General features: G+C 41.3%; 4 protein-coding genes and 1 long non-coding RNA gene across 6 annotated transcripts; 1 reads left to right on the top strand and 4 right to left on the bottom strand.

Moving 5' to 3' along the window:
* Nucleotides 1-1,935: 1,935 nt before the first annotated feature.
* Nucleotides 1,936-49,845, top strand: mfsd4aa (major facilitator superfamily domain containing 4Aa). The gene is made up of 10 exons (XM_084347775.1): nucleotides 1,936-2,190; nucleotides 4,810-5,008; nucleotides 5,269-5,517; nucleotides 8,147-8,276; nucleotides 8,355-8,470; nucleotides 8,572-8,745; nucleotides 45,876-46,023; nucleotides 46,938-47,008; nucleotides 47,565-47,685; nucleotides 49,090-49,845. The coding sequence occupies exons 1-10, from the start codon at nucleotides 1,958-1,960 to the stop codon at nucleotides 49,140-49,142; spliced, it is 1,494 nt and encodes a 497-aa protein (XP_084203901.1). The 5' UTR covers nucleotides 1,936-1,957; the 3' UTR covers nucleotides 49,143-49,845.
* On the bottom strand, nucleotides 49,626-73,074 carry elk4 (ETS transcription factor ELK4). The gene is made up of 6 exons (XM_084347776.1): nucleotides 72,879-73,074; nucleotides 64,654-64,868; nucleotides 60,038-60,808; nucleotides 56,880-57,119; nucleotides 53,934-54,053; nucleotides 49,626-53,856 (listed from the first exon to the last, which is right to left on the bottom strand). The coding sequence occupies exons 2-6, from the start codon at nucleotides 64,858-64,860 to the stop codon at nucleotides 53,758-53,760; spliced, it is 1,437 nt and encodes a 478-aa protein (XP_084203902.1). The 5' UTR covers nucleotides 64,861-64,868; nucleotides 72,879-73,074; the 3' UTR covers nucleotides 49,626-53,757.
* A 7,463-nt stretch (nucleotides 73,075-80,537) lies between these two features.
* Nucleotides 80,538-88,307, bottom strand: LOC311255114 (Krueppel-like factor 15). The gene is made up of 3 exons (XM_084349309.1): nucleotides 88,169-88,307; nucleotides 84,635-85,795; nucleotides 80,538-82,910 (listed from the first exon to the last, which is right to left on the bottom strand). The coding sequence occupies exons 2-3, from the start codon at nucleotides 85,726-85,728 to the stop codon at nucleotides 82,742-82,744; spliced, it is 1,263 nt and encodes a 420-aa protein (XP_084205435.1). The 5' UTR covers nucleotides 85,729-85,795; nucleotides 88,169-88,307; the 3' UTR covers nucleotides 80,538-82,741.
* A 5,154-nt stretch (nucleotides 88,308-93,461) lies between these two features.
* Nucleotides 93,462-96,774, bottom strand: LOC311254483. Its single transcript, XR_014622254.1, has 2 exons — nucleotides 96,614-96,774; nucleotides 93,462-94,122 (listed from the first exon to the last, which is right to left on the bottom strand). It is a non-coding gene; the product is annotated as an uncharacterized lncRNA (long non-coding RNA).
* Nucleotides 96,775-102,385: 5,611 nt separating this feature from the next.
* nucks1a (nuclear casein kinase and cyclin-dependent kinase substrate 1a) lies at nucleotides 102,386-118,966 on the bottom strand. 2 transcript variants are annotated; one of them, XM_084349258.1, is made up of 8 exons: nucleotides 118,670-118,966; nucleotides 111,691-111,740; nucleotides 111,456-111,546; nucleotides 108,939-108,985; nucleotides 108,700-108,846; nucleotides 106,553-106,702; nucleotides 105,686-105,838; nucleotides 102,386-105,276 (listed from the first exon to the last, which is right to left on the bottom strand). In XM_084349258.1, the coding sequence occupies exons 1-8, from the start codon at nucleotides 118,684-118,686 to the stop codon at nucleotides 105,026-105,028; spliced, it is 906 nt and encodes a 301-aa protein (XP_084205384.1). In that variant the 5' UTR covers nucleotides 118,687-118,966; the 3' UTR covers nucleotides 102,386-105,025. The 2 variants fall into 2 exon arrangements, with proteins under 2 accessions (XP_084205384.1, XP_084205383.1); XM_084349257.1 differs by having other exon boundaries at nucleotides 108,700-108,849; nucleotides 118,670-118,964.
* Between the last annotated feature and the right edge of the window lie 25,213 nt (nucleotides 118,967-144,179).

Raw genomic sequence — 144,179 nt, forward strand, 5'->3', positions numbered from 1 at the left:
CTCTGTATAGACCTCTTTACTTTGGTGAGTACTTTAGAGTTTATTAAAAAATATGACACATCGTTACAGATTGAACTCCTCCAGCTACAATATTAAAGTAGACTGACAGTGCTTATTTGCTCGTGCATCATTAATGATAATCAAAAAATCTATGTATATTACACAAGTTATTCTCCACTTTTCATACTTTATTCCTTAATTGGAGTTTTAAAGTAACTAGTCCAGTGAGGTTTTTTTGTTTGGTCTTTATTGATAGGACAGTTTCAGAGGTGACAGGAAAAAGGGTGAGAGAGAGGGGGTGTGACATGCAGCAAAGTGCCCCAGGATAGGACTCAAACCCAGGTCAGTGAGGACAAAGCCTCGGTACACAGGACACCCACTCTACCAACAGAGCTAATGGGCACCCAAGTCCAGTGGGTTTTTGGTTAATATTTGCATTCAGACTTTCTATAAATTCATTTTTGTCTTTCATCATTAAACTATCTCACATGCATGGTATTCTTTGTTTTGAACAAACTCTGCTGTAAGCCTGACTTCTCATTTTGTCAATTTAACAATATATAAAGATGCCAGAAACCTGAAATACAATTAAAAAGTTACAGGCCCCTTTAAGAGAATTACATCTCCTTTTTGATAATCACTCAAAATATGGGCCTCGAACAGTTCAAACTGATGTTGTCTGAATAGCTGTACACACAAATACAGCTGAAAAATGTATAAGGATTCGGACCATAATACAGTCTGTTCACATGTGAAGTGATTGTATCCCAACTCGTCTGTGTTCCTTTTTCATAGACAGTCTATGTATGGTAAGTTAAATCATTAAAAACATTCATAATTCACAGTTTTGAATTCTTTAATTTCTTTCAAAAACTAGAATGACACTCAGTAGAGCGCACTCCACTACTGTTTGGAGGAAAATACCGTACTTTTTACTCCACTACATTTATTTGATAACTTTAGTTACCAGTTACTTTGCAGATTGCACGCTGCATCAGAGCCAAAGCAGTGCACTTTAAAATATATTTATTTTACTTTATTATAGTTAGATGAGAGCGTACGACGGTACACAGGTTCAGGAATGGAAGGAAATTGATTAGGATTAATTACTGAGTTGTGGAGAAGGGGGAGGATTAAATAAGTGTATACTTCTTCCTACTCCTTTTCAAGCATGTCAATGATTGTTAATGGATTTTCATGTTATTATGCTTATTTGTCGAAGTAATTTAACTTTTTGTTTTGTTTTGTTTTGTTTTGTTTTGTTTTGACACGTGCCAGACCGACTGTTCAATTCCTAGAATACAGTAAAGACAAACAAGTAAATATATCCTATGTATAATACTACTACTTTTACTTTAATTTTGATACATAAGGATATATAATGCCAGATACTTTAAGACTCTAACTTCAGTACTAGGGCATATGGATGACTTTCACATTTACCAAAATATTGTTTCAACACAGTATCTTTACTTTTGGGTAGGCTATACTTTTCACAACACTGCTACAGCGTTGCTGCAGATGAGATGCTGTGTGAAAGCCCCACATCAGCACTGGTTTCCTCAGCTGGTCATCAGTAAAGTTATGTTCCTTTAACTAAACACGCTCAGACTGACTCCAGAGGCTGAGAACACATCTGGTCTTCAGAGTATTTGTACAGTGCTATACTGCTACTGATGAGAGTACTTCTTCCACCACTGACTACATGCATGACCCAAGTGTCCACGCACAATAAAAAACTGATCTGAGACAAGTGAGAAAGTGGGTTGTACCTCAGGACATCAGCCAATCAGCTGTCCGTCAGTAGGATAAGCAGCTCCTGTCACAGTGCCTGTGCTGAGTGACCGCTGAAGCTGTTCACTTTGTCCGGTAACACTGTGTCTGAGTGTGTCCAGTGTGCATGAGCCGTGTCCGCTGCGGGTCCATCAGCAGCGCTCAGCTCCTCTAAAGGTCCGACATGAAGCTGCTGGACGAGCGGATCTGGTCGCTGTTCAAGCGCCACTGGCAGCAGACTCTGACCTACTGGAGCGTGTTCTTCAGCTTCGGTCTCTGCATCGCCTTCCTGGGACCCACCATCCTGGACCTGAGGTGTCAGACCCAGTCCACCCTGCAGCAGATCACCTGGGTCTTCTTCTCCCAGCAGTTCTTCCTGTTGGTGGGCAGCAGCATGGGAGGACTCTTCAAGAGGACGTGAGTGTAGTTATCCTGCAGTTTGTTGATATGAGTTAACAGGGAGTTCAACTTCTGTGGGCCCTAACTGACCCCGGACATAATAACTCTTATATTTGCTCATCATATCATTCATGCGCAGCTCACATGACATATAAAACATGAATTATGACCTGATTCGGTGCAATAACAACACTTTATGGTCGTTTCTGTTTTGTCTCCTTCAAATGTGCAAGCACATTTCCACCTCGATACTTTTCTTCATACTGAGTTTTAATAAAGTCAGCAGTAGCAGGGTCTGTGTGACATCACACAATAAGGAATAAAGCCAACAAAACTAAAAGTTGGAGAACAGTATCATTTGATATTACATTCATAAATATGATCATAATATTGTTTATTTTTTAATTTAAATATTTATTGCGATTAATATTTGTGAAGTATATCAGAGCATGGTGCTCACTTGTCTTCAGCCTCCAGAAAGACTGGGGCCTTAACTATTTTTGGGAGCTTGAAAACCTGACTACTACAGGCAATAAAATAAAATAAATAATAGAAAAAAACCCTAACCCTGGCTGTGAAGGGAAAAAAATGAAATAAAGAGATAACATTTCAAGAGAGTTTGAGTTTGGTTGGTAGCAGTTAGGTTGTTGGGGCTCTTTGGGTAACTTGGACTCAGACCTCAGTATTTCTCAAATCGACTACAGCCCTGCCCCTGAGGCTGAATAAATAATAAGATTTAGTCGTATTTCGATGATCATATTGAGACTTTAAGCTCTGACAGTTAAGACTGTGTTCCTAATTTGACTGGCAAATCTACAACATTCAAATGACAGATGGTTGATTCAGGTCTGTGCTTTAACTCCCACATTGTACAGACAGTGAACCGTCAGCTGAAGTTATAATGTGAATGTGAGTGTGTGAAGTCATGAGAGACATGTGGGACGTCCTTCACACACAATACAGTGTTTTATACATAGGAGTGGAAATGTCCCTCCTGTGTTACATATAGACACACCAACATTGATCCATCCATCTACAAGCTCTGTGAGATAGAATAAGACTTATCATCACATTATTCTGGGCTTCAATAAAAATAAAAGGCAAGAGTCTATAGCCATGCTAATGTGAGCCTGTGCTTTGAGCTAAATGCTAATCTGTGCTAACATGCTGATGTTTAAGCTGGGGGTGGTATTGTAGAAACCAGCGAGAGCAAGCTAAGTTTTTAAAGTACTCAGCTGAAAAAATGCCACCTCCTCCCTTCAGAGCCACTTATCCAAAACACATGAGCGTGTACGGCTTGACTTCAGCTGCCCCGTATCTCTCGCTAGGTGGGAGATGTGTGTTAGTGTGCTAGTTCGCTACGTTCAACCAGCTTTTTTAGTCTAATAAATACATAAATGAACAACTCGTAAATGCTACAATCATATCATCACAAGCAAACTAGCCATCATGAACAAACAGGGGCTTTGTTCTTAGGATCAGGGGCTGTGTGCTTTGTGCTGCTGAGCAACAGGCTGTGAGCGCAGGACATGTCATCACTAAACGTATTCAGCTTCCTCAAGTCACACTCACCAGCAGGAAAACACTGAATAATAAGTCAAGCTAGCATGTTTGCGTTGGGTAATTGCTTGATTGTGTTTTGCACATTTCATGGCAGTCTATCCAATATTTGTTGAGACATTTCATTCAAAACCAAAAACTAACCTTCTGGTAGTGGTGGAAAGAGTCAGAAGACCACCAGAGTCAGTAGGATTCACCTCTGGTTAAATGAATGTCTGTACGAAATGTCATGGCAATATCTAGTTGTTGAGATATTTCATCATTCTAGACCACAGTGGTGGGCTGTCCAACTGACAGACCAACACAGAGTGATGCTGCTGGTGATGCTAAAAATCACCCAACAGCCCACACATTTTTGGAACTGAAGATTGTAGTAGCTGAACATCTTGTGGCGCACGCACACATAGTCTCTCTACTCATTCAGTCATTTCCCAGGAGTTTTGCTGGCTGATTGGAGTGCTGCTCTCTGAGTCATGTGATATTGATGGAATATCTCATACTGTTTATTTCAAAACAGAGTCGATATGTTATTCATGACATAAACTCCCAGCTCAACTTTTAGCACTGTAAGTACTTAATGGGTGCAAGTTACAGTGTGTTGGAGTTCAGTACAGCTCATGCACTAGCTTTACACTCTGCCACTGTCACTACTGATTGTGGCTACTTTCCCTAATGTTCTGTATGGATATATCACCAACACAGGGTGCAATTTCCCCTTAACAAACTCAATGCTTTCTAGGACAAGGTTAAAGGAGAGTGGAAAGTTGGCAGGAATAAAGGAGAATACAAGGTGAAGATAATATGCAGGTGTACTGCTGCTGGAGGGCAGTGATAAAGCTACAGAGTAAATAAAAGTTTGTGGTGCAGCAGACCATCAAGGTGACTTGACGTGACTGCAGCAACAAGAAGCTGGAAATCTCTGGTTTTATTTTGCCCGAGCTGCAGCGTCAGGTGGTTTAACATGCAATCATTCACATTAAATAGAATTTTCACCTCTCAATGTGACTGACTTTATTAAGTCATAAACCACCTAAACGAACGGCATGATGTTGTCTTCTTGTTCTGTGTCCTTTACAGACTCCGGTCCTCCCTGATAGCCCTGCTCTCCTGCACTCTCATCATCTCCCTCGTGTTTGCCATCATACCCCTATGTCACCACCTTGTACTGTTGTCCATTGCCATGGCGATTGCTGGCAAATCCATGGGGGTGATCGACACCATCGCCAACCTGCAGCTGGTGAAACTGTACCAGAAGGACTCCCCCATCTTCCTGCAGGTCAGAGAGGAGACGGAGGGGAAATGACAGCAGTGTGTGTGTGTGTGTGTGTGTGTGTGTGTGTGTGTGTGTGTGTGTGTGTGTGTGTGTGTGTGTGTGTGTGTGTGTGTGTGTGTGTCTGGTGTTGATGACATGACATGCAATGCCTGGACGGAATCAAACCAGGGACGCTGTACATATATGGTATGCTTATTGACCACTAGGCTACTGTATGCCCCCAATATAACTCTCAGGGAATCTGTGTTCATGTCTCGCTCTAGGCCTTGCATTTTTTCATAGGCCTGGGAGCACTGGTCAGTCCCCTGGTAGCTGATCCTTTCCTGTCAGAGGACAACTGTGTCCTTGGTGCCAACTGGACCACCAACTCATCCTCGGACCTGCAGCACCTCCGCAGCAGCATGGCTGGGCATGGTGCAGCGTTACACAACATCTCCCAGTATCCTCTGTACACTGAGGGTGTAGTCATCACCAGGGTGTCGTACGCTTTCTGGATCATGGCTTTAATCAATGTGAGTTCATGCCAATATTACACGTGTCATTCAACTGATGACACATAAATGTGTACATTGGATGCTGGTAGAGTGATCTATCTATAAAATGTTTAGTGAATGGGTAAATGACTCTCGTATCTCCCAGCTGACAGGCTAGATGAGCAACCAGGTGTATCTGTGGGATTTGAATACGAGTAAAGATTTAAGATATTCAGTATCAGGACATAAAGCCTTAAGTCTCTTCTACTGAATGATCTGATGATTCTACTAGTTGTTTGAACATATCAGTTAGGACTAAAACCGACTGACACAGTTATTCCTAAAGCAGGATTTCCATCATCAGTCTTTAATGTCTTCTGTCCTCTGATATGACCAGACACTCTCCAAGTCTTTACTTTTTTCAAGAGCAGTTCCTGAGGGGGACACCAAAGTAGTGCTGTAACCCTGCTCAAGAAAACACTCTGTCACCCTGCCAGCTAAGAAACACTATATAGCTACATTTGCTATTGCTAGCACTGATATTACTGTGCTACACTAGCAAATGTCAGCTAACTACTAGCTTACATAAAGAGTGACCTGGTGATGATTATAAATGTGTTTTATTGTATTCAGTGGGAGAAGTAAGGAAATGTCTGACATATCAGAGACGTTATAAGAGAGGAGACAAACAGCTTAAAGCTGGTTCAAATTCAGACTGGCAGGAAGTCTGGGTGGGAAACATGAAAGACCTGTTCTCCCTCCCTATTACCACCACAGAGGTGCCCTTGAGCAAGGCTCTTAACCCCAACCGCTCCAGTGGAGCTACTCAGTGGCCAACAGATCAGACTGTGGTTGTACTGGACAGCTTCCAGGTGTGTATGTGTAACTATGTGATTATGATCAGGGCGTTTCTGGAAAAGAGAGCATCGCTCTCAGTGGACCAACCCTGAATAAACAAAGGTTAGAAAAAAGAAAAAAAAAAGAAAACTAGCAAAGCTGTAATGCAAAGTCACCAAACTTTTTAGCCTTTTTTTTTTTTTTATCTATTTATCAGATTTGTCCTATGATGATTGATTTCCCCAAGGGCCAAATTAAATCAAGCATACCAGGTCAAGGGCCAAAACATCTGGGCATCTTTCTTTTCATTGGATTTGCTATTTATTGCATGTTTACTATTATTGTTCCTAGCTATTTTATTTTTGTGTAAAATTTTTACTCACTAGTTTGCTACTGTTTCTGTTCTCCAATGTCATTCCTTTGTTCCTTTTAATTGAGCTGTGTAACACTTTAAGTAGGAAAAGTACTCTGTAAAAACAGGAAAATGAAAAGTGAGAGTGACGGGATGAGGCAGTCTTTCCGATGTTGTGCCTGTGTTCTGTTTTGGCAGTCCTGAGGCACTGTCCACAAAGTGCACTGCTGTTTCTGTCCTGGCTCTTGAAAGCTTTCATAAACTTCTACACTTCTGGTTGCCATTAGCTGACAGCGCTTTAATAGCTCCACAACCGTTTTCTTCTTTTTCTCATCATGACTTAAAACTTCGCCAGCCTTATCTATTGCACACTTTTTAATCAACTCAGCATCAGGGAATGGCTTGTTAGCTTTAGCAAGAGTCCATGACACGTGTAATGATGCGCTCTCTTATGCCGATGTTAATTTATTCATAATAGAAGCGGACTGCCTGTATGATGTTAGCATGTTTGTTATTTTGTGTTTATGCTGATAGGGTAGTTGGCATTAAAACTGGCAGCATACATAGTGTTGAAGAGCCACTTTAGCTTTTCAGCATCGACTGACAGCTACACAGTCTGCAGTCATATCAAGCATTTCGGTTTAGCATCGTGGTCTGGTGAAATAAAACAATGCTGATCAGTCTAGTCAAGATTTGAACTGGACCTTGCGCTTCTTTGTGACAGCCATGTTCTTGGTTTATTGGGACCCACTAGTGATCATTTGCTCTGATGACAGGCAGCCGGCCAGCTGGTGAGTGGCTCTGTCCATCCAAGGGAGAGTCGAGGACATAGAGAGCATGCAGTACGTATGAGAACATGTGCAAAAGGGCAAGGGTCAAGCGTGCGATGTGGGATGAGGTAAAAATATAGCAGAGCCGCACACACTTTATCTCACATAATGACACGTGCATATTGTCACTGGGTCGACGTGGGCCAGAAGTTTGGCTCTCGCTAGCCGAATCTGCGTGTTATTATTACTGAAATTGCATAGTTGTGTTTACAGTGATATAATGGGGGCGACAAATCATATTCTTTCCAGGATAGGAGTCTGACAGATTAACGCCTGTGGTGGAATCCCATGCAATGCTGTATAATTTCACATGAAAATGGTCTAAAGGGAATTAAATGATAATATAAACAGTGTTACTGTTTTCAGAGCCACTCAGAATTGTATCCTTGTTTTCAGTTTTGTTCTTTTCTGAATTATTTGCATTCCTTCTGATGCCTCAATATTGCCTCTCAGATAGAGAGATAAGCTCCCACCTCAGCAGAAATACCACTGCCTTTTTGTGTTTGAACTGGATCTGTTTTCAAGCAGAGGACAAGATAACGGTCTGGGTTCTAATTTTATGAGGTCAGGATCCCAATTTGAATCGGCTGACAGGATGTGTTGACTATTAACTTGGTTAACAATAGGCTGTTTGTGTGTGACCTGGCAGCTCCCTGTGCCAGCAGCAGTGCTCACATTGATGTACCATGAGAGACTGCTGCCATGCTCCAACAACAGTCCACGTCTGCTCGATGGAAACTCTCCGTCCAACACGAGCTCCACGGGGGACGGTTGTCAAGGTACTGCACGTATGTGTGTGTTTGTGATCACTCGGTTTATATGAAAAGACAGACATCTCAGCATCACTCTCTCTCCAGGTCATGGGAGTTGGTTTGTCTGCTGTAACCCTGCCAAACTCTGGGCTCACCCTGCTACTTTCTTCATCCTCCATGCTTTGGGTGGGGCTATCCTCTTCATCACTGATGGAATTATAGTGAGACCTCATGCTAATACCACATCCCACAAATATACACAGACATTTGACACTAACTTCCTGCTCTGTGCTAAGCTCCTGCTCTGTCTCTTGCCCTGCAGGGTTCCTACGCCGGCTTTGTCTACACCTACGCGGTGTCCCCTCCCCTGCTGATGGGTCATAAGACCGCCGGCTGTCTGGACAGTATATTCTGGGCCTCCATCACAGTTGGAAGACTGGCTTTCATCTACCTGTCCTACAGATACACAGCGCCCAGGCTGCTCTCCGTCAGTCTGGTATGAAAACACACTTACAAATCCACCCAAAAGTGATTATAATTGTTGTAGTGCAGTGAAAATAGAGCTCATAAGGTAACCACCAGGGGTGAGCTTTTATTGATTTATGTCACACTGAGCGATCATTTTGAGTGAAGACAACTGAGCACATGCAAGCTGCCATATGATAGTTTAAACAAATATTTGAACTGGGTGGTGACAGGACAATGTGGTATCATTCAGAGGAGAATTAAGTAAACACAACACCACATAAAAGGTCATTGCATGTTTTAGGCACTGGAAGACAAACAGAATACTGCGATCTACTGTTTCTTTCCGCCTCTGTCTTATTTCAATCACAGAATTGTTGCCTCGAGTGTGTTTACATGCACTGGCCTAGTAATTTAGTAATTATGGCAGTGATTTAATATCAGGAACACCAGGCAAAAGGGATTGCACAGAACAAATTCCACTGAAGAAACCTGGTTACTGGGTGATGTGAGGGGAGAAAATCACAAGAATGATCCAAACTAGCCATAGAGCTTGTAGGATCTGCAGAGTTTGCTGATATTCTTAACATTTGCTTTTTACTTCTGGCGATCACATGAAGATTATCTTGCTGAACATGACCCAACATGAATAAGGCCCAACTTTCCCAAGAATTAAACATAGCCCTATGATGTTTAATCCCCCCCCCCCCAAAAAAAATAAAAAATAAAAAATCGACAGACCAGTCATCAGGCAAACTTATTTTGATAGTTGGACAGTTAACTGGTTTGACTTTTGGAAAAGATAGCAGGAGAGATAATCAGGTCTTCCTGCAGAACTACATGCATTGCGCTTGTATGCACTGGCATGTACTCTGGATTAAAAAGTGATGCTATGACATGCTAAAATGTCTTAGTGAGAGAAGGTCTACAGGGGCCAGCATTGTCTCACTAGCCAGACTGCACACCTGCTGTGACAGCGTCAACAGGATTTTGAACCGAAACCCAACATATTCAGCAGTCATCTAATGACAGCCTGCCATGACCATCTGGGTCATGTGCCTCTGGGTTGGAGGCTGTTTTTTATATTGTATTAGTAGAAATAATACTTTGATTGCAATAGTAATACAAAACACTACATTCTATAAGCTAATGAAAACATTTACAAATAAATGTAGTGGTAAAATAAAAAAATGCATTTTAGTGCCTTTTCAACTCAATAAGAGCACCAACTGTTGGAGAGCTTTGCCCTCTATTGGTCTGAGGGGTGAACAGCACTGAAGGGTACGCCCTAGACCCCTAGGGATCAATACAGTTCTCTCCACTTAGGGGTTACGGCTTTGTGTGCACTATGGATTTAGACTTAGAAAATTTTTGTTTCTGTACTTGATTGTTTGCCATTTTAAGGATCAGTTATTGATTGATCAAAGTGTATGTGTTCCTTAAATATATACTTCATGTAAACATGCAAGATTTGGAATATTTTTGCAGCACCTTTAGCATTTCACCGTTGTATGTTTACTTTATTGTACCTATATTGACATTTGTCATGAGCATGTTGTTTAAGCTCTTCCCTTCATAAACATGTTTCTGACACTCAATATAAATTCTGATGTTGACAGAGAAACAACCCCCTAATGGTGTGTGGAAAAGTGTTTTGTGATCTACTTTGTGGGCTCATTTTTCTTGACACTGTTCTGATGTTAGAGTAATTACCTCTGTATGGGGAACTTTTAAATTAAATAGCTCAGTTGGGAGAGTGCTCTGTTAAACAACCAAAGGGCCCTATTTCAAACCTGGTTATGATCAACTTCCAAGTTGTGTTTTAGGAACACATCGCCTGGATGGTTAGAGCTACTGACTCTAGGAGTCTTACTACAGGGGCTTTTGTCCATTTCTTTCTAAATGTTGTTTCCGGCTACACATCCATGCCGATCGTCTGACTCCTTCTATTGCACCTTTGTACTCTTGAATTATGAAATTAACACATGTGCTTGACTTTTGTGTCAAAACAGCTCAGTTGTGCGAGTGTAAAACTGAATATGTAAAGGTCCCCGCTTCAATACCTGCTTTTGGATGTTAGTGAGCTTTGTTTTCGGGAACACAGCACCTTGATGTTACAGCCACTGACTCAAACAGTCCTGTTTGTTGGGGCTTTTGTCCATTGCTTCCTGGTCACACAGGTTTCCTGCAACACATCCATGTTGAGGATACAACTCCCGCCATTGGACATTCGTACTCTTGGATTATTACTTAGCCATCGACGAGAACATGTTCTGATTTTCACCAACATGTCCCCACATGCAGCCGTTTTGTGCCGAAATAGCTCAGTTGGGAGAGCGTTAGACTGAAGATCTAAAGGTCCCTGGTTCGATCCCGGGTTTCGGCAGCTGGTGGCCCGTGTTTTAGGTACACATTGCCTGGGTAGAGCCACAGGAGTCTGATTAATGGGGGATTTTGTCCGTTTCCTCTAAAATGTGGTCACATAGGATGCTTAGAGCTGTTGACCTATAACAGACTGTTGGCTTTGTGTATTCAATGTCCCACATGTGTCTGCATGTCCTTTGTATTTATTGTCATATTCAACTCAACTCAATTTCCTTCATTGCCACTGTCAGCTTGACTTTTGTGCCAAAACAAGCCAGTTGGGCGAGGGTAAAATTCAATATCTAAAGGTCCCTGGTCCAATCCCAGGTGTCAGCAGTTGATGAGCTGTTTTTTGAGGCCCCATTTCCTTGATTTTAGAGCTTCTGACCCATGTGGGCCTCATCATTGGAGCTTTTGTTCATTTCATCCTGGTCACACAGGTTTCCTGTAAGACATCCATGTTGGGTAATGAAATCTTAAGGTTTCTGGTCTCACTGTGGGCTTTGGCAGCTGTCAAACTTCTTGATCTTTCATTGCCACCATGGGCTTGACTTTTGTGTCAAAACAGCTCAGTTGGGCGACTGTTAAACTGAATTTCTAAAGGTCCCCTCTTCAATACCTGCTTTTGGATGTTAGTGAGCTTGCTTTTCGGGAACACGGCACCTTGATGTTACAGCCACTGACTCAAACAGTCCTGTTTGTTGGGGCTTTTGTCCATTGCTTCCTGGTCACACAGGTTTCCTGCAACACATCCATGTTGAGGATGCAAATCCCGCCATTGGACATTCGTACTCTTGGATTATTACTTAGACATCGACGAGAACATGTTCTGATTTTCACCAACATGTCCCCACATGCAGCCGTTTTGTGCCGAAATAGCTCAGTTGGGAGAGCGTTAGACTGAAGATCTAAAGGTCCCTGGTTCGATCCCGGGTTTCGGCAGCTGGTGGCCCGTGTTTTAGGTACACATTGCCTGGGTAGAGCCACAGGAGTCTGATTAATGGGGGATTTTGTCCGTTTCCTCTAAAATGTGGTCACATAGGATGCTTAGAGCTGTTGACCTATAACAGACTGTTGGCTTTGTGTATTCAATGTCCCACATGTGTCTGCATGTCCTTTGTATTTATTGTCATATTCAACTCAACTCAATTTCCTTCATTGCCACTGTCAGCTTGACTTTTGTGCCAAAACAAGCCAGTTGGGCGAGGGTAAAACTCAATATCTAAAGGTCCCTGGTCCAATCCCAGGTGTCAGCAGTTGATGAGCTGTTTTTTGAGGCCCCATTTCCTTGATTTTAGAGCTTCTGACCCATGTGGGCCTCATCATTGGAGCTTTTGTTCATTTCATCCTGGTCACACAGGTTTCCTGTAAGACATCCATGTTGGGTAATGAAATCTTAAGGTTTCTGGTCTCACTGTGGGCTTTGGCAGCTGTCAAACTTCTTGATCTTTCATTGCCACCATGGGCTTGACTTTTGTGTCAAAACAGCTCAGTTGGGCGACTGTTAAACTGAATATCTAAAGGTCCCCGCTTCAATACCTGCTTTTGGATGTTAGTGAGCTTGCTTTTCGGGAACACAGCACCTTGATGTTATAGCCACTGACTCAAACAGTCCTGTTTGTTGGGGCTTTTGTCCATTGCTTCCTGGTCACACAGGTTTCCTGCAACACATCCATGTTGAGGATGCAACTCCCGCCATTGGACATTCGTACTCTTGGATTATTACTTAGACATCGACGAGAACATGTTCTGATTTTCACCAACATGTCCCCACATGCACCCGTTTTGTGCCGAAATAGCTCAGTTGGGAGAGCGTTAGACTGAAGATCTAACGGTCCCCTCTTCAATACCTGCTTTTGGATGTTAGTGAGCTTGCTTTTCGGGAACACAGCACCTTGATGTTATAGCCACTGACTCAAACAGTCCTGTTTGTTGGGGCTTTTGTCCATTGCTTCCTGGTCACACAGGTTTCCTGCAACACATCCATGTTGAGGATGCAACTCCCGCCATTGGACATTCGTACTCTTGGATTATTACTTAGACATCGACGAGAACATGTTGTGATTTTCACCAACATGTCCCCACATGCAGTTGTTTTGTGCCGAAATAGCTCAGTTGGGAGAGCGTTAGACTGAAGATCTAAAGGTCCCTGGTTCGATCCCGGGTTTCGGCAGCTGGTGGCCCGTGTTTTAGGTACACATTGCCTGGGTAGAGCCACAGGAGTCTGATTAATGGGGGATTTTGTCCGTTTCCTCTAAAATGTGGTCACATAGGATGCTTAGAGCTGTTGACCTATAACAGACTGTTGGCTTTGTGTATTCAATGTCCCACATGTGTCTACATGTCCTTTGTATTTATTGTCATATTCAACTCAACTCAATTTCCTTCATTGCCACTGTCAGCTTGACTTTTGTGCCAAAACAAGCCAGTTGGGCGAGGGTAAAACTCAATATCTAAAGGTCCCTGGTCCAATCCCAGGTGTCAGCAGTTGATGAGCTGTTTTTTGAGGCCCCATTTCCTTGATTTTAGAGCTTCTGACCCATGTGGGCCTCATCATTGGAGCTTTTGTTCATTTCATCCTGGTCACACAGGTTTCCTGTAAGACATCCATGTTGGGTAATGAAATCTTAAGGTTTCTGGTCTCACTGTGGGCTTTGGCAGCTGTCAAACTTCTTGATCTTTCATTGCCACCATGGGCTTGACTTTTGTGTCAAAACAGCTCAGTTGGGCGACTGTTAAACTGAATATCTAAAGGTCCCCGCTTCAATACCTGCTTTTGGATGTTAGTGAGCTTGCTTTTCGGGAACACAGCACCTTGATGTTATAGCCACTGACTCAAACAGTCCTGTTTGTTGGGGCTTTTGTCCATTGCTTCCTGGTCACACAGGTTTCCTGCAACACATCCATGTTGAGGATGCAAATCCCGCCATTGGACATTCGTACTCTTGGATTATTACTTAGACATCGACGAGAACATGTTCTGATTTTCACCAACATGTCCCCACATGCAGCCGTTTTGTGCCGAAATAGCTCAGTTGGGAGAGCGTTAGACTGAAGATCTAAAGGTCCCTGGTTCGATCCCGGGTTTCGGCAGCTGGTGGCCCGTGTTTTAGGTACACATTGCCTGGGTAGAGCCACAGGAGTCTGATTAATGGGGGATTTTGTCCGTTTCCTCTAAAATGTGGTCACATAGGATGCTTAGAGCTGTTGACCTATAACAGACTGTTGGCTTTGTGTATTCAATGTCCCACATGTGTCTGCATGTCCTTTGTATTTATTGTCATATTCAACTCAACTCAATTTCCTTCATTGCCACTGTCAGCTTGACTTTTGTGCCAAAACAAGCCAGTTGGGCGAGGGTAAAACTCAATATCTAAAGGTCCCTGGTCCAATCCCAGGTGTCAGCAGTTGATGAGCTGTTTTTTGAGGCCCCATTTCCTTGATTTTAGAGCTTCTGACCCATGTGGGCCTCATCATTGGAGCTTTTGTTCATTTCATCCTGGTCACACAGGTTTCCTGTAAGACATCCATGTTGGGTAATGAAATCTTAAGGTTTCTGGTCTCACTGTGGGCTTTGGCAGCTGTCAAACTTCTTGATCTTTCATTGCCACCATGGGCTTGACTTTTGTGTCAAAACAGCTCAGTTGGGCGACTGTTAAACTGAATATCTAAAGGTCCCCGCTTCAATACCTGCTTTTGGATGTTAGTGAGCTTGCTTTTCGGGAACACAGCACCTTGATGTTATAGCCACTGACTCAAACAGTCCTGTTTGTTGGGGCTTTTGTCCATTGCTTCCTGGTCACACAGGTTTCCTGCAACACATCCATGTTGAGGATGCAACTCCCGCCATTGGACATTCGTACTCTTGGATTATTACTTAGACATCGACGAGAACATGTTGTGATTTTCACCAACATGTCCCCACATGCAGTTGTTTTGTGCCGAAATAGCTCAGTTGGGAGAGCGTTAGACTGAAGATCTAACGGTCCCCTCTTCAATACCTGCTTTTGGATGTTAGTGAGCTTGCTTTTCGGGAACACAGCACCTTGATGTTATAGCCACTGACTCAAACAGTCCTGTTTGTTGGGGCTTTTGTCCATTGCTTCCTGGTCACACAGGTTTCCTGCAACACATCCATGTTGAGGATGCAACTCCCGCCATTGGACATTCGTACTCTTGGATTATTACTTAGACATCGACGAGAACATGTTGTGATTTTCACCAACATGTCCCCACATGCAGTTGTTTTGTGCCGAAATAGCTCAGTTGGGAGAGCGTTAGACTGAAGATCTAAAGGTCCCTGGTTTGATCCCGGGTTTCGGCAGCTGGTGGCCCGTGTTTTAGGTACACATTGCCTGGGTAGAGCCACAGGAGTCTGATTAATGGGGGATTTTGTCCGTTTCCTCTAAAATGTGGTCACATAGGATGCTTAGAGCTGTTGACCTATAACAGACTGTTGGCTTTGTGTATTCAATGTCCCACATGTGTCTGCATGTCCTTTGTATTTATTGTCATATTCAACTCAACTCAATTTCCTTCATTGCCACTGTCAGCTTGACTTTTGTGCCAAAACAAGCCAGTTGGGCGAGGGTAAAACTCAATATCTAAAGGTCCCTGGTCCAATCCCAGGTGTCAGCAGTTGATGAGCTGTTTTTTGATGCCCCATTTCCTTGATTTTAGAGCTTCTGACCCATGTGGGCCTCATCATTGGAGCTTTTGTTCATTTCATCCTGGTCACACAGGTTTCCTGTAAGACATCCATGTTGGGTAATGAAATCTTAAGGTTTCTGGTCTCACTGTGGGCTTTGGCAGCTGTCAAACTTCTTGATCTTTCATTGCCACCATGGGCTTGACTTTTGTGTCAAAACAGCTCAGTTGGGCGACTGTTAAACTGAATATCTAAAGGTCCCCGCTTCAATACCTGCTTTTGGATGTTAGTGAGCTTGCTTTTCGGGAACACAGCACCTTGATGTTATAGCCACTGACTCAAACAGTCCTGTTTGTTGGGGCTTTTGTCCATTGCTTCCTGGTCACACAGGTTTCCTGCAACACATCCATGTTGAGGATGCAAATCCCGCCATTGGACATTCGTACTCTTGGATTATTACTTAGACATCGACGAGAACATGTTCTGATTTTCACCAACATGTCCCCACATGCAGCCGTTTTGTGCCGAAATAGCTCAGTTGGGAGAGCGTTAGACTGAAGATCTAAAGGTCCCTGGTTCGATCCCGGGTTTCGGCAGCTGGTGGCCCGTGTTTTAGGTACACATTGCCTGGGTAGAGCCACAGGAGTCTGATTAATGGGGGATTTTGTCCGTTTCCTCTAAAATGTGGTCACATAGGATGCTTAGAGCTGTTGACCTATAACAGACTGTTGGCTTTGTGTATTCAATGTCCCACATTTGTCTGCATGTCCTTTGTATTTATTGTCATATTCAACTCAACTCAATTTCCTTCATTGCCACTGTCAGCTTGACTTTTGTGCCAAAACAAGCCAGTTGGGCGAGGGTAAAACTCAATATCTAAAGGTCCCTGATCCAATCCCAGGTGTCAGCAGTTGATGAGCTGTTTTTTGAGGCCCCATTTCCTTGATATTAGAGCTTCTGACCCATGTGGGCCTCATCATTGGAGCTTTTGTTCATTTCATCCTGGTCACACAGGTTTCCTGTAAGACATCCATGTTGGGTAATGAAATCTTAAGGTTTCTGGTCTCACTGTGGGCTTTGGCAGCTGTCAAACTTCTTGATCTTTCATTGCCACCATGGGCTTGACTTTTGTGTCAAAACAGCTCAGTTGGGCGACTGTTAAACTGAATATCTAAAGGTCCCCGCTTCAATACCTGCTTTTGGATGTTAGTGAGCTTGCTTTTCGGGAACACAGCACCTTGATGTTATAGCCACTGACTCAAACAGTCCTGTTTGTTGGGGCTTTTGTCCATTGCTTCCTGGTCACACAGGTTTCCTGCAACACATCCATGTTGAGGATGCAAATCCCGCCATTGGACATTCGTACTCTTGGATTATTACTTAGACATCGACGAGAACATGTTCTGATTTTCACCAACATGTCCCCACATGCACCCGTTTTGTGCCGAAATAGCTCAGTTGGGAGAGCGTTAGACTGAAGATCTAACGGTCCCCTCTTCAATACCTGCTTTTGGATGTTAGTGAGCTTGCTTTTCGGGAACACAGCACCTTGATGTTATAGCCACTGACTCAAACAGTCCTGTTTGTTGGGGCTTTTGTCCATTGCTTCCTGGTCACACAGGTTTCCTGCAACACATCCATGTTGAGGATGCAACTCCCGCCATTGGACATTCGTACTCTTGGATTATTACTTAGACATCGACGAGAACATGTTGTGATTTTCACCAACATGTCCCCACATGCAGTTGTTTTGTGCCGAAATAGCTCAGTTGGGAGAGCGTTAGACTGAAGATCTAAAGGTCCCTGGTTCGATCCCGGGTTTCGGCAGCTGGTGGCCCGTGTTTTAGGTACACATTGCCTGGGTAGAGCCACAGGAGTCTGATTAATGGGGGATTTTGTCCGTTTCCTCTAAAATGTGGTCACATAGGATGCTTAGAGCTGTTGACCTATAACAGACTGTTGGCTTTGTGTATTCAATGTCCCACATGTGTCTACATGTCCTTTGTATTTATTGTCATATTCAACTCAACTCAATTTCCTTCATTGCCACTGTCAGCTTGACTTTTGTGCCAAAACAAGCCAGTTGGGCGAGGGTAAAACTCAATATCTAAAGGTCCCTGGTCCAATCCCAGGTGTCAGCAGTTGATGAGCTGTTTTTTGAGGCCCCATTTCCTTGATTTTAGAGCTTCTGACCCATGTGGGCCTCATCATTGGAGCTTTTGTTCATTTCATCCTGGTCACACAGGTTTCCTGTAAGACATCCATGTTGGGTAATGAAATCTTAAGGTTTCTGGTCTCACTGTGGGCTTTGGCAGCTGTCAAACTTCTTGATCTTTCATTGCCACCATGGGCTTGACTTTTGTGTCAAAACAGCTCAGTTGGGCGACTGTTAAACTGAATATCTAAAGGTCCCCGCTTCAATACCTGCTTTTGGATGTTAGTGAGCTTGCTTTTCGGGAACACAGCACCTTGATGTTATAGCCACTGACTCAAACAGTCCTGTTTGTTGGGGCTTTTGTCCATTGCTTCCTGGTCACACAGGTTTCCTGCAACACATCCATGTTGAGGATGCAAATCCCGCCATTGGACATTCGTACTCTTGGATTATTACTTAGACATCGACGAGAACATGTTCTGATTTTCACCAACATGTCCCCACATGCAGCCGTTTTGTGCCGAAATAGCTCAGTTGGGAGAGCGTTAGACTGAAGATCTAAAGGTCCCTGGTTCGATCCCGGGTTTCGGCAGCTGGTGGCCCGTGTTTTAGGTACACATTGCCTGGGTAGAGCCACAGGAGTCTGATTAATGGGGGATTTTGTCCGTTTCCTCTAAAATGTGGTCACATAGGATGCTTAGAGCTGTTGACCTATAACAGACTGTTGGCTTTGTGTATTCAATGTCCCACATGTGTCTGCATGTCCTTTGTATTTATTGTCATATTCAACTCAACTCAATTTCCTTCATTGCCACTGTCAGCTTGACTTTTGTGCCAAAACAAGCCAGTTGGGCGAGGGTAAAACTCAATATCTAAAGTTCCCTGATCCAATCCCAGGTGTCAGCAGTTGATGAGCTGTTTTTTGAGGCCCCATTTCCTTGATATTAGAGCTTCTGACCCATGTGGGCCTCATCATTGGAGCTTTTGTTCATTTCATCCTGGTCACACAGGTTTCCTGTAAGACATCCATGTTGGGTAATGAAATCTTAAGGTTTCTGGTCTCACTGTGGGCTTTGGCAGCTGTCAAACTTCTTGATCATTCATTGCCACCATGTGCTTGACTTTTGTGTCAAAACAGCTCAGTTGGGCGACTGTTAAACTGAATATCTAAAGGTCCCCTCTTCAATACCTGCTTTTGGATGTTAGTGAGCTTGCTTTTCGGGAACACAGCACCTTGATGTTATAGCCACTGACTCAAACAGTCCTGTTTGTTGGGGCTTTTGTCCATTGCTTCCTGGTCACACAGGTTTCCTGCAACACATCCATGTTGAGGATGCAAATCCCGCCATTGGACATTCGTACTCTTGGATTATTACTTAGACATCGACGAGAACATGTTCTGATTTTCACCAACATGTCCCCACATGCAGTCATTTTGTGCCGAAATAGCTCAGTTGGGAAAGCGTTAGACTGAAGATCTAAAGGTTCCTGGTTCGATCCCGGGTTTCGGCAGCTGGTGGCCTGTGTTTTAGGTACACATTGCCTGGGTAGAGCCACAGGAGTCTGATTAATGGGGGATTTTGTCCGTTTCCTCTAAAATGTGGTCACATAGGATGCTTAGAGCTGTTGACCTATAACAGACTGTTGGCTTTGTGTATTCAATGTCCCACATGTGTCTGCATGTCCTTTATTGTCATATTCAACTCAACTCAATTTCCTTCATTGCCACTGTCAGCTTGACTTTTGTGCCAAAACAAGCCAGTTGGGCGAGGGTAAAACTCAATATCTAAAGGTCCCTGGTCCAATCCCAGGTGTCAGCAGTTGATGAGCTGTTTTTTGAGGCCCCATTTCCTTGATTTTAGAGCTTCTGACCCATGTGGGCCTCATCATTGGAGCTTTTGTTCATTTCATCCTGGTCACACAGGTTTCCTGTAAGACATCCATGTTGGGTAATGAAATCTTAAGGTTTCTGGTCTCACTGTGGGCTTTGGCAGCTGTCAAACTTCTTGATCTTTCATTGCCACCATGGGCTTGACTTTTGTGTCAAAACAGCTCAGTTGGGCGACTGTTAAACTGAATATCTAAAGGTCCCCGCTTCAATACCTGCTTTTGGATGTTAGTGAGCTTGCTTTTCGGGAACACAGCACCTTGATGTTATAGCCACTGACTCAAACAGTCCTGTTTGTTGGGGCTTTTGTCCATTGCTTCCTGGTCACACAGGTTTCCTGCAACACATCCATGTTGAGGATGCAAATCCCGCCATTGGACATTCGTACTCTTGGATTATTACTTAGACATCGACGAGAACATGTTCTGATTTTCACCAACATGTCCCCACATGCACCCGTTTTGTGCCGAAATAGCTCAGTTGGGAGAGCGTTAGACTGAAGATCTAAAGGTCCCTGGTTCGATCCTGGGTTTCGGCAGCTGGTGGCCCGTGTTTTAGGTACACATTGCCTGGGTAGAGCCACAGGAGTCTGATTAATGGGGGATTTTGTCCGTTTCCTCTAAAATGTGGTCACATAGGATGCTTAGAGCTGTTGACCTATAACAGACTGTTGGCTTTGTGTATTCAATGTCCCACATGTGTCTGCATGTCCTTTGTATTTATTGTCATATTCAACTCAACTCAATTTCCTTCATTGCCACTGTCAGCTTGACTTTTGTGCCAAAACAAGCCAGTTGGGCGAGGGTAAAACTCAATATCTAAAGGTCCCTGATCCAATCCCAGGTGTCAGCAGTTGATGAGCTGTTTTTTGAGGCCCCATTTCCTTGATATTAGAGCTTCTGACCCATGTGGGCCTCATCATTGGAGCTTTTGTTCATTTCATCCTGGTCACACAGGTTTCCTGTAAGACATCCATGTTGGGTAATGAAATCTTAAGGTTTCTGGTCTCACTGTGGGCTTTGGCAGCTGTCAAACTTCTTGATCTTTCATTGCCACCATGGGCTTGACTTTTGTGTCAAAACAGCTCAGTTGGGCGACTGTTAAACTGAATATCTAAAGGTCCCCGCTTCAATACCTGCTTTTGGATGTTAGTGAGCTTGCTTTTCGGGAACACAGCACCTTGATGTTATAGCCACTGACTCAAACAGTCCTGTTTGTTGGGGCTTTTGTCCATTGCTTCCTGGTCACACAGGTTTCCTGCAACACATCCATGTTGAGGATGCAAATCCCGCCATTGGACATTCGTACTCTTGGATTATTACTTAGACATCGACGAGAACATGTTCTGATTTTCACCAACATGTCCCCACATGCACCCGTTTTGTGCCGAAATAGCTCAGTTGGGAGAGCGTTAGACTGAAGATCTAACGGTCCCCTCTTCAATACCTGCTTTTGGATGTTAGTGAGCTTGCTTTTCGGGAACACAGCACCTTGATGTTATAGCCACTGACTCAAACAGTCCTGTTTGTTGGGGCTTTTGTCCATTGCTTCCTGGTCACACAGGTTTCCTGCAACACATCCATGTTGAGGATGCAACTCCCGCCATTGGACATTCGTACTCTTGGATTATTACTTAGACATCGACGAGAACATGTTGTGATTTTCACCAACATGTCCCCACATGCAGTTGTTTTGTGCCGAAATAGCTCAGTTGGGAGAGCGTTAGACTGAAGATCTAAAGGTCCCTGGTTCGATCCCGGGTTTCGGCAGCTGGTGGCCCGTGTTTTAGGTACACATTGCCTGGGTAGAGCCACAGGAGTCTGATTAATGGGGGATTTTGTCCGTTTCCTCTAAAATGTGGTCACATAGGATGCTTAGAGCTGTTGACCTATAACAGACTGTTGGCTTTGTGTATTCAATGTCCCACATGTGTCTACATGTCCTTTGTATTTATTGTCATATTCAACTCAACTCAATTTCCTTCATTGCCACTGTCAGCTTGACTTTTGTGCCAAAACAAGCCAGTTGGGCGAGGGTAAAACTCAATATCTAAAGGTCCCTGGTCCAATCCCAGGTGTCAGCAGTTGATGAGCTGTTTTTTGAGGCCCCATTTCCTTGATTTTAGAGCTTCTGACCCATGTGGGCCTCATCATTGGAGCTTTTGTTCATTTCATCCTGGTCACACAGGTTTCCTGTAAGACATCCATGTTGGGTAATGAAATCTTAAGGTTTCTGGTCTCACTGTGGGCTTTGGCAGCTGTCAAACTTCTTGATCTTTCATTGCCACCATGGGCTTGACTTTTGTGTCAAAACAGCTCAGTTGGGCGACTGTTAAACTGAATATCTAAAGGTCCCCGCTTCAATACCTGCTTTTGGATGTTAGTGAGCTTGCTTTTCGGGAACACAGCACCTTGATGTTATAGCCACTGACTCAAACAGTCCTGTTTGTTGGGGCTTTTGTCCATTGCTTCCTGGTCACACAGGTTTCCTGCAACACATCCATGTTGAGGATGCAAATCCCGCCATTGGACATTCGTACTCTTGGATTATTACTTAGACATCGACGAGAACATGTTCTGATTTTCACCAACATGTCCCCACATGCAGCCGTTTTGTGCCGAAATAGCTCAGTTGGGAGAGCGTTAGACTGAAGATCTAAAGGTCCCTGGTTCGATCCCGGGTTTCGGCAGCTGGTGGCCCGTGTTTTAGGTACACATTGCCTGGGTAGAGCCACAGGAGTCTGATTAATGGGGGATTTTGTCCGTTTCCTCTAAAATGTGGTCACATAGGATGCTTAGAGCTGTTGACCTATAACAGACTGTTGGCTTTGTGTATTCAATGTCCCACATGTGTCTGCATGTCCTTTGTATTTATTGTCATATTCAACTCAACTCAATTTCCTTCATTGCCACTGTCAGCTTGACTTTTGTGCCAAAACAAGCCAGTTGGGCGAGGGTAAAACTCAATATCTAAAGGTCCCTGGTCCAATCCCAGGTGTCAGCAGTTGATGAGCTGTTTTTTGAGGCCCCATTTCCTTGATTTTAGAGCTTCTGACCCATGTGGGCCTCATCATTGGAGCTTTTGTTCATTTCATCCTGGTCACACAGGTTTCCTGTAAGACATCCATGTTGGGTAATGAAATCTTAAGGTTTCTGGTCTCACTGTGGGCTTTGGCAGCTGTCAAACTTCTTGATCTTTCATTGCCACCATGGGCTTGACTTTTGTGTCAAAACAGCTCAGTTGGGCGACTGTTAAACTGAATATCTAAAGGTCCCCGCTTCAATACCTGCTTTTGGATGTTAGTGAGCTTGCTTTTCGGGAACACAGCACCTTGATGTTATAGCCACTGACTCAAACAGTCCTGTTTGTTGGGGCTTTTGTCCATTGCTTCCTGGTCACACAGGTTTCCTGCAACACATCCATGTTGAGGATGCAAATCCCGCCATTGGACATTCGTACTCTTGGATTATTACTTAGACATCGACGAGAACATGTTCTGATTTTCACCAACATGTCCCCACATGCACCCGTTTTGTGCCGAAATAGCTCAGTTGGGAGAGCGTTAGACTGAAGATCTAAAGGTCCCTGGTGCGATCCCGGGTTTCGGCAGCTGGTGGCCCGTGTTTTAGGTACACATTGCCTGGGTAGAGCCACAGGAGTCTGATTAATGGGGGATTTTGTCCGTTTCCTCTAAAATGTGGTCACATAGGATGCTTAGAGCTGTTGACCTATAACAGACTGTTGGCTTTGTGTATTCAATGTCCCACATGTGTCTGCATGTCCTTTGTATTTATTGTCATATTCAACTCAACTCAATTTCCTTCATTGCCACTGTCAGCTTGACTTTTGTGCCAAAACAAGCCAGTTGGGCGAGGGTAAAACTCAATATCTAAAGGTCCCTGATCCAATCCCAGGTGTCAGCAGTTGATGAGCTGTTTTTTGAGGCCCCATTTCCTTGATATTAGAGCTTCTGACCCATGTGGGCCTCATCATTGGAGCTTTTGTTCATTTCATCCTGGTCACACAGGTTTCCTGTAAGACATCCATGTTGGGTAATGAAATCTTAAGGTTTCTGGTCTCACTGTGGGCTTTGGCAGCTGTCAAACTTCTTGATCTTTCATTGCCACCATGGGCTTGACTTTTGTGTCAAAACAGCTCAGTTGGGCGACTGTTAAACTGAATATCTAAAGGTCCCCGCTTCAATACCTGCTTTTGGATGTTAGTGAGCTTGCTTTTCGGGAACACAGCACCTTGATGTTATAGCCACTGACTCAAACAGTCCTGTTTGTTGGGGCTTTTGTCCATTGCTTCCTGGTCACACAGGTTTCCTGCAACACATCCATGTTGAGGATGCAAATCCCGCCATTGGACATTCGTACTCTTGGATTATTACTTAGACATCGACGAGAACATGTTCTGATTTTCACCAACATGTCCCCACATGCAGCCGTTTTGTGCCGAAATAGCTCAGTTGGGAGAGCGTTAGACTGAAGATCTAAAGGTCCCTGGTTCGATCCCGGGTTTCGGCAGCTGGTGGCCCGTGTTTTAGGTACACATTGCCTGGGTAGAGCCACAGGAGTCTGATTAATGGGGGATTTTGTCCGTTTCCTCTAAAATGTGGTCACATAGGATGCTTAGAGCTGTTGACCTATAACAGACTGTTGGCTTTGTGTATTCAATGTCCCACATGTGTCTGCATGTCCTTTGTATTTATTGTCATATTCAACTCAACTCAATTTCCTTCATTGCCACTGTCAGCTTGACTTTTGTGCCAAAACAAGCCAGTTGGGCGAGGGTAAAACTCAATATCTAAAGGTCCCTGGTCCAATCCCAGGTGTCAGCAGTTGATGAGCTGTTTTTTGAGGCCCCATTTCCTTGATTTTAGAGCTTCTGACCCATGTGGGCCTCATCATTGGAGCTTTTGTTCATTTCATCCTGGTCACACAGGTTTCCTGTAAGACATCCATGTTGGGTAATGAAATCTTAAGGTTTCTGGTCTCACTGTGGGCTTTGGCAGCTGTCAAACTTCTTGATCTTTCATTGCCACCATGGGCTTGACTTTTGTGTCAAAACAGCTCAGTTGGGCGACTGTTAAACTGAATATCTAAAGGTCCCCGCTTCAATACCTGCTTTTGGATGTTAGTGAGCTTGCTTTTTCGGGAACACAGCACCTTGATGTTATAGCCACTGACTCAAACAGTCCTGTTTGTTGGGGCTTTTGTCCATTGCTTCCTGGTCACACAGGTTTCCTGCAACACATCCATGTTGAGGATGCAAATCCCGCCATTGGACATTCGTACTCTTGGATTATTACTTAGACATCGACGAGAACATGTTCTGATTTTCACCAACATGTCCCCACATGCACCCGTTTTGTGCCGAAATAGCTCAGTTGGGAGAGCGTTAGACTGAAGATCTAACGGTCCCCTCTTCAATACCTGCTTTTGGATGTTAGTGAGCTTGCTTTTCGGGAACACAGCACCTTGATGTTATAGCCACTGACTCAAACAGTCCTGTTTGTTGGGGCTTTTGTCCATTGCTTCCTGGTCACACAGGTTTCCTGCAACACATCCATGTTGAGGATGCAAATCCCGCCATTGGACATTCGTACTCTTGGATTATTACTTAGACATCGACGAGAACATGTTCTGATTTTCACCAACATGTCCCCACATGCAGCAGTTTTGTGCCGAAATAGCTCAGTTGGGAGAGCGTTAGACTGAAGATCTAAAGGTCCCTGGTTCGATCCCGGGTTTCGGCAGCTGGTGGCCCGTGTTTTAGGTACACATTGCCTGGGTAGAGCCACAGGAGTCTGATTAATGGGGGATTTTGTCCGTTTCCTCTAAAATGTGGTCACATAGGATGCTTAGAGCTGTTGACCTATAACAGACTGTTGGCTTTGTGTATTCAATGTCCCACATGTGTCTGCATGTCCTTTGTATTTATTGTCATATTCAACTCAACTCAATTTCCTTCATTGCCACTGTCAGCTTGACTTTTGTGCCAAAACAAGCCAGTTGGGCGAGGGTAAAACTCAATATCTAAAGGTCCCTGGTCCAATCCCAGGTGTCAGCAGTTGATGAGCTGTTTTTTGAGGCCCCATTTCCTTGATTTTAGAGCTTCTGACCCATGTGGGCCTCATCATTGGAGCTTTTGTTCATTTCATCCTGGTCACACAGGTTTCCTGTAAGACATCCATGTTGGGTAATGAAATCTTAAGGTTTCTGGTCTCACTGTGGGCTTTGGCAGCTGTCAAACTTCTTGATCTTTCATTGCCACCATGGGCTTGACTTTTGTGTCAAAACAGCTCAGTTGGGCGACTGTTAAACTGAATATCTAAAGGTCCCCGCTTCAATACCTGCTTTTGGATGTTAGTGAGCTTGCTTTTTCGGGAACACAGCACCTTGATGTTATAGCCACTGACTCAAACAGTCCTGTTTGTTGGGGCTTTTGTCCATTGCTTCCTGGTCACACAGGTTTCCTGCAACACATCCATGTTGAGGATGCAAATCCCGCCATTGGACATTCGTACTCTTGGATTATTACTTAGACATCGACGAGAACATGTTCTGATTTTCACCAACATGTCCCCACATGCACCCGTTTTGTGCCGAAATAGCTCAGTTGGGAGAGCGTTAGACTGAAGATCTAACGGTCCCCTCTTCAATACCTGCTTTTGGATGTTAGTGAGCTTGCTTTTCGGGAACACAGCACCTTGATGTTATAGCCACTGACTCAAACAGTCCTGTTTGTTGGGGCTTTTGTCCATTGCTTCCTGGTCACACAGGTTTCCTGCAACACATCCATGTTGAGGATGCAAATCCCGCCATTGGACATTCGTACTCTTGGATTATTACTTAGACATCGACGAGAACATGTTCTGATTTTCACCAACATGTCCCCACATGCAGCAGTTTTGTGCCGAAATAGCTCAGTTGGGAGAGCGTTAGACTGAAGATCTAAAGGTCCCTGGTTCGATCCCGGGTTTCGGCAGCTGGTGGCCCGTGTTTTAGGTACACATTGCCTGGGTAGAGCCACAGGAGTCTGATTAATGGGGGATTTTGTCCGTTTCCTCTAAAATGTGGTCACATAGGATGCTTAGAGCTGTTGACCTATAACAGACTGTTGGCTTTGTGTATTCAATGTCCCACATGTGTCTGCATGTCCTTTGTATTTATTGTCATATTCAACTCAACTCAATTTCCTTCATTGCCACTGTCAGCTTGACTTTTGTGCCAAAACAAGCCAGTTGGGCGAGGGTAAAACTCAATATCTAAAGGTCCCTGGTCCAATCCCAGGTGTCAGCAGTTGATGAGCTGTTTTTTGAGGCCCCATTTCCTTGATTTTAGAGCTTCTGACCCATGTGGGCCTCATCATTGGAGCTTTTGTTCATTTCATCCTGGTCACACAGGTTTCCTGTAAGACATCCATGTTGGGTAATGAAATCTTAAGGTTTCTGGTCTCACTGTGGGCTTTGGCAGCTGTCAAACTTCTTGATCTTTCATTGCCACCATGGGCTTGACTTTTGTGTCAAAACAGCTCAGTTGGGCGACTGTTAAACTGAATATCTAAAGGTCCCCGCTTCAATACCTGCTTTTGGATGTTAGTGAGCTTGCTTTTTCGGGAACACAGCACCTTGATGTTATAGCCACTGACTCAAACAGTCCTGTTTGTTGGGGCTTTTGTCCATTGCTTCCTGGTCACACAGGTTTCCTGCAACACATCCATGTTGAGGATGCAAATCCCGCCATTGGACATTCGTACTCTTGGATTATTACTTAGACATCGACGAGAACATGTTCTGATTTTCACCAACATGTCCCCACATGCACCCGTTTTGTGCCGAAATAGCTCAGTTGGGAGAGCGTTAGACTGAAGATCTAACGGTCCCCTCTTCAATACCTGCTTTTGGATGTTAGTGAGCTTGCTTTTCGGGAACACAGCACCTTGATGTTATAGCCACTGACTCAAACAGTCCTGTTTGTTGGGGCTTTTGTCCATTGCTTCCTGGTCACACAGGTTTCCTGCAACACATCCATGTTGAGGATGCAAATCCCGCCATTGGACATTCGTACTCTTGGATTATTACTTAGACATCGACGAGAACATGTTCTGATTTTCACCAACATGTCCCCACATGCAGCAGTTTTGTGCCGAAATAGCTCAGTTGGGAGAGCGTTAGACTGAAGATCTAAAGGTCCCTGGTTCGATCCCGGGTTTCGGCAGCTGGTGGCCCGTGTTTTAGGTACACATTGCCTGGGTAGAGCCACAGGAGTCTGATTAATGGGGGATTTTGTCCGTTTCCTCTAAAATGTGGTCACATAGGATGCTTAGAGCTGTTGACCTATAACAGACTGTTGGCTTTGTGTATTCAATGTCCCACATGTGTCTGCATGTCCTTTGTATTTATTGTCATATTCAACTCAACTCAATTTCCTTCATTGCCACTGTCAGCTTGACTTTTGTGCCAAAACAAGCCAGTTGGGCGAGGGTAAAACTCAATATCTAAAGGTCCCTGGTCCAATCCCAGGTGTCAGCAGTTGATGAGCTGTTTTTTGAGGCCCCATTTCCTTGATTTTAGAGCTTCTGACCCATGTGGGCCTCATCATTGGAGCTTTTGTTCATTTCATCCTGGTCACACAGGTTTCCTGTAAGACATCCATGTTGGGTAATGAAATCTTAAGGTTTCTGGTCTCACTGTGGGCTTTGGCAGCTGTCAAACTTCTTGATCTTTCATTGCCACCATGGGCTTGACTTTTGTGTCAAAACAGCTCAGTTGGGCGACTGTTAAACTGAATATCTAAAGGTCCCCGCTTCAATACCTGCTTTTGGATGTTAGTGAGCTTGCTTTTCGGGAACACAGCACCTTGATGTTATAGCCACTGACTCAAACAGTCCTGTTTGTTGGGGCTTTTGTCCATTGCTTCCTGGTCACACAGGTTTCCTGCAACACATCCATGTTGAGGATGCAAATCCCGCCATTGGACATTCGTACTCTTGGATTATTACTTAGACATCGACGAGAACATGTTCTGATTTTCACCAACATGTCCCCACATGCACCCGTTTTGTGCCGAAATAGCTCAGTTGGGAGAGCGTTAGACTGAAGATCTAACGGTCCCCTCTTCAATACCTGCTTTTGGATGTTAGTGAGCTTGCTTTTCGGGAACACAGCACCTTGATGTTATAGCCACTGACTCAAACAGTCCTGTTTGTTGGGGCTTTTGTCCATTGCTTCCTGGTCACACAGGTTTCCTGCAACACATCCATGTTGAGGATGCAACTCCCGCCATTGGACATTCGTACTCTTGGATTATTACTTAGACATCGACGAGAACATGTTGTGATTTTCACCAACATGTCCCCACATGCAGTTGTTTTGTGCCGAAATAGCTCAGTTGGGAGAGCGTTAGACTGAAGATCTAAAGGTCCCTGGTTCGATCCCGGGTTTCGGCAGCTGGTGGCCCGTGTTTTAGGTACACATTGCCTGGGTAGAGCCACAGGAGTCTGATTAATGGGGGATTTTGTCCGTTTCCTCTAAAATGTGGTCACATAGGATGCTTAGAGCTGTTGACCTATAACAGACTGTTGGCTTTGTGTATTCAATGTCCCACATGTGTCTGCATGTCCTTTGTATTTATTGTCATATTCAACTCAACTCAATTTCCTTCATTGCCACTGTCAGCTTGACTTTTGTGCCAAAACAAGCCAGTTGGGCGAGGGTAAAACTCAATATCTAAAGGTCCCTGGTCCAATCCCAGGTGTCAGCAGTTGATGAGCTGTTTTTTGATGCCCCATTTCCTTGATTTTAGAGCTTCTGACCCATGTGGGCCTCATCATTGGAGCTTTTGTTCATTTCATCCTGGTCACACAGGTTTCCTGTAAGACATCCATGTTGGGTAATGAAATCTTAAGGTTTCTGGTCTCACTGTGGGCTTTGGCAGCTGTCAAACTTCTTGATCTTTCATTGCCACCATGGGCTTGACTTTTGTGTCAAAACAGCTCAGTTGGGCGACTGTTAAACTGAATATCTAAAGGTCCCCGCTTCAATACCTGCTTTTGGATGTTAGTGAGCTTGCTTTTCGGGAACACAGCACCTTGATGTTATAGCCACTGACTCAAACAGTCCTGTTTGTTGGGGCTTTTGTCCATTGCTTCCTGGTCACACAGGTTTCCTGCAACACATCCATGTTGAGGATGCAAATCCCGCCATTGGACATTCGTACTCTTGGATTATTACTTAGACATCGACGAGAACATGTTCTGATTTTCACCAACATGTCCCCACATGCAGCCGTTTTGTGCCAAAATAGCTCAGTTGGGAGACCGTTAGACTGAAGATCTAAAGGTCCCTGGTTCGATCCCGGGTTTCGGCAGCTGGTGGCCCGTGTTTTAGGTACACATTGCCTGGGTAGAGCCACAGGAGTCTGATTAATGGGGGATTTTGTCCGTTTCCTCTAAAATGTGGTCACATAGGATGCTTAGAGCTGTTGACCTATAACAGACTGTTGGCTTTGTGTATTCAATGTCCCACATGTGTCTGCATGTCCTTTGTATTTATTGTCATATTCAACTCAACTCAATTTCCTTCATTGCCACTGTCAGCTTGACTTTTGTGCCAAAACAAGCCAGTTGGGCGAGGGTAAAACTCAATATCTAAAGGTCCCTGGTCCAATCCCAGGTGTCAGCAGTTGATGAGCTGTTTTTTGAGGCCCCATTTCCTTGATTTTAGAGCTTCTGACCCATGTGGGCCTCATCATTGGAGCTTTTGTTCATTTCATCCTGGTCACACAGGTTTCCTGTAAGACATCCATGTTGGGTAATGAAATCTTAAGGTTTCTGGTCTCACTGTGGGCTTTGGCAGCTGTCAAACTTCTTGATCTTTCATTGCCACCATGGGCTTGACTTTTGTGTCAAAACAGCTCAGTTGGGCGACTGTTAAACTGAATATCTAAAGGTCCCCGCTTCAATACCTGCTTTTGGATGTTAGTGAGCTTGCTTTTCGGGAACACAGCACCTTGATGTTATAGCCACTGACTCAAACAGTCCTGTTTGTTGGGGCTTTTGTCCATTGCTTCCTGGTCACACAGGTTTCCTGCAACACATCCATGTTGAGGATGCAAATCCCGCCATTGGACATTCGTACTCTTGGATTATTACTTAGACATCGACGAGAACATGTTCTGATTTTCACCAACATGTCCCCACATGCACCCGTTTTGTGCCGAAATAGCTCAGTTGGGAGAGCGTTAGACTGAAGATCTAACGGTCCCCTCTTCAATACCTGCTTTTGGATGTTAGTGAGCTTGCTTTTCGGGAACACAGCACCTTGATGTTATAGCCACTGACTCAAACAGTCCTGTTTGTTGGGGCTTTTGTCCATTGCTTCCTGGTCACACAGGTTTCCTGCAACAAATCCATGTTGAGGATGCAACTCCCGCCATTGGACATTCGTACTCTTGGATTATTACTTAGACATCGACGAGAACATGTTCTGATTTTCACCAACATGTCCCCACATGCAGTTGTTTTGTGCCGAAATAGCTCAGTTGGGAGAGCGTTAGACTGAAGATCTAAAGGTCCCTGGTTCGATCCCGGGTTTCGGCAGCTGGTGGCCCGTGTTTTAGGTACACATTGCCTGGGTAGAGCCACAGCAGTCTGATTAATGGGGGATTTTGTCCGTTTCCTCTAAAATGTGGTCACATAGGATGCTTAGAGCTGTTGACCTATAACAGACTGTTGGCTTTGTGTATTCAATGTCCCACATGTGTCTGCATGTCCTTTGTATTTATTGTCATATTCAACTCAACTCAATTTCCTTCATTGCCACTGTCAGCTTGACTTTTGTGCCAAAACAAGCCAGTTGGGCGAGGGTAAAACTCAATATCTAAAGGTCCCTGGTCCAATCCCAGGTGTCAGCAGTTGATGAGCTGTTTTTTGAGGCCCCATTTCCTTGATTTTAGAGCTTCTGACCCATGTGGGCCTCATCATTGGAGGTTTTGTTCATTTCATCCTGGTCACACAGGTTTCCTGTAAGACATCCATGTTGGGTAATGAAATCTTAAGGTTTCTGGTCTCACTGTGGGCTTTGGCAGCTGTCAGACTTCTTGATCTTTCATTGCCACCATGGGCTTGACTTTTGTGTCAAAACAGCTCAGTTGGGCGACTGTTAAACTGAATATCTAAAGGTCCCCGCTTCAATACCTGCTTTTGGATGTTAGTGAGCTTGCTTTTCGGGAACACAGCACCTTGATGTTATAGCCACTGACTCAAACAGTCCTGTTTGTTGGGGCTTTTGTCCATTGCTTCCTGGTCACACAGGTTTCCTGCAACACATCCATGTTGAGGATGCAAATCCCGCCATTGGACATTCGTACTCTTGGATTATTACTTAGACATCGACGAGAACATGTTCTGATTTTCACCAACATGTCCCCACATGCAGCCGTTTTGTGCCGAAATAGCTCAGTTGGGAGAGCGTTAGACTGAAGATCTAAAGGTCCCTGGTTCGATCCCGGGTTTCGGCAGCTGGTGGCCCGTGTTTTAGGTACACATTGCCTGGGTAGAGCCACAGGAGTCTGATTAATGGGGGATTTTGTCCGTTTCCTCTAAAATGTGGTCACATAGGATGCTTAGAGCTGTTGACCTATAACAGACTGTTGGCTTTGTGTATTCAATGTCCCACATGTGTCTGCATGTCCTTTGTATTTATTGTCATATTCAACTCAACTCAATTTCCTTCATTGCCACTGTCAGCTTGACTTTTGTGCCAAAACAAGCCAGTTGGGCGAGGGTAAAACTCAATATCTAAAGGTCCCTGGTCCAATCCCAGGTGTCAGCAGTTGATGAGCTGTTTTTTGAGGCCCCATTTCCTTGATTTTAGAGCTTCTGACCCATGTGGGCCTCATCATTGGAGCTTTTGTTCATTTCATCCTGGTCACACAGGTTTCCTGTAAGACATCCATGTTGGGTAATGAAATCTTAAGGTTTCTGGTCTCACTGTGGGCTTTGGCAGCTGTCAAACTTCTTGATCTTTCATTGCCACCATGGGCTTGACTTTTGTGTCAAAACAGCTCAGTTGGGCGACTGTTAAACTGAATATCTAAAGGTCCCCGCTTCAATACCTGCTTTTGGATGTTAGTGAGCTTGCTTTTCGGGAACACAGCACCTTGATGTTATAGCCACTGACTCAAACAGTCCTGTTTGTTGGGGCTTTTGTCCATTGCTTCCTGGTCACACAGGTTTCCTGCAACACATCCATGTTGAGGATGCAAATCCCGCCATTGGACATTCGTACTCTTGGATTATTACTTAGACATCGACGAGAACATGTTCTGATTTTCACCAACATGTCCCCACATGCAGCCGTTTTGTGCCGAAATAGCTCAGTTGGGAGAGCGTTAGACTGAAGATCTAAAGGTCCCTGGTTCGATCCCGGGTTTCGGCAGCTGGTGGCCCGTGTTTTAGGTACACATTGCCTGGGTAGAGCCACAGGAGTCTGATTAATGGGGGATTTTGTCCGTTTCCTCTAAAATGTGGTCACATAGGATACTTAGAGCTGTTGACCTATAACAGACTGTTGGCTTTGTGTATTCAATGTCCCACATGTGTCTGCATGTCCTTTGTATTTATTGTCATATTCAACTCAACTCAATTTCCTTCATTGCCACTGTCAGCTTGACTTTTGTGCCAAAACAAGCCAGTTGGGCGAGGGTAAAACTCAATATCTAAAGGTCCCTGGTCCAATCCCAGGTGTCAGCAGTTGATGAGCTGTTTTTTGAGGCCCCATTTCCTTGATTTTAGAGCTTCTGACCCATGTGGGCCTCATCATTGGAGCTTTTGTTCATTTCATCCTGGTCACACAGGTTTCCTGTAAGACATCCATGTTGGGTAATGAAATCTTAAGGTTTCTGGTCTCACTGTGGGCTTTGGCAGCTGTCAAACTTCTTGATCTTTCATTGCCACCATGGGCTTGACTTTTGTGTCAAAACAGCTCAGTTGGGCGACTGTTAAACTGAATATCTAAAGGTCCCCGCTTCAATACCTGCTTTTGGATGTTAGTGAGCTTGCTTTTCGGGAACACAGCACCTTGATGTTATAGCCACTGACTCAAACAGTCCTGTTTGTTGGGGCTTTTGTCCATTGCTTCCTGGTCACACAGGTTTCCTGCAACACATCCATGTTGAGGATGCAAATCCCGCCATTGGACATTCGTACTCTTGGATTATTACATAGACATCGACGAGAACATGTTCTGATTTTCACCAACATGTCCCCACATGCAGCTGTTTTGTGCCGAAATAGCTCAGTTGGGAGAGCGTTAGACTGAAGATCTAAAGGTCCCTGGTTCGATCCCGGGTTTCGGCAGCTGGTGGCCCGTGTTTTAGGTACACATTGCCTGGGTAGAGCCACAGGAGTCTGATTAATGGGGGATTTTGTCCGTTTCCTCTAAAATGTGGTCACATAGGATGCTTAGAGCTGTTGACCTATAACAGACTGTTGGCTTTGTGTATTCAATGTCCCACATGTGTCTGCATGTCCTTTGTATTTATTGTCATATTCAACTCAACTCAATTTCCTTCATTGCCACTGTCAGCTTGACTTTTGTGCCAAAACAAGCCAGTTGGGCGAGGGTAAAACTCAATATCTAAAGTTCCCTGATCCAATCCCAGGTGTCAGCAGTTGATGAGCTGTTTTTTGAGGCCCCATTTCCTTGATATTAGAGCTTCTGACCCATGTGGGCCTCATCATTGGAGCTTTTGTTCATTTCATCCTGGTCACACAGGTTTCCTGTAAGACATCCATGTTGGGTAATGAAATCTTAAGGTTTCTGGTCTCACTGTGGGCTTTGGCAGCTGTCAAACTTCTTGATCATTCATTGCCACCATGTGCTTGACTTTTGTGTCAAAACAGCTCAGTTGGGCGACTGTTAAACTGAATATCTAAAGGTCCCCTCTTCAATACCTGCTTTTGGATGTTAGTGAGCTTGCTTTTCGGGAACACAGCACCTTGATGTTATAGCCACTGACTCAAACAGTCCTGTTTGTTGGGGCTTTTGTCCATTGCTTCCTGGTCACACAGGTTTCCTGCAACACATCCATGTTGAGGATGCAAATCCCGCCATTGGACATTCGTACTCTTGGATTATTACTTAGACATCGACGAGAACATGTTCTGATTTTCACCAACATGTCCCCACATGCAGTCATTTTGTGCCGAAATAGCTCAGTTGGGAAAGCGTTAGACTGAAGATCTAAAGGTTCCTGGTTCGATCCCGGGTTTCGGCAGCTGGTGGCCTGTGTTTTAGGTACACATTGCCTGGGTAGAGCCACAGGAGTCTGATTAATGGGGGATTTTGTCCGTTTCCTCTAAAATGTGGTCACATAGGATGCTTAGAGCTGTTGACCTATAACAGACTGTTGGCTTTGTGTATTCAATGTCCCACATGTGTCTGCATGTCCTTTATTGTCATATTCAACTCAACTCAATTTCCTTCATTGCCACTGTCAGCTTGACTTTTGTGCCAAAACAAGCCAGTTGGGCGAGGGTAAAACTCAATATCTAAAGGTCCCTGGTCCAATCCCAGGTGTCAGCAGTTGATGAGCTGTTTTTTGAGGCCCCATTTCCTTGATTTTAGAGCTTCTGACCCATGTGGGCCTCATCATTGGAGCTTTTGTTCATTTCATCCTGGTCACACAGGTTTCCTGTAAGACATCCATGTTGGGTAATGAAATCTTAAGGTTTCTGGTCTCACTGTGGGCTTTGGCAGCTGTCAAACTTCTTGATCTTTCATTGCCACCATGGGCTTGACTTTTGTGTCAAAACAGCTCAGTTGGGCGACTGTTAAACTGAATATCTAAAGGTCCCCGCTTCAATACCTGCTTTTGGATGTTAGTGAGCTTGCTTTTCGGGAACACAGCACCTTGATGTTATAGCCACTGACTCAAACAGTCCTGTTTGTTGGGGCTTTTGTCCATTGCTTCCTGGTCACACAGGTTTCCTGCAACACATCCATGTTGAGGATGCAAATCCCGCCATTGGACATTCGTACTCTTGGATTATTACTTAGACATCGACGAGAACATGTTCTGATTTTCACCAACATGTCCCCACATGCACCCGTTTTGTGCCGAAATAGCTCAGTTGGGAGAGCGTTAGACTGAAGATCTAAAGGTCCCTGGTTCGATCCTGGGTTTCGGCAGCTGGTGGCCCGTGTTTTAGGTACACATTGCCTGGGTAGAGCCACAGGAGTCTGATTAATGGGGGATTTTGTCCGTTTCCTCTAAAATGTGGTCACATAGGATGCTTAGAGCTGTTGACCTATAACAGACTGTTGGCTTTGTGTATTCAATGTCCCACATGTGTCTGCATGTCCTTTGTATTTATTGTCATATTCAACTCAACTCAATTTCCTTCATTGCCACTGTCAGCTTGACTTTTGTGCCAAAACAAGCCAGTTGGGCGAGGGTAAAACTGAATATCTAAAGTTCCCTGATCCAATCCCAGGTGTCAGCAGTTGATGAGCTGTTTTTTGAGGCCCCATTTCCTTGATATTAGAGCTTCTGACCCATGTGGGCCTCATCATTGGAGCTTTTGTTCATTTCATCCTGGTCACACAGGTTTCCTGTAAGACATCCATGTTGGGTAATGAAATCTTAAGGTTTCTGGTCTCACTGTGGGCTTTGGCAGCTGTCAAACTTCTTGATCATTCATTGCCACCATGTGCTTGACTTTTGTGTCAAAACAGCTCAGTTGGGCGACTGTTAAACTGAACATCTAAAGGTCCCCTCTTCAATACCTGCTTTTGGATGTTAGTGAGCTTGCTTTTCGGGAACACAGCACCTTGATGTTATAGCCACTGACTCAAACAGTCCTGTTTGTTGGGGCTTTTGTCCATTGCTTCCTGGTCACACAGGTTTCCTGCAACACATCCATGTTGAGGATGCAACTCCCGCCATTGGACATTCGTACTCTTGGATTATTACTTAGACATCGACGAGAACATGTTCTGATTTTCACCAACATGTCCCCACATGCACCCGTTTTGTGCCGAAATAGCTCAGTTGGGAGAGCGTTAGACTGAAGATCTAAAGGTCCCTGGTTCGATCCTGGGTTTCGGCAGCTGGTGGCCCGTGTTTTAGGTACACATTGCCTGGGTAGCGCCACAGGAGTCTGATTAATGGGGGATTTTGTCCGTTTCCTCTAAAATGTGGTCACATAGGATGCTTAGAGCTGTTGACCTATCACAGACTGTTGGCTTTGTGTATTCAATGTCCCACATGTGTCTGCATGTCCTTTGTATTTATTGTCATATTCAACTCAACTCAATTTCCTTCATTGCCAGTGTCAGCTTGACTTTTGTGCCAAAACAAGCCAGTTGGGCGAGGGTAAAACTGAATATCTAAAGGTCCTCTCTTCAGTACCTGCTTTTGAATGTTAGTGAGCTCTGTTTTTGGGAACACAGCACCTTGATGTTACAGCCACTGACTCAAACAGTCCTGTTTGTTGGGGCTTTTGTCCATTGCTTCCTGGTCACACAGGTTTCCTGCAACACATCAACGTTGATGATGCAACTCCCACCATTGGACATTTGTACTCTTGGATTATTACTTAGACATCAATATGAACATGTTCTGATTTTCTCTATAATGTCCCCACATGACTACCAAATGCAACATATTAAGACTTTCTTTTCAGGGCACTTTCATCATGTAATGGAGCGGTGAAAAGTGCACATGTGTACCTTTGTGTTTGCCGAAATAGCTCAGCTGGGAGAGCGTGTAAAAATGTAATGATAGAGCTTTCAAAGCCAGCATGAAGGCCTCTCGCCTAGCAATGGAACAGCCATCTAGACGGGCTGGATGTGGCTCATTCTGGTCCCCGTTTTACAAATTGGATGCGTGTTTGACTGCTGACTATTGAACCATTTTAAAAGGTGGATGTGGCACCACACAGCAACTGGCCAAGATCATGGTTTTGAAAAAACTTGAAGTATGAAAGCGACACAACCCACACATATGTGACTTCAAAAACACTCGACTAGCTCGACTTGTGCAAGGTTTGAACACCCCCTTTCGTGCGGCAAAAGCAATTTCCCTTCTCTTTTTGGAGCAACCACAATGTGGGATCCTGGCTCCACTTGTAACATGTACTCGATAGTAAGACATGAAGCCTAATGGAAATCTTCATCAGTTAACTGTGGAACTTGCCAAAAACACCTAAGCTGTGTTGGAAGAGCCTGGATAGCTCAGACGGTAGAGCATCAGACTTTTAATCTGAGGGTCCAGGGTTCAAGTCCCTGTTCAGGCACAACAAGGATCCTTGCTATGCTTCCACCATTTAGCCTTTCACCAAGGCACAGCACACACCAATGCTCTTGCAGATTGAACCTTCAGCCCAACTGCTGAACATTCATGAACCAACATTGAGATTAGTCCCTTTTCTTGAATTGTTGACCTTCTCTATTGAGATCCATTAGAATTTAGGCTGAAACATGATTTCTGCAAGCCCTTAATCAGCCAACAATTGGCTCAAGGAATCCTGGACTTTGGCTGACACTGGACAGACTCAAAGGCTTTAAGGTAGACTACCAAATGCAACGTATTAAGACTTTCTTTTCAGGGCACTTTCATCATGTAATGGAGCGGTGAAAAGTGCACTTTTGTACCTTTGTGTTGGCTGAAATAGCTCAGTTGGGCGAGCGTTAGACCGAAAATCTAAAGGTCCCTGGTTTGATCCAGGATTCCGGCAGTTAGTGGACCGTGTTTTAGGTACAAATTGCCTGGGTAGAACTGCTAAGCCACAGGAGTCTAATTAATGGGGATTTTGTCCATTTCCTCTAAAATGTGGTCACATAGGATACTTAGAGCTGTTGACCTATCCACCTCATTCCTAGCCCCCATGATGACTTGCGTGAATTATGGGCGTGACTTCCGGTCGCATTTGTTTACATGTCAACGTTAGACGCTAATCCGGTTTTCATGAGGGTTAGAGAGGTAAAACATGTGGGAACACCAGCTGACAGAGCTTAAAGGTATAGTTGGTAATCCTGTTCAGAAACACTTTTTGTTATACTGGGTGAAATGGTCTTCCCACCCTGAGAGTAGTCCATACATAATGTGTTCAGAAAAAGGAACGAAATAAATCAGACCTCTGTGGCAGCTGCAGGCCTGTAAAAACTCTGACCAATCCCTCCCTCTCGGTCTGAGTTGAAAGAACCAATCAGATGCCTTCATGTCTCGTCCTGCCTGCACCCCCCTCTGTCCCCCCCTCCTCCCTGCGCGCACTCATCACTTGTCACCGTTGCCGGATATATTCAGCACACTGCATATGGAGTTAGCAGGAGATCCACACTCCAGGTCAGAAGGTGGCGGTAATGCACACCTAACAGTTGTTTGCCAACAGCCATAAAACAACAGAAGAAGAAGAGTTAGCACAGTTAGCAGGAGAGAACAGTGGCAGTGAAAATGCAGCTAAAGTAGCACTTCCAGGAGTGATGCAGAGGTTGCTGTCTTTCTGTTGGACAGGTAATTATTTGTTTTGCTTCGGGGGGATTTGTTATTTTCATGAAATATGTAACGTTAGCCAACTTAGCTACTTTTGTAGCTTGTATTAGCCCAATGCTAACGGCTCTCCTCTGCCCTGCTGACGGACTGTCTGATGCGCGTTCAAGTTCTTGGGGGCGGGGCTTTGGACGGAGCACTGACGGGAGGGGGAGAAGGGGATGGAGCTTAGAGAGGTGCCACTTTCAAATCTTGCTAGCTCTCCAACATTACCAACTATACCTTTAAACGAGACAACATTACAATTCCGTTGCCTACTCATATAGAGGGGTGGGAGGATGACATGAAGAAGTGGCCTAAGATAACATACAGTTGCATTTTTAGCTACTTTCTTAACTCTGTCGCTTCGGACAGGGAGGCAATGAATAATCTGAAAAACTCTGAGGCGTATCAGTGCCTGCACAGTAATAAGTAAGTATTAATAATTAATAATAATATTATATAATAATATATATAATATAATATAATATAATATATACTATAATATTATATATAATATAATATAATATAATATATACTATAATATTATATATAATATAACATAATATAATATGATATATAATATAACATAATATAATATAATATATACTATAATATTATAATATAATATATATTATAATAATTTTATAAGTAAGTAAGTAGTAATATTTTTGTCAACAAAGTGAAAAGAGGACATGTATAACGTTTTAGGTGGTCTTTTCAAGTTAAGTTTTTTCAGCCACATCCTTCTGGGTTCCTCATCCTTCGGTAGGCGGTGGAAACTGTACCGATTCTCACAACAACATTCTCTCTTAGTCCGGGGTGCAAGTTCAAAACATTGCTCTTGTAACCACAGATTTAACTTCCTGTGGTTAATAGTACAACTGCGAACAGCGCAACATGTTCCCGAGCTGCGCAAGGACATTTTTAAATGCCACCGGAGCTGATCATCGTTTAGAAAAGAAAACAGTAAGAGACAACTTTCAAATAAACCGCTCACTGCTACTTCCGGTGAGAACCGGAAGTTGCACCCATAATCGTTTCTACAGCAACGACCCCAGGAATGAGGTGGATAACAGACTGTGTGCTTTGTGTATTCAATGTCCTACATGTTTCTGCATGTCTTTTGTAGGCATTGTCATATTCAGTTCAACTGAGTTTCTTTCATTGCCACCGTGTGCTTGACTTTTGTGCCAAAACAGCTCAGTCGGGCGAGTATTAAACTGAATATCTAAAGGTCCCCTCTTCAATACCTGCTTTTGGATGCTAGTGAGCTTTGTTTTCGGGAACAAAGCACCTTGATGTTACAGCCACTGACTCAAACAGTCCTGTTTGTTGGGGCTTTTGTCCATTGCTTCCTGGTCACACAGGTTTCTTGCAACACATCCAAGTTGAGGATGCAACTCCCGCCATTGGACATTTGTACTCTTGGATTATTACTTAGACATCGATGAGAACATGTTCTGATTTTCACCAAAATGTCCCCACATGCAGCCATTTTGTGCCGAAATAGCTCAGTTGGGAGAGCGTTAGACTGAAGATCTAAAGGTCCCTGGTTCGATCCCGGGTTTCGGCAGCTGGTGGCCCGTGTTTTAGGTACACATTGCCTGGGTAGAGCCACAGGAGTCTGATTAACGGGGATTTTGTCCATTTCCTCTAAAATGTGGTCTCATAGGATGCTTAGAGCTGTTGACCTATAACAGACTGTTGGCTTTGTGTATTCAATGTCCCACATGTGTCTGCATGTGTTTTGTATTTATTGTCATATTCAACTCCACTCAATTTCCTTCATTGCCACTGTCAGCTTGACTTTTGTGCCAAAACAAGCCAGTTGGGCGAGTGTAAAACTGAATATCTATAGTCCCTTCTTCAATACCTGCTTTTGGATGTTAGTGAGCTTTGTTTTCGGGAACACAGCACCTTGATGTTACAGCCACTGACTCAAACAGTCCTGTTTGTTGGGGCTTTTGTCCATTGCTTCCTGGTCACACAGGTTTCCTGTAAGACATCCATGTTGGGTAATGACATCTTGAGGTGTCTGGTCTCACTGTGGGCTTTGGCAGCGGTCAAACTTCTTGATCTTTCATTGCCATCATGTGCTTGACTTTTGTGTCAAAACAGCTCAGTTGTGCAAGTGTAAAACTGAATATATAATGGTCCCCGCTTCAATACCTGCTTTTGGATGTTAATGAGCTTTGTTTTGGGGAACACAGCACCTTGATGTTACAGCCACTGACTCAAACTGTCCTGTTTGTTGGGGCTTTTGTCCATTTCCTCCTGGTCACACAGGTTTCCTGTAAGACATCCATGTCGGGTAATGAAATCTTAAGGTTTCTGGTCTCACTGTGGGCTTTGGCAGCTGTCAAACTTTCTTTTAGGAACATGTTCAACTATGGTAAGACTCATTGACTTTTAACTGGCTGAGTGGGTTCCTTTTTATATTGGTTGTTCTACATGTGTTGGCACGTGTTTCATAGTTATTGTCATAGGTGATGTTCTATTAAATTATCTTGTGTGCCACCTTGTGCTCAACGTTTCTTCCAAGATACCTCATTTTGGAGAGCTTACGACTCAAGGTCTTAAGGTCCCCGCTTCAATACTTGCTTTTGGAGTGACGCCGAGATCGAAAAGTGGCCAAAGGTATGTCGATTGCTGCTCAGCGGCTTATACCGATGCCTAGAGCCTTATGCCGTTCCTCGGAGAGGTGGCCAAAGGTATGTCGATTGCTGCTCAGCAGCTTATACCGATGCCTAGAGCCTTATGCCGTTCCTCGGAGAGGTGGCCAAAGTTATGTCGATTGCTGCTCAGCGGCTTATACCGATGCCTATCCTTATGCCGTTCCTCGGAAAGGTGGCCAAAGTTATGTCGATTGCTGCTCAGCGGCTTATACCGATGCCTACAGCCTTATGCCGTTCCTCGGAGAGGTGGCCAAAGTTATGTCGATTTCTGCTCAGCGGCTTATACCGATGCCTACAGCCTTATGCCGTTCCTCGGAGAGGTGGCCAAAGTTATGTCGATTGCTGCTCAGCGGCTTATACCGATGCCTAGAGCCTTATGCCGTTCCTCAGAGAGGTGGCCAAAGGTATGTCGATTGCTGCTCAGCGGCTTATACCGATGCCTAGCCTTGTGCCGTTCCTCGGAGAGGTGGCCAAAGGTATGTCGATTGCTGCTCAGCGGCTTATACCGATCCCCAGACTCTTATACCGTTCCTCGGAGTGGTGTGCCGCTGTTATGCCGCTGATATTCCACCGACACATGACGGTGTGTGTCGCTACAGACTGTTATGATTCTGAGAGACTGTTGGATGGGTACAGCCCCCTGATGGATATGCAAATATAATGCCACTGGGCTGGTTTTACGACAAGTCCTTCCGTAAATGTATACATTGTTGTAGTCTTTTTTGACAATGCTAACTTAACACATTGCCGCAAATAAAGGAACGTAGGCTATGTGTTTCTTTTGGATATTATGTTGGTGGGATGTAGGCATATATACAGTAATTACACCTGGGATTCTTGCGATATGATAGCAAAGTAATATAGCTAAATTTGGGTCTATAAACTACTTGAAGCTAATGAAAGCGATAGCCTTAGCTAACATGGCTACTGTTAACCCAGCCACTGTAGCGAGTCTGACTAATCGATAGCAGAAACTTTGAGCCAACCAACTATAGTTAAAACATATCTCAATGTACAGTGAACATGATACATAATAAATGTATAGTGAACATGATACATAATATGCCACAATGGTTAATGTTCGATGAAGTAGATTTTATACGAAGTAATGTATTCTTGTGTTCTCCTAGTAAAGGAAACCTGTCAGTAAGTATTGTTTAGTTGGCTCAAAGTTTCTGCTATCGATTAGTCAGACTGGCTACGGTGGCTGGGCTAACACAGTAGCAATGGACAGCGGCACACCACTCCGAGGAACAGCATAAGGCTCTAGGCATCGGCATAAGCCGCTGAGCAGCAATCGACATACCTTTGGCCACTTTTTGATCTCGGCGCTACTGTGCTTTTGGATGTTAGTGAGCTTTGTTTTCGGGAACACAGCACCTTGATGTTACAGCCACTGACTCAAACAGTCCTGTTTGTTGGGGCTTTTGTCCATTGCTTCCTGGTCACACAGGTTTCCTGCAACACATCCACGTTGAGGATGCAACTCCCACCATTGGACATTTGTACTCTTGGATTATTACTGAGACATCAGTGAGAACGTTCTGATTTTCACCAAAATGTCCCCACATGCATCCATTTTGTGCCGAAATAGCTCAGTTGGGAGAGCGTTAGACTGAAGATCTAAAGGTCCTTGCTTAGATCCCGGGTTTCGGCAGCTGGTGACCCGTGTTTTAGGTACACATTGCCTAGGTAGAACTGCTGAGCCACAGGAGTCTGATTAACGGGGATTTTGTCCATTTCCTCTAAAATGTGGTCACATAGGATGCTTAGAGCTGTTGACCTATAACACACCGTGGGCTTTGTGTATTCAGTGTCTGCATGTCTTTTGTATTTATTGTCATATTCAACTCAACTCAATTTCCTTCATTGCCACTGTCAACTTGACTTTTGTGCCAAAACAAGCCAGTTGGGTGAGTGTAAAACTGAATATCTGAAGGTCCCTGGTCCAATCCCAGTAAAATGTCCTTATATGCTGACATTTTGTGCCGAAACAGCTCAGTTCGGAGAACCTTAGACGAAGATCTAAAGGTGCATCTTTGTACTTCAATTGTGAAATAAACACATGCAGCTCTGATGGGAGTTTTTGCTTTTAAATTGTTCCTCCATTTTCAACAGATGCATGTTTGGATTTAAAAAATTACAAAATTAATTGCAAGCATGGTTAGTGGGAGTGTCTGTTCCTTAAATTTCTTATATGCTTTTCACTTGTTGAGCGAGATAGATAAATGGATGTATTGAAGTTTAAAAGCTATGATGGTCATGAGGTACAACACACAACAACATTTCAAATAAAATCAATGCCTTACGAAAAATACAGTTCACAATAGAGAAAAAGGTCATGTCTGCTGACTGTCTTTTTAGAGGACATCAAGCTCTACTTCTTTTGGTTCATGAAAGAATTTTGTGTTTTCTGAATGTCGTTCATCATTACCCTGTTCATCATAATTCTGATTCATGACATTATCCCGATAATCATATCGGTAGTATTCCTAAAACACCTTAAACCTTACATTTTGTGAGAAATCAAATACTTTTTTTTGCATCACGGATGGGACACAGTTTTTTTGGAAAAACAAACAAAGAATCCTAAATAACTACCATAAATCATAAGGTCCTCCTGCAGAAATACAGGATAAATAAATAGTAGTATCCATCTCCCTGTAGTTTACTTTAGTATATTTAAGCATCCGATTGAACTTGTTTCTGTGGTGGATATGATGTGTGAGCCATGCACAGGCTTAGTTAATTCAAAATGAATCAGGAAACCAATAAAGGACTGTACATCAATGAGGCAGACAGTAATCCCAAAAATGACATTTCACCACAATCAACTTATTCTGACATGTTTTATCGCCCCATCCCTAGTAGTCATTGCATTGTCTGTGTTTTGAAGATGTTGTTGCGTTCTGCACTTGATGGTCACTGTAAATGTGTAGAATAGTGTTGAAATAGCCAGTAAAGATCTGTGAAATGTGTGTTTGTTGTCCCTGTGCTCACACAATGCACATTTATTCTTCTCTAGATCACACAGTAAAGGCAGGTAGGTTTGCTGGAAATGCTTGACTTGGGATGTGTTTTTTTCTATTCTTGTTGATGGTGTCACTGAGCCATGTCCGTAGTAGTCATATAAATCCTGGATTAATGCTCAGTAATTAATGACTGGACTAAAAATGAATACTTAACTGCACTTAAACTGTGAAGCTCACTCATGCTGCATTTTTTATACAGTCTATGTCTAGATTCTTTTTTTTTTAAATGCTGCGTTTTACACCTAAGACAAGCATTAGACTGAAGATCTAAAACTTCCTGTTTCAATCCTGGGTTTCAGAAATTGATAGGCTCACTTTTAGAGGTAAGAACATCAGTCGTTAGCAGGTGGTACATTGCTTTCTTTTGGCAACTGGTGGCCATTATAGACAAAGGTGGTTTGAAATGCCAAATAGCTCACATTTCTGCTGCACATTTGTCTTGCGTGTCAGTGCTGCTGTCAATGTCAAGACGGAGTGCATTGTGCCCTTGTGGACTTGGCCTGCTTTCCCTGCTTTCACATAGGTTTCCACCCACGCCATAACAAAGGGATAGTGGAGAAGTTCAGCTTCGTTTTTTGGGTTGATACAATTAACACAGGCAGGTTTTGTGAAAGGCTATGAGTAATTGCTTTGAGATCTGGCTGGCTTTGGTTTTGTTTGAACCAGATGGCCTGAGAGTTATGCATTGGATAACAGATGTTTGTCACGTTCACTGGTTCATTCTTTAGTTTTGATTGTTACTGACTATATGCAATATGAAGTTCTGCACAGCAAGTATAAAGTCTGTTGGATGCAGCAGGACACAGACTTCTGCAAAGTCACCTCACTCTCACTGTCTGTCCATATGTCTGTCAGGTGGGGGTCATACTGGTGCAGTGTCTGTTGCTGATCTTCTACACCAGCTGTGTGTTTCTCTTCATTGGTACCTGCGTGTTGGGACTGTGCATCAGCAGTGTGTTCCCCTCTATGCTGGCCTTTACAGAGGACACACTGGAATACAAAGGTAAACTAACACACACACACACACACACACACACACACACACACACACACACAAAAACCTTCTCAACATTAACTCATCTTGGAAGTCACATATATTGAGGACCTAAAATGACTTGTTCATCAATAAATAAACATGTGCATTTAAAAATAAATGCTTATAAAACACACATAAAAATATTTTCTCAAATATGAATAAATAAGACGATAAATAAAAGCTGAAATGAAAATATGAATAAATAATTGAATTAATAGATAAAAACATGTTGGAAATTAATTCTTGAAATAAATCAAATACTGTAAATGTTAATTTCTACAAATGTATACGTATTCAATTCTAAATTTCTACATTTCAACTTTTATTTATTTATGTATTTCGGTGTCTGTGTCAGCTAGCTAACATCAGTAGCACGTGTACCAGTTATCTTATGTTTATACACCACTAGCACATTAACTGAGCAGAATTATTCCTGTGATCAGGCTTTACAGTGAAGTTATAACCAACTTCCTCATGAACACACAGACACCTACATGACTAAATGTAGAAATAAAGAAAAACAACACATGTAGATGTATAGAAAAGTAAAGATACTTTACAAATGATTAACAATGCTTATTTATTTTGAATAAAATAAATGAATACATTTTAAAAAATACAATTCAATCTTACAATTTATTGGTCAAATAATTCTTTATTTATTTGATTATATTTTTATGCAGTCGTTACAGTGGTTACTTGATCATTCTGCATTATTTATATGTTTTTATTTCTGTATTAATTTGCACTTTATGTATCAGTTCCTCTGTGCAATAGTCTTGTGATTGTGGTGTTTATAAAGTACTTATTTATTGATATATTAGCTACAGTTTTTCCTCCGTAACTATAGAAAGTTTCTGTTTATCTCTTTTGTGTTAAAGGTTGTGCCACAACTGTCCTGGTGACCAGTGCCAGCACAGGAGAGATGATGCTGCAGCTGCTCGTTGGATCTGTAAGGAGTTTCCCTTTTTCTTAAATGTCTTTTTTTTTTTTTTTGCAATGATGATTCAATTTAAACCAAATAAAATGCAAACCAAATTCAGAGTTTTTAGGTTATTCTTTTCTGTTTTTTTTCTGCATATTGCAAGTTGCTTTTGTTACATAGATATTTGCTGCACTGAACTCTATATCCAGTTTATTAATTATTGTGGAACAGGCGTTTATAATAATAAAACAAAAATACATGGAATCCCTGCTGTGGACGTTGACTTCGGCCTCAGTTTAAAAGTGTTTCAGGATTGTCGGGAACTTGCCTGCAGCGGGGCATTATTGTCCACAAGGATTAGTGTGACGGCTGCAGCCCACTGTGTCTGAATGAATGGAGCTGAAAACCCTGTCGTTATAAACCTGCTCTGAGGCTACATCGCTTTCCAGCTTTGCGAGGCAGTTTTGTTTGAGATCAGAAACCCACTGTGTGTGTGTGTGTGTGTGTGTGTGTGTGTGTGTGTGTGTGTGTGTGTGTGTGTGTGTGTGTGTGTGTGTGTGCGTGCGTGTATCTCTTCTTGCAGGTGATCCACAGTGAGGGCAGTTACTCTTTTCTGTTGTGCTGTACAATAGCATCATTCATCGGCTTCTGCCTGTTCCTGCTGTTCCTCTATGTCCAGCACATCCACAAGAACTGCCACACAGGTAAACACACATCAGGTACACACATGTGGAGAGAGTGGATGAAGTTACAATAACACTCTGGACTTTGGGAATCAAAATTTGCACAAGTAGTTCTGCGAGAAACACTGCGTCACACAACAACAGGAGATGGAAACATGCAATGTGACTTAATCCGACTTAGAAGAGCGGAAACCTAAGCAGGTGGAAGCTGACAGCAGCAGCAGCAACACAAGAAAGATATCTGTGTTATAGACTGAATAAAGCTGTGAGAACTGATGTACAGAGATTAGTGACAAGTGCAGTGAGATGTGTTGAGGCATGAGTTAACTGCCATGCCACTATTGATATATATGGACAGTACATATATAATGCATGAAGGACTCACTGTCAGAATTATCCAGAGAGGGCATGCAATTAAGAAACTTATTTTTCTGTACAACCACCAAACCCCTATTATCTCACCAGGCTCTGCTCTCTGCCTTTGTATGGCAGTACAGAGTAAAACATAAAGTTAATCTGATATTGTGGTAATGGTGTTGTTCCCAGAACATCATAATTAATGTTACTCCAGGACAATAATTTCAATTTATGAAAAAGTGACACACATGTCTATACTTGGAGTAAGTTGTTGTGGCTAAAAGGCTTGCTTACCTTTACATTTTTAAGAAAAGTAGATTTTTGAGTTTCACTCCCAACTCGTCAAATAATGACTCTTTGGGAGTAAGGATGGGTCAGCCGCCATCTCAAAGTTGGGACTGAGACTCAAAAATCAACTTCTTACAAATAGCACCTAGCACAGGACTTTCACCCAAGAGGCTAGGGTTCATATCCTGCTGGGACATGTTGTTATACTGTACTTACTACTTATTATTTTTAATTTAAGTTCACTTATTATTATCCATTTTCTTTCACAGACTGGTTTAGGTTTAGGCAATAAAAAATACTTGGTCAGGTTTGAGTGACAGGTAGCCACGAGCTCTCTGCTAGGCTTCACCTCAGCTGATTGCAACTGGTGAACTTTCTGGCGTATTTGTGGTGTTGGTGCCTTGTGGAGGATTTTAATTCAGATATCGGACACATATGTCTTTCTGTGCGGTTAATTGGACTAAAAGACCAGTGAGGAGGGACTGAGGCCAGTGTTTCGGATTAATGAGCAACTCTGTTAGCGTTAACCAGCAGACAACAGCTGGAGTTGGCAAGCTCTGGAGACGGCCAGAGCGCTTAGCTAATGGAGGAAAACTCAGAGAGTTGAGGAGAGCACAAATTTCTGTTTTAAACAATCCCACCACACTTTATGTTACTTGAATATATCCATGCCTTGTGAGATTTATTTGAGATTAGTTAGAAAAAAGACTACCGTAGTTGAACACACTGGGTTTATCTCTGCATTGTAACTCGAACTAATGAATACTGTTTAATTTTCAGATTCATCTAAAAACACAGAAATGCAAGAGAAGCCACACTCAGGAGGCTCCTGATCTGAGGTTTCTGACAGGCTGACCTGAGGACACAAATGACCACGTGGCTCTGCTGCGGTCACTGTCAAGACCCATTTCTGAGGTCACAGCAACGTACCCCAATGTCTGAATTGGAGATTTTTTCTGGCCTCCTCCAACTGAACATTTTTCTGGACATAAAGAGAAGTCTACTCTCAAGCCTGATGATCAACATGCAGCTCTAAGGATGATCGGTGCGCGACTTGATTTACTGTTGGGCACAATCATCTCTTGCAGCACATTATAGCCAGATTCAAAAGACATTTCAATGATTAAATATTGCCTTTTTATGTGAAACTGAATAGACTGCGGTGGTTGTATGAGGTCTGCTCTGTAACACCTGCAACATATTTGGTTGCTGCTGTTAAAAAGATCTCATATCAATCTATGTAAACATCTGTGATTTTCTGATGGTTGCATGGGCATTACTGTGTTAACACATGATGTAATGACAGAATACAGACGTTGTTAGTTAGAGATCTTTAATTATTGGTCTCACCTATCTCTTCCATTATAAACACATCCTCTACACCTCTCACACATCAATACGCCACTTAAGACAAGTAGCTTGTAAACATTTGAAAAAGCATCAAACAAATAGAAAACTGGACAGAACAAAGCAAGAACTGTGTGTCATTTCTTTTTAAAATGAGATTTTACATTTCAAGGTAAGTTGAAGGAAAAACATCATCAGGAGATACAAATGAGGACATATGCAAATGATAAGTCCTAAAGACTTAATGGAGGAAAGCCTAACCCTTTTTAAATGGGTTCTGGGGTTATTATCCAGCTTTTTTATGTATTTATCAAAGTTACTGCAAAAATGCAATATAAGCTTCCAATTCTATTGGGCTCCGTTATAAATTCAAATAAATAAATATTGTGTGGTTGTGCCTAATCACAAATCATTGTAAATTATTTGATATATATTGTAAAATATTAGATTTATCGTATAAAATACGAAGTGCATAATTTTATCCTCCCTTTGGGAAAATATACATTTCTTAGTAAGCAAACGTCAACAACATTTCATCAAAGAGGAAATCTGAGTCATAGAAAAGCGACAGAATCCAATACTACAGGAACCCCAAAAGTTTAAGTGCAAACGTTCCATCACAACATCTGCTTGTACAATATCAACACTATATCAAAACACTTTACATATAAAACATAGATTTAGATTTCTCCCCATAAGGCTTTGATTCCCAAAAAATAGCCAATGCCTCCATGGGGCAGTCGCCTCCCAAATACGCAAGAGGAAAAACAACAAAGAAACACATGCACAAGGAGAACATTAAATCAGAGAACCAAAAATCTAACCATCTGGCCGTTACAAAAATAGAAATTAATCTTAAAATCGGTGTTACAGGAAAATGAAAGGAGAATACACAAAAAATAATAAACAGGATTTATGTATATATATATATAATTATATACTTTGAGTTAATTTGTTATCACAAACATTTATAAGCAGGTTAGAAAGAGACATGGCCGCAAACTGTAAAACATGGCTTGATTAGATTTACACGCTCTGCATATTAACCCATGTTGCTGGCTGTATGTACAGTTATGCATCCCGGAGAACACCGCAGCACATTTCAGATCCTGTGGCAGACCACATGAATGTACTCGCACACAAAACATCCCAGTGAAGTTTTACTCCAAACTTCTGGGGCTCTGGTTTGGTCTACACAAAGATATGGCAGAAAAACAAACAAACGCTGTCGTATACTTTTAGTCTTACACTAACGTTTCAATGATAGAACTCCATCCACTTTTGGGTGATAAACTTGGGCTTGGCTGTGGTAAGGCACCATATATCAATGTGACTGACTGCAGGCTGCGGGGGCAAATGTCTGTTAGTTGAGCGAAAATGAGCATGAGTTCCCCCCAGCGAGATTCGCTTGTCATCCATCCCTGGGTTAGAAAGGGACACTTCGGTAAAGAAACACTTCAGCGTGTTCTATCCAAGTATCATGTAAACAAGTGTGATGTACAATTTCCACATTTAATAGCATATAGATGTGGGATCTACCTATTGAGTCTGTATTTCAGACTTATGGCTTCTAAGTCATTTACAAAACAGGGTTAAACCTTTCATGGCTGATCATCTAGAGAAGGAGTTTTAAGGGCAAGGAAGGTGCTTCAATGCTCCAGAGGGTTTCTATAGTCCTCTGGATTATTTCAGATGGTTAAGGCTAGGCAAAGGTTAAGGCTGGACTGTGAGAAGTCTAGCCGCTAAGAGTTGGAGATAAAATAGCTGCAATGACGCTGCAAGCAAGAATAATCAAAGCTCAGTCAATGAGAACAAAGAAAACAGAGCTGACCTGTGAACTATCAACACAGAGTTAAGGCCTGGTGTGATTTAGCTTCATGAGGAACAGTTTTGTCTAACTTTAAATTAACTTTTAAATTGAACTTCAGAAAATGATTTGCCATTTTGGGAAATACGCTTACTTATTTACATGCTAACTTGCTAAAAGTCATATAGAAGATTGCTACCAGCTTCATGTCTGTGTGCTAAATGTTTAGCTGAGGCCAGCAGTCGGTTAACTTAAAGGAAACTTTTATGCAAAAATGAGAATTCAGCCATTATCTACTCATCACCATGCTGCTGGGAAGTCGGGTGAAGTTTTGTAGTCTACAAAATATTTCTGGAGCTTCACAGCACAACGAGGCTGCAGAATTCTCCTAAACAACTGAAGCAGATGGGGACTTCCTTTTGATTTTCCAGTGTAACCCAAGTCCAAGGAAGACCTGAGATCCCGATCCCGACGTTTACACCCATTTTGACGCGGCTTTCGAAGCTCTCTCCGAAGGACTTGCCTTCGGAGTCCGCAAAGGCCGGGTCCTTCCAAGGATGCAGCCCCTGAATTGGGACTCAGCTAATGACTTAATTTGAATTATTGGATAAACTTACACTTTAAGCAATAGTGTGATATTTGGGGAAATACACTTTGCTTACTTGCTAAAAGAAAACTAATGAGATTGATACCTATTTCTTGTTTGTCTGCTAAATATGTAGCTGGAGCAAACAGTCAGTTCGCTTAACTTAGCAGGGGGAAAGAGCTAGCCTGGCTTTGTCAGAGAACCTCTAAAGCTCACTTATTAACATGCTATATCTTGTAAAAGTGCAAAAATCTAGATGTGGTTTACGGGTGTGCTTGAACCATCTTAGCCTGGAGCAGTTGCCAGACACCCAGGGGAGACTGGATGAAGAAATAGTCAGACTTTGATATTAGTACTGATGAAACATATAAGACGGAACAAATAAATAAGTAAACACTGGAGGTGCTTGTAGATTTATTTGTTTTTAACTTTGGTCAGAGCCAGGCTAGCTGTGTCTCATTGCTTGTTTGGCTGCTGTCTTTAGCTACATATTATTATTTACTTCACAGACATGAGAGTGGCATCAGTCTTCTTATGGGATTCTTGGCAAGAATGCAAATAAGTGCATTTCCCAAAACTTAGAATTCCTAAAATGGTGAAACATTTAGTTGGAACTGTTCATTAAAAGAAATATTTCTACAACTTCGATCTGAAACACTAAAAACTAAGCATTCTTAACATGCTGCCTTGAACAACGTAAGAGTTCCTTTAAAAAGGCAACATCAGAGCGGTTACAAAAACAGAATTTATGTGCTGTTGCTTGCACAGTTGATGCACAGAGAGGGCTATGGCTTCACTGTATTTCATTTCCACCTGAAAGCCTACCAGCTGGAGCAGACCAGGCCACACTGGCTTTCCGGGTTATTCTACTATATATATGCATTAGAACAGTTAAGTATAGGCATGACTCAAGGTTCAGCTTGGATTATGGCCACATGTCACAATAAGACAGTCAAGGTAAAAGTCCTGTTGGATATGGCTATAGAAAGCCAGCATTTTTGAGCAGCTAACAGTGCACGCTCAAGACAGGTGAGGTGAGGTTGACAGCTGGGTAAAAGATAAAAGAGTTGCAGGTAAACATGCAGGTTATCAGGTTAAAGCACTACTCTTCAACAAGAGTAAAAGTTAAGGACAGAGCATGAAAAGGAACAGAATCCTTGTCAGCAGAGAAGTAGACAGGTTAGAAACTAGCTGATGTTTTTTTTGGCAGTAACTTGTCGCACAAGAAAAGGAGGGAAATCTATAAAAAAGGAAAGATTCTGTTAACTGCAATCGCACTGGTCTGTGTCCAAATATGAAGCAGATTGTCATTGCTGACTGTTGCCATGGAAACTCTTCCCTCCTCGAATTGTTGTGACTGAGGATCCCAAAAAGCCAGACACAATGAATCCATAAGTGCATAAGCAACAATGGCATCAGTGTGTATGAGTACAGGAGAGCATCCACAGGGTGTAAGTGCTCAAAGTCAAACTGAATGTGTCACGCTCATCCATCAAATGTGGACTGCCAACATCTCTCAGACCCTCCCTCCACACATCTGATTGTAGTGTGAATTGTGTGGCAGTAGACTTTAAAGCACCGGAGTGATGAGGAATGGCAACAACTGAGCTCCCACATAATTGTCCTTGATGTGGGAGGTGAAGATGGAGCCAGGGGGGGGGGGGGGAGCTGTCTGTATCCAAATGCAGTGATGCAATACGGGTTAATCCTATGTTTTCTGAGGGTCTGGGGAAATGGGGCCAGGTGTGTTGGTCCCGTCCATACTGTGTACAGGGATCTGGAACTGAGGGGTGAGGACAGACGGAAACTGGAAGAGAGCAGAATGGAGTGTCAGCACACTTTAGAGTATCATAGAGTAAATACAGTGTACTCTAATGTACTGACCTGAAAGAGGTGGCCTCCCTGGCGTCGTGTGGCTGGGCTGAGGGGAGCGACTGGACTGAGCGTGCTCCAGAAGTGGATGTTGGATAGCAGAGGGCTGGGAGTCAGCAACAGAGTGGGAGTCTGAGGAGGAAGACAAACAACAGTTTTTCATTAGAGCCTGACCAATAATGGCTGATTTTACTTTTTTAAAGATGTAATGTACCAGCATATGGACTGAATATGTAAGACAGTAAGCACTGAGAAATGCCAAAGATACTGTATGTTTGACATCATTTAGAAACAGAGTCTCATTTACGTAAGTAGTTTGTCCACTTCAACTGTTAACTGATAACAGATATGATTGTTAAAAAATGATATATATTATTGTCATTTTTTTCTGACATTAGTATCAGCCTCAAAATTCCATATTGGGTTCGCTCTGCCAGCAATAGTTGACTGTTGAGTAATTCAACCCTTCAGTCATGCTGTCATTCAGTAATTTATTCTTGTAAAAACGAATAAACGTTTATTGGTCCTTACTCATTCCTTTGCCTTATTTCAATAAATATCTTGAATTAAGTCGCTGTATTTGTATTTTCCTTTATAACAGAGATGGAGGTCAATGTTATCAGGATTTACAACTTTCAGATATAAGACCGATTCAATTGATGTCAATAAAATGAATTAAAAATGCATAATATAAGTGGATACACGCTGAAGTGTTTCTTTACCGAAGTGTCCCTTTCCAACCACATAAGAAAACACTCAATCTATATTGACAATATTTAGCGAATGAATGTGTGGTCAAATGTGAAGATACTGAACACGAGAGCAGTTTACAAACTAATCCACATGCATCTGTATTGAACATCAAGAACTAAACTGAATCCTCATATACAATGACAAGGCAATATCCAAATCAATCACTGAAAGAAGAGAGAGGAACCAGGAAGAGGAACGTATTCATATGTGAGCTGACTGGGCGCTGGACACTGGATCTCATGATCAAACCTGACCTGATTTGCTGAGGAGGAACAGAATAAAAACAGCACTGTCTTTACAAGAAAATCTAATAGACTCCTGAATTCTGATCAGTGGCACACACAGTCATGTGGTTTGCAAACAGCATCACTGAGAGCAATTTAACACCAACACAAACAAGGCCAAACAGGCCAGGGGTTATAGATTACTGCTGCACTGCTGCCACCTGCTGGACAGCACCAAGGATTGACAGTGCACAGAGAACCTCCAGCATGTGCTGGAGGTTCTCTGTGCAATGTCAATTCTTAGTGCTGTCCAGTTAGACACTGATGCTTGTCTATTGTGACCTTTTTTACTTAAAGAGGCATTGCTCCACTAGGAAGATGGCCCTTTTATGCAGTAGAAAGAAACACATATTTTTTAAATCTGTGCTACATGACCAGAGAAAACAGAGAAAAAGGGTTGCAGTATTCTTTTCTGCTCAAAGGGTAGAAAACCTGGTCACTCATATTGAATTTCAAAATGCCTTTTGTGTCACTCACAGCGCGACAAACACAACTGCGACTTCAAATCCAGAGAGACAAAAGTGCATTGAGGAGTTGAGCGTAATCCCGGATACTTCTAGCAGAGGGGTTTGGAAGACAACACAGGAAACCACAGTCCGTGTAGTCATGCTGAAGTAGACTGTCTGATCGCGACTTGACAGTGTGATTGTTTGGAGATTGAGATGACTGATCTCCCCGTCACCAGCATATGGAGTTGCTGACACCTACACTGTCACCATGGCAACCCATGCAGATACAGTATGTTGGTGACGTTTGGACCAAAAAGCCTGATCTGATCACTTACAAATAATAGTGCGGACGGACAAACACAAAAACACGAAACAAATGGTATTTTGCCTGCTGTCTGAACAGCCGTTGTGTCTGTGGATGCAATTATACACAATGCAGGAACACAATCTGTAGTTGATTCAAGAACAGAATCCTCTAGATGCCTTTTTTGTGTCAACTAGATGACTTTTGCCAGCAAAAGATTGGGGGGCTCTAGGTGCAGGCAAAATAGAGAGAAGTTTACATTGTTCAATGTCATATACTACCAACATTGTAGTGATACAAAGCCTATTCAAAAGTCGGTAAAGTTTCAGTTTAAATTGTGTTACTAAATCATTTTAACACATTATGGGACATTCTTACTATACTAAAAGCTTTACAAAAATACCATAGACACAAAATATATGAATAAATGAAGATGCAAATAAATGTATGTATCACTTCAACAGGCAGCACCAAAGTTCTATGATGAAAAACCTTAACAAACCTATATGTGGTAAACTACTTTAAATGTTTTAATTGTAATCAAAGGACATGCCTACCTGGACATTTTCTAGATTGGTTTCGAGAATAGAGTGGGAGATTAGCCTCATTATAAATTCATTATAGATGTGAGTTATATTCACCTTGTTCTGCAACAATTTATGGGGCATGAATCAATCTTTGGCACACTAAATGTCAAACACGTCAGTTTCAAGGGACCTCCTTGGTTTTATCTAGCCTGGAGGATGTTAATAAATAGAAATACAAGTCAATGCAACGATACATTACATTATTAGTGACAGGCTAAATTTGCAGCTCATTTTCACGATGCGTGTGATGAGTAAATGTTCCCAAAATGATTCTGGAATGAGTGATGACATCCCACTGCTAGTTACACTTCCTTTTTCCACAAATGTCCTTATTTCATCTCTTTCCAAATATGTGATGGTGATGCTAAGGCTGAAAGAATACAGTTGGCATATTTAAGTGGTTAATATTGTTTATATATGAAAATGACATATCATTCACTTATTATTTAGAAGTCAAAGTCTGTTTGATTCTTCTGATTGGTATTGTTGTTTATTTGTTAAAAAAAATGTTTTGTTTAAATATGCCTTTACCTCAATAAAACTGACTTCACTACGAAATGAGGATGAATCCACGCTCTCACCTGTAGCATTGCTGGTGTGAGAGAGGCAGTAGGTAGGGAGGGACTGCACAGGTTCATGGGGGAGAAGTCAGAGGCGGTGACCAGCAGTGTTGGCGGGCTGATCTGCAGGACTTTCGGTGGCTTGCGCGTCTTTCCTGAGCTCTGAGTGCAGATTGTGGTGCTGCTGCTCACAGAGGACGAACTGGTTTCAGCTTCCCCAAAGCAAGTCTCATCTCCTGAACAACCAATGCCACTGTCCACCTGGTCAACAAGAGACAAACAGTGATTTTTACATGTGTTTTATTAATACCATTTTCTGATTTCATTACTTTTGTTGAACACTTGTTATACTCTACAAAATCTGAGTCAATACTACAGGTATGTTTGTGCTTGAGGAACTCCACAGTGATTTTGATATGAATCATTTTGGATCATTTTACAGACATATCAATTAACCACATGCAATGTCATGTGTGATGGTAGTTTTTAGGATGTTGTGCTGCATGACCACTGGAAAAATAACACCTATATTGACACATATTTAACCAATCATATATATATAACAATGAGGATTTATCATAAAATTAATCATGTGATTACTTCTAGGTGCAATGCATCACTGGTGGTGGTGAACTCACAGAGAATTATCACCGACTCTGTTGTTTTCCCCTCATCTCTAAGGAGTCTTAAAGCATCTTTCAGCTGATTGCTCACATTTTCAGGCCCACAACTGTAACGTTTTTGGTTGACAGAGTTTTGCTTTTTGGTTGCAGCAGGCAGCCATTTTCTTTCTCTAGGAAGAAATGCTCTAAAAACCCACTGTTCACTATTCGCTCAGCAACAAACAGGAGGCAGACTAACTGGTGAACATCGGTGTCACATCAGTGTCAAAAATTTGCTACTGTGCTGGTCCCATTTACACATATGCTGCCAACCAACTTTTAATTTTGCTCACTCCTTTCACAATAAGAGTCCTGGATACCATTGTACACTAGAGGTGTGAATCTTCACTGGCCTCAAGATTCAATTTGATGATTCAGCTGTCAATGATTTGATTGCAAAACGCTTCTCGATTCTCTTATCTTAATCACTGCACATGGCTACTTTATTATCATTTAAATTCCCCTGTTATTCAGAAAGTCCTTCCAATAATCAGACTACAGCAGTCTACAAAATAAAAGCTGCATCTTTTCTATACATAAACATTATAAAAACAAAACATTTATCCATCTGCAGTGCCTTACACATTTGTAATAATATTGTTTTCATGTGGCAGCTTTAAGATGAGGCATTTGTTGACTCTGCTTCACACACTTCTCTCAGAGTTGGACGGCAAAGTTGACAGCGCCTCCTCAGATTTTGGCTAATTAGCTGGGCTTGCTGAAACAAAATTCCATATTGGGTTCGCTCTGCCAGCAATAGTTGACTGTTGAGTAATTCAACCCTTCAGTCATGCTGTCATTCAGTAATTTATTCTTGTAAAAACGAATAAACGTTTATTGGTCCTTACTCATTCCTTTGCCTTATTTCAATAAATATCTTGAATTAAGTCGCTGTATTTGTATTTTCATTTATAACAGAGATGGAGGTCAATGTTATCAGGATTTACAACTTTCAGATGTAAGACCGATTCAATTGATGTCAATAAAATGAATTAAAAATGCATAATATAAGTGGATACACGCTGCAGTGTTTCTTTACCGAAGTGTCCCTTTCCAACCACATAAGAAAACATTCCGTAGTTTATTGACTTGTTAATCTATATTGACAATATTTAGTGAATGAATGTGTGGTCAAATTTGAAGATACTGAACACGAGAGCAGTTTACAAACTAATCCACATGGAACTAAACTGAATCCTCATATACAATGACAAGGCAATATCTAAATCAATCACTGAAAGAAGAGAGAGGAACCAGAAAGAGGAACTTATTCATATGTAAGCTGACCGGGAGCTGGACACTGGATTTCATGATCAGACCTTATTATTATTCTCTGCATTACTCATTATTCTCTTCTCTGCATTACAGTTATTATTTATGGCTGCAGACGTTAGCTTCAGGTGAAAATGGCTAACGTAATTAGTAATTGTTGTGAGGCAGAAGTCACGCTCAGCGTGGGTCTCGTCCAGTTCGTGCTTCCCAGCAAGTTCATAAAATCCGACATGCGCTACAAGATGTCCATTTAAAAAAATATTTGTTTATACTAGTTTTTTTTAATCACTCGCAGATGATCTCTGCCTCCCTCCGACATACCTCCTACATAAGTAACGTCAGCCTAATGTCTGCCCACAGGTCAAAGCATGGGAGCAACATTGTGACGTAACTATTGTAAAGTGGGATATTCTGCAATTAATGTTCAGTTGGATTTTTTATTTTTACAAAAAAAGACGTCCAGTAACGGTGCACTTTATTTTGAGACTTGTTTGAGTGAGAGAAGTTCCTGTAACCTGAGTTTTTTCATAATTTAATGCGTAACATTTTATTACGAGCATACAATGTGTATGCTGTCAATTATAGTTCTTAGTAGGGCTGCACCCAACGATTATTTTTTTTAGCAATTAATCTATCAATTATTTTTTGGATTAATCTAACCATTTTTTTTATTTCTCGATCAATATAACAACTAATTTACCCAAAATGTATATTATATGTATTATACGATAATTTATATTTCAATATTTTTTGCAATCATTTTCTATCATCAACAAAGAAATATAACAAACTATGCACTGCATAACAACCTAGCAGCTTCGTCCTTCAGCAAACTGATCAGCAGGGGTCCCAACACGTCACACACACGGACCATGGAGTGACTCCCACACTGCTGCACTGACCTGCGGCGTTTTGCCGCACCACTGGATCCAATGTGAATCCAGCTGTCCTGGGATGCTTCTGTCTCAAGTGCTTGAGCATGGCGGTAGTACTGATTACATCCTCTGCGTTGACGCATCTTACGTAAATTGACGTATTTACGTAATTGACGCGTCGCACCAGACCTAATTCTTAAAAAGAATTTTCCGAAAGAAAATCGGAAACTGCAAAGAAAATTGTAATTGGTGCATCTTTAGTAAGAAGCTAAAAGCTGAGACTTGAAACATGTATTTTCCTGTTATTTCTTCAATTATTTAATACCTAGCACTGTGTGAGATGTGTTGTATGTATGAACAGTATACTTGCCTTCTCCTGTGCCTGAGCATCTGGGAGCTCTGATGCTTGAGTGTCTGCTGGTTGAGATGATCGAGACTCCATGTCACTGTCAATCACCAATTCCTGGGAGGAATCAGGCACTATGCTTGGGGACGGGCTTGCAGAGGGCATGTCTTGTAGGCTGAACGTCGGTTCCGAAGGGCGGATGTGTTCAAATGAGTAGACGGACTGGGATGGCAGGAAGGAGTGTGTGCTGATGTCTTCGGCCCTCTGTGGTGGAGCTTGTAGAGGATCCAGGTGGTTGGAGATCAGGGCCGTCTCCATGTCAACCTGAGGAGGTGGTGCTGGCTTTGGAGGGGTGTTTCCAAACTTGATGACGGATGGCAAACCAGTTGGCTGCTGTGGCTGAGTCAAATGCTCCTGGCTCTGGGCTGTGGTAGAGAGAGCTCTCTTATCAGCCATCTTCTCTGCAGGGTTCTCTATTTTGATGGACTTGAAGAGCTGGCGTCCATTTTGCAGCGAGTTGAGGGTGAAAGAGGTGTACAGGCCGGAGTGGATGTAGTCATTGCGGTTTGATTGCTTGGTGCTAGGGCCCAGAGCTGCTGTACTACCTCCTACCTTGCTGCGGTCACCAGACTCACCCTCCTGAAGGGTGCTGTCTCCCCTCTTTGACAGGGGAAGGATGCCCCCTGCACCCATATCCCCGCCCTCTGTTCGGGTAGCAACATCTCCTTTCAGGATGTCAGGATAGGACACAAAGCGATAGACAAACTTCTGACCATTCACCTTCTTTATGATGTTCTGTAAGACACAAAAACCAATGGGAAAACAATGTGTGTTAGTTTACACTTGGTGGATATAATAAAAGGTAAAAAAAAAAAGTACATCATTATCGTCTAGGCAGAAAGTACACAGTGAGAGCAGAAAAATTTAGTATTCGTCTACCAAAGAGGCACGAGCAGTAAAAAATAGAAGAGTGAGACCACAGTACAGCCTTGTGCGTGGGACAGCTCTGTCCTTCCTGTCTGTACCAAACTAGCAGCCACTAACGCTGCAGCCAAACATACCATAGCAGCCCTGCCCAGAACGCCCACAGGGTCAGACTGTGCTCCTGCCAAACCACAAGCAGAGTGGGAGACAGACAGCACTCTCCCCCTCTTCCGCATGTCACTGAGCAATGGACTTTAAACAATTCTGAGGAGCAATTAACTTGTGTTTTGCCATTTGCTGGTGCACTGCTTGGTGCAGCTGTCTGGAGGAAACAGTCTCCTCTGAGTCTCCAGCTGCTGCTTCAAAACAAGTGCTGTTATGCTACTTGGGCATCATGTAATTGGTGTAATTATGACTGACAAGCATCTGATCTCATATGCATACTACACATTCTCATCAAAGTCATATTCATTTTGACTTTTTGGAACTGGGGAGTGAGCAAAAATATTAGGGTGCTCAGGCCACTTAGCACCCTTAGAGCTGTACATCTGTGCCAAGTTTATTCATTCAGTTTCAATAGGAATTCTAGAACATCACTAATGGTTGAAAAGAGAGCAGGAAGAGAGAAAGAGTTCACTTCTTCTAATGTGCACATTTTAAAAATAAAGTCTTCCATTAATTCACAATACTGTGAAAGCTTAAAGCGGTGTTATTTTCTTATTAAAATGACTGTTCAATAACTCTATGTTAACAATAACAGTAATATAGTCACAGTGTTTGGTCAGTAACCCATGTCTCTCCGCCCCTCCCTGCTCATGCAGTAACAGAGAAAAGACGTTTTATGATATCCCTGCTCACTTTATTAAATCAGGACAGAGAACTCCATAAAGAGATGATCCTGTCTGCTCAGGAAGGTGTAGAGAGCAGGATCCTTCTGTTCTGGTACCTACACTGGCAATGGCGGAACAGGGAAAGCTACCAATTCCAGCACTCCCAATGAAGAAGAAACAGGCAAAGAGAGCTGCCTCAAAAATAGAAAGGAGTTGTACAGTGTGACGTGAAGAGGAGGACAGGAAATTAGCTAAAACAATGACAATGCTTGCAGCAGCTTTAAGTGCAACAGAATGAAAGTGATAATATTGATATTAGACATGTTATTATTCACACAAAACTTTAATTCATCTTCAATAGCTCAAAATAAAAGATATACGTTTTAGAATATTATTAAATCATACGAATAAAATATAGCATGATCAAGTACATGTCTTTGTTTCACTAAGGGTTAACTGTGCCACAAATATTTGAATCCGTATCTTGCTTAAAGTCAACTTCAGAGAACCTAATAACCCATCTGGATCTAGAAACCCAGACAAATTTACTCTGGCTCCCATTTAGTGATAGTAACTTCATTACATTGACAATTAAAATGACCTTTTCAGCATGGCTAAACAATTACTCTAAATATTAACAAAATTGCACTATGGTCAAGTGTAATATAAAAATCGCTGCACCTGCAATATTTTGCTGAAAGGTCAAATGTGTAACTAACAGCATTAGAATGAAGTACTGTTGTACTGCAGAGACGCCCTGACCTACAGATCTTGTTTTTCAGATTTAAGAAAGCATGTTTGTTTGGTACAAACCAAAACAACCAGACCAGAACAAATGTCACATCAACAAGATCTTAATAATTTAATCATTAGCAAAAATGAAAACTGTGATGTAATTTATCATTCACACTAATTGTGAATCATATCAAAATTGTAATGAAATAATTGCAATATGATTTTTTCTATTTACCACATCGTGCAGCCCTACTCTTCAGTATTGTAATAATTTCATTTAAAAGGGGCATTATGTTTGTGTTTACAGAAATGTACTAAGGGTAATAAAAAACAAACATCTGGTAAAGTACATCTGACAATTAAATCTGAAGGTATTAGATATCATTTTAACCTGACCCTGTTGACAGCTCTCAGTCTGTACTGTCGCTGCTGAACTAATGTAAGCTAAGGTTACAGTTTCACAGACTGACAGGACAAGCTGCTGCTCTGTCCTAATCATCCTGATGAAAGTGATTAAGATATTAATTTGATCTTCTAAGTATAACTTAGAGATTCAGACTACCATTTACTATTTGCTCACATCAGCTCGTGGTCAGTACTCAACTGCTATCCAACTACAAAGCAAACGGCTCGTGTATGAATTTTAAGCTCACTTAATACGTCAATGCCTGGTATGTATTATGACTTGTGCAATCAGCTAACACAAGATTGTTTACTATTTATTGTTGACAGGTATTATGAACACTAAAAAGACAGAATCCTTGACACCGCTTAAAAATCAAATTGGTACAGAGTGGGGATTTCTCTCTCTATCCATCTTTGGCCGACTGTACAGACACTGTATTCACTGTTTGCTGCCAAAAGTTAATTTTTGGCTTGGCTGACTCAAAATAAATGATGATACAGCTTATGAAATCTAAAAATGGGGTACAATAAGGCACAGGAAGGTTGTAGTAATGGGACATGTTATGCTTCGATGGGGTGAGGTACTTTGGCACAATGGTGTGCTCTTAGTCAAACTGTAATATATTATGGTTGCAATTCTTTTTAACTTCTTTATGCGTTGTCTCTTTTAGTCAGTCAGACGTGCAAGATGGTTTGTTACACAGAAGAAGGGAAGTGGCCCTTAGAAACTGTTTGGTAAAAGGCAGGCGCCTTCAAAAAAATACTTGGCAGGTGATTGGATGAACCATCTGACCATCTGTCTATCACCATCTATCACGGGCCAACTTCACCCAATCAGATCAACAGTAGGAGACAGCTACCGCCAGCGGAGCCAGTTGGTAAATCAACCTCTACCAAACAAATTTACCGATCATACTGAAATGCATTGTACCAATCAGTACTGATTGCCATTGCAATCCCATGAAGATGGCAATGTAACTCTTGCTGGTGTGCACCCCCACTGATTTGGAAAATACCCTTTAATTTTACTCTGGAACCAATTCTGATGACTATCTTGCAGACACCAGCATTAATACATATGTGAAGGTGTTTCTCAGCAAACAAAATAAGGAGTATAGTGAGCTAACTGCATAACATCATACCCACATAATTTCTCAGAATTTTCAGTTTGACTGAATGAAAATGTCACAATATCAAAAAAATGCTCTAAGACCTAAAAATTAAATTTTTCTCTGCCAGTCTATGATGGCTGCCTATGGCTTTGGATGGCAAATGGAATCAATGGAGGAAATAACAAGAAGTAGAAACATAAGACTTAAATTAAGGCTGCAGCCTACCAACCACAATGTGGCCAATCTACCAGTCAGGGGCACATTTTGGCCAACCATATTCTGACATCACTCTGTCTACAGAGGCCAACATCAGACTTCAAAAACATCTTTAAAGGCTGTAACTGGTCAGACATTTGACAAAGTTGAAGGACAACACATGCCTATGGTTCAGGTCAGGGTTAGGGAGTATTGGGGACATAATTGAGGAGAGCATCAAATCAGGCTTCGCAATGGCAATGACAAGTCTGGGACACGTGGGATAACCACAATGTTTGGGGCGCAGGCAAACAGCCGGCTAATGGTTGACCTAAAATGGGTCTTGTGGTGATAGCATAGTTATTGTAATATGTAAAACTTAAACATTTAAAGACTGAACGAAGACATAAAACACAAGCCAGTGACGTGACACATTTACCTTGTCGTAGTAGTATCTGAGAGCCCTGCTGAGTTTGTCATAGTTCATGTTTGGTTTGTTCTTGCGGGCTCCCCACAGCCGGGCCACCTCCTCTGCCTGCAGCAGTTTAAACTCCCCTTCCTCATTGGTCCAGCAGATCAGCTGCTCATTGCTGGGATCCAATAGGAGCTGGAGAAGGAACTGCCACAGGGTGACAGAGTTGTCCATGTCTCTCACTGAAAAAACATAAACAACAAGAAATAGAAGTGAGAGTTTGAAAAATCATCAGGCACATAAACCACAGAAATGCTGCTTACAACAAAACAATATGTGATTCCAAAAACTTATGGAAAATATCAATTGGGTACACTACTGAAGGTCAATGCGTTCATTTTAATCTGACAATTAATTACATTAATACACACAGTGTAAGTCTTACATGTCAGCAGTACATGTATCAGTCTTAACAACACCCTGTTATGAAAAATTAAAAGACAGTGCTTTATTTTAAATTTGTGAGCATAAAATCTGATCCCAGGTGGAGCATTGGGAAAAGTACTGATCCAAGTCATCTTCACCTGTATCTTTAAAAAGCCAAAGAAACCACTCAAACTACAATGTCTGTTGGATACCCAAACATATGGGCAGAAATGTGGTGTAATTGCTGTAAAAGGTTATTTAACATCCAAGGATAAGAGGCTGTTTAGTAGGACCAGGTGCACCGTCTGCTGCAAATGCTGTTCCCTCACGTGGTTCTCACATTCCAGGGTGATAATGCCACCATACACCCTGCTGAATATACTCAAGAGTGGTTTCATTAACAGCTGGATGAAGTCCAACACCTTCCATGCCATTCCCTTAATGTGATGTTCTGGAGCCAAGAACGCAAAGTAGATTTCTACGTCCTATATTTCTTGGTGAGCTCAAGTGGACATTAAAGACTGCTTTCTATCTGATCTCTCCAAGGACTGTGGCTGCTCATAAAGTAAAGCGTGGCACTGTCGATGATACTGAAATAATATCATGCATCTAGTGATGTCACATTAAACCAATTGCTCAGAAATAATAAAAACATGAATAGGTAACATTATGAATACCTATTCATCCCCCCCCCCCCCTTTTTTTTTTTTTTTCCTTTTAAGGACACATGGTGTATAAAATGTGGCACTGTGAAGTGGCAACTGACTAGTTCTCATCAAGGCCAAACATCTTGTTCAAATCTGGCTTTCAAAGAGCAGCAAAACACCATGGCCGTGAAAATGAAATACCCCCTCACTGTGAGGGGCATTTCATTTTCACGGCCACGGAGGTAATGAATGATATTCTAACAACAGGAGCGGAGGAAAACCATTCACAGTGTACCCTGCAAGGACAGTAATCCTGACATAAGGCCAATGCTATTGACAGTATAGGAAAAATAATGATTATTTTTTCAATGCTGTATTGTGTAAGGACCTTTTTATTGCACATGACTATGTTCAACTACAGCAGCCACTCATTTTACGGGGTAGATACTGCAGACCTGCCAATATGTTACAATTTTTTACTATTGAATCTAAGCAACAATATGTTACTTTCTGGACTGAGTGTCATTCCCAAGTCTTCAAATACTAATGCTTTGGTAAGCAATGGAACTGAGCCACCAACCCAAGCATAGCTTTTTAGCTTCGACCAGAAGCTGTATAGGTCACTCTGTCAGTCGGCCGGTTAACAACAATTTTCCACTCTTTGGCAGCCTAAGTTTTCACACTAGGAGGCTGAAATTTGGCATGGAGGTCAAGTGTATTAGTGTGAAGGTGTGTGTATGTGCTCGTGCCAATTGGCTGACTAACTGCCTTACTAGTTTATAGACCCCTCTTGCCCCACAGTCACACAGACCACTGCTGCCAACGCAGTGGACATCTTCAACAACTTGATCTTAATAGTCATTTTACCATAATTCTTTATCACTTGGATCAAATGTGAACCACAAACAACAGCCATTTACAGTGTGTCTTTCTGTTTTTTTCCTTTACTTTGCCTCAAAATAATACACACTTTTGGAAGGTTGAGTCCATTTGAATACATGAATGTGTGAAAGCCTGTGTGGACCTGGTTGTAGCTATTGCAAATCCACACTTATGTATATTTTTAACACCTACATTTGGGAAGAACACTAGGGCTGCACAATTAAATCGCAAAATAATCAAAATCGTAATATGACTAAGAGCAATATCCAAATCGCAGGAACTGCAATTATCTTATAAAGGTAAAATGTGTCACAAACAGTGTTTTAATTAAATTTTGTAGTGCTGCAGAGATGCTCTGGCATCCAAAGCTTGTTTGAAAATTGTGATTTAAAATTGAATCATCCATAATGATCATTAATTATATCGCAATCTCAATATCTGCCAAAATAATCACAGTATCACTCAGCTTACGTTACTAGTAAATTTTGGGTTGCAGAACACTGTGGCTGGTAAACAAATGAGTTGTAAAAGTGGACATTTGCTCATGTATTTACTGTATTAAATTAATTTTTATCTTCAACTAAGGTGCAACCCCCACTGATATTCTGATATTTTCACTGATATTTTTGAGTGAGTTTGTTGAAGCATGTTCTTCAACTTGACTTTCTATGCTGAGATCAAAGGCCATAAACACCAGTGGTACACCACACAGGTGTTTTCACTTTGGCTGATTAGACCACCTCTCATTACTGTATGGGTGTGTTATAAAACAGGCTTGATTGACATGGTCCTCAGCTCCTGTCAGAGTGGGACACCAGTTGATTCATTTAGGTACATGACCTAAACAGACGGCGAGTATTGTTGCACCTCCTTCATCTACTCAGATGGAATAAAACATCTGATTTACACATTATCTGATACAATACTCCAACTTAATCTAGTAGCTCTACTGACCAGTGCCAACTACCTGAGAAAAATGTACATTCCCCATCTGAAAACCTAAACATTTCACAAAGACTAAAATCAACTATTTTTCCTGATTTCATCTTTAAAAATCATTCAGCCCAGTCCCATCTGCACCTGGAGTAGGCTGGACACTGACATGTGTAACTGGTGCGTCCTACTTGAGTGTCTCAATCAAGTCAACCTAAACCTCAGGACTAATTACAATCCTTTCTGCCGCTCATCTAAAGGTAGGCGCACTTCTGAAGTGTCACATAATTACAAGCTGTCCAGAGAAAAGTGACAGGTTCCTCTTTTCACCAGAGGAAGGGCTTTCTGCAGATAAAAACAGAAGATAGATGGGAGGACTCATTCTGTGAGTGACAAAAGTGGGAGCCCAAAATTTAAGACAGGGTATAAATGTATATAGTGTGGGTGGATATTATAGAAACATCAAACACTACATAACTATTAAGTGACTCATAGATAGTAGGATAACACATTGTCTTGTGCACAGATTCAGTGCTCTCTGCATCCTGAGAGCCTGCATTGGTTTGAGAGATAAAAGAAGAGGAAAGCTACTTCCCATGAAGGTTCAGCGGTGTTTAGATCTGCTGGTTGGGGAGACCAAGAACAAGGAGTTTGACAATATACTGCTTTAATGAAACCTGTCTCCTGTGTGTAAGGAAACATTACCTTGGAATCTCATACCATATCTAAGTTACCTCATTTTTGCATGACAACCACTCTGCTGGGTAACGCTTAATAAAGCCATCAATAAATGTTACATTTATAGTTAATTAAACGTTAGTCAGTGTTTCCCATTAATTCACGAGAGTCTCGCGGCCCGCCATAGTCTAAGTTGCTGCACCATAGTCTCATATCGAAATGTTTTTCACTTTTTTCAATCTCTTGCCAGTCTGTTCGTCTGTCTTGTTAACCTAGCTGGCCAGTACTTAGCCTATATCTCTCTTTCAGTGTTTCATTTACCAGCCACTTCCAGCACAGTTCTGTGACTCTGTGCCTGAAAAACGTGAGACTGAAATACATCTCACCTTATTTATTACGTCTGATAAATGCTAATGGACAGCAGTGTTTATGAACTGAAATGACCGTTGCATTCTCCAGCAACAACCTCAACCATACAGACCAGACAATATATAGATGGCACTCATGGTCGCTTATAATTTTAAATAAAGACAGATTATCTGGTCTCTCGGGCAACATTTAGTCATAAATCAGGACTAATAGGCTACAAGATTAAAAGCAATAGATTGATATTGACTACTGACTACAGCTTATAGGCTTGTGTTAACATTGTGTAGCCAGAGCTGTGTAGTCAAGTAAATTGTTAGGACTGGACTAATCACCTGGCAGCAGAGCCAAAGCTCAGTGTTATATTTGATTATTTTCTACATTTTATATTCTCCACAATTTCTCATTTATGGTCATGTTATTTATGAGACAGCTTCATAATTGTTCTCTCAAAGTGCACCAGATTGATACATTTAACTTTAAAATGTGCAAAAGTTTTTTAATTTAAAGGATTGTGAAAGTATTCAAATGTACAATAACTGATTTTTGCCTTTTTGTTTTGGTTGCCACCAACTCCTGAGGAAATTATCTGCCTCTTTAGCTGCTAAATTCTTCAGTTCACCAGCTAGTCTCTCTCTGTGTCTGCTGTCCTGTGTATTTACTAAACAGTTTTAAAGCTCACAACAACTCAGACTAGGGGTGGCATGGCCCTAAAATAATATGATATTTTTTAGGTATATACAATATATGCCTCCATATAGAAATCTTATCAAAAGCACTTCATAAATATTAGGACTGGGTGAAAAAATCAAATCTTACAGTATTTTTTAACAAATAGGCCCTAATACGATCTAAAATTTTCAACAATATTGTAAGAATGACTATTGGTATTAGGGCTCCACAATTAATCAAATTTTAATCACGATCACAATTTTGGCTGCCACGATTAAATTAAGATGATCGTCGCGATATTAACATTTAAAAAGCGGGCTCTCAAGCACTTTCTCAACCCAATAGTCAGCCAACCACCAGGGGGCGAACAAAAGGTTAGGGCTTCATTAAGCTGCCTAAATAGCAAGCGAACGCACCCTGCAGCAGCGGAAGCCTCAAATTATATTCAACAGTGTGACACCCCGTCCTGACATACAGCGACGCGACAGCGAGCTAGGAAAAGTGATTAGAATGTGTACTTTTCAATCAGCCTGTCCTGACGTGCCGCGAGCGATATCGCTCCGTCCAGCGATGTCGCTCAACCCTGAAAAAATTGCTCACTCTGTCTCTATCTGGACGACATTCCGCGGCGGTGTCCCGCCCCTACACTTCTAAAACTTCTAGTTTTCCTAAACTCCTCTTTTCAGAGTTGTGTCTGTGCCACAGGGCAACACAACTAACTTATTCAACCACCTGAAAAAACACCACAAATCCAAATATGATGAATGCATGAAGGCCAAAGCTAACGCTGGTCCACTAAATCCCCGTCCGTGTCCAGCGCCAACCAAGACAACCCAGGCACTTTATGATTGCACTCTGCAATGGCATATTTATTTTTTGCCCTTTGTCTTGGGTACATTTTATTTTATTATTTATGATTTATTATTATTTTAAGTTTCAATGTGAAGCCTTGTTCACATACGGTTTGTTTAAAAAAGAAAGTGCAATAAAAAGATATGTTTTACCTAACATAATGAATAATCGTGATTAATAATCGTGATTTCAATATTGATCAAAACAATCGTGATTATCATTTTGGCCATAATCGTGCAGCCCTAATTGGTATGTTCACAAAATATTAACAAAATCAGATTTCTGATCAAAAATCATCAGTAATGTCGATGTGATAACTAAGTGGCAAGGCAAGTATTAATACAAGTAGAACAGTCTGAATTCAGACAATGACATCACTTTACTGTCACGCAGCCTTTAAAACCTACCTCAGACCTAATATAACGAGACTCATTTCAGCTTGGGCAGAACTATCAAAATAACTTCACATTCACAATGTGAGACATATACCCAAGATGGAGAGTACAGATCAGTAAAGCAGCTGACAACCAAAACAGAGACATAGCGCAGACATGTTTTGTTGCAAGAAACTGGTTAGCAGGGGTGGTAAACCTGGATTAAGGCATCATACTATTGCACCTGGTGTAAACCAGATGCATGCACTCTAAACAATTACACCTCCCACACCAACATGTACATTTCTAATTATAAACAATAGATCTCATGTTTGCATCATTCTTCCATTAAGGTAGGTATGTTGATGCATCAGACCAGGAAACCTTGAAGGTGGGTTGAATGATTCTGAAGAAAGATAAGATGATTATTAGGGGTGTCCCCATTTCATCTGTAAATCGATCAAAATTAACGTTCAATTTCAATCATCAAAATTAAAAGCAGCATTAGCAATACCCTGATACTTCAAAAAGCCACAGAAACCCCTCAGTCTGTGTTGACACTTATCCTGTGTGCATGAAGACTGACTGTTTTCAACTGACCGGTATCAGGGGGTAGCTCAAACAGTGTCCGAGATGTTTCACTGATCCTGATTTTTATGGAGGTTTCCTCATGGGGGAGGAACTGAATTGAACTGATAACATTGCCAGAGATCCTTTGTTGATTTGCTTGGCGAGATGGCTTAATCAGTGCAGATTTTAACAAACTGAATCATCTTTTGTTGTTTATTGTTGAATCACTGAAGGGCTGTATTTCTTGTTGAACTTTGGAATCTTTTTTTTTGGCGAATCCTACTTGAACTTGACTTACCTGATCTGCAAAAAGCAACCAGGATAAGTCAAGCTGTTGAAAAAAACTTGAAAATGTAAATGATAGTTGTTAGGGCATCAAACCAATGATCTGTTGATCTTTAAAAATACAGATGAGTCTAACAATAGCATAGCCATCACGCAGATTTTAATTTTTTTTTTATCATGACCCTAAAATTGAAAGTCAAATCAAATCGTGGCTTTTGAGAAACGTGACACCCCTATGAATTATTGAGTGTCATTTCCAGGTCATCAACACTTTGGGTTGATGGCTCAGTCCAAGCCACAACAGCGATAACATCGATGTTTGACCAATCATATATCTTTCTCCACAATCGTTCATTCGCCTTTTGGCCATTTAGGAGAATGCATCTTTTGTGGGAGTCAGCTGTCATGACCCTATGTAGTTAAGAGTGTTGCACAATGGTGCTTGCACCCCAGAATTGCACTGTGATGCTGACTGCAACTTGAATATTACTTATGGCCAAGCCTCCAACGTCACCAATGCTCAGCTATGAAGGGCTGCAACTTTACTTGTCTTGGTCATGTAAAGACTGGACCTTCTTAATAAAATGCAATGCAAGCGTGGACATGGAGTTGAACACAAGTTTATGCAACTCCACAGAGAAAGTTTCAGGAAGGGCACACTTCTATCATAGTCTTCATTTTTAAAATATCTCCCCGAGCAGGTTTGGTGTACAATATTCCTGTGATTCACACCTCAACTACTGAAGCTTTCTCTTATTGCTTTGACAAACTACGCAAGAAGTTATTGGCACTAAGTTGACACAAGCTGCTATGTGACAGTAATCCTAATAATGACTGGTATGTGTCGCTGGATTTTCATGTGGTATTTCTGCCATTTTGTCCACTACATATTACAGGCTGAATGTGACTTGGGCTCTGCCTGTCAGTATCTGTCAACAAGTGTGTGTGTGTGTGTGTGTGTGTGTGTGTGTGTGTGTGTTTGTGTGTGTGTGTGTTTGTGTGAGTATGTAAGCTTCTTATGGGGACGGGTAAATCTGCCCTGACTCATCCAGACCTGCTGGGTAGGAGACACACCCCCCACACACACAATCTGTCCCAAACTGTCATGTTAAAACCGGTGATATCGGGGCAAAAATAGGACAGTGTCAAAACTGCTGCCAGGGAAAAAGATTACCGATGAACGTTATGTAACGTCTGACATTAGCGGCAAACGTTATCAACCGAGCAGTGAGATAACGTCTGATAGGTCAAATCAGTCATGTAACATGGGTTATTCATGCGCCAGTAACGCTCGGACTGAAGTGACTGGTTTCTACTGTCCGATAGTCAGACAGGCACCCACACAGTGCAAAATAAAAGACCACTTGTTGATGAATAACCTTAGTTTCGTTATCGTCAACACAGACTACCAGTTATTTCCCGACAAGTGTCAGTGTCGAGCTCAAGTGCCACCGTGGTCTTGAGTGCAAACAGTCGAGGAGACACACAAATCAAAGCATTAATGTTAGTTTGCTAACTGTAAGTTAGCTGTTAGCTAGCTTCGCGTTAGCTTGTCTGCTAACATTACCTCGCTCGTAAAGCCCGCTGAATTTCCGAGTCGTCGAGCCGCGTCGAAATATTCCCAAAACATCGCTGGAAAGCTTTCTATCGTGCCATAGTCCCGGAAACAAGTTTCAAACAGAATGTCAAGGAAATAACTGGAGATAAAATACATTAAACTGCCTTTGGCTTGTACTGACGATATATCCTCTGAACTGAAAAAATGATGCGTTCACTGTTCCTCGTACACCTCAATACTAAGAGCTGTCGCGTCTCTATGTAGATTTGGTTGGAGACTAAATATGCTGGTAGCTGTTGTTCTGTAATGTAGAAATTATGCAATAAATAGTGGCGTTGATTTGCGATGCCAAGGTATTTTTATTAGTAGTATTTTTTATTATAATCACAAAATATAAGAAAGGACAGTGACGACTCAAAGAAAACAGAACATTTAAATCAAGATTTAATTTATGAATAACATAACCTGTACCGTTTCACTCGTTGATGCGGCTTATGGTCTTCTACATTAAATGGTACATCTCAGCTCTTCCAGTAAGAGAAAATTACCACCTGTAAGCTTGTTGTTTACGGCAGTGAAAATTCCGAGGCCGCCAACAGCACGCAAATGTGCCATTAAACTCTCGCTGAGATCACTTCCTCTCTGTGTCTCTGGTTAGGTTTATTATTTTGTTGTCGCTTTAACACACAGTGACAAAGTCCCCTCATATAAATAGTAGTGAATGATGTCTCTAACATACATGACCTACTGTTTATTTCTCTGCCGTAGGCGTGTGGTTTACAACGTGTTGTAAAATCTGTGCGGCCAATAACAATTAGATAAAAAAAAACAAATCAAAGCGACTTTAAAAGATGATCACAGCCTTTAAAATCATTAAAAATGATTTAGCAAAACATATTTTGCAGTTATATGAGGTAGTAAAAGATGGATGGATGCACTGTCAAATAATTTGATTTAGTGCCCATAAAGGAGAAAGGCACTGTGGGGAAATGTAGTTGGCACCTGTTGATGATTCAAGTATGAAAGGAATGAAAACAAAGAGGTGGGAGAAGCATTCCTAGTGCCTGTGCAGAGTATTCCCACACTACATTTCTATCTTCCTCACTCATATGACTGTCAGCCTATCCCAGCATGCATTTAAGCAGAAAATGGGTGGCCTTTTTGCAGTCTGAACACACATGACTGCAATTGCCACCATCTGGAGGATAGGAGAGTAATAGCTGCAGAGGGTTATACCTGTTGATGTACAGTATACATTAATGTCCCCTCCTTCAGGCAAAGTGAATAATAGTTTCTGTAATTTCAGTTTTCAGTTGTAACATTTGAGCCAGCTCCAGGAATAACCTGTCTTTTTTCCCTCCATCTGGTGGCATTTTTCTTTGTATCGTATTTAAAGGTCCAGTGTGTGGGATTTAAAGGAGGACCCGCCGTAGCAGTGTCATATTTCTACAGTAGCCCAGAATGGACAAACCAAACACAAACTCTCGAGGGCCTTTTGTGTTTTGTTTTGTTTTTTTGCACTTTTAGCAGCCACTGTAGAGGAGGGTGAGACAAGCGGAGTTCAGTTGGTTTCAATCTACAACCTCACTATTAAAACTTGTTCCACCTGCTAGCTTCCATAAAATAAGTCAATGTCTCTGTAATACAGCAATAACAACACGTTATTTTGGACCATGATCTTAATTTTGAAAGTCATATCATTAACAGACAGGCTTTTATCACTGAAACAAAAAAAAAATGGAGCCTTTATATCACAAGCTGATTCTGCGAAACAGGTTTTTTTTTTCATCTAAACTAGACGATTGTAACACTCTGTTTGCTGGTTTGCCCAGACAAACACGAGAGACGCTCCAGCTCATTAAGGTGTAGCAGCAGAGCACCCACTCACTGACACATTGCCAAATATATTACTATTGAAATTGGCTCCCACCAACACAGAAACGACTTAAACATTCTGCTATTAGTCTTTCACTGAATAGTTTTTTTTAATAGAATAAAAGCCGAATCTGGTGACGTTGCTTTCAGTTAGTTTGGCCCAACTGTCTGGAGCAAACTGCCTGCTGACCTAAGATCTGTCACAACTGTGTTCGCATTCAAACGCTGACTGAAAACTTTTCTCAGATTACACTGTGCGTCTGTGCTTTATGTGTGTGTGGCAGATGTTAATGTCTTTGAGTGACTGGGTCCTTGAACATGCATTTCAATGCAAAACGCATTGAGTTTACTGTTTAATGAAATTTGCATCATTAATAAAATAACCTGATACAAATTAGAGTTCAAGCCAAAACTCATTTCGTTCCCCCATTTTTTCTTCCCAGTTTGGAATGTTACATTTATTTTGCATAGCAGTCCTTGTAAATGAAAATCATATAACATTAAAATCCTCATTGTAGTGATTTTTTATGAAGGCAGACTGTCACTCTTGTCCACAGAAACCTACATTAGAAACAACAGAAACTGTGAGTCTGTTTTCAAATTAACCACCAAGTGGCAGCACATCCCAGCAGTGTCACATTACTATCAATCAGCCCCCCATAGTTTTTAGTTTAACCTTTTGTACACAATTTGCTGTTATCTGGTGTAAACACAGAGTTAACATATAGCTGATCTCAGGTCAGCCATGTTCTGATAACAGAGATTGAATTAAAAAATAATGAATGTATACAATTCAGATGTTATGTTTTAAAGTATACTTTATGTTCATTGGCTAAAAAACAAGATAAACAAGACAAAATTATTGGCACACCTTTAAATAACAAATTAGAGTCATGGGCACAGTGGAGACAAAAAGCTGCCTTATGCTATATTATATTATGACTGAATAAACACCATCATGTCTCCTTGCTGCAAAACACATTTGGCTGCATTTAATGGCAGCCAATCAGAGCATATTATCAGTCCTAGGATTCTGACATTCAGCCAAAAACACTGCGACTATTGAGCCCTTCATGTGATGCATTCAAGCACCAGAGGGTGATTATTTATAGAGTGGGGGTGCTGGATTGACTTGCTGGCTGAGTGACTCATCCCAGCCGTGGGAGAAATCTACAGTATTTGGATTCCCCCTATTAACACATTTTTTCTCCTACATCTTGCTTTTGTTGAAATCCAGTGCTGTTGTAGCTGCAGACTTAAGATATACAGGAAGGTCTTGTTAGTCAAAGGGAATTTAAGGTTTGTGCATAGATGACTGAACCCATTGTGACCTATATGAGTAAAACTTTCAGTCTCTGTCATGTTAATTAAAGCATTATGTTGCTTGAAGTTGGGTGTCTCTGTCTCAGCCACTCCGCCCCCATCTCTTGTTTCTGCAGGAGATAGGGGGGCGGAGTGGCTGAGACATCAGTGAGAGGGTAGGATCACAGCGTTACATACATGTTGACTTCAAGATACAAGTTTTCAACACATAGCATTGTTATGATGTAATGCTTTTGTTTGTAGTTAGCACCTACTTTATGTCATTCATTTTTAGAGACCTGGGATTTGTATTCACGCCAGTGGTGTTGCATTAAAAAACTGTGGAGGGCGCCAAATTGTACAAAATGCTAATTTCTATAAAATGTTGCTTTAAAGTGTGGCTGTAGAATGCAGTTGTAAGGCTTTTGTGCCATCTTTCAGACAGTTTTAGACATAAGAGGTGGCATAACAGTAACTAGTAACTGAGGTTAAATAATAAATAAATAAATAAAGCTTTCTTAAAGCATAATTTATTGATTTTTTTGGTCACTCGGGGGCAGTGAAAGAAGCTGTGAACATGACATTGACACCTTATATAGCTGTTAAGTGGTGGTGTCTCTGGCCTCCTGATGAATGTCTAATATTCACCTTTTAGCTATGTTTGTTTGGTCACTTGTGTCCCTATAGCCATCAGCAGTGGCACATGGTGCAGGTACAGTACATGTGGCAATCTGAGTCTGCCATTGGAGGCTGAAGTAGTTTAAAAAATGGATATGTTAGACATTTTTTAAAAATTTTACTTCTCCCACTAAATAAAATATAAACACTTATAACAGTCACCAGTCTTCATTTTCACTGCACTGAATTACAGCTCACTTTTAGTGTTAGCCAGTGGTTAGCTGACGTTTGCAGTCGCAAATGTAGCAATGTGGTTTTACAGGGTGACAGTGTTCCATAGCAGAGTTACAGCACTACTTCTCGTGTTAATTGCTCTTGAGAAGATTTCAGATTCTCAGAGGTTGATGGATGGAGTGTTTAGCTGCTATATTCTTCACTAGGTTCACCAGATAATTTTGTTTCTCTGCCATTTGGTGCTGGGAACACAGAATACAGTGAATTTATCAGCACTTTTTTCACAGCCGCCTGCTGCTAGAAACCAGGTCGATGAGAGCAGTGCCAGTGAACCAAAGCAGTGAAGATGTGGGTCATAAAAACAAAACAATGAGCTAAAAGACAAGAGCGTCAACCTTGGAGCCGACAACTTTACAATTCAAGAGCAATCCCTGAGGGACACCTGAGGTGTGATAACTCAGCCACACACTCACCAGGCCTGCTAAGGAAAACTACACTGCTGCATTTGCAACTGCAAACACCGGTTAATGTTAGCTAGCAAATGTCAGCTAGGTACTAGCTAACATAAACATGAAAGTATTATAGACCTGGACACTATGACACCACTCAGCGTTGCTTCAATTTGCCCAGTGCGCACTCATGGCACTGCAGCCCGAAAAGGCATATTCAAACTGCAAACAAGGTAAATGATTTTGATCCATGGAGGTTTTGGCAAGCATTAGCAAGCAATTCTCAGTTTTGATGAAAGGGCACCATGTTTGGGTTCACTATCTAGTTTTATTTCAAATCTATTAACATATTTAGTGACCTGTAATTCAGTGCAGAAAAGTGAAGACAATTATAATTGTGTTTTTATTGTATTCAGGGGGGAAGTAAAGAAATGACTAACATATTCTTCCCAGGATGGGGAGTCGTGCCCCCTGGGATTTACACCTATGTGTCGAGCTGATGGGAACTGCAGGGTCGGGTTTAAGTTCTCTGTGGGTTCATCAATGCAAGCAGTTTCTTTTAAGTTACACATAATCATTATATCCATGGATAATATAATATATATCACCAGCTTTTTTTTTATTCCTGTAAGAACTCAGTTTAGTTTACCACTAGGCCAGAGTGAGGAAGGAAGAGGGAAAGAAGGAATAAAGGGAGGAAAAACATTTCCCATAAATTCTCAAAATAAGTTTCTTTGTAATTGACAAAGGAACAGCCTCAAACTGCCCATTAAAACAGAATAACAATGTTCCTCTCTGTTCTACAGCGTTTGGAGGGGGGTGATAAGAGGAAATCTGTAGCTCTTTAAAGGCAGAACTGTTGCTTTTTAAAGGCACTACAGTACTCAATTGTACAATAATCTCTGGTCACAACTGTTGTCAGCTCCTCTTATTACATTACAGCCTGTGGGCACATTCCATTTCTAAAAGGAAGCCTCCTTCCTCCCTCTGTCCTCCTGCTCCAGCATACTTTCTGTTCAGACGCCTGTTTCAGCTACAGATTATGAATCAAAGCAGCACGACAGGAATCAGATGTTTTCATGACTACATCATCCCAGATTAGCGGCAGCGTCCCACAGAGTAAAAGAGCAAAGCAGGGAAGGAGGAGACAGAGATTTTTGCTTTGAAGCCGGTCCCAGTTTCCTCCGGGTGCTCCTTCCTAGCCAAGCACAACTGGAAAGCACCAGCAGCCAGAAATTCCACCCTGATATGCGTGCAGACAGAGCTGCAGCTTCCTCTCTGCTTGCTCGGGTATTGCACAAACAGATATTGCACCACACTGCAGCAGTCAGATCAGTATTGGAAAGTGATTACAGGATTGAAACCTGCCTGCAGCATTTTTTTTTTTTACTCAGACTTACTGAAGTGGCCTTGATGTGGTTATCCTGCCACCCACTCTGTGCTGTAATCCCTACTGTGATTCTGAGCTGCAGGAGATTCAGATTGGTGTCATTTCACTGAGACAATCACTGGGTAAATTAGCAGAGAGGAGGTGATTATAGACACACTGAAAGGAGAGCAGGCCGGTAACTTTGCCTGCCAAGACAGCAAAGCTAAACAAAAATTGGAGGTCCATTTCTGCTTTATTAAAACATGTTGGTGGGTAAAATAGGACATTTTCTCTTTATTATTTCTATATTTCTGAATGATTTAATTAATTTATTTCTGGATGATGATGCATTAAAAGAACAGTTCACCCCAAAATGAAGACTCTGTCATCTCTATTCACCACGCAGATGGAAAGTTTCATTGTCCACCAAAAAATTCTGGAACTGAAATTCTGGAACAGCAAAACAGTGTTGCAGCATTCTCCTAAACAACTGAAGTAGATGGGGACTTGTTTTAAAATATAAAAAGAACAACAACAACAACAAAACAAACAAAAAACAAAACAAAACAAAACATAAAAATTGTTCCGTACAGCTCGTCTAGCCTAATCCGAGTCTCCAGAACTGAATCGATATGAAAAGCCTTTGACACACTTGAGCTTGTGCGTTTGAAAAGGGTGTAAGTGACAACTTTTAAAATCAATTTGGGATCTCTTGGCTTCCGGAGAATTGGATTACGCCAGAGTTGATGAGTTTGTTTAGGAGTTGTCCCCATCTATGTCAGTTCTTTGGGAGAATGCTGCAACACTGTTTTGCTGCAAAGCTCCAGAAATGGACTACAAAACTTCACCCAACTTTCAATTGGCATTCATTTTTGGGTGAACTTATAACTTAACAAAAGATCAGGGGCCGTATTTATCAAGCGTCTTAGAGTGCCATTTTACTCATAAGTCAACTCTTAGCAGGGTTCTTAGGAGTAATTCTAAGAAGCTTGATAAATACGGGCCCAAATGTCTAGGTATAATGTGAAAGGGGTTGCTCATAGAGACGAGGTGATAGAGACTTATCACCCGACTCTGTAGTTTCCATCAGACTCATTAAACTTATTTTGGTTGCAAGGCCAACGACTTCACTGTTGGCTCTCTGAGCTCAACAACCTCGTCTCCAATAAAATATAAAACATAAAAAAAAGACAAAGTAGTTCCATACGCTGTTAGCTTAGCTGCTACAGTGAAGATTAGCTTAAAAAAGGGGGTAAAGAACATCTTTTCAAATCAATTTCGGATCTGAGGGCTCTCGCACACGCACAACAGCAGTGTGTGTGATTTACGCTTGATGATTATGGAGCAATTTCATATTTGGGATCTTTCAGGGTTGATTTTTATGTTTTAAAACGAGTCTCCATCTACTTCAGTTGTTTAGGAGAATGCTGCAACCGTGTTTTGCTGCGAGGCTCCAGAAATGTTTTGTGGACTACAAAACTTCACTTGTCTTGCAATATAATTTTCATTTTTGGTTGAACTGTTCCTTTATATTACAATAATGATGTGTGCAGCTTCAACTACTGTACAGTACTTGAGTTAACGTATATAATTATGTTCCTGAATAATTAGCTTTGGCTTATCATTTGCTTGCATTCGTCTTAACAGGGCTAAATCATACAAGATTATAACATTATGTCAAATGGTCGTGAGGACCACCAAAAATAACTTTTTAACTCAATATCTTAAATTTGTCTCACTTGACTTGAACCCAGCTAAACTGTAACTCATGTTCTGTCATCATAACAGTTAGTTTTAAAAAAGCATCAACAGAGCAACTGGTTCAGTATTTTCATTTTTTTATTTGCTTTTATTTTTTGCAAATAGGAAAATAGCATTTCTGGTATTCAAAAAAAAAAAAAAAAAAATACAGTCTGTGTTCAACCAGATACACAGGCAGGACTGAGAGAGTAACAGAGAAGAGGGAGAGAGAATTGGATGATGATGATTAGGGGATACAGGTCTGGATGTAGGTCAGTAGAAGCAGCCTGGGGAGGCTCAGACACAAAGACAGCGCTGGTTCAGACAGATAAATACGTCTGCCCGTCTGTCTGCTTCCAACGGGTTTTTACATTATTAAGCGTGGTTGTTTGTTAAGAGCGGGACATAATGTGTCCATGATGCAGAGGGACAAAGACGAGCATGATTGCTGTGTAAAATGACTGTGCATTGCTACATGCAGGAGGGCTCCACTTTGGAGTTCATTCAAAAGCACCACTGTTGCTCGAGCTCAGTTCAGATTGCCAGTAGCCTACGGTTTGTAGTAGCAAGTGTCTGCTGGTTCAACAGAGACAATCCAGTTATGTGAAGTGTGATACAGTCTCTCACGTGAAGAAGCACTGGTAGGTTAACAAGCACCAAAGTGTTGAGATCAAAGGGTAAATGACAATAGTGACCGCACTGCTCGGTGCAGTTTAACCATCCACAGAGAACATGTTGGTTTTTTTGGCATTTTATGGTTCCAATACATTTTATGGAACTGCCATAAGAGCACAATGACTGTTATTCTTACTTTCCACTAACCACACAAGTGCACTTGAGACCAGCAGACTCAGCTTAATGGTTTGTGAATGGGTGGAGTGGGACTCCCAAATCCCAGGCCGTAATCGCTCTGACATTCCACAGATTGATCACGCTTACAATCAAACCTCTCCAGAACCACGACTGAATAGCTTAATGCACTGATTGAAAATCCTCTTTTGATAAAAAACATCTATATAAAGGCTACAAGCTGTACACGTTCAGTACACATTATATTGAGTATGCTAATACAGATCATTGAATAGATGTTAGCTGCCTTTCCAGCTGTTTAACCTTTTAGCTTTTCTTGCTGCTATATAACCAACAGAGAAATGTTTTACAGCATCTGCTACTGTAAAAAAAGGAGAGAGCAGTGTTTCACATCACTTTTGCACCATGGAGCCAAAACATAGCATATAGGCCGAGTTGCTTTCTAGGCCACATGAGTCGGCTGCAAAATGATTTCCGAGAGAATTTCAGAGAACAAAGAGCTTATCAACTGTCACGCAGCGAGGATGTCGCTTTCTGGCTCTCACAGGGCCAGAACAGGGATTTCTGGTTTGGCAACCCCCAGTTTAGAATCACAGTTAAATAAGAGCAGTCACATGATAACAGTGGGATCAAGTGAGGTTTTGTGATATAGACAAAGGCATCGATAGAGATTAGGGCATAGTGGGGCTGAGAAAAAGGCATACAGGTCAAAACAGGGTGGATTAGGATTGGACGAATGCAATAAAGGCCAGGGTTGGATGTGAAACACATCGGAAGTTTTTCCTCAGCTCGATTAACTTGCGAGCAGAGCCACGAGTTCAGTTTAAAAGAATATCTCAGAATTTACTTCTAATACCATGAAAATCTAAGTATTTAGAGGAGATTCTGCTGCTTAAATCGTGATTTCACCCTCCATGAAGCCTTGTGATAAGAACACATGGCATACATGTGACGCTCCACGGACTAAATCTTCACTAAAACGTTGGGAAGTTGATTTCATGTGGACCCTTTGGCTTTGATGGAAGGGCAATCACAAAAGCAGAAAGGAGATGACAGAAGACGCTCTCGTTACTGGTTACTACCCTGCTTCCAACAGCACCTGGTAGCTCGGGAACAGGACCGGCAGTCCACGCAGTGGTTGCAAGAAGGGCCTCTGTAACACTGTCTCCTGTTATGTGTTTTGTCTTGTGTGAGTGTGAAGGCCAGGAAATCAGCTTTCAGCTGACTTGTTCCTGAGGTGGCTGTCTGCTCAGTCTAAGACGAGCTGCTCGGAAGGAACAGTGGAAGATAACCCGCAGGGAGGAGAGGGAGGAAGGACACTATGAGGGTACAACAGCAGGCGGCTCTCGAGATTCTTATGAAAGTTCTGCTACCGAAGCACCAAAAGTCCTGAGGGAGTCTCGCAGCCTACTGGTTCAAAGCCAGGTCAGGCTGGGTGGGTGGGTGCAGGGCAGGGTTTAGGCCAGCTGAAGGTGTCACACGGTGGCTCTGATAATCCTGCTGGGCCTGGAGCTGCGGTGGACCTTCGTGTGTTTGGATAAGTGGTCGCTGCGGGCGAACTTCTTCTCGCACAGTGAGCACTCGTACGGCTTGATGCCGGAGTGAGAGCGGCGGTGACGGGACAGTTCGTCTGATCGGGAGAACCTGGAGACACAAGAGCAGGCAGGCGTCAGGAACAAAGTGACAAAGAGAGACAAACACTTTTTTACATGAGCCCACTGACTAATTCAGCTACTAAGTGATGAGTTCACAGGCTGTCAACACTGTCCATGGTGTTGAAAGGCATAGCTAGAAGTAGTAAGTCCACAGAAGGAATACTACATAATTCAAAACATCCTAATAGACTTTCTGTGGACCCCCAAATATCATCATTTCTTATTAAAAGTGCAAAGATTAGTCGAAGAGTTGTCTACTACTACATTTGTCGCCAACTATTTTGATAATGGATTCATCGGTTTGGAAAAAAGTTCTCTGGTTCCAGCTTCTTAAATGTGAATATTTTCTGGTTTCTTTTCACTCCTCTATGACAGTAAACTGAATATCTTTGGGTTGTGGACATAACAAGACATTTGAGGCTTCTGCAAACACTGATGGACATTTTTCCACCATTTTCTGACATTTTATAGACCAAACAATTAATTGATTAATTGAGGAAATGATGGAGAGATTAATCAACAATGAAAGTAATTGTTAGATGCAGGCCTATTCTTACCCCAGAAGTGATGACTCTACTGGTCCAACGTTCACTCTGGCTGTGTCCAAAACTATGCCTTATACTATTTTTACCACAATGAAATAGAAATAGCAGTGTACAGTCCCACAATGTAAGGCATGCCTTGATGGATGAGTAAATTCAGTGAGTTCACCTGTGATCATGATCTATGTGTGCCTGAACTCACTATACTGTAAAGTAATGGGTGTTTCTCATGCTGGCACTTGGGAATAAGTGAATGATAGAGAGATTTCAAATGCAACATATATTGAATGATTGTAATTCAGGAGAATTGTACGCATATTCACCCTGAATAAGACTTTAAGTGCATGTTATATACTTATATACTTTTAATATACAGTAGTATATGATATGCAGCAAACAACATAATTAAACCTGTTGGAGCATCACTTCCTGTTAACACTTGGTGAGGAGGAGACTGACCAGCTAATATCACTTTTCAGCAAATGAACATGTGAATGCTCATGTAATATTGTTTGAATATGCTATACTTTGTTAAAAAAGTATTGTTTTGAAATGTATGAATCATGTTTAGGGACTAGTTTTCATTTCTGTCAAGTTTTATTACCACTCAGCCCTCGTACACTGGATGAAGTTAGCAGATCAGTGTGTTAGCGTTACAAAAACCTTCCAAAACATTGGAATATATCAACCAAAAACCTCGATGGTTGCAGCCCCATTTTTAAAACTAATTTTTATGACATGTTAGTTACTTTGAAAAATGTTACAGATATACTAACACTAATTATAATGTTAGCATGGAGCACAGGGGCTCTTATAATGAGAAGCTTTTGGTTTCTGTTCTTATGACGTATTACTAAACTGCTAATGTCTGTCATTAGCAGTGAAACTTGTGGTGCAACTCATTGCGACATCATCCAGAAAGGAGCTTGGCTGCACAAATATGTACCATCTACATTCCAGGTAGGTTACAATCATTGACATCCTCATAGTATTATAAACTGTTTTGGCATCCGACAAACCCTTCAAACTCAAACTGGAACCGTTACATCAACTACACGTCCTGACTGAGTTTTATCATCTCATTAGTACTTGAAGCAATGCGCCCATCAAACCGGTAGGAAAATCTCCCAAACACTTTTCTTTAATTATCAGTACACGTTACTTCACATACCTCCAGCCACACTCAGGCCAGCTGCACGTGTAGGGTTTCTCTCCAGTATGCCGGCGGAAGTGAGCTTTCAGATGGCTGCTTTTGGTGTACATCTTCCCACAGCCTGGGTGTGAGCACTTATGGACCCTCTCTGTAGGCGGCACTCTGGTCAGCCGGGGGGCCATGGCCTTCAACAGACCACTGGCCTGGCCCCCAACCCCAGTCAGCCCCGTGATCTCTAGTGTCCTCATAGTGATGGGCAGAGGGGCGATCTTCACGTACTTCTGGTCAGGTGACTTAGGATCTCCACTGTTAAGTGATAACAAGGTTGTGGGGGTGGAGGACACCTGTGGGGCCAGCAGAGTAACATTTTGTCCTGCTCCACCCTGGAGCCCCATGACCAGATGAGTGAGCCAGATGCCACTCTGGGCCCCAGGAGGAGAGCCTGCTGGGGTCTGAGGCTGGGCCAGAGGTAAGGGCTGGAGCTGAAGCACCAGCGGCCCGCCCAGGAGCACTGGCGGGGTTAAGGTGGATGGTGACGGGTTAAGTTGGGCAGAAGGGGAAGGGTCAGCTGGGCTGGGGCTCATTTGCTCATTCTTAGGGGTGCTTGGGCTTGAAGTGCACTGGGAGGCACTAGTCCCTGGGTCACTGCAAGTGTCTGAGGAAGCTGCTGGGGGGGTAGCGGAAGATGGAGATTCACTGCAAGGCAGAGGGGAGGCCTCCTCTTTGGGGGTCAGAAGCCCCTCTTTGACCAGTTCCATCTTTTCCCTCAAGAACTCCTCTATGTCCTCCAGGGTCGGGGAGAACGGGGAAGACGGGTGGAAAGGGAATTCTGGCAGCTTCGGCTCCTGACTCGCAGGCTCCTCTTCTCCTTCTACTCCAAGAAAAATATGCAGACGTGACCCCTCGTCTTCATCTTCCTCCTCCTCCTCATCTTCCTCCTCTCCAGGGCTGGAGCTGTGCAGAGCCCCCAGCTCCTCGGCCTCGGGGCTGTCGCAGGAGGCTGAGCTGCCCCCCTCGCTGCGGGCTCCGTCTCCCAGGTCGAGGGAGAACAGGCTGCTGTCCCTGAACAGGTCATTGTCCAAACTCAGCGTTCTGCTGCTGAGAGACACCATTGATCCGGGCCAAGCACAGAGGAGAGGATGTTGAGGAAACACTATCCAGAGGTGTGATCACAAAAACCTGCAAGGGCAACAGTGAGATTGGATTTTATTACCCAGTGGAAGGGGAAAGTGCATGAAGAGTCATATATTTACCTCAGCGCCTGGATTATAAACTTTAAAAGGTAGATGCTACAGGATACATTTGGCAACAAAGAATTTAAGAAGTAATTTATTCCACCAGCACCTGGTTTGCTAAATTCTTAGAGGCCCGGATTTAATCATGTGATGCTTCCAGCTGCAATACGTAAGAACTGGCCACCTGTTGAATTCATACTGCCAACAAACAGGGCCAGTATATCACCAGAGTAACTGCTAACTGCTGCTAACTGTATTATGGTTATACATCCAAGACTATAGCAACTGTTAGCTTGGTTAGCCATGCAGCTAGCCAGGCTACTGAGGGAGTGTTGGCATTTACACTGCCAGCAGAGGAGCTTTGGACCACTGTGAGAATGGGGCTATCAGGCTCAGGGCTAGCTGCTTAGCACGCTAACTTCAGCAGATGTCTCTGCACCACAATACATAGACGTCTTTGACATAACATCAAAAATGTTACTTCTTCACATTCTGTTGATAATTCTGGTTCATTTTTGAATGTTTTAAACTAAAATTATTACATATTGTGGATTTAATGCAATTAATTGTGTATTTTTTTTATAACCTGCTCTTCACACATGTAAAACAAGAATGGAAATAACGTTTTTTTAAACTCTTTTTTTGTTCAAATATTGCTTATATTTTTTAATCTCGACAACAAAATCTTGTCAAATGATTACAGATGTGCCGATGATAATTTTTCTTCCTGATAATAATACTTGAACTTTGTGTATGGCTAAAACTGAGTAAATTACCAACGCGTTAAAAATGTATATATTAGGGTTCAGTTCAGCTCAAATAAATGACCTGGTTCTGGATCAGTGCAGACTTGAGTACTCGCTAATACCGATTCCAGGACTTTAGGCTGGTAGGAAGCATTTCTGAGCTGGTTTTGGCAGCCGGGGATTCAACCGCCGACCCTACAACTGGCCAACCAGCTCATGGTCAGAAGACCTCTCCAACAACGAAATACTTTTCACAGGCCTCTCGACAATACTAAAAAATTGTAAACGCAATGATTACCTACCTTTAGTTGTTATTGCACTTTAGACACTTTAAAGGGAAAGTATGTAGTTTTAGAGAAGAAATTCAAACTCAGAATTTTAATATTTACAACATTAGTGAGGTAATAATACAAACTCAGAAATATTTACTTTTTCCATAAGTGAATAAACAAGCTGTTCTCAGAGGAAAACAAGGTCCAAGAATACTGTTTGAAGCTAGAAAGGTGGCAGGGTCCGCCACATATAAACAAAGTAAAAGAGCATGAAACTGCGTTGTCCTTTACGGTCAGTTTGTTTATTCAGTCATGAAAACGAAGAGTTTGTTTATGCAGTTTGTTTGGGCAAAACATAAAAGTAAGTCAATGAAAATCTTTCTCTTCTGATTAAAAAAAATATATAGTTCACCTTTAAAAATATTTGCAATTAATTAGATTACTAAAATCAATCCCACAGGTGTTTATGGGCCTTAGAAGCTGGGGGCCCAGGGCAGTTGCCCATTTTGCCTGTTGGTAATCCAGCCTTGACCCAGCTTTACCTGGTGTTGCAGCCAACTACTTAATTTTGACATTTGATATCCCATCTCTGCTGTCAAATAAAGGGTCGCCTCGATGGAATATTCCCCTGAGCCGTCTATTATAATGTATTCTTTTAAAGAGCTCCATCTTCACTGCGGGCCACAATAATCTTCAACAACTTCCAGCACTCCTCTGGTACTATAAGTGTTTGCATCACAACTATATGTATATCATTGAAAAAAAATATAGAAAAAATATATATAATGAAAAATTATTTTGATGAACAATCTCAAGTGTATTAAAAGTTACATTTTAAATAGCTGTGGGGGGAGGGGGCCTGTTGGGTCAGAGCTAGAACTCAAATATGCAACCAGGGTGAAAACAGGTAGCTTCTGTTGACAGAGCTAACAAACTCTCCCCTCGCTTCTGTGCAGGATGTTGCCGCTGTCAGACCGTCGGGCACATGTTGCAGCAGGGCCTCACACTTCACACAGGGCACGAACGAGGCGCTGGTAAACACGGCCCGCACTGACGCGCCCATAACCGAACTAACCCTGATCCAACAATCGGCCCGTCAAAGCGCAAAAAACACCCCCGAGACTGTATTTATGCAGCAGGAGCGCTCCGCAACATGGCAATCCACCTGAATACAACTGCGTCTGTACAGGAATCCACGAGTCTCAAGTTCGGCTGGGTCAAAAAATTGTTCTATTTATACTCCTCCGTCCGTACGGGTTGATCCGAGCAGAGGAATCCCGGACATTTGGCTCGACCTACCGTGTGTGGGTCGGAGGAGGCTCGGTGGGGAGAGCCAGCGCCGTCGATGGCTTCGATTATTTTCCTGTTTTCTCCTCTCCTTCGTCGTGTTATTGTCGTAGCACACTCACATCCCGTCCTTGCCACGGGTCCATGTTGGCATTCCTTTTTCCCAGCGTCACGTGACTGCATCGCTGCACAACTCGGAGGCACGGGTCCTGTTCCGCGCCTCCCATTGGCCGAGCGCGGCGGAGGCTCGCCCTAAAAGGAGCGATCTCATTGGCCGCCGCTCGATAAATTCTGACTGCCATGTGTTGATGGAGGGAGCTGTAGCACGACTCAAGAAAACACAATGTGGCCTTGTAGTGGTGTGTACAGGGGGTGGACGAAATAATGGAAACACCCATCACTGTAACAACCTGAGATGAAGCTACAGCTACTGGGCTGCTTATCCTGAAGACATGCAGCTGTTCTCAGAAGAGAAGGGAGGACATGTGCTTAAAGGGTTTCTGACAACATCCTGCTGCTGAGTAATGGAGGAGCAGCCTGATATCTGATGTTTGCTATTAAACAATTATGCTGAGACATAACCAGACTTAATGAATCCCGTTTTGGGGCTGAAATCCAACGTAAATGTTTGGAAAACTGCAGATGACTCATCTGACCTTGTTGTTTTGTTCAGTTATTCCTGGTGTACTCGTGGTCTCTGAAAGGCAAGACCTCGGTGACGCCCTGTTGACCCAGTTATTGACTGAGTCACTCAAGAATTGTCCAAGGATGAACAGAAAGTATGAATGATGCATGACTGACAGTCCAGAGAGTGTATTTTTGTGTTTATTCTTCATTTTTCTACGTTGACCAAATAAATAAACATAACAATTCAACATTGTCAATATTTCTGTGTTTGTGCCAGAGTCACATTTTAAGTTTCAAGTACAATGCAATTATAAGAGAAAAACATGAGTCAGCTTGGTTTTCTGTTAGCAGGAATTCCAACACACATAACAAGGTGCCCTCAAGTTTCTGTGACCCACAAACAAACCAACACATTCCGTAAAATATAATCACGGTTAGATCATGCATCAACACGCCACTACGGTAATAATAATTTTATTAACACTACTTTTAAAGGAATTAGTTCTATTTTATTTATTTTTTTATATTACAAATAATGTAGAGCAATTAATGCAAGCATAAAATCAGTGGAACAAGTCAAACTACATTTTAAAAAATGTGAAAATGAGAAATAAGCCATTGAGCTGCGGAGGAGCAAAATGTGCTGGTAGCTACAATGAGTAGAATACCAACTTTTAATAAACGGCTTCTAGCACACTATAATGGAGTTACATGCAGCTGGAAACACATTTTAAGAATTTATTCATGTAAAATATTTGCCAACAATCATAAATGCACCCATGAAAGCATGTTTTACAGTTTATTACAACAGCCATGTTTTACTTCATTGTCCTGTATTATCAGTTACAACAGCAGCCTCCACTCTGGAGGAGTTATAGTTATTATAAATACACAAATAAGCACTTCATTATTGTTTACCATTACAATATAGTTTGATCACTTATATATTGCTTATAAATGCTAAAGAGATGGACTTAAAGTGTTGCAGAAACAGTCATGGCAACCTGAAGTAAAATGTCTTGCTCATGCTAATAATAAAAAGTCTTCATCATACATTTTTATTATTTAGTCTTTTTATTTTATTTATTATGTTAAGTCATGCTGATTTTATTAAATGTGTTTTTATCTATTAAAAACTCAGCCCCTCTACAAAAGCCAAACACAAGGTGAGGACGTTTCAGACCCTTCAGGGTCTCTTAATCAGTTCATCAAACGACCACAGACTAAAAGCCACACAGTTCATTGGGCCGAGGATTGAGGAGGGTCTGTTTGGTCGCCCACTCTACCTGGTTATTAATCCAGCCTTGATCATCATTTATAAAGTCCAGTGAGAACTGAGAGACTAAAACCTCTTCTTCACTAACATGCACTAGAGCTAGTTCTGGGCTGGTGCTGGTGCTGGTTCAGAGTTAGTTCAACATGCAAACCGGTTTGCTTTTCCACAACCTGGAGACTCTTTACAAGTGTTGCTCCTGGTTCTACAGCAACATTGACATCCAAACATGATTGGTCCCACGCATTTGTGCCTTTGTTTGCCATAGCCTTGAGCTAGCTATTTAGCCTCGACTGTGCTGGTATCAATCACACTGCAGTTAAAGAAATCTAACACTGGCCCAGCTCGTGTGTCCGCTGTGAACTTCACTGAAACTGTGTTGATTCTTTCACTGTTAAAGTTTAGCTCGGTAAGGCAGCTGCAGCTGTTTCACATTACATTACATTACTAATAACTCTGGTTTCCCAACAGCTTCTGCAGCACACACAACAATCCCTTTTCTTCTACAGTAGATCATTTACAGAGAAGAAAAGTTGGAGATGGGCAAAACATTTTTTTCATCGTACAGGCTGTTTGCCGAGGTCCTGTGTTGTTCTATAAGATTTTTATTGTTTTATTTATTATTTCTATTTATTTGTTATGGGAAGTTTGCCAAATAAGATTCCCTCTCATTGGTGTCATTGGTCCACTGACATGAACATGGAACAGTTCAATGTCAATAGGAAAAAGAGTGAAAAGATAATTCTTGTTGGGACAAATGATGTCAGGGTAAAAGCGCTGTGTGGCCTCGACCACCGAGGTACAAGCAATGCAGTCATCTTTACAGGCTTTCCCCATAACTTTTTTCTAGAAACAGGGAAAATAACTAAATAATAAAAAGCACTTTTTAAAAACACAGTTTACAAAGTGCTTTGACAAAATAAAGTAGAAGGAAGTAGAACAAACACATTAGTGTAAAATTGCAAAGGACAAAGGAAATAAATGGCATTTATAGCTAAACAATTAGAAACAAAAAGAACAGAAATAATGCAAAAAATGAATAAAATAAGCAAAATAAAGAAATGGAATGAATCAAATAGATAAAATAAACAAAACAAATAAATTAATATAATAAAATCAAAAGGTAGGAGCAAAAGCAAAAGGACGACATCACATAAAGGCGAGTCTATAAAAATGGGTTTTAAGAAGTGATTTAAAAGAAGTTAGCGATCCTGCGAGCCTCATCTCCTCAGGCAGGCCGTTCCAAAGCTGAGGGGCCCTGATGGTGAAGACATGATCACCTTTAGTTTTTAGCCTCGACTTTGGTAACGGTTAGAAGGGCCCCGCCTGAGGATCTAAGGCTATGAGCTGACTCGTAAGGAATTAAAATGTCTGCTATATAGGTCGGAGCCAGACCCAAGAGTGCTTTAAAAGTGATCAGTAAAATCTTAAAATCAATTAGAAAATGGATGGGGAGCCAATGAAGGGAAACTAGGACTGGGGTAATGTGATGTCATCTGTTAAGCCAGTTAGAAGCCTAGCTGCTGAATTCTGGACCAGTTGGAAGCAAGAGAGTGATTTCTGATTGATACCGCAGAGAAGGGAGTTGCAGTAATCTAGTCTGGAAAAGACTAGAAAAGAGAGATGTAGTCCAGTAGAAGTGAGGAGTGCTACATGTCAGTATGACAAGCATCAGTACTGCAGGAGTCTCTATTGCTGGAACAATCCGTGGCACCTGCAAGAACTACAGGAACATTTGAGATGATCAACGGTTGTGCTGACAGTTTGAACCCCATGTATTACACATGAAGATAATAATGCATTAAAAGTGGCAAAAAAAAAGAATCATAGGCTGTCTGACAATATCCTCAAAATACAGTAGCCTATATGGACACAATAAAGACTGCAGGCTAAAGACATGGAGAGGATGGTCATGTTATTAGACACTAAAACTGTCAACGTAAGTGAATGAAAATCTTTTAGGTGGGTTGAAAATAAAACTTTTGAACATTAACTTCCTCTTGCTGTAGGTACTTCTCACATCACAGTAAGCAAGTGGCATTTGATTGATTGGTTAATTGATGGATGCAATAAAAGTACTTTTAACTTCCCATGATTACTTTATTCCATTTTTTTTGTTCTGTGGATTACTGTCTGTCCACCATTTTCAAAATGTAGTCAAGAGAATTATCATGTGAAAGTGCAATATTCTTGTGTAACTATTTACTCATCACAGGTGCCCTTTGGTCTATATCCAGTTCAGAAATGGAACAAAAGAAAACAGCTGGGACTGGATATCTCCGAGTGGACTGAGATCAGAGGTTAAAAGACAAATTCAGACAGAAAATCTTTATATTTAGTCCACTTTTGTGAAACAGCAGTCATAAATCATTTCCACATGAACAGTGGGGACATTAATATAACTGCCATGAGCACATCATATCCTAACACGTCTTATTCTTTTGGACATGCTCTATTATTTACATGAGCAGCACCACAATGAACTTAATTACGTGCAAAGACATGTTGTCATCTGCATCAGTCTCGACTTGATGATGAAGTGCTGCTAGTCTGTTGTACAAAGGCGCCATCTGGTGGTTCAGCAGAGACACAAACAGTCAGACTCCAAACAATAAATCTTTAGATCAACAGGAAATGAGAAACTTATTAAAATAACTTTAAAAAAAAATATCACACACAAGAACATGTTCAAATTAACTTCTGCACTGACTTTCATCATTTGGTCTGATTACAGGAAACTGCATGTGGAACCAGTGTGTTTTCTACTGTCAGCTATCAGCAGCTCATTAAAGCGCTGGGTGTGCGCAACCTTTCTATGATAAACAAGTATATAGTTATGATTCACAAAAGGGATATGAAATGTATTAAAAGCTGTATTGTACATGTGTTACTATGGTTACTCGTGACTCACTCCATGATAGCAGATATTAGCATACGTACATTGTATATTGATATATGTCACACAATATTACTCATGCTGAATTCCTTTGGATTGATAAAGTTGTACAGCTGCTGATCCAGGTTAACCCTTTAAAAATTAGAATGCAGATTAATGTCATTTGCCTGGAATTGTCTGCTTTATACACACACTGCAGACGTACAGCAGCAACAGATGTTTGAACAGAATATGGTAAATAAAACATCACAGATATCTTTCCCTTGCACCAATTCCAAATCACTTTATCGAGAAAGACTGACATCAGTGGAATATCTGAATGTCCTTGGTCTTATTGTAGGTGCCTATAGACTCACTCTAGATGGGAAAATCTGAGATTTTACACTTTATAAAGCCAGTATTGTCCCTGAGATGTTTACATAATCGGTGCCAGAGGCGAAACAATAGTAGGACAGGCTGTGGATAGATCATTCTGAATTGAAATCTCACTCATTGAACTAGCTCATGAATAATCAGTATAGCTTTATTTAAATGTTGATGATTTTCATTGGGTAATTAGCTGCATTCAGTCATGACATGCTGGCTGTAAGCGATGCTCTATAAAAGCCAAACAGAGCATATGGACGAGAAGACTGCAGCATAATGCAGCACACAAGGAGTGTCAAGACTCCAGTGTGGTTTCTTAGCAACAGTACACAGCAGGATACAGCTCCCTATCATTGCCTGGATATAAAAAACAAACTCATTTTATACATGAACATAGTTTGTGCACAGTTTGATTTTACCCACAATACACGGCTCTGTGATGTTTGTGATGAAAGCGACACATTCATCCACATCTCATTACCGGCATTGAGAATGTGCTGCCTTTCACTGATGCTGTGTTTGACACGCAGCATGTGCCTTGAACTTGTAATCACAACACAACACAACTTCTTTATATGTGACACAATGCACAAACAGATCTCTGAACCTGTGTAGACTCTCAATAGCGCAGTAACTGTAATCACTTCGGCATCAGAGGTTATACTGCATCCTCTGCTGATGTTCGTGATGGAGAGATGGTCAGCGTTGAAGGTCAGCGCGCCTCTAGACAACCCTGGTGCAGAGAAAAACCAGCAGGCTGTCATGCAGCTGCACTACTGAGCCGAGGCACATTGCCGGCAGCACCTGCAGGAGAGTCACAATTACATTTAAACTGATCATTTATATGTGTTTAAAGGGCTATTTGCTAAAAAAATGTTTATAATGTAAATGCATAAAATATAAAATAGTTCCATTTAATCACAATAACTGAATCACAATTGAACCTCTCTACTTGAACACTGTGGTGAGACGTACGGTATATTTGTTTTACAAACTGCAACTCTGTGTGAACACTGAAAAGTGAATGAACAAAGTTAACTTCTAGGCTAATTAGAGCAGACTCTAATCTATGGTAACGTGACCTTCACCTCCAGCCTACAGAGCTTTGTCATCTGTGGTTACTTCACTTTTAAGTTAGCTTTGTACATATTGTTACTAGCAGCTATCATTTGTTTCTGTATAGCCTATAGTGTTTTAGATCATTACCCGAGTGTCCTAGATAACCGTTAGCGACATCAGCTAGTCACTCAATTTAGCTAACCTTAGCTAATTGCTCATAAACTTGATGGTGCTTTTCTCAGTTGTAGTTGCTATCCAGACTAGCTGAGGTGATAAAAACTCAGAAAAACAGTATGTACAAAGCTAACTGACAGGTGAAGCAACATACTTAAGGACATAAAAAACACTGAATGCTACAGTTGGATGAAACGTTACTTTAGTGTTGACACGGAGAGTAAACACACATGCAGTTGGTAAAACGGGTATATGTACTAGCCTAGATTGTGCAAGTAGTGAACAGGCCCGTTTCACTAACTCAGTAATCACACTGAATTGCAATTGTGTTTTATTAATCCAGTTGGACATTGAAGAGGTGTTGGAGGTGGGTATTAGCAATGTATCTGTACTGCTGATGTAAGTTTCAGTTGATTGGAGGCTGTGCTAGTTGTTGCTAGGAATAATGTAACATTTTTTGAAATTATAGAAGAAATATATAAGCTGACTTGTATTGGTGCGTGGATCTCATTCACAATGCAGAGCTACAGCCATGCTAGCAACTCTGAGAGGCTGTAGTAGGCACGGGATCATCCCTATGTTTGGAACATAGGACCCTTCTTCTAAAAAAAGGGTCCTATGTTCCCCGCTGTTGCTGGTTGATGAACAAACCGGGGAACATAGGACCTTTTTCGGGAAAAACGGGGAACATAGGTACGCTCCCGTATGCACAGCTGTGCTTTGTGCTACATGCTAACATCGGAGTGCTGACATGCTTCACACCAAATAATGCTAGCATGTCGATGTTTAGCTAGTACAATGATTACCATGTTTACCTTTTTAGCTTAGTGGCATGCTCACTGAGGCTGGGAATGTTATTAGTTTTGCATTTAGTCATGAACCATGACCATGAACGTCTGGAAATTTCATGTTAGACCGAATCCATCCAGATATTTCAGTCTGGACCAAATTAGTGGAGCGAACGACTGACTGACAGACCAACATTGCCGTCCCTGAAGCTTTGCCTCTAGCTTGGCTAAAAATTGCTGATGTCACCTTTATTAGCAAAAATGAAAGTGATGTTGCATCAGCTGCGGTCTAGTTTTAGAGTGTCTATTTTGAAAGCATGTGCCAGTTTTTTGCTTGAAATTTTGACACTTTAAAAAAATGTTGCAATCACAAATTGTGTATATAAGAATACCTTTAAGATTTTTTTTTCTTATTTGTTACATGGCATATAGTAGTGAGGGTGAACAAAGCTGATAATATGCAAGATGCTGTTCATGTAGTAGATTCCATGTTGCAGCCGGCTGCAGGTGTAGGTCATAGCCATGAAGTTTGTCCAGACGTCATGATTTATTCTGTCTTCCTTAAACTCCAGATAGACTTAGAGCTACAGCTACATACTCACAGCTGTGTGTCAGTACGCTTTCACCCACGCTCTGTTTTTAAGAGCTGTGGGGCAGAGGTGACTGACACACTCTCTCACATACTGAAGAGAAACCTTCGGGCATACAGGCAGACATCTTGTTGTCTGCTGTTCTGCAGATGCTGCGCAGTTACAGAGCAAGAGTTCACAGATGATAGCTGTTTAAGCCGTTTTGGCAGCCGAGAGATTGAGTTTGATGATTTGCAAGATGCACAGAGATGTTTCCCAGCACAAACTGTTTTAGACTTGCTAAACAGTGAGAGAGCTGCTGGGCTTTTCCAGCGTCATGTTAGATGTCTCCTGAACTTTGAAGCCCGTGGATGCATATACTCAGCAGTATGGATCAATAAATGTAAATCTCCCCTCCAGTGGAATGTGAGTATTTTATATATTTTGTGCGATAATGTTCCTGCTATAGCTGGTTGATACATTTTTATGGATTTGAAATGTTTAGGTTTAGGAAGGTTTATTCACATATTAGAATGAGCCTTACATTGTGCGGTGTTTTACCATGAATAATGAACAATCGCTAATTTGAAAAAAAGATTAATGTTTCTGATGTTTCAACCACATTACCTGTGATATGGCTTAGTAAACTACAACATAATACTGTTTCTTTTGTATGATGCTGAAGTGTGTTGTTGATTAACTTACTCGTGTATTTGAGGGACAGAGACCTGAGGGACGCAGAGTGTTTATCCTCTCAGCTGGCACTCGCAACAACTCTGGTGGACATTCCTGCAGTCAGCATGCCAACTGCACACTCCTTTAAAACTCGCTACATCTGTGGCATTGTGTTGTGTGCTAAAACCGTACATTTCGATGAGCCAATCGTGACAAGTCCAAGACACACCTGTCCAATAATCACGCTGTCTAATCAGCATCTTGACATGTCACACCTGTCAGGTGGAGGAAAATCTCTGCAAAGGAGAAGTGCTCGTTTGACACAGATTTGAACAATGTTGTGGTCAATATTTGACAGAAATAAATGTTCTTCTTGTGTTCACAGAAAAAGTCTTCGATCTTTTAACTCATCAGACTGATAATCAGGAAACAGAAACAAAGAAAGCCAGAAGCCAAATAAGTTCCACGTAAGCGCCTCAGTATCCCTGAGGCTCATCACCTGACAAATGACAGGAAAGACAAACAGTAAAGGGCGTATACTTCACACAAGTCTAGCATTAAAGCATGCATTCATAAAAGTGAAAGACAGCAAGCGAGAGACAGAACCAGTCGGGCATCCTCCCAGACCGGTCACCAGGGAATTAACTAAGACTGGCCTGCTGTTCTCCTCCTCCTCGGGGAACACCAGCAGGGTTGGACAGACCGAGGCTTACCTGATGGCAACTGTGATTATAACATTTAGTGTTACATTAAAGGGCCACTGTGTAGGATTTAGTGGCATCTAGTGGTGAGGTTGCAGACTGCACCCTCCCCTATGATGGCTGCTAAAAACGCTAAAGACCTTCTCTAGAGCCAGAGTTTGGTTTGTCCGCTCTGGGCTACTGTAGAAACATGGCGGTGCAACATGGTGGAGTCTGTGGACAAGGACCTTCTCCCCCACGTTTCTTGGTTTCAGATGATTATACATTAAACAATAATGAATATTATATTCACTTGTTCTGTTTTGGGTTTTTTTTTGTCATCCGTGCTGCTAAGAGTGAGTATAAATTACATAACCTGGTTTGTAAATGCAAACCAAGTCTTTAGGCCAGACAGTAACTCACCTGCCCACAGAAGTCTATCACACACACAGCTCCAGCCTGAGGGTCCTGTGGGGACACCAGCACAGCCGGGTGGCAGGCCGGTGGTAGCATTTTGCAGAATCCAGATAAACGACTGTTGACGACCAAAACCGCCTCGCCGGGAATCTCTAGCTGAACCAATCATGGGTACAAAGATCAAAACAAAGAATTCCTGTATACTACATGTCCATCTAAACTCTACACCTATTCACAGTTTACAGGGTTGTCAGAGACTGGAGCCAGGAATGCATGGGCAGGCTCCCTGAATATGGGGCAACCTAGGTAACCATGTAAGACCAATTGACAATTTGCTACACCTGTTCCTCAGACAGTGACTGTCCGCTCATTGCTTAACAACCATAACTATTGTGGCAGCTCTGTTAAGCTTTGGATTTCTTTGCAGTCTACTGGAGCTAACTAAGCTGGCTAACTGTACACACTCAGCCTAACAGGATGCTTACAACCCGCTCTGTCACAAGCATGATCTCATCCACGAGATGAACAGTTCCCTCTGCAGGGTGTTACGGTTTGTGGGTGTAGTTTGGTAAGAAAGAAAATAGTTCCTACATGAAACTGCTCACAACAAGGTCTTTGGATTACTGTTGAGTTTTTTTCACCTTTTTTTGTCTCTTTGAGCACCACAAGCTCAATTATATATGAGAAGAGGCAGACATCTCTACAGCTGATATCTCCAAACCAAATCAATTTAGATGGATAAATAAAAATAAGTAGCACTACAGGTAAGAGGACAAATATGTATTTCTGATCTTTGGGTGAACTGGCCCTGTAACATGCTATCTAAACGTGGACGCCTTAACACATCGTCTCTCCTCTGTTTAATCTAAACTAAAATCTAAGCGTAAAACAATTAATTGTGGTTTGACGAGGGGTCATGTGCCAGAACATGTCTTGCTGGGACCAGTTCCTGAAGTTTCCACTGGTTGTCAGCAACCTCTAGACTTTGTCTGGCCACATTCCAATTATAACTTGTTTTACCTGCACAGCCTTTAATCAACATGCACTTTCCCTGTTATATCAACACCTGTCAACGGCAGCTGTACATGGAGTCACACAGTCACCTGTAGGCATTTTAGATGACCCAGTGAGATCTGGGCTTCTCTTCTCATCACCAAGTGACCTGATCCCTCTCTCAATTCATTACACACTCTGAACAGCAGTTCATGTTCTGCTGGCACATTAACAGGACTGCTTCATCACTTCTCTTTGTGGTAAAACTTATACAACCAATACCAACCTGCACAGATTTCCAAAGATAAAAGCTCATACTGAAAATGAGTTTATCGCAACTCTCTCATCAAGTGGCTAATCTTTCATCTGACACCCTCTGTGATGTTTACTTCAATTACTCATTAAATAGGGGCATCCGGTCTCTGTTAAACATTCATTCACAGATGCACTGTTAAGCATTAAGTGATAAACCACTGAGTTGCTTCTCTCGCCTCATAAAAGCTCTGATGTCTTCTCAAAGAACAAAAATGGCTGGAAATGCCAGCAGCAGCTCATCCAGTGTACTCAGTCTAAAGCTCAGCGGTGTGTGACAGCATGTGCGTCTGCTTCAGACAGTCCCAGTCGGATAACCATGATGACAGGACACGCAGCCCTGCCAATGGGTGAGGAGGTTCTGGCTCACCGGGATCAGAGGCTGGAGAGTAAATGACCGGGTTTCTCATCAGACTTTCTGTGGAGCCTGTGGGCGGGCCTCCTGTCTCACAATGATACGTCAGGCTTCTATGGTTACAAGTTATGTGCTGTGTCCTTTTATTTCTCTCCCTATTACAGTTCAGAGCCTAACAGCTTCATTCAGGTAATTCATTTGGATTCAGCTGTGTTCTGTTTCTCTAGTTTGGTGGTTTCCGAGTCGCAACAACCTGAAAAAAATCAGCTTGGTGTTCTTGACCCCTGGTTGAGAATCAATCAGTGCTCTAGACTAGGCATTTCCCCAACAGATCATATGAAGTGTTGCAGGTTACTATAAATATCAAGTGCACACTTAGGTCCCATAGATTTACCATAGTCTCATCTTAAATGCTGGCATCATCCTGTCTCTGGGTTTTATACACTTGGTATAAAAACATCAGTCTCTGTTTCGTTTAAAGGTTGAGGGGAAAAGGGTGTAAATGTAACTCAATTAATAAATCTCAATATCAATAGTGAGATTTTAAAACTCAATAACAGTAACAGCTGGTGACATGTGTAACAAATTAATCAAGTATTACAGTAGTATCACAACCAACAAAGATGGGACAAACCACACATAGAGATTGTCTCCACTGTCTTACACACACTGTTTTGATCAGAGATAACTGAGGGTCTGGCAGTTGATCCCTGAGAAACTGCCACCTGATCTCGAACTGAAAAAACATGGGCAGCAGCCAGCAGCGTCACTGTCTATATCATATTTGCGCCAAAAAAAAGAAGAAAAAAACACAGAATTAGAGTGAGATCCTGGATGGAGAGGTGTGCATGACTGTACAAGTGGAGGTGGGTAAACTTTTTAGAATAAAGCTTTTATAACTTCAGGTACAGTTTTTTTTTCTCCCTCGGGCAACGACCAACTGTCAGTCACAAATATCAAACATGTTTTTAAAAATCTTTATGAGAACAGCTGGCAGTGACTGGATCTGAACTCATGCCCCGAGGGAGATTTGTCGAATGAGTCTTGAATCTTGAACACATGAGATTATAATCTTATAAATCTAAATATCACACACTATCATTTCATACAGTTTGTTTTCTACATGAACCCCTCATTGGACAAAGCTGTTGTGTACAAATACAGCCTGAAGATCATATTGAAGAATGTTCTTTCCTTCTTCAGATCTTCTACAGTAGATTCCAATTATTTAACCAAATCACTTCACCCATGATGCAAGATGCTGTTTTCAGCAGCATCATGAACCTTACAATCATATCCTGCAAATAAAACCTACTGTGAGAAACACTGTAACTAAGCGAGCAGTGTTGTAAACAATACTGATTGTGTTGGGACTGAACAGCAAAAGGTGAACACAATCAGATTTCCTCTCTTTGTTGTTTAAAGTGTGATGACGATGCAACCAGCTGGTTTCAGGACAGTTCATCTGTCCTAGGGTGACCGAACATATCACTTAGCTTTGTGTGTGTAACACTCAGACTGAAGTGTTAACACGGCAGCAGTAAAAAGCGCTGCGCAGCCGACAGAAGCAGGAGGAAAAGAGGTGCAGAGGGCAGACACATTCACACCTTCACAGCACCACCGGATAACAAATATCAATCAGACTATTATTACTATCCTGGTGTGGTAGTTGGAGAGAAGAGGCGTCATTGTTTACAGGAAAAGTGAGTTATCATGTTTCCACAGTTGTAATAATTTGCATAATTTGAAGACGTCTAAGTTACTATCTGACTTGTCTATGTTAAGGTACTTGGCATATTGACAAGATTGAGATTTGATATGAAAACTGACACAGTGTGCAAGAAAACACGTCAAAGACTCTATTGTTTAGAATGCTGACAGGAAGTTGATGGTGCGTATTTTACAGCTCTATCACAGTATCAATCTTGACTGTCTCAGTAATATGGTGGTCACCAGCAGCTGCTGTCCACGTCAGACATTTTAACCCATCTCAGCAAATCCGGTGAAGCTCAAATCCACCACTTTTACACTTTAAAGTGTGTTTACAGGTCCTGGAGTATGTACAACTGGACATGTGAGTAGTATAAAGCCTTTTGTGGCTCCAGAGGAAGCTGCATGTTATCTGATAAATGGCCTCTGGTGATGTCACTCAGTGAGTTGCATTGTGGGTAATGAAGCCGCCAGGTTTTAAAAAGCAGTCCACTGGTCTAGCATTGCACTCCCACAACACTGTTGGACTGATGTGATCAAAATCAACACAGCAGAACCAGAGATGTCACCTTTTTATTCCTTTTCAAAACACAGCACCTACATTACCCACAATGCAACCTGGCCGCTCAGTGACACCAGTACGTACAGTAGTTGCTTGTTGGCTGTATTCTTTGCGGTGTTTGGTGTCTCAGCTCCAAACCCCCAGATTGTTTTATCTTCACACTTGTGTTCTTTAGTCCCAAGGGACATTGACTCCAGGGACATTTATCAGACTTCACACAGCTTTGAGCAACTTTTCCACATAGGCAGTATTACTCCCCAACAACTGTAAACAGATTCTGATATTTGAAATCATGTAGGTTTCATTTACTTTAGTCTCTTTCTATTTAGCTTTACTTTTCTTTTTTTTCCTTTATCTTATTGTGTTTTTAAAAATCTTTATTTTTTTAAGTCCGTCATGAAAGCTTCATGTCAAAATGCTGATTTGTCAATCCATTAGTTGTAAAATAAATTTCACAAAGATGATCAAGACATGAGATGATTCTTTCCCTTTTACATGACACAAACAGATGCATAGTGGTCCAGACTTGAGGAGGGGTCTGTGGGAGTATTAGTTTGGATGTAACCCTCTGAGTGATCAGGTCCTGCAGTGTCTGAGTAGTGCTGTTATTAAGCTGATCTAAAATGAGTCTGCTCACCAGATCAGAAGACTGCATATAAAAGCACAGCGCCACTGAGAGGCAGACTTTGAGTATTGCTGCGCATCATAAACTAAATCCAGCACCCGCACATTTCACAGAGCTCAACGTCACAAAACAAGTAGTTAAATCCGTATAAAAAGTAGGTTGCCTTTATTAGAAGCTGGGAAACCAAAACATTATCAACATCGTCGTTGTTAATACTTTTTTTGTAAGAGCACAATATTGCCATCACCAGCATCATCATCATCATCATCTCTTCGCACTTTTTCCACAACATGCAAAAGATTCAAGAGTTCAGCGTTCCTTTTCCACACCACTGACAAAAGCTTCTCCACTTCATCTCCTGTAGGAATCACAACTTGGCTTACATTTACATTGCCAGTACAACTGAAGGTAGATAGAAAAAAAACATCAAAAACAGTACAACAGAAGAAATCGTAGAATGGATGAGAGAGGAGAAATTCACAGCCTTATGCCATGTGCCCCCTGTGGGATGATGAAGAGGACCCCTCATTCAAGGCCTCAACGCTGTGATCTAGACAGAATCTGATCCTACTGCAAACAGCTCTCTGAGCTTTACATTGGTAGAAACAAACTTTTTTTTCCTATTTATTTTCTTATTTGTATCCAATCGTCTTAAAATGACATTAAGGATTGGGTGCCAATTCAGGACCTGAACGTAGAAAAACACACTAACCTGCTAATAAGGACAGTTGTAAAACTATTGAATGTGCTTCTGAACCGACGACTTGGTTCGAGTCCGTCCTGTACACATCCAGGACTCATTTCTATTGCAGCCTCGGGACCAATCAGAATTTCTCCTAATAATGAATTTAGGTTCCCAAGATCACAATAGCAACTTTCTCTTATTTTTATTTTTTTGCTTTGACATCAAAACACTATTTATCGCAAAAAAGGACAATCTCACAAGTGCTGCACCTGATCTCCGAGTCACTAGTTTTGAGATCGTTTATGGCTTTGGATGGTCTGCTGATCATACAAATTGTTGACTTGTTCTCAGCCTAATTTGCCGCTTGTAGCAAAGACCTAAAACATGAGGACAGGTTACATTCTCAGGCCTCCAACGACGTTATCAGAGCCGCTACTGAACTGAACTCAATGAAAATTAAGGCATTAAAAGACAAATGAATGCCTGATATAAACTGAGCTGCTGATCTCATCTGAGCCTCAGTAATGTAGAATTCTCAATTGAACAAAGTATTTGCTTGTGAAACACTAATGGGTGAACAAAAAGCTGAGACACAAATGGACATGGATACCCACAGTAACCATTAAGCTGATGGGACTGGGAGAGGGAGAGAAGAGAGTGAATGAGAGGACAGGAGTAAATCAGGGAGGGATGGCTGGTCCAACCATCAGGCAGAACAGATTGGATAGGGTCAACTTTTTTTCTTTAAAATCAAGATACATTTTATTTCTTTTCTTAAAAAACAAACATTACAAAAAAAATCTGAATAGAGAATTAGAACAATGAACCAACAGGAGAAAAAACGACATTCATTTTTTTTAACTCTCAAAAGAAAAAAAGAAACATCTCTTCTTGCATTTCTTAAAAATAAAAAACAAAAAAGATTTAGGGGTGCCTGGCACAAGGGGTTGAATGTTGAGAAGATGCTGTAGCCATGCAGGGAGGTGGGGATCGTGTGTTGGAAGGGGTGGGGTCGCTTCACGTAGCATGGTGCATCATTAGAAAGCCCAACATACAACAAAAACCGTTTCACATAGGCAGCTGATGGGCTGAGAGAAAAAAAGCCAGACCCTCTTACAGGAAGTAGTACAGGAAGTACTCTCACAAGCATACAAATTTAAACAAGTACATAAACACACACACACATGCTGGCTTGAAATGTGTGTTAGTGGTGGTCCGGCATGTAGCAAACTCTCAGCCGTGGCTCACCACTCCGCTGTCTACAGAACACGTTTAACTGTTTGAACTGGTCTATGAAGCAGCCGCTACAAGTGGAATACTTTTCAAAATAACGCGCTTTATTTTATCTCCACACAGCCCCACAACAAGAACTCAGGGCACTAATGTAATCTGAAACAAGCAGGGTAATGTTTAAAAATAAAATTAAAAGAAGCTGCTTCAACTGAGAGAACAATTTGAAAGGTTTTTAACGAACGCCACCCTGTTAAAACATGCTCCTGGTTTAAAAGCACAAAGTACCAAAGAGAGGGTGAAGGCTTCAGCCCTGCGCGTGTTGACTTAACGTCGCTTTGTAAATACAGCGCTTTAGTTACTGATACTGAGAGGCTCTGAACTATTTTCCCTGTAGTCACAGATCAGTCAAATAAACAGGAAAAAAAAAACTGTGACCAGTCATGTATGACCACTGATAATCCCAGGGGAGGAAATAAAAATAAAAACACTGAAACACAAGTGAACTAGTCTGTTCACACTGAGGACGGATGCTCACTAGCACTGCGCTCTTGTTTGGATTTTGACTAAAATGCAGAGTGTAAATGATAAAGACGGGAGGGTGTGTAAGGCTGAATGTTGTGACTCTGGTGTTCAAAATGAAAAACTCCTTATATACACCAAATGGTCACATGAGCACAATGTCTTGGTTGGAGGGGGATGAAGCAAAACAAGAAAAAGCACACAGAGTCCAAACCATTGAGCCAGGCCACCAGGAGGAAAATAAAAAGTAACAGGAAACAAAACAACTCTAAACGCAGAGCAACAAAGAAAACAAAAACGTTGAGAAGAGACAGAGAGACATGGAGGATGGGCTTCAGCAGGTACCATCTTCTAGTCTTCTCCAGAGGGTGCCTCCTCTTCCGAGCCATCCTCCTCCTCTTCGTCTTCCTCCTCCTCATCTCCTCCTGCGGCCTCCTTTGTTGTCTTGGGGGCAGGGGAGGACTCTTTCTTCTCAGCCTCCTCCTCCTCTTCCTCCAGGGGACTCTCGGGGTCCTCCTCTTCCTCCTCTTTGGGTGAACTTTTCTCAAGGGCCTTGGTGCTGGGGCGCCCCTTCCCTTTTCCTTTCATTGGGCTTGGGGTCACTGAAGGAAAAAGACACATCAGTTGGTGATGATGATGATATAATCTCTGGGGGCAATGGGCAATATTCTGGGGCTTCCAATGTAGCCAGCGGATATCCAGAAAACAGATATCTGGGCAAAGACCATTTTTTGTACATCTCTGTATCAGATATCTGCCTATGAATGCAAACAGTTTAAAATATCATCATCAGATGACAGCTGGTGGGTTTTTTTGATTGCATGTCAATGCATTCTGCCTATTTTACTCTTCAAATGGACCGTTTACCTGCATTTAACCAAAGCCATTATAACTTGGACTACAAATGGAAACCAGATTGCTTCTGACAGCAACATATTGTCCCTTGTCCCTTTTCAAAAGCTTATATTTCACAGGCTGAACCTGCAGCTGCAGAAGGACTGGATCTCTCACCTGTGGCCTTTAGTCGAGGTTTGGGGCTCTTCTTCTCCTTCTTGTCTGGCCGTCCCCGTCGAATCACCTTCTTGCCTCTTTTCTTGGAGTGACCATAGTCACTGTCATCATCATCCTCCACCATGAAGTCTTCATCACTGCCGGACTCGTCAGCTGCACACAGAAATGGGCCGCATAAGAATCTTTACAATGCAGATGCTGCCCAGCAGACTAAAGCACTTCAGCACTGTGAGTATAACCTGCTGTTATACTCTTAATTATGTGTCAAGTAGCCTTCACAGTTTACAGACAGGAGGCCTGGAATTCCAGCACCACGCAGAATGAGGAGCAGTTTCAAATAAAAACATGAATTCTTTTTTAGTCCATCTTTCTATCCATCCATCATAACCACTTATCTTTTGAAGGGTCGCAGGGTGCCGATTTTGGGCAAGACAGAGCTCTATTTCCAATTGAGTGTAAATAGCAATGTCACAAAGCTGTGGCTTTAGGAGCCTCTAACAGCTCACCAGAACATTTAATCAAGACCTGTGATGAGAATAACCTTTTCTCTCAGATTGTTTACTTTGAAGGATTTTCAGAGCCCTACAGAGGTCAAGTATGCAGTATTTTACAAGAAACATAGAAATAACTCATCTGAATATTGTGAACCACTACTCTAAAGTGTCTTTTAAAGTGACAAGCATTCAAGGCCTTCCGTTCATCTTCTTTACAAATCTGCAAATATCAGCTACATGTAGTAAACAGTGTTGTCATGGTTCATACACAAACAACAGATTAGACATTTCCTACGAGTCTGATGGGCATCAGCTTGTTGATGGTTTGTAAGTAGCATTTGGTAGACATGTTTTACAGTGCCATTGTACATACGGTCCATATAGGATTCCTCTTGGTCTTCGTGCTCTTCATCCTCGCTTCCTCCGTCGCCCAGCAGGATCTCCCTCTGTTTGGACACAGCCTTGGAGGCTGCCTGTCGCACTGTACGCTTTCGACTCACTTCCCTGTCATCATCACTGTCATCTACGCAAAGAATACACACACACGTACACAATGATTCACAATATGACAGGTAAAAAAAAACAAAGGACAACAGACCTGGGAATGAGACTCGTCCCACCTTTAGGGTATTAGAAAAACTTTCATTCATAACTAGCTGGATGTTAATTGTGTAGGTTTTAATGTCTTCTATTTTTTATGATTTTTGTTACTGTTTGTTACTAGTTTTTATATCAGCTTTAAAACCTATAAACTTTCAAGGAAAAAGGGCAGACAGATATTTAGTGAGGATGTCGTTAAGACCATCAGCTGGCTGATCATAAATGATGACAGTGATTGATCGATCAATCGGGCTCATCAATCACACTTCTGACCCACAGTCATCCATCAAAGCAGAACATCAGAGTGTTGGGGAATGTTAGAGGCAAACTGACTCAGTCAGTCACCATCAGCTGGAAGTGTGGGAGGAATAAACTTGTCTGGGAGAGCAGTGCTGCCTGTCAACCACCAAAGCTGAAGTCATTTTAGATATTCACATGCCAAAACATGAATATCAAAGTACCAGTTCCTCTCATCATTATTTTAGATAGTAGGATAGGGCCACAACGGCCTCGCTGCCTGGACTTCCACAACATCCTGGATCCCACATCTAGAATATATTGTCAGGCAGCACAGAATAAAGTCAGCTGAAAACTGACTTTAACTTTTAGGTACAGTATGTCCTCACAGTTTTCCTCAATGAATACCTCAAAACAAGTTAAAAAAAACAATGCAAGACAGGCAAGTTATTTCATGTTTATGATCTGTAAATCTTAACTAGTTGTGTCTTATACAAGTGATGTTTTCAGCTCGAACACCTCGAATAGGTGTGAAGGAGGACTGAACGCAGCTTGTCATTTTTAAATCATTATCGCGATGTGAAAGAGCGCATATTCAAAACAGTTAAGTGTTGCAATCACGATTATTAACAAGTTAAGCTTTCAAGCACACAATATCATCATTTAAATAACTACTGCACTGATCTGTCTTGCCTGATTCACAATGTAGCAGAACTAGACATATTTTTATATTCCACACATTGTGATTCCTTGTCAAAAAATTCCCCTCAATACATATTGGCAACCAACAGTTTGTTTGAAGATTTGGGTGTGTTGTGCTACTAGTGGCTGATGTTGCCTGAAGCCTCTAGCCTAAAACAGCCGAGGAGCTACAGTGTAGTGTTGTCACGATACTGGAATTTCTTAACTTTGATACGATACCTTAAAAAAATATCAATAGTCGATATCATGGGGGGGAAAACAATTCAGATTTTTATTAAATGAAAAGTAAGGCTTGTGGACTGTTTGTTAAGCACAACAGTATCTAAGGTAATTTACTCCTGGAGGAGGCAGGACTATGTAGTCACTACAGCGGAGCATGTGCCAAGTTGAGCAGAGCAATGATGCAAAAAAATTAGTATTCAAACCATTTCAACTATTCAGTATTGTATGTATCGATAGTTCAATACTTTTGACAGTACTACTGCAGAATAGTGTAGGTGTACAATAGTAAACTTAACACCTACAGTTTTTTGTTTTTTTTCCATTTTTAAGCTGGCAGTCTTCAGCCCCAACCACATTACACACAAAAAAATGTGTGCAAAATCAGCCACAATATGATCTGATGCTATTATGTAGAAAGATTAATTTGTGACTATGCTTGATATTAACATCTGAAACTTCGGTTTGTAGATCACAAAATAATCCTGATTTGAATTTTTTTTTAGAAGTATATAATAGAACATTTTACATTGCAATGCTGTCCAGTAATAAGATATTTCAGTCAAATCGTTCAGCCCCAGTGTGAAGTTTTCTTCATCTATTTGGTCTTAAGGGATTCTTATAGACTGTATGCCCGTAAGACAACACCTCACATACTGTGAATCAATGTTAATTTCCATAAATATCTTACCACTATTAAAAAAACGACAGCTTTGACGTAGATTTATCTACAATTGATGAGGAAAGAAACCGGACCGTTACCTGCAGCCCGTTTTCTCTTCGGCCCCCTCTTGGTGGGCTTCTCAGGCTTGGCTTTCTTTGCCTTTTTCCCTCTTTTTTCTTCATAGTCACTTCCTCCATCTTCATCCTCCTCCTCTCCAAAGTCATTGTCTTCATCGCTGCCAAAATCTTCTGCAGCAGCAATACAGAGGGAAGTCATGGAGAGGAACAATCTGTCTGAGCCAACCTTCTCATCTAAATCAGACAACAGACTGACTTACCTGCTGAATCATTTTTGGATTTGGAGAGCTTTTCATCAGACTCCTCACTGGAACAAAGATCAGGACAAAACAAAGTCTTAGCAACTAGAATAAGGGTACCCAGGGGCATCATGAACAAGGAACAGATTTTAATCTGCATTTCATTTACAGTACCTACATAAAAAATAAAACAAAACAAACAAACTTGCCAAACAAGCAATAAAGAACGGGTACTGAGAACTGGCCCAAAAGTTGCGCCGTCGAGCTCCTGAGCAAAGATGTAAGCAACACGCTCTCATTTTTCATGAAATTAAATAAACAAACATGTTGTTTCTATGCGCTCTACATGGTAAATTCAGATTTGACACATACATTTGTTTACATGCCTGTGTTTATTTCATCTGATATCTATCTCTATCTGGCAGGTATAACATACCAACACGCTGATGAGATGATCATCACACAGGTGCTTGTTATTATGGAGAGGACAAACACAATATAAAAAGGGCTGTTTCCCCTCACACTTTGCCACAAATGTCTTACATTTTTGAGAGATGGAGCAAATACATTGCAAACTGAATTGCAAACACTGAAACATTGTTTCAAAGCATCCATTAAAACTTCTCATTTCAAATGTCTTAAACCAAATAAAATTCAGATTTAAGGCATTTTCATTTACACATAGTCACAGTTTACTTGCATGATGTGTTTTGCAGGTTTGCTATGTCTATATCTGGTTGATTAGACCTGTTTTTATGATAGAATAACGCCGCACGAAGGGTGCTCTGATCAGGCTTTTAGGGCATGATCACTGGAAGCAGTATCAGTCGACACAGTTTTCTGACTTCTTCACTTTTGTCATCTACAGTTGTCATTAGTCACTAATGTGATTGGACACTAATAGTGGGATCTTAAAATCACCATTAAAATGTTGAGGAAATGAATAGTTATATTTATTTTATATTGATTTAAATAAATAGGTTTAAAACAAAATGAATAGTTATCTGTAAAAAAAAATTAATTTAGAGATAAAGTAAACAGAATTTAGCAAAGATTATGTGTCATTCTCTGTTGTCTCAGTCTTTGTACTGAGACCTTTGTATCCTGAAGCCACTGCTCCACTGCCAATCTGTACCTTGTTACAGATTGGTTAAGATTGAGAAAATGTACACAGATGCAAAGTGTCTGTAACTGCAAGGTACTTTAATCTTCAAACTGTACTCAGTTAAAGTACTTCAGTACATTTATTTCGTGTAAACTTGATGCGTTGTCTCATTACCTGCAGTTCACTGCTTTAACACTTCACGTTTCTCTGGGCAGAAACTCTCAGTCCTGCTTTGTGCTTAATGTTTGCTCCACTGTAGGCTTCAAGCTCTGTCAGCGCCATTAGCTGTTAGCTTTCATGACGCAAGGTTCGAAACAAACTTTGTTGCCCTCTCACCCGGGGATGACAGAAAATGCACTTATCATGGATACAATCCCAAATGGTACATTGAACTTTGGACATTGGACTACCTCTAAATACTCTGATTACAATACGCGTCCTGTCATTCTGTTACCATAGTTATCGCTCTCTACACTCAGCGAGAGACCTAACATTACGAGAATTGTTCCGCGGTACCCGTCCATCTATCTCCTCGGTCACAACTGCTTTCTGGCAGGATCTTAAGAATATGTTGCCCTGGTTAAACCAAGCGGGCCCGAAAATCTGTATTGAAATTGGCATGATGATGATTTTCTATATTGTACTTGACTATAAATGACATCTTATATAAACACAAAGACATTTTGTCTCCAGCACAGACACACAGGGGACAGCAAAAAGGAGGAGGACAGCACAGCTCAGCTGCTCCAAGCAGGAACACAGCTAAAGCAGGCCGACCCAGACCCATAGAAAAACCTACAAGATTTTGGAGCGGTCATACATCACAAGTTGCATCCGTGATGAATCGAATGCAGCTCTCCGGCCTCCCCCACAGTTTCCTCCACCTGAGTTTCTTTGTCTCTACACTCTTCCAGCTCACCCACCAGCCCTGCTCTGCCTGACACATGGCTATAGCACACCTGGCTGTCTCCTCTCCTTAACTTGTATCAACAAGGCTGCTGTTGTTGAAATGTCACCAACACCATCACGTTGTATATAATATTTGTTACAGTTAAGAAGTGAGGATGATCTGATAACCAGCAAAACAGGTTTCAAAGTCACTATTAGAACTGCAATGGCATTCTTGAGAACTCATATCAGTACTCTGTATCAGCAAATACCCAAATCTAAGAACCTGTGGTTGGTGTGAGGAAAAAAGTGGTATCGGTGCATCCCTAATTTCCACCCTGTTCAAACAGATGCTGCTGTGTCTCTTAAGGACAAATATCCTGCTCTCTCTGTATCAATGTGTTGAACTGCTTAAATCTAACATGTAAATGTGTCACGCATTCAAGAGGAGAAGCATATAATTGATAGATTTATTTAAAAAGTCACAGTACTAAACACATTGTAGAAGGCACTGGAACTTCTGCCAGTCCCTCCTGAGGGCTCACCTGTCATCCTGTGAGTTCTTTGAGCGCTTGTGCTTGGGCTCACGAGGGGCTGTGCGCACCTTCTTAGGCTTACTGTCACCATACTCCTCATCTGCAGAGAAAGGACAAGATTTTAGTCATTCACTCTATGTACCTGTATATGCATATCATAATATATTATACAAAATATGATGCATTATGATATCCCCTGTTACGATCACATATATTACAAAAAACATCTTCTGGGTTCTCTTACCTGCATCATCCGACTCGTTGAATTGCGAGTAGTTCACCACTTTCCTGTTCCTGTGAAGAAGTACACACACTGCGTCAGATTACATTTACACAGGACAAAATTACATCACTCTACACAGCTGACATTAGACACAGCTATGGGTGCTGGAGGGCAACACAGCTATTGTATGGCGTGTCAAGCAATTCTACAGGCAGCAACAGGTCAGCTGTGTGTGGATGGTATTAGTTGTTTTGAGAAGCCATAATCAGCCTCCAGCTGGGGGCACTGAACTGGACACTGTTCTGCCTTCTACAGTTTCCAGGGCTAATTTGGCAAAGTGTTTGAGGGAAGCCTCAGGTAACAGTAGCCAACTATAGTTCAGGTAACACGCAAGTCTAGAAGGTGTGTTACAGTTAAAACCACAGAAAAACAATCCCTCACCCTACTTATGTGTACAGCACCTTCCAAACATAATTTAAGGTATTTTACACACAGCGTAACACACATTAAAAGATTTAAAAGAAAGCAAAGGTCAAATAAATTCAAATGGAGTAAAGATACATTTTGAAACCAAAAATGTCTTTCTGTCTGAAAACACAGTACTAAGTCAAACATTTGACACACAGGCATTTGGTGCAGTGATCACTCTGAACAACTGGTGGCACCACAGCTCATCTGCAAGCATTGCCTGGAACCTACGCATCTGCAGATCCTAACCAGGTTAAATACCAAGCTGGAGTAGTGTGGTTGAGTGTGAGTCTGTGTGTAGGAGGGGGAAGGGTAACAGCGTCATAAACTTTTACAAGTACTTAGATTACAACTACACAGACCCCTCACCACAGTAAAAGCCTTAGACATGTGCAACAGCAGCTAGTGACATGCAGCCGAGCTTTCCACACATTATCATTCACATCTCAGGGATATCAGAGAGCAAGATACTATTTTTCCTACCAGCTCCATGATAGTGAGTCACCAAACTGTGGAAGGAATGGTGTGAGAATCTGATGATACCATTCATGATGTGGGGGGATTGATATATGACAGATGTAGTCTCAGTAACAATCTGCATAGTATAGTGTGTTATGGCAGCTTTCTAGGAAGTCTGCGATCCTTGTGTAGTTTTTTTTAGGGCTATGATTCATTCTCATTTCTCAATGAGCACCACCCTCTTCCCAACCATTGCTTTCAATCGGATACTTTAAATAGATGGGAAAACACCAAATGTGTGTTCACGAGGCTGTAGTTAAGTTGCCATTGAAATCCATTAATGCAGCAAAGATAAGTCAATTGACTACCATTTTGATAATTTAAGAATGGCTTTAATAATTTTCGAACAAAAATTCCCAACATTTTCTGGTTCAATCTGCTCAAGTGTGAGGATTTGCTGCTTTTCTTTGTCGTACATGACCTTAAACAGAACAAGTGCTCTAAACTTCAGGAGTTGAACTGTTATTTGGACAGCAATATATTTGCATATGCCACCCTGGCATTTTTCACTAGTTTCTCACATTTTACTGATAAAATGATTAATAGAGAAAATAACTGACATATTGACTGATAATGAAAATAATCGTTCTCAGACGATACTCCATACAAAATGGTGACGCACTCACCTTCGTGGTTGGTGGAGGCTGTGCAGCCATTGGCTACTATCAGAAGTTTAGCTGATAACAATAGTTTGTAAAAGGTCCTATCTGCACCGATTTATCGGTCGACCTCTAATATTTATCAGTACTGATCAGTTATAACATATTAAGTTACAATGAAATAAGTAAATCAAGACAGTGAAAAAGCCCAGTTTTCTTCAACAACAACATATCCAACTAGCCAATTGATTATATCAACATGTTGATGAAGATATCAATGCCTCATCTGTCATGTAGGATGGTTCAACTCTCCAAGAATGAGCACATTGCTGGCTACAGGCGTGCCAACGTCCGCTGTGGCTGCTGCAGGGGACCTGGCTATCAGACTATCAAACACGGTTCACTTTACAGCTTTTAGATATGTTTGATGTTTGACCAGGTTTTTCTTCAGGTTGGACATGTTGCCCTGGTCTGCTTTGTATTTTGCATTACAAATATTTCAGCGCGTGTTGCTCTGTGCACTGTGGCTTGTTGCAGGGGTGGCGACTTGCTCTCACCTGTCCTCTCAAACATTACTCTAAAGATGCTCTCTCAATTGATGACTGATTTTGGGCTCTGCTAACTTGTAATGGATATTTGCCTTTTTTGCTATCAGCTATCTATTTTTTTAATTCATCATAAAAGCAGTTTATTGTGAACCCTGAACTTTTCATATGACTTTAAAGTGATTAACAAAGAGTTTTGACGGTATTATCTAAAACACCTATAAGCAGTCTTGGGACTTGTATCTGCAAGTGTCTTTCTAAAATTAATGCCATTAGATGGATTGATTATAAATCACATGGATAATTGGGGAAGTAATTATTTCCTTGTGGTGAGGGAAGAATAGTCCGAATTTTGACAGAACAGGGGAGAGCCTGTTTTTCATCATATTTCTATTTTAGTTCAGCTTGCCCAAATAAGTTGTGCAATGTTATATACAGTGAAGGGTTGTGTAGAGTGGAGTATCAAGCAGCACATGTGGCAATAATCATTATCCTCTCAGCTACTCACATGACCTATTTTAAAACTTTAAACAGCTGTTCCAAACACAATAGCACATGTCAAAAATGGCTGCCCAATCAGAGAAGAGCACTCTTCAGGTGGGAAAGTAATCTGGCAACCGCACGTAGCAGTTGTCTGTATACGTCATACATAAAGAGAAACCAGAGGAGTAGGGACTGCGGATATACACAGTTATAATAACAAAGCAGCATTTTCACACTACTCTCACATATATATATATATATGTATATATATAAATCACTTCTAATCAGGAATATGTCTAATAAAAAGTTCCAAATGGCACTGGCGAAGAGGTGCAGGTGAAAAATAAAGACAAACCACACTAAATGGGTGAAATCATGGATACTACAGCCACGGGTTCAAGGGGCTTTCCCTTTCTTATTTTATTTCTCTTCTCATGCACTGATTCATTATCATAGGGCTACAGATGCTCACCCAAGGCCGCGACTAAGTCTGTCAGGGCCCTTAAAGGGGTTCTGTTGAACTGTGCTGTGCTGGAGGCCAGGTGCTAGTTTATCTAGCGGAGTCCACTATAAACTTACGTTAGCTACTGTTTGCTCTCTTAGCGGAGTGGAGAGAGACACTGAGGCGAGGCACTCGAGAATGTGCATAAAGGCATACCTTTTGGACCGTCACTGAAAATTTGACCTATGTCCCTCACATAGAAATCCAGTCTGGCAGCATTACACAACTTAAACAAATCGTCCACAGGCCTGTACAAGCAACCGATACAGAAGGGAAAGGTCTCATTTTTCACGTCATGTTACAATTTGCTCACATATGGGCAATAAAAAAGTGACTGAGACATGTAAATTACTACTAATTGTTCAATAGAACCACTTTAAAATCAACTCTGTGGACTGGCGAACTGCTGACCTGTGAAGAATTGGGTCTTTCATGCAGCAGATTGTGTCTTTTTAAAGCTTATTTTATGTTTGTGGAGAACAGTCACCCTCTTCTTCTTGTGCACATTACCACTGATCCAATAACCACAAACTCACTCAAACTGTAGTAAATTCAAGTTTGCACAATATAAGTAAATACAAGACAAGTTGTGTCTTTTATTTTGCAGCATCAGAGAGATCAGTAAAGCTTTAAAGGTAAAGTAAAGTAACCACACACAGCTCACTCTACTTCATGGCTTTTTTAACAGTGGGGAAGCATTTTTCAAACGAGAGACTGCATATGGAACAGCTATAGGTCTGTAATATTGTGACTAGGCATGTAGTGATGTTGACAGGTGCGCATCTTGCATTTCTGACGCATTAAAATCCGAAAGGTCGCAGTGAATTCACTGTCCATGCGTCCAGGAGTGCGTATCTCAATCATTGTGATATGATACTTTCCATGGCAACAAGACAGATCCTTGACACACCGATTTCAACAATCAAAGCTACAAGCTTGGAATTGGTGAATAAACTAACTGGGCCACTGTCAAGAATAATCAGCTCTGATCGATTCTGTATTCTTTCATGACGATGATGCTTTGCCGTTCAGGAAAAGTGCCGTGTTGAAACCATAGAAATAAACCATGTTTAAGTTTATCTTAATTAGATAGACAAGTGTATGAGGGTGATGTGATAGGGCTGTACCCCACTCAGGGTTTTATCAATCGAATTGGATTTGGCTGGTCAATAGAAACATTGAACCATCCGTCTTTCTTTCAGTTTAGCGCCACACTAAACTTCTTTATCAGGCTTCATCACTATGTTTTACGTGCAGCCACAGACTTGCTTAACACCTTTTTTCGTCACCTGTGATGTGAAAATATCAAATCTCCACACAGTCAGATAAAGTATAAGTGTGTGTCCTCATAGTTTAGTTATAAAACCCCAGTGCACCACTGAGTGTCTCTCCTGCCGGGCTCCTGACCGTGCTAGCAGGGCTGGTGCTACACATCTTGGTGGCCTGGGCCGGATTAGGATTTGGCATCTCTAAATTGCATCTCTAAGCAGCTAACCACCATCACATGTTGGCAGTTAGATTTTATTTTTTACTGATGTGGTAGCTAATATAAAAGTATAATTATGGTTACCTTTATATATAATTCTCCATCGAGATGTTATCCCTGATCCATTTTGTAAGCTTCTATGTTTTATCCTGTTTTTGTAATGTACTCTGATAAAATCAGCCTCCTACTGACTGGCTCATCAACTTTCAGGGGGAAGCTCTAGATGTGCCAGTGTTTTGTTTTCAGAATTGGGTTTTCATTTGTTTAATTTTTAGATAAATTTTCAACACATGAATATCACCATGTAACATCTAACACAAGTTTATAACACAACAATTAGTCAGTTCCACTGAATTTCCAGAGGACCCACTCAAATGTCCACTTGTGGGTCCCAGGGACTCACTATATAAAAAACCTATTGATATCACACATTTCAAAAAACAAACAAACAAAAAAACATGATTCTACGACTGTTGGTGCGTGACCAGAAGTGGAATGTTCAGTTTTTGAAGGAGTGTTTTGCTGATGATGCAAGCTGCACCCATATGTAACCTATAATAAAAAATAGGAATGTACATCATGACTATTTTTCAACCGGTAATTACCTGTATCTCATGGCTGACACCGATAAGCTTACCAATAGTTTTACATTTTTGTATTTTAAAAAGTTCCTAACCTGTAGTTTGTGCACACCTGAAGGTAAGAAAGGCTAAGATTTAAGTGAGCTAAGATGATGTGATATTTCATAGCTCAGATCAAACCACATCTAACTGACATCACTATTACAAAAAATATATACATAAACATGTCTTCCTCTGAACCTGGAAAAAGAGAAGACGACATGTTTGACTCTCTAGCCTACACTGCATGGCTCTGTCGAAATGAAGCAATTTGATGAGCACGACAACAGCGAGCCATGCTTGTTGTTCTTCTTCTGTGAGGAAAAGTTGCATACCGCCACCTACTGTATTGGAGTGTGTAGATGTGGTGCTTATTCAGTAAATTAATACAATTTTGCTTTGTATTTTAGGCTATATTAATTAATAAGGCAATAATTTCATTACCTGAATAACACGTAATAAAAAATAAAATCTGTGTTTCTTTGTGTGTGTGTGTGCGTAGAACAGTTATCTAGGCAGGCCTGCATTGCCATAATAATTACTGTAACAGTGATATTTATTATTACTATATATTGTGTATACACATTGGCCTATGTAAATATTATTTTATAGCAGAGGGAGGGTTAATTTATATTTCTAATCCTCCAAATATTTAGAATTAATTTAAAGTAAAGGGATTCTTACTTTTTAATTTTTTTAATGTACTGTATGTGTATTATTCACATTACATTCACATCTCATTCCACCCTCATTAATTTGAATACAGCCTCTAAAAACTTAGAGGTCCCAAATAATATAAACTCAATTCTCTCCTCAAGAAAGAGCAGTTAGCTAAGTAAAACACTTCCATTTAGAAGCCTTATATAATGCATTCAAATGCTGGAAAAGCACGAGATTTCACGAGAAGACCAACTCTACTAGTTTTGATGGCATAAAACGGCTTATAGTTCAGATGAGGAACGTTAAAGTTTGTATGAGGAAGGCTCGGAGACACCTCATGCGTTCTAATCACATTGGGGATCTTGCATTGTGGGGGTGTGGTGACTTTTTGTAATTCTCCGCCTTCCTCTGACATCAGCCAGCAGTGTTAATTTACTGCCAGCGCTGAATGTAGAGCCGCTCTCCCTATTTTTTTTCCAACGACGACATTTTTGTTGAACAACACACACATGTCTATGTTCAGTAGCGACCGAAATAAAGACCCAAGCACGAAACACGATATAAAAGGGACTACATGCCTAGTCTGCGCGGTAACAAGATCAAATCCCGAGGCCGAACACCACCTCCTCCTTTTTTCAGCTTTGGTGAGGGAGGGGGGTATTAGCGTTTCAGAGCCTCCCCTGGATGAATGGGTAGCCATATTCTCATTCTCAGTCAGAGAGGGAAAAATATTATCAGACCTGGCATAAGTGAGCCGTAAAACGTAGCTGGTTAAATCACACCGCCTAATTTTCCGCCTGGCCTACATAGCAGCCAACAATGCACATCATGGATCCGTTTAAAAGCATGCTAGACACGACACGGCGGCGGGCTGCGCGTATCTCCAACAAGACATGGCGAACAGTCCACACCGCTGGGATCCATGTTAGAAAAAAGAGGGTGCACACACGCGAAGGGGAAACACACGCACACACTCCCATTATTTTTTCATGAAATAAACATATCTCCAGCTCATAAAACACAGCATGGTCGAGACGTGCATGTTATCTGCGATACCCTGCCAAGCACGGTGTCGTTATTAACGTGCGGAGAGCAGAGGACGGATTTAGCACACCTACCTCACTGGTCTTGACATTTTGCAGGAATACTGTAGAGGTTAGGGATGTAAGAAAGGGGGGAGAAGAAAAAGCACAGGGGAAAAAAAAGAAATATAGATTCCCGCTCTGCAAAACACCGAGGGGAGCGAGGTTGACGCACGACTCCACCGTCCGAGCTAGCGCGTGAAAATAAAAGTACGGCAGCGACTTGTCCTCCACACGCAAATATTCTTAATTTTTTTACCTTCAGCTACTCAAAATGGTGAATAAAACAAACTGAAACTGCAGCCTGCGTACAACCAAACTCCGCGGCCTTGAGGGGTGGGTCCTCGACGACAAGCACCGCCCCTGCGGAGCCCTGAGAGGAGCAGCGCGTCACTCTGCTGCTCCCATTGGCTGATTTGAACGACGAATTTCCTTTGTACTGGATACATTAGCTGCTCGTCAGAACACTTTTAGCAAATAGTTCCCCGCCTTCTTAAGCAGGCTCGGTTGAATTAGCACTGTTAAGAAAACAAAAAGAGGCCCTCAGGTCGGATGCAAACATTGAATTCAGTGTGGGTCCCAAAAGACCATAAAGCAATATTGCAATTATAGGTTACAACGTGCACAAACATCATGTATATTGTTATTATAGAATATAATGTATTTTAGGAATCAGATTGACTGTTAAATGGCTGATCCTGAGACTAACCTTCTCCTGTTTCACCTGGCAGACTGCTGCAGCATGAGATGCAGGTTGCAAGCATCCATAGCTTTACAGCTGCAATGTCTATAGTTCATACAGTTTCTTTCAGGGATAGATTTCATAGAATTGGGCCTTTCTTTTTAAAATGTTCAGACTATAATAAGAATCTATTACTCAATTTCACAATGTCGAATTTAAAAAATAATTTGCCACTCTCATACCTTTATATAACTTTCAGTCCTCTACACTGACCCAGGATAAAGCCTGTGCTTTCAGATGGTCCAAATAAGTTGACATGTATACTATACTACTATACTTTATGTCCCTGTTCTTGACTTGTGTTTAATGCTGGTACGATGTTGCTCCACGTTGGTATGAATGGATAAACAGAAGTCAATCTGATTACTGTCGGATTAATAGATGGCACATTACAGTATCCTGGTTTTTAAAATGGTGACAACCTGAATTTGCTATGAGGTTTGTTCACTATACTGTGTGTGAAAGTATTTATATAACTAGCCCAAGAGCAGAATGAGATTTAGGATTAATAACTAGGACAGAAACTTCATCATCCACATAACAAATTCTTCACGAAAGTGTTCCTTCTGCAACAGCTGTTTATTAAAATCATATATCTGAACAAAGAAACATACAGTAGGTCGAGCCATGGGTGTAGATACTGCTCAAAACATGACATAGCCCCGAACCCATATACCATTTTTAAATGTAGTTACACAAAATGATGATTTTTCCCCACTTATTGAAAAAAGAAAATCTTATTTCAAAACAAGCCCTCACTGTCACTGCTACAAAGATAAGAGAAAGTGTAAAGAGGAGGAAGAATTTCTCCAACTGATACAGATAGACTGTCCTACTTATAAATAGACTGCTTCAAATTTGGGTTTATGATGTCAGGAGTCCCATCTGATAAAACTGCTGGAAAAACACAATTACAAATTACATTACAAACTAATTTCTATCATTAATTTTTATGCATGAATACATGTAAAATATGTAATTGTTGTTATTTTTGCTGATTGCATTAATTACAGATGAATCTCACGCACAAATGGCCTTACATGTGTGGATTCGTTTAGTCTACATTTGTGTTTGGAGTTTCAAAACTTTTCTGATATTCACCACGAATGTGTTTATAAGGAATTAAGCTGCTGGTGGAAAACTCCAACATACAGCTATTAAGCAGATGAAATTTATATCGTGTCAAAGGTTTCTTTTTCTGATACAGAGTAGTCACTATGCTGCACAGTCTAGGGCAGATTCAGTGTTGATGTGTATAAGGACATTTAATGTACTACAGCTTGCAGTCTTTTAGCTTTAAGGACTCACCCTAATATAATGTTGACTTATTTAATGCAACAGGTTTTTGGTCAGAAACTAAGTTAACAGAATTCTTATGACAAGGTTTTTCAACTTGCTATTGTTAGCATTAAACATGCTAAATATTACATGCCAGCAGAAGCAGGCTTGCACAGTTTACAAGGCTACGTCAGTCCTGATTTGCCATTCTTAACAGCCACTCAGTCTTTGTTCATTTGTCACCCAGGCTGCGTCAAGACTTAATCTAGGTGGCGAGATGCGCTAACGCTAATTTGGCAAATGCAGAAGTTGTATGCTACAAAGCCACCTAACCCTGACCCTAACCCACTGATGTATTATATGTGGAGAACTGATTTAAGCTAAGTAAGACAATAGTGAGCTGAGCCCGATGAGTTGCTCCATACAGCAACCATACATGTTAATGCTTTTAATTTAGAGGACTTGGCCTATCTTCCGCCTCTACCATCAGACCCTCAAACTTTGTTTCCTTTGGAAAAGACAATAAAAAAATGTTTGTGATACTGTGTTGGCTTGAAACTTATTTAAAAACCTTAACCAACTTGCTTGGCAACATCACACAAATATTTTGCTAACCAAAATCTTCCTTTCTCTACTTACCTCACTGCAAAGACTATTCATATTTAGAGTAATGGCGTGTTCCCACAGAAAGCAAAGCAAATTTTTTGCGTGTCTAGATTATGCAAACCCGTTTACCTGGAGGAGCTGTATATGTGAACACAAATGTCTGCATTATTTCCCCGGACTTTACCCTGCCAGCTCTCTAGTCCTATATCCGGGTGAACCACATGTGTGAATAAAGATGACAACTGACAACAGACAATGCTGTTCTGTGCTGCATGTGTGAACATGTAAATGTGGATCTGAATCTCTGGATATTTTTTGCATTCATATGACATGTTGCAAATTCACGAGTTGGGTGCAGAGCCAGACCTTCTGGAGGAATAACCCATCACATCAGACTCTGCTCTGATCCCAGTTATTTACAAATGGGAGGAGAGCTCAAAGATTACTTTTGTAAAAATGTTTTGTGCATTTGCATCATTTGCGCTGCTTCATTTATTTGTGCCACGCCAATTCACATCTGTTCACGTATTTGTGTTGACTTTGTATGTTTGTAGTACAAAATATGAACTAATGTGCAATGAACTATCGTTTTCACCACATTGATCCCTCATACTTCTGTTGCTCATTCCAATTAATTTCTTATTTATTGCCTGTTTAAAGCCATGTGGCTTTAAGAGATTGCAGATTTCAACCAACTATGCACCCTTAGTCTCCCCTACGTTGGCTGCTAAAAATTTGGAAAACATGTAAGGCCCTTTTAGAGCCAGCATTTGGTTTGACTCTTCTGGGCTACTGTAGAAACATGGTGGTACAACATGGCGGACTCCTTGGAAGAAGACCCGCTCACTCATTAGATATAAAGGGCTCATTCTAAGGTAACGAAAACACAATGATTCTTATTTTCAGGCGATTATAAACTAGTGAAAACATAATTATGAATATTTTATTCCATTTCTGCCCCTAAATGCTATACAGTGGACCAGTAAGCACGATAGTGACCTATTGATAATAATGAAAACTGTATTGCAGAACAACAAAAAACTGAAACAACCATTTTGAAAAATTCATTCAGTTTGTTCAGTTTATTAAAGTGTTAAACTTAATTAAACCATATCAACACACACAAATGATCAGTGTGCAGACAGTTTTTATAAAAGCAATTTCTGTCCCATAAATTGTTTGGCTTGTCTGGGTCTCCAAACAAGTCGAGTATTTAAAGGTCAATAATAAGTTACCCCGGGGTTATACAATTAAAATTGTTATAAAAATGTACTTGTACTGCAACAATCTTCTGTTGAAAATTTCTGTTGAATTTTGGAGGCTCTGGGTGGAAGTAACCTTTGTTTTTTAGTCTCATTGAATTTCAGGTCCACCCACACATGTGGTGAGTTCAAATATGTTCTATCAAATTGTAGGCTGTGCTCTCTCTCTCTGTGTGTGTCAGTGCTGAACTGTTTAAAATGATGTAAAGTTGAATTTTGAGGAAGAGGCTGCTGAATCCTGATCAGAATGTGAGATATTGCTCAGTATTTAGGGGATTTGTGTGTAATGTGATGAGAAACTGTTGAAATACATGCCTTGTCTCTCTCTGCCTCTCTCTGGCTGCTGGTCTCGCTCTTGTTTCTCTCACATCAGACAGACTTATGTGTCTGTGTTCAGGGATGATGCTGTAGTGAGGAGCAGGTATGTTGCCATGGCAACCAGGGAAGTGACTCTCGTCTTTCTCTTCGTGGCTTCACAGTTGCCTCTGGATCATTCTTCAGTCCGAGCTCTGCATTCTGCAAGAGAAAAGTGCTTGAACCTCAGACACATGTTTATCTCACACGTCTGGATATGATCAGTTTGTGCACCATCAGTGTCCAGCAAGTAGAGAAAAGCACCAACTTCTATGGTGTCGATGCATCAAACTCAAAGATGATCATTCTTTTTATTCACTCAATTTTCCCAAGATTCAGACCCACATTGATCAACATGTTATGTTGAGCTGCAGCCATGCGTGATCAGCTGGCAGAGCGCCACACCATCGCCTTACCTGTGTAGCACTGCCACCTTCTGGCTCATATGTTAAACTGCAATGCAGCCAGGAGAAATGCCTGCAATGCAAGCCTCTTTTTTATTATACAGTAGATGATCGAGCAGCTTGTTTTTGTTTTTTAGAATTTTGAGGTACTTGCTTGAGTATTTCTACTTTATGCTACCTAATACTTTTACTCCACTATTGTACTTTTTACTCCAGTAAATTCATTTGACAGCTGTGATTACTATTTCCTTTTGGGATTCATATGTTACATGAAAAATCATAAAAGCTAATAAAATACAAGGTTAAGATTAAACCAGACTTTCACAGCCTTTTTTGAAGGAAAAATGAGCATCTAGTTGTTTGTCCATTTATCTGTAACCTATGGATAAGGAACAATTTAAAGGAAAAACCTGTGTGTGTGTGTGTGTGTGTGTGTGTGTGTGTGTGTGTATTTATATTATGACTTTCACGGTCAGCAGCTGAACACCTATGGAAGGATTTTAGAGAGATGTGCTAGATGGAGTTTCCCAACACCATGTGGTGGAAGAAATACTGTTCCTTTACTTTGATCAAAAGTATCAACGCAAAAATATAAAAATACTCCATTACAAGTACAGAAGTATTATCAGCAAAATTTTTACTTTAAGTTTCAAAGTAAAGTTACTGGTTCTGCAGGAAAATGTCCCCTGTGACCAACAGTATGTTAGTAGACTCTCTATGCCATTATTAGAATGAAAGTATCCGACCGCAAAAAATCAAACCCCCTCCCTTCAGGTTTTCATCCAAAGCCGCTCCTCAACACACATGAACGCACACTGCCTGACTACACCAACAGACCCTGTAGCTCTCACTGGCCAGCCTGGAATTCTTTGATAGCGCTAGTTTGGTAAATTTACAACGTTCCACAATCTGTTTTAGCTTTTATGGTCTAATAAATACATGAATAAACAACTCTGTCAAATGCCACAATCATATAAACACCAGCAAAATATCTGTCTCAAACGCACCTTCAAAAGTTTTTTAACTTTTTTATCAAACTGAAAAGTTTAGAGAGGAGATGTCTCTTTGTTGAAAATCTTTACAACTCAGACAATTGTAACATTACAAGGAGCCACAACCAGACACTCAAAGAGTGAGGAGCCACTGATTTAATCTTATCAAGGCTTTTTGTTTATTTATCTATTTTTATGTAAAATCTTAATTTGTGAGACAACACGTATCTACTACTGTCAGATAAATGTTGTGGAGTAAAAACTACCATTTTGCTTGAGGCCCACTAGGCTTATCTGGCCCTGCCCTGGTTCTGTATCACATCCCTATATATAAACGTATATGCAGTTAATATAAAATTATTCTGCTCAAATGAAAATTACTTATTAAAGTGATTACTGTTAATTCACTCACTAGATCGTTATGAACTATTATGTCGGAGACAACAGATGATACTGATTAGGACCGACATATCCCAGCCATGCCTGTTAACAAGTTCTCCTGTCCCTCCTGAAGAGGGCAATGCAGGACCACATTTAGCCCAGAGTGGAACTGGATTACTGCTTGCCAGGACAGAGCACATTGCTAATTCTAGTCAGCCACTAGTGGTGGATGCCTGCTGGCCAAGTGTTTGACTCAGTACCTCTGTCTGCGTGTGTGTGAAGGTTTGATTAAAATGTCTCTTGACCTGGCTGTGACACCCTCCGCTGGTGAACTCATTGTTTGACAGTCTGCAAACAACCCGCTGATGCTCCGAGATAGAAACAGAAAAAAAGCAACAGGGTTAAGAACTTCCATAAATGAACCTCCTATTCAAAGGCTTATCATGCCTCCTGGCACAATGATTGTTCTTACACATCATCCTCCTCCACTTTGGAGTTGATTCCCTCATTTTCTCTGCTCTGTTCTCAGATGAGTAGCTGCAGGCAACACTGCCGATAAGTGGAGCAAGAATTACAGGGAGTGTGAGAGAGATATATGGAGAGCGGGGCTGTGCTGCTTAATTTAATTCTTAAATCTGTGATTTATGTATATAAGTGCATGTGTGGAGCAGTGCTACATACAAACAAACAAACAAACCAAAAGCCTGGCCTATAGTCTACTAACTAAACATTAGTTTGCCTCTGTCATGACATAAAGTACAAATTCACTCAAATTACAACAAACAAAACAAACATGTATAATGCACTAGCATGATGTTGCTGTTTTCACAGGTCCTATTTCTTAGTAGATGTACAGTAATTACACTGAATCTTATCCTCAGAAACCTGAGTGAGGTTTGTGGTTAATCCAGAGCAGACCTTTTTTTATGGCTGGCAGACTTGTCATCACAGGAAAAGTGCAGGTGGAACATAAATGTGTGGTGGCGTTGCTCCAGCGATCATTTCACCCCAAGATCTTTTAGAACATCAATTGTTTCAGTCATTTTACAGGACCTGACATATCTTTGAGTTTTGGACTGACAAAACAAGCGATTTGAAGTCATCTTGGGTTGCAGGAAATTGTGTTGGCCATTTTTAATAAAAAAAAAAAAAAGAAAGAAAATAGTTGTGGGTTGCAGCATTAGTAACACCAATATTGTGAAAAATATTTATTCAATTTTAGTTCACATGGGAAGTATATCTTTGTGTGTATATCTATGTGTTTCATACGTTTTTTTCTTTTTTCCATTTTTGATGCTCAATAATGGAGCAACACCAACACAATTCTATTCACCTCCATCAGAGGCAGATAGATTAAGTTAGTGTTGATAGTAATATAGTACAGTATTTATCTGTTTTATGACATACACCTATAATGTATTTTCATTAATATTTGTTGCAGATAAACTAAGAAACATGACACATAAACAAAGAGAATGAATACACATAAAAACAGAAAACAAAATCCCTCCCTGGATTAGAAGTTCAGAGCTGCACAATACGGTGGCTGCAGTATATGACAGAAACAGTTTAGTGGTCTATTTTCATAGCCTGATCTAAGCTGTTTTCTGTCCTGTGTTTATGACTTAAGAGCAGGTGAAAAAGTATTTGTTAGGCTAGTCTTTGTAAGCTCCTTGAATGATTTCTTCCTGTTTTTTTTGTGCCATGTGTGAAAGCTGGGGATAAAACAAGTTTTGCTAGGTGAGAAGAAAAAGGTACTGTCATCATGATTTCTATATATACACATTTAAAAAAACATCTTTTTGTCTGTTAAAACAGGTGGTAAAAATGTTTGGGCAGGATTGAATATTTTTTTAGGATGATTTTTTGCATAAAAAAATTGTTTTTGCATGTGAAGAATATTATTATTATTATTTCTATTTTTTTGCCATGATCATTTTTGTTTGTGTCTTTTACAAACACACAAACAGCAACAGTGTTGTTATATTCATTTGGACTACCAGAGACTGAAGTGCATCAACAAGAACGTTACTTGCTAAAACACAATATATGTACCTTGTGTTTAGAGCACATGGAGAAATGAATACTCACCTGAAAGAAAACATAAATCCTATTTAGAACATAGGGGATTGATGCACTTTAGCCTCTTGTGGCTGAAATGAATATTTCAACAATGAACACTGAACAACGATCCTGACAAGGAAAAAAATTAAACTGCCAAAACTTCAAAGAAACAATAATTTAGAGAAAATGATCCCAGCAAAAAATAAATTAATAAAAAATTAAATACATAAATAAATAAAATAAAATAAAAATTCTGGCAAAACTTATTTTCTCCACTTTTTTCAGATGAAAAAGCAACTTAGAAATACTGTCCTCTTCTTCCTCCTTTTCCTTTTCCTTCCTCCATAAACATAGGAGAGAATGAGATCAGACTCAGACTCGATCAGAAGAAAATTCATTAACAGAATTTTTTTCAACTTGAAATATTCAAGTACAAGTACCTCTGAAACATTCCTAAAGGAGCCAGTGAAAATATACTTGATTTACTCAAGTGTGATACTCACACATCACTTGAATATTTTCATTTTATGCTATTTTATTTTTCTATTACACTATGTTGATGTATGATACACACACACACACATTTAATGTTTATCCCATGATAATAATAATAATAATAATAACAATAATAATAACACTAATAATAATAATAATATTTACAATAATAGCAATAATAATAAGAGCATGAGTATTATAGCTTTAAAGGATCTAAATAGTTCTCTCCGTACTGTGACCAGCATTTTGCTGCACATTCTGGCCCTCTTCCACTAAAAAAACACCCATAATAATAATAATAATAATAATAATAATTTGACCAAAACATTGTTTCAGTATTTTAATTATGTTATTTTTCATCTAATTGTATTACATAAATTCAATGTATAGGGTCACATTTAATGCATTGTATCATGTTGAGTCAATGTGTATAAAAATAAATGATTAAATGTGTGATTTATGACAGAAGACAAAATAACCAGTTTCAAATGCATTACATATATTATATATTATTAAATATTATGATACTTGAATAATAAACACTTAACTTTATATGTAAGGGTTGAATTAACACTTAAGGTTTATTTATAAGTCTGCATTAATTTGATTTAACCAGACTATATAATTTATAATTCATTCACATTAACTCAAAATGATAAAGATAAATAACAGATGTAAAATTAACATGCAATGAAAATACAACATTTTAGGCTTTTTTTCTTGTTTTGTTTGGAGTGAGAAGCCCTGTGCAATAATCTAAAAAAGTAAGTGAGTCGCAATCTTACTTTGTGTCCATAAAAAAATGCTATCATCTTTTCCTCTACTGGTTACATTGTAATTGGAGAAAAAGCAAATTATTGAATAATTTGTAGTGACAAAAAAACAAAAAAAAAACACGTTTGGTTATTGGGGTGAACCAACCCTTTAATACTTAATCCACCCCATCAACTGACTGGATCAGACTTTTAATAGAGAGCCTGGTCATGGTGCGTTGTCTCATAGGCACCTGTGAGCTGGGATGGATTCCTGCCAGCCGTCTATTCACTAATATTTGCTTTCCGATTTGATTTCATTCGTGCCGTCTTCAGTTAAACCACGGCAGCACTGGAGCCTTTCTTCCAGTCCGAAGGACAGCAAATGACAATATCTGAATAGGTCTAGACTTTGAAAAGCTGCACCATTCATCTGGCAGCTTCTGACTACTTTTAGTGGGTCAGTCTGAAGCGACGCAGAAGCAGCATAAATGGAATGAAAAGAGAGACACATCACATCTAACCTTGTGCTGGTTTCTCGGAGGAAAAGCGCTGTAAACACAGGATTTGTAAACAAAATGAAAGATGAAACAGTGGCTCCCCCGTCTGACTGAAGTTTCATTATCAGCCTTGATACCAGAGTATCCCAACATTGTGTTGTGGGTTTAAAGGTTGGAATACAACTAAGAGCCAACGAGAACTGTGTGTTCTTGACAATTCCCCACTCTCTCCCCTAACAGAGATGTGCTGACAGTCGTACAGCTTGAAATGTAAATAGGTCCAACATTAGTATGCAAACGTCATCCCATACTCTGTTTTTGCGCCTGTGCATGTGTGTGTGTTAAGGCAGGGGGGGTAACAGTAGGGAATTGGAGTATTTGATCAGACTCCCCTCGGTTTAGTGTGAATCTCAGTAGCAGGAGTTCATTGGTAGGTCAGTCAGTAGCGCTGAGCACATCAGCTTCATTGCTGTATTTGTCTGATTTTGGGCATCAAGCGTGTGTGTGTGTGTGTGTGTGTGTGTGTGTGTGTGTGTGTGTGTGTGTGTGTGTGTGTATGTGTGTGTGTGTGTGTGTGTGTTTGTGTGTGTGTGTGTAACACTGCAAACTCCGGCATCTGTCTCCTTACATGTAGCGCTCCTCCATCCTACACATTCAATAAACAAGCTATCACTGCGACATGCAAACACTAAGCCGTGAAACTCCTACGCACCCAAGTCAACTTGTGTGTGTGTGTGTGTGTGTGTGTGTGTGTGTTTTCGTATGTGTGTTTTTGTATGTGTGTGTGTCTTTCTGGGCTCTTTGTCTGTCACATTCACCGGTAAGTGAACCCTTGTCCCTGAAAATCCAAATGACACAGTAAACTGCTCCTGCCACCCATAAATCCAGGCAATTATCCTGACACACACACACACACACACACACACCCAAGCAGATACTTCATAAGCACCAACATTTCCAATGTATGTGTGCCAGTGTGTTAATCTGGCACCTTTTATGCCAGTTGGCAGGGAGTGAAGAAGAGCGAGGAGGAAGAGGAGGAGGAGGAGGGGTGCAGAGAAGAGAGGTTTTTTCAAACTCAAGGCCAGACGTGATGTGTAGCAGCTCTATGAATCTTTTAAACCTTTCACATGAACCGAACAATTCATCAACAACTCAGCACAGGTTTCTGTCCTGATAGAGCTTCAACTTCTTTCCAGTACATGTTACATATTTTAGCTCAGTTTTCAATGATGCACAAAGGCTGTTAAAAAGTTTTTGGCCAGTGTCACTGATTTGGTCAGTTGGTGTGTATGAAGTATGGAAATTTTGATGAAGTGGTATCAGTGGAGGTGTAAAAGACATTCAGATCCTTAACCTAAATACCACACAGTGAAAATACTCCACTACAAAACTTTACTTGGGTAAATTTACATAAATCTTATCAGCAAAATGTACAGAAGAATGGACACAGTTACACTTCGTACAGGAAGTCAGTCAATTACGTAACAAGTGACTATAGCTCTCAGATAAATGTAGTGGAGTTAAATAGAAATACTCAGTACCTCAGAATTTTTATTCCAGGAGTTGAGACTGAATAAATGGAACATACATACAAGCTCAAAAAAACACAACCTCTGCCTATGTGTGATCTCATCCGTTTGTTTGTTGTCTACAGATGTTAAAAGTGATGCAAAAAAGACAGTTTTATTAAAATAGAGTTTTAAATGTAGACTACAATTCTTGTACTGCAACTTGGCATCATGTTTTCATCAGACCTTCCCTGTCTAAATGCCCACATCCCGCTTTTGCAAGTATATAGTGCAGTTTTGTTGTTGTTGTTTTTAGCCAAGATAACCCTGATGACATCATAAGGACTATTTCATCTGACCTGTCAAAGCTCCTCTGGTGCAACAGAAGAGTTTAGAGGGCATGGTGGTAAAAGCTTGCATGCAATCGGATAAAAAAAAGAAAAAGAAAAAATCTATTAGCTATGAAGTAATATTGTGATATCCAGTTGATTTGCACGGTTAGAAAATAAATTAAGGGTACCAAAGTCAAATGTTTCCCTTTGTGTCATGGTAGGTTTGGTCAATCAGAGGTTAGTGGTCATATAGTGAGTGATCACTATCATACTTTCCCTCCCCCAGCATTAACGTGTCTTGAAAATACAAATAGAAAATCAATTTAGTAGTCATGAAAAGAAGAGCACAATGCTCAGCCTGTGAAAATTCACTAAAAAAACGGCCATTTTGGTGGTCTGGAAAGCAGCTTATTACGACCCATATTTACCTTGTTGAGTGGTGACCTCAGCCTAATTGCGACATGAGCAAAGTAGGAAGTCAGGTGACGCATTATAAAGAGCAACAAAGTCTGTATATGGAGGTTGTGGTGGATGGATGGGTCAAACACACCCAGACTTCACCCAGGAGGCTACTGTTTGTGTCCCGTGTGAAACCAACAGACATGGTTGACTAATTTTAAGTTACATAATGTATTTAAGTTACGTCAGTAACATAACATAATGTCACACCACTGGATAAGCTTTGTCAAACATGAGATCCAACCCTGATGATGCAATCAATAATGAAAGTCAGGAAATTCTAAGACATTTCTGCTTGAACTTTGCAGATTTGTCTGATTGTCAATTTTGAAAGACTTTAATATTTTGAGAAGCAGTGACATGAAGCAATTATTATTTTGTACGGTAAAGAGAAATCCAAGTTAAATGTGTGTGACAGATGATTTTAGTGAACTAAATGTAATCCAGCCAAATTACATGGAGACAGTCCTTGTACGACATGCATGTAGTTAAGATGTGAAGAGAAGTACGATGATTTGTTTCTGATTCGTGTCAGGATGATAACTAGGTATTGCAGTGCTTTCACGCAACATTAATAGAGAATTGGGGTTAAATCTGGCTATCAATAATAATGAAACAGGGATAATTATTTATTATGATAAATAATAAGGTCCAATTTACATTAGATTGCCTCGGGAGCACCACCCTTAAAGAAAGAAAATACTAGCCAATGCAATGATTCAGTTTAATAAAAAGTACTAAACTGTCAGTTTGCAACTCTGATTAATAATTAACTTAATAACTACAACCAAAATTACCATAACAGCTAGTAATGGTCGAAAGATTTCAGAGTCTCTGACAGAGTAAAGGTTGGCAACATTCACTCTTGTACAATATTAAATAGACAGCAGGTTCAAAAATATTCTATTTAACCCAAAATGAAAACACACAATGTAACTAACATGTACTATATACAGGTGTGGGTGTGTGTCTGTATGTATGTGTGTGTGTCTGGAAGAACAAAAGCAAAATGGTGGCTAGGGTTCAAAGTGCCATTAACATGGCATGGACAAAAACAGGCTGTGTCCAAATTCAGCGGCTGCAGCCCACGAAGTGCGCATTTGAAGGCCAATTACGTCACAATGCTGCGCGAAGGCTGTCCAAATTCGAGGGCTGCTTCAAACGCAGCCCACAAATGCAGCCCAGCCTTCCCTCTGTTTGGAGGACGCATCGCTACTATCCTTCACGGCCCGCTATATCCCAAGATCCTTTGCGCACCGCTGCTCAGTCCCAAAACAGAAGAGGAGACAAGACAAAATGGCGACATCAAGTGGCGAAGACATGACATTTAAATTTAAGTAATGGGTTTATACTCGGTTTTTAGTAATGTAACATCCAACGCCAGATATGATAAACTTCAAAACCTCCAAATTTCAACTTTCAGTTAAAATACGTGACGCTGGTGATGCTATGGTAAATATAGTTGTTATTCACCAACGGGTTCATGTTTATTTTGTAATGTTAATGATTCAATTTAGATATGACACATTTTATTGTTAATTTTTATACACACAAATAAATGTACACGTATGATAGATTTGAACCAAAACAGACTTTAATGCATCTCTTCATTCACAATCGTGACGTAAGGGTAAGGGGCGGGAACATCTGGTGAGGCAACCAGGAAATACTCCGAAGGCTAGACCGTCCCATTTAACAACGGTGGACGAGGCTATCAAAGACCGGTCCGAAGGACCCGGCCCTCGTGGACCGCGAAGGCTAGGCCACTGAAGGCTGCAGCCCCTGAATTTGGACACAGCCATAGTCTACAGACAAAATGGCTGATCAAAGGGGACTACAAGATGGCAGATGAGGGTTGGACTCAGGTCCAAGATGGTGGATCACCACCTGTTTCTTTGATAGGAGAGAAACAAAGAAACAATGGTGGTGCTCACACCATGCGCTCACTGATATCGCATGTAGGTGTGATATGGTCCAGGGTGAAGGAATGTGTGTGTGTGCGTGTGTGCGTGTGTGCGTGTGTCATGTGATGTGATGCCACATTATAGAAGATGGTTGGTTGCATGCAAAGACCCTGAGTGTGTGTGAAGCATAATTCAACTAACGTCAAATTAGCCGTGTAGCAAAGCAAACTACCATTAACCTGACTACAGAGATCACAATAACACCCAAACAGTGAACAAGCACATGGATTGAACACATGTGCATTACATCAACCAGAGTTAAACAGTCCTCTGCTCAGCCATGCTATGCTATGCTGTGTGCTATCTAGGCCCAGTTCAACATTACCAGCCCTTGAAGAAAAGGTGGTGGTGGTTCCTTAGCTGACAAGACAAGCTGTAGTACGTTGTAATCCCAATGTTGAACAATGTTGTTCCTGCTGTACAATGTACCATTAAAGAGGGTGGATGGAGGAAACTGGTCGCTCCTGTTGTTCCTTGCTAAGTTAGCAGCTAACTTGCTAACTTGCCATGTGTTTCTCGGATTGTGGAGTTACACAGCTGCTGGTGCTAACTGAGTTAGAGTACAAGCAGGACCTTGCACCGCCGCTGTGGGGAGAAGTTCTTTGGGCCTGCTGGAACTGCAGCTGGCAGCTCTCAGGAAAAGAGCTGGGGGCAAGGCCCAGTAGGAGTAGAGCTGGAGAAGAGCTCTGGAGAGCAAAGAAAGCAGGCAGCCCTGTGGGGGAAGCGATGGAGAAGACAGAACAAAGGAGGGACCTGGAGTTTTGACTACCTGGTCAGTGGGGGGTCTGTCACCCTGACCAATAGTACCTTAAAGCTGGGTCTCTTGGCAGTCTTTGCACCTAGGTGTAATTCTGGGGAACTGAGTTCATTTCAGAGTCCATTTTGAAATCCACACTGAACGCCTACATCTGTGGATCCCACACGGCTCGAAATTAACGATGTCAAAAAATCACAAATATATTTTGTCTGGGACAATTCCGGGACAGTGAAAAAAAAAAGTCAAAGTAAACCTTGAAATGGGTGTTGTTTGCAAAGTCATTAAATATGAGTATCTAGACATTTGTCGTTTGAATAATTTAATAAAAACGTGTGAACGTTGAAACTACTGAAGGCTTACGTTATCGTGGCACCTGCATTCTACGTCATCAATGCTGCTGCTTGACTCACGCCAATGCAAGAGCCAGAGCAATATACCACAATTAACGACGGTAAAAGAGAGTAAAGAAATGCTGAGGTGGTTGAAAAAACACCCCCCTGATGCAAGCCCTGCCGACTCCCGAAACGAAAACATCCCAAGTCCTGGTCCGGATTCATCGTCTTCCCCTGTGGTAAGTTAGTTGACTTCACTGTCAATGTTAGCTAGTGCTCAGCGATAGCTAACGCTAGCAACTGAATTGTGCCTTACAATGCATACAAACGTCCTGAAATGCGGTCTCATGTTCTTTTGATGTTTGTGAAAACAGGGCTGTCAACTCTCACTCTCACGCACTCAGGCAACGCTGCTATTTCTCACGCCGTTTTATCAGTATTATTTTTGACGGCGTGAGAAATAGCTGTGTTGCTTGAGTGCGTGTGAAAACTGTAATTTGCATGACTCTCGCTCTGATTGCGTGAGAGTTAACAGCCCTGCTAATGTGTCATGTTAAGAGAGAGTAATGTTCCAGTTGTAGTTTTTGTGTCTAGCTAATCGCCCAGTATATTTTGCAAGCCAAATAAAGGCTACAATTGGTGTGCATGTCTGCATTTCTTTGGGATCAGGGCTCCCAACAGGCCGAAAAAAATATGTGTATTTCTGTTGAACCCAAAGACTAAAATAATGCTGTAGAAAAATATCAAAATGACTAAGATTATAATGCTCATGTACAAATGTTGCATTGCACTACTTTTGTAATAACATTCTACAATTGGGAAAGCTTCTACAATTGGTAATGTTTTTGTCTTCTACATCTATATTTAAACGAAAGAGGGGTCTGGTTCAAAGACATCATCAGGGCTTTTAGACAAAGTTTTATGCAACATTATACCACACTATGTTATGTTATATTATATTATTATAACATGAACATATGTTTTGTCTTAAAAACTAAATTCAGGAGCTGCAAGTGTCCAAGGACGGAGGAGGCTATGAGGCAACGAGGAAGAGGAAGTGGCGTCCTGAATGGAGGCAACAATACCCCTTTGCTGAGCTTGATCAAGCTGCCAAAATTATGTACCGCTCAACATGCAGATCCTTCCCAGCAAAGGCCAAAGACAGTTCTTCGTTCATCGGTGTAAGTGGCAACAAAATACGTGTGAGAACACTAAAAATGCACCTCCTGACTGAATGGAAGCGAAGCGCTACAGCGTGCGCAGCGGAGACCCAGCGCAGCGAGGAGAAGATGAACTAAACGATGAGCTTGTCGCTAATGTGTAAAAATAAACACAGCTTTGAATATGTATTAATGTGCTCAAAACACAACATTTACAAAGAAGATTTTTTTTTTTATAGGCCATTCATCTACTGTCTACGGCTAAAACTTAATTCGCTGGGCTTTTATTTTGAAGGTCAGACACTTCCGGTCAGTCATCGGCCTTAATGTGCTGTTTAAGATCAAAAAACGAAAAGACAATCAAAATTTAACCGTAATTTGATTTTGGTTTCCTCGTTTTTTCGTTTTAAAACCAAAAACCAAAAAACCAAAAAACCAGCCTGAATTTTGTTTTTTTTGTTTTTTGGTTTGAAACGGAAAACCAAATTACCAGCTTACTTTCGTTTTCTGACAGTTCGGTTTAAAGGAAAAATCAAACTAACGAAACGTACACTGACCCTTGAGAAAGCACCTCTGCCAAGCTGTCTTCTAAGAATGGATCAAGATGTTAAAGAGAAGTTGATCAAGCTATTTAACATAGCATATTATGTAGCAAAGGAAGAGGAACCCTTTGTAAAATTTCCCAAATTAGTGGATCTGCATTTCACGAATGGCCTTAACTTGGGAAACGCTTACAAAAATGACCATGCTTGTCAGACATTCATAGACAACATAGCTATAGCCATGAACAAGTCTTTGGAAGAGAAGATAAAGGCTGCAAGATTTTTTTCTATAATGTCTGACTCATCTGTTGACCGATCAGTGCAGGACCAGGAGATCATTTATGTAGCCTACATTGAAAATGGTCTACCTGTCAACATCATGTTGACTATGGTGACACTGGAGAATGCTAACAGCCAGGGCATCCTAGACGCCATAATGTCTGGACTTCACCAAGCTTGGCTTTCAGAAGATGACCTGAAGGTAAAGCTGGTTGGATTCGGATGTGACGGGGCCTCTGTGATGATCGGGAAATGGAGTGTCTGCCAGGCTGAAAGAGATGTTTGGATCGCTGGTGACCATCTGGTGTGTGGCTCATCGTCTTGAGCTTACCGCATTAGACAGCATGAAATCTTTTCCACTTCTCACAGAACTGAAGCAAATTATCAACGGAATCTAAGAAACACTACCATACATCAGCCAAAGCTAGCCGTGAGCTCAAGACTGTGGCAGAAGCCCTCAACATAAATCTGGTCAAACCAGGGACTATCGATGGTACACAGTGGCTTCCGCACACACTCCATGGCTTGTCAGCCCTTATCAGGAACTACCAAGCCATCCTTTTCCATTTGGAGAGCCATGCAAGTGACATGCATGATAGAGAAGCAAGTGACACCATGAAGGGGCGGGCCAGCCACACTGTGAAAGGGCTTAAGCAATTCAAGACAGTCATGTTTGTTCATCTTCTTCTCGACATTCTCAGTGAGCTGAAAGACCTGAGCCTTCTCATTCAGAGGGATGGGCTGACACTACAGATGGTGTCAAATGGACTGCAGAAGACGACCCTGGCTCTTGTAGCCATGAAGGTAAACAAAATTAATAGTTGGTAAATAAACTCCCTAGAGAGAATTTTGTATGCTTCAGTGTATGTTTAGTGATTGTGACAGTGAAAGACTTTCTTTTATCGTGTATTTCAGACAGTCCCAGGCCAGCATCTGAAGCAGTTCCTGGATGAAGTGGGGCCCTTTCCTGGAAACACCTACTCTGGTGTACAGCTTAACAGGAAACAAGAGGATGATGACAACCTCCACAAAGTGAAAGAAAAACTTATCAATGGCTTCTGTGACTACGTCACCACACGGTTTGGCAGCCTTGATGATGGTGTCTTTAAAGCTGCTGCCACCATGTTTGACCTTAGCAACTGGTCAGAGGACATCACTGACCTGGCTACCTTTGGCCTGGCTGATCTTGAGACTTTTGTCACTCACTTTAAGGGAATTCTTGAAGCATGTGAGGACTTCAGATCAATTCAAGAGGCGAAACAGGAGTGGCTTGACCTTAAGGTACTAGTGCATCGACACTTCAGGCATCTTCAGTCTCAGGTGTTATGGCAGAGACTTTTGCAAGGTGCCATAGGGAGGCCTGGACAGTTTCCCCACATGCAGGTGATCATAGAGATACTGCTTGTGTTCCCCATGTCAACATCATGCTGTGAGCGAGGCTTCTCCTGCATGAAAAGGATTAAGTCTGACTGGAGAGGATCACTCTCTAACAAAATGCTCAATTCCCTCCTTCGTATATCTTTGCATGGCCCTGAGGTTGAGGACTATAATGCAGAGGAGGCAGTTGAGAAGTGGTGGCAAAGTAACCAGAGACACGCCGACCCATGTTTAATGACTCTGTGTGAGACAAGAACTCATAGGTTATAGGGAGCAGCTGAACAATGTTTTGGGCCTTGAGGTGTATGTGTGACACATCAAGACAGAGAGAGGGTGTAGGAGGGGCAGGAGTAAGCAGAGTAAATGTGAAGGGGGAGATCAAGAGTGAGAGCAAAACATTCATAATGATAACAGAAGATAAGATTCATAACCAATGTCATCCTATAATAGTACTGACTTGTGATGATAACTTGTGATAAATTTATTAAACTGTATTATGAGCGTCTGTTTTTTGATTATCATTCATACCACTTTTATTGCCAGATAGAGGGTTCCAATCATGAAACACAGAGACCATACAGATACCATATTGAATTGAAAAATAAATCAGAATTCTTTAATGTTGACATAATGATAAATTTGTCTGGATATTGAGAAACAATAGAAACGTGTCTTTAAACAACTCTCTTCCCTTCTTCTCTAGGAGAAGCAACAGATCAGACTAATATTCATATGTTTAATAAAAGAATAAGTATTTTGAACTTATATGGTGGACCAGGGTCCATAGTGTGAGGATTAAGTGACAAAAAAGGATTAAATTATATGTATTCTACGTAATTGGGGGGGCGATGACAAGAATTTAAATTTGGGACACTGTTGGTTATATCCGGGACAATACAAAGTAGAATTCGGGACAGTTGTGGGACACTGAGGAAAAAAGTTAATTTCGAGCCCTGGGATCCCAACAGTATTATTAAGATTACATGTGATTTGTAATTATAGAGCAATACAGTATTCAAGTCACACGGACAACATTTTGGCTTCGGGCAATGTCAGAGCTGTTATCAGATATTTCCCTCCCCTAAGAAATGCATGGTTGAATATGATGATTCTTATTTCCATAGTCTTTTGTCATGTTGACTGTGTGCCAGAAAATACTTCCCATGCTGGCAGAGACCCATCGGACCCTGGTACTGTATCTGTTTCCAACTGTTGTTATCTGTTAATAGGGTTCCAGCATGTTGCCTCATCCTTTATTCACGAGGCCTATCAGTCTGTACAGGCACACCAATATGAAAACACTACGTGTGTTTCTCACAGGAAAGCAAATAAACTACATCAATCTTGCCTTTTAGATATGTTACTTATCTTAAATATGTAAGTATAAAAGTTTTGTCTAAACAAAGAAAATACATAAATTTAAATGTATTGTGAATGAATCCAGATTGTTAAGACATTATGGCATAGGAACACACATACAGACACATTTTAACAATATTTTTGTTCAATAAAGTTAATGTTATTATAATATATCCAAAAGTTACAAAGTCTGTTCAGCTTCTACAAGTATAACTATATACTTGCCCTTCAAAATAATTACCCCATATAAAATCTGTGTTTACTTTTCTGTGCTCTGATGTATAGTAATGAGCTTATACTGCATTAGGATTCCCTATGGGCAACTTTGCATAATGAGTTTTTTGAGTCACTGAATGTATCATTAGGTGGTGGATATCTCATTCAGAATAAAAGGATTAATATACAATATAAGATTGAGTTTTATTTTTTTTGCAATAGTTAAAATTGAACAATGACAAAAGTAAGAACTGAAGCAAAAATGCTAATGCAAAAATCATAAAACATAACTTGAAGTCTTTTTTAAATCATTATGGAGTTCATGAAAAATTTATTTTTAACCAAACGTAAAAGTTAGCACCCATATATCTTATTCAAAATTGTGATGAGATTCGTGTCCACATTGCCCTTTTGGGGCCAATATACACTCAGTTCTGCATTATTTTAACTTGGAGCAGATTAAATTTTACATACAGGGATTATACTCCATGGGGGGTGTGGAGGACCTGGGGCTGTGGATAGGGAACACTGGTAAGGGAGCTGTAGCACAAAAAACGTGGCAGTTAAAGGAAAAAGCTGCTATTGGTCAACATATTTCTTGAAAAGTCCAAAATGAACATTTTGATAAAGCTCAATCACATCAGCATTTAAAAAGGTTAAATATTCGGGGTAATGGTTGAAATCTCCCTCTGCTAAATGGGACAACCCTACAGGACCCTCATATGTAATCATGTATGAGCAGGGTTTGAGTTATAATCTGAGCTTTGTGGGGGTTTCTCAAATAACTAACCCTAACCCTAACTAATGCCAGGGGGGACAAAAACAAATGGGATAATAACCGAACAGGTGTGATCTGAGAGAGAGGGGGAGAGAGAGAGTCTTAAGTGACCGGACCTCACTTCCCACCTCTGGTCCTATATGCAAATATTATACACAAAGAAAGAAATTTCTTCACGTAAAACGTTTGCCGAATGAGCAAGAATGCCTTAATAATTTGTTGTATACAGCTTTTCTCAAATTTTATACAGTTTCTCCTAACACAAGTCTCAAAATTGAGTGTTTTTTAAGGTAGTAATTTTTTCCACTTTGTTCTCCAAAGAAGTAAACAATATCAGTTACTGATATTCTTTAATACATTTGGGGCCGGATCTACTAAAGGTTTGCGCGTATTAAAACGTGTGCAAACTCCTTGCACACGCAAAAAAATTTACTGATTTACTAACAGTGTGCAAAAAGGGTTGCGTCTGTCAAAGGTGCAAAATAGCGCATCTGCATTCAGTTAGTACGTTTGCAGCAATGAATATGCAACATGGGGCGTTTACACGCAATTGTGCGTGTTGTGGGTGGAGAAAATGTAAATATATTAATTTAGCACACGCAAAGTGATTTATCAAACCTGAAAGCAATTTTGCCAATAGAAACTGCGTCTATATTTACCACGTTTCAAAGGGAGGTGCAAACAGTTTGTATGCGTAATTGCGCACACATGTCTGCCGTTATTGTTGCAAGAAGGAGACGCCGAAACAATGGAAGGAGACGCCAAGAACGCATTTTTCACCCTCGTGTGAACATTTTTGGGATGAATGTGGAAACTATCATTAGAACATATCGCCTATCCAGCCTTGCCATTTTGGAGCTGTTGAAGGAACTCAGAGCGGATTTGGAGCCAGCTACGAGAAGGAGTCATGCAATACCTGCAATAACAAAACTCCTTGCAAGTTTACTATTATTATTATATTTATATTATTATACGCCAATTTTTCTTTTGTTCTTCTTCTGATGTCTTGGTATCTCCTTTTCACTTCATCCACTGTTCGCCTGTTTTTTCCAACAGCATTAACTTTTTCACCGATTTCCTCCCACACGGCGTTCCTTTGCGCGACCGTCAGATTCCTTTGCTGCAGCTCATTGAAATGTTTATTTGCTTCCTCTACCAACACTTCTAATTCCAAAGGGTCAAATTTCACTTTGCGCTTTAGCTCTCTCAAACTCGCCATGCTGAAAACCATGAAACACGCTAAACCCTCATTTAAATAGGCGTGTCTCCAACACGTTTGCACCTGTTGTCATTAACGCAATCACTCTTAGTAAATCGCCCGCAAACTGCGGTTCAACCCCACATGCAAATTTCTAGATTGCGCACGCAATTTGGGATCTTAGTAGATCCGGCCCTTGGTGTAAATGGTGAAATCAGTTGAAAGTGTGTGTTCAAACAGCTGCTGGGAGGTACGACACACTTTGGACACTAGAGGTGGGTGCAATTCATCGATGTGGCGATGCATCGCGATGCGTCACGTGACGATTCAGCATCAATTCATTAACGTTGATGCTTTGCTAGGTCCGCGCATTTAGACAGAAGGCGGCAAATTGGCGGTCTGTTTTGGTCCGCCAATTTGACGCCTCTGAGGGGACACTTACTGCCGCCTCCATTGCTATCTAAATCCGAGGCGTCAATGTGCCGGCAATTGCGGGACATGGGCGGAGGTGTCGATAACGTGCACTGTTGTGCGACCCACAGCCGGGAGTTTTAAAACCAGGAAACAGCTGATCACAGCAGTCAGTTCATCACTTCATCCGCGGATGTCAAGATGAGCAACTGGAAAGCCGCTGAGATCCAGGAGATGCTACCGTCTCCTCGGTTTCTGTAGCTGACAGCTAGCGGACACAACCAAACAGCTAGTAGCTGCTGACTGTCAGCTGTTGTGTAGCGGCAAGCTACGAACGGTCGCTACTTTCAAATTAAAAGCCCCCCGCTAAGAACCCAGTTCTAAAATCCAATGGGGTGCAATGTAAAGCTCTTATTTTGAAGACAAATTTGTTGTCACTGATCACTGCCCAACTTCGTGCTTCACGCCACGTCACGTCACATGTTTACGCCTCATTAAATCCAGGGCTTGACTGTTTTCAGTGTTTTCCGCCAATAGAGGGGGCTCTCCTGCAAGTGGAGCTTTCCCTGGTCAAAGTTAAGTAGGTCAGTGCAAATGTTTACATAGTCATAAAATAAAATATTTTGTGTCTTTGAAAAATACAAGTCAAATGTTCAAAAAACCTTGTTATTTACTTTATGTGTAGTTTTAGAGGAACTGAGTTAATTGATAGGCTATTTATTTACAAATATAGCCACAGATGAAGACAAAATCAATCTTGTATGGAAAAAAGCATTAAAAATTGCAATAATCGAAGAATCGTGGCCAATAATCGAATCGAAGCTCCCATAATCGAAATTGAATCGAATCGTGAGGTACCCTTGTTGGAACACCCGTATTGGACACAGAAGCAGACAGGATGCACTTAAAACAACAAAAACAGGCTTTTATAGCGATGCTGTCAAAAAACTGACAATTCTTACAAGTAAAGAGACATCTTAATGTATTGTATTTACTGCCAATTTTACAAGAATGCACCGATCATTTAAACTTTGGCTTAGCTGTTTCACAAAATTTGTGAAACAACAACTTTTTCTCCTCATGATGCAACAACTCTTAAAATCATATGATTTGTAAGGGAGTCTGGGATATTGCGGTTACTAGTGAATTCACTTCATTACTTGGTCCATGCCCATGTCTTTCACACACATACACAGCAGCCCACATTTTGCAACAGTTGTGTAAAATAGAACACAACAATGTTATTAAATTTGAATATGAAAAGGTATGACAGTGCACACCCCAGAGATAGAGAGACTTACATGGTCATTGTCACTGTCATTCACGAGAGAATATGAGAAAATGACCGTAATTAACTGAAACACCAGAGAGTTCTGATAACCCTGGGAGACACCTGACACCGAGGCTTGAACATGCATGGGCCTATGTCCATGGGACCCTTTGTGTTGAGGTCTACTTTGGTGAACTTTGATCTACAGCACACTGACCAACAGCAAACCATGCTGAGAGCGCTAATCTTTGAGGGGACAGAGCAGCAGATCCCAAAATTGAAGACGCTATCATAGCGTAGTAATTGTGTTGCATCTTTACCTTCATTTAACCTCCTCCCAGACAGTTATGTGGAAGGATTTTATGGTACAAATACATCTTTTGAATTAACTGTGAACTAACTGGCTAACTCTCATAAGAAGGGTACAAGATCCAAGATGGCAACCTCCTTTTGCTAGAGCAAAACACATCAGCAAAAGTAATTTTAATTGAATTTGGCCAACTCAACCAAGCAATATGGACAACCTGGAGAGCTGCATTGATGGGTGTAACATCCTCATATCCTTTGAAAACAAATTTTCCGGACTCACTGCCAGAATTTCTCTGATCAAAGTACTGCACAGAGAACTCCAGGCGTTACGTGACAGCCTGGAATTCAGTCAAGAACAAATAGAGTCACTCACCAGGCAAAAAATAAAACACTGTGACATTCTGTACAAAAATCTCATAACCAAGTTAAGCTCTGTCATGATTGAGAACAAGTTAGTGAAAATGACTATTTTTGACCTCCGAGCACCCTTTCGTCTTTTCTTGCATTCTTGAAAACACTCCGATGACTCAAAACCACCTAAACATACCATCCACAATGTCACATTTAACCATATTGTCCAGATCTACTGTCTAAATACGAACACTACAAACACAAAGAACTAGTACAGCAGTATGAGAAAAAACCTAAATGGCGTGTGGAGTTAGTACACGTGGGAGAGATTTTGCCAGACGACAAACTCTATTACCCATCAATAAGCAGCCCCTTGAAGGGTAAGTTGGTGATTCTGGAGAAAAATACTGTAGTTGATTGAGTCTTCATTCCTAGGTCATCAAAACTGACACTGAGTTTACCAACCCAAAGCATCTATAATGCACTGGTCACATCACATAGGGATCCACATTTCCCCAAGGCTGTCAGAACTGTTCAATATCAACTTTATCCTACTGCTCAACACAAATGATGATCTCCAATGCAGGATGAATATACTAACATCTGTTATTGGCAGAATAGCTGCTGTTAAAATGACAGTACCCCCTAAAATCATTTTGGCTATAGGCTCAAATTGGGAACCCCTATAAAAACCAAAGGGGGCTTTGAAGCCACATACTTCCTCCATTAATTCTCAGCATACCATTTGATCTAAAGACTTAAGTGGATCCATCACAACCAAATCAGACAACGCATGGAAGGACATGGCAAAAACAATTTGTCGAGAGATTCATATTTCAAACTATCATTTCATAGCCGGTCCATTAAACACCACTTCACAGTATCAACAACAGCAACGACTCTGACATCCCGGGTGGAAGTTCCATAAAATCACTTCACCATCAAACGACACTACCATTTGGTCTCCCAACTCAGACTTTCCTATTAAGACAAAAGACAGATAACTCTCACTCATGGATCAAAATGGGCAGCACACAGTTTAAACATATCTTCCATTATAACACCTCAGTCGCATTCTACCAACTGTTCCAGAGGAAGAGCTTTGGGAGAA

Source organism: Pagrus pagrus (assembly GCF_965226575.1).
Source record: "Pagrus pagrus genome assembly, chromosome: 3".
Classification (NCBI taxonomy): Eukaryota; Metazoa; Chordata; class Actinopteri; order Spariformes; family Sparidae; genus Pagrus; species Pagrus pagrus.

Excerpts from the sequence above, each read along its gene's own strand:
- mfsd4aa (XM_084347775.1), top strand. The coding sequence starts at position 1,958 with ATGAAGCTGCTGGACGAGCGGATCTGGTCGCTGTTCAAGCGCCACTGG. Across the intron at positions 8,746-45,875 it reads GGCTGCTCTCCGTCAGTCTG|GTGGGGGTCATACTGGTGCA; the intron begins GTATGAAAACAC and ends TATGTCTGTCAG. Across the intron at positions 47,686-49,089 it reads CCACAAGAACTGCCACACAG|ATTCATCTAAAAACACAGAA; the intron begins GTAAACACACAT and ends TTTAATTTTCAG.
- elk4 (XM_084347776.1), bottom strand. The coding sequence starts at position 64,860 with ATGGACAACTCTGTCACCCTGTGGCAGTTCCTTCTCCAGCTCCTATTG. Across the intron at positions 57,120-60,037 it reads ATGCTCAGGCACAGGAGAAG|GTGGACAGTGGCATTGGTTG; the intron begins GCAAGTATACTG and ends CTTGTTGACCAG. Across the intron at positions 54,054-56,879 it reads TCACACCAGCAATGCTACAG|ACTCCCACTCTGTTGCTGAC; the intron begins GTGAGAGCGTGG and ends CTTCCTCCTCAG.
- LOC311255114 (XM_084349309.1), bottom strand. The coding sequence starts at position 85,728 with ATGGTGTCTCTCAGCAGCAGAACGCTGAGTTTGGACAATGACCTGTTC. Across the intron at positions 82,911-84,634 it reads TGGCCTGAGTGTGGCTGGAG|GTTCTCCCGATCAGACGAAC; the intron begins GTATGTGAAGTA and ends TTGTGTCTCCAG.
- nucks1a (XM_084349257.1), bottom strand. Across the intron at positions 111,547-111,690 it reads CAACGAGTCGGATGATGCAG|ATGAGGAGTATGGTGACAGT; the intron begins GTAAGAGAACCC and ends CTTTCTCTGCAG. Across the intron at positions 106,703-108,699 it reads GAAGAGAAAACGGGCTGCAG|ATGACAGTGATGATGACAGG; the intron begins GTAACGGTCCGG and ends TTCTTTGCGTAG.